We start from the raw sequence: 105,157 nt of genomic DNA on the forward strand, positions 1-105,157 counted from the left end.
ATATATATAATTTATTTTTTTTTTTGAGACAGAGTCTCACTTTGTTGCCCTAGCTGGAGTGCAATGGGGCGATCTCAGCTCACTGCAACCTCCACCTTCTGGGTTCAAGTGATTCTCCTGCCTCAACATCCCAAGTAGCTGGGATTACAGGTGCCTGCCACCACTCCTGTCTAATTTTTGTATTTTTCAGTAGAGGCAGGGTTTCACCATGTTGACCAGACTAGTCTTGAGCTCCTGACCTCAGGTGATCCGCCCACCTTGGCCTCCCAAAGTGCTGGAATTACAGGCATGAGCCACCAAGCCTAGCCTAGAAAAAAATATATATATATATATTTTTTTGAGACGCCTGCCTCGGCCTCCCAAAGTGCTGGGATTACAGGCGTGAGGCACTGCGCCCGGCCTTGAAAATATTTTTTTTAGTGAATGTTTGCATCAGTATTGAACACATACAGGCTTTTTTCCTTGTTATTCTTTTAACAATACAGTATAACAACTATTTATATAGCATTTACATTGTATTAGGTATTATAAGTAATCTAGAGATGATTTAACTGATACACATATGGAAGGATGTGTATAGGTTATATGCAAATACTACACCATTTTATATAAGGGACTTGAGCATCTGTGGATGCTGGTATTGAAGAGGAGTCCTGAACTAATCCCCTGAGGATATGCAGGAACAACTATATGTATATTGATGTAATAGATATTTATTTATTTATATCTATTATGTATAATGTATATATATACATATATATACAGTGTGTGTGTGTGTGTGTGTGATATTTCAGTTTTTTTCCCCTTAATACTCCAGCATCTGGCGTATAGTAGATATTCAGAAGATGTCAATTTTTTTCTTTTTTTTTGAGAGGGAGTCCTTGCTCCGTTGCCAGGCTGGAGTGCAGTGGTGCGATCTCGGCTCACTGCAACCTCTGCCTCCCGGGTTCAAGTGATTCTCCTGCCTCAGCCTCCCAAGTAGCTGGGACTACAGGTGCATGCCACCACACCCAGCTAATTTTTGTATTTTTAGTAGAGACGGGGTTTCACCATGTTGGCCAGGATGGTCTCGATCATTTGACCTCAGGATCTGCCCGCCTCAGCCTCCCAAAGTGCTGGGATTACAGGTGTGAGCCACCGTGCCTGGCCAGAAGATGTCAATTTTAAGACAGGAATCAATAAACACTTGGAAAATTTCCAAGTTTCAGATAGTCACTTGGCCAGTGTGATGTGAAGAAAAGAGTTTTGGAGACAGAGATGGTCTCTTATTCTGCTTCCATCACTAGCCATGTGGCCTTGGGGTCAAATAACTTCTGGATATGAAATTAAATGAAAGAATATATATGAAAATGTTTGGTACGTAGTAGGTTCTTGGTAAGTGCTAGTTTTCTCCCTAAGCATTTTAGTGACGCACTACCTCACCTTCTTTTAGGAATGAAGAACTAATCTCCCCAGCCGCTGGGCATACCAGCAGCAGGAAGCCCTGCTGTCCTTGGCTGTCATCTCCTTTGATAGTTACTTCATTGAAGGAAGCCCTTTCTCCTGAGGTCACCTCCACTCCCTTCCTCAGGGCATCCAGTAACTAATCCAGACAGTTATAAAAGGCCCAGCTGAGTGTCCCAACTCAGGACAATGCTGAAGGGCCATCCAGCCTCAGGGTTTCCTGGAGGGTCTCCCTTGAGACTGCATCGTAGCCCAGCCCCTCCCCCTGCCCAGATCAGCTTCCTTCCCATCCTTTCCATGGTGTAGACCCCAAGAGTCCTCCCCAAAAACCTCCTGCATGCTAATCTCCCTCTCAGGAGCTGCTTATCCATTTTGTTTATCCTGGAGAAGTAGACAGTTCTGCCAATTGCTCCAGCTGTCAGACTGTCTTTATTGTATGTATGGTTTTTTGTTTTGTTTTGTTTTGAGGCGGAGTCTCACTCTGTCACCAGGCTAGAGTGCAGTGGCGCGATCTCGGCTCACTGCAACCTCTGCCTCCCGGGTTCAAGCGATTCTCCTGCCTCAGCCTCCCGAGTAGCTGGGACCACAGGTGCACGCCACCATGCCCAGCTAATTTTGTAATTTTAGTAGAGATGGGGTTTCATCATGTTGGCCAGGATGGTATCTTTCACCTGACCTCGTGATCTGCCTGCCTCGTTCTCCCAAAGTGTTGGGTGTGAGCCACTGCGCCCAGCCGTATGTATGTTTTTTTGTTTTTATGTTTTTTTTTGAGACGGAGTCTCACTCTGTTGCCCAGGCTGGAGTGCAGTGGCACGATCTCGGCTCACTGCAAGCTCCGCCTCCCGGGTTCACCCCATTTTCCCACCTCAGCCTCCCTAGTAGCTGGACTACAGGCACCCGCCACCATGTCCAGCTAATTTTTTGTATTTTTTTTTTTTAGTAGAGAAGGGGTTTCACCGTATTAGCCAGGATGGTCTTTATCTCCTGACCTCGTGATCCACCCACCTCAGCCTTCCAAAGTGAGCCACCATTCCCGGCCAGCCGTGTGTATGGTTTTTAATGTGAGAACACACAAACATTCGGCCCGGTGTGGTGGCCCATGCCCGTAATCCCAGCACTTTGGGAGGCCGAGGCAGGCGGGTCATTTGAGGTCAGGAGTTCGAGACCAGCCTGGCCAACCTGGTCAAATCCCTCTACTAAAAATACAAAAATTAGCTGGGCATGGTGGCACACACCTGTAATCCTAGTTCCTTGGGAGGCTGATGCATGAGAATTGCTTGAAACTGGGAGGCAGAAGTTGCAGTGAGCTGAGATCGCGCCTCTGCACTCCAGCCTGGGTGACAGAGCAAGACTCTGTCTAAAAAAAAAAAAAAAAAAAAAACACACACACACACAAATTTAAGCTGATAAGCTTTTAGTACTTCATAGGGCCTCTCCTCTTAGGAATTAATCGAACATATTATATTTGCGAGTATAATTTTTTCCAGAAATAGAAAAATGTGTCAACTAGCAAAATTTAGCCAGGAGCTGTGGCTCACATCTGTAATTCCAGCACTTTGGGAAACCTAGGTGGGTGGATAGCTTGAGGCCTGAAGTTTGAGACCAGCCTGGGCAACATGGTGAAACCCTGTCTCTACAAAAAATTAAAAAATTAGCCAGACTTGGTGGTGTGCACCTGTAGTCCCAGCTACTCAGGAGGCTGACACAGAAGGATCACTTGAGCCCTGGAGGTCAAGACTGCAGTGAGCCATGACTGCCTCACTGATTTCTAGACAGTGTCAGAGTGAGACCCTGTCTCAAAAAAAGAAAAAGAAGCAAAGTTTTTATTTTTAGTGAAAATTTAATTTATATAAAACATGACACAGGTTTTTAAGTGAATACATATTTATCAAACATTTTCATTTCTTTTTTTCTTTTTTGAGATGGAGTCTTGCTGTCACCCAGCCTTAAGTGCAGTGGCATGATCTCAGCTCACTACAACCTCCACCTCCTGGGTTCATGCAATTCTCAGGCCTCAGCCTCCCCAGCAGCTGGGACTACAGGTGTGTGCCATCACTCCTGGCTAAATTTTTTGTATTTTTAGTAGAGACGAAGTTTCACCATGTTGGCCAGGCTGGTCTGAAACCCCTGACCTTAAGTGATCCACCCGCCTCACCCTCCTAAGGTGCTGGAAATACAGGCATGAGCCACTGTGCTGAGTCAAAACATTTTCATTTCTTATGGGCTGCTTTTTATTGATATATATCTCACATAACATAAGATTTACCCTTTAAAGTGTAGAAGTCAGTGGTTTTTAGTATATTCGCAGATATGTGCAACTATTGCCACTGATTCCAGAACATTTTATCACCCCCTAAGAGAAACCCTGTACCCATTAGCAGTGACTGCCATCCCTGGCAACCACTAATCTACTTTCGGTCACCATGGATTTGCCTATTCTGGGCGTTTAATGTAAATGGTGTCATACAATATGTGGATTTTTGTGTCTGACTTCTTTCACTTAGCATGTTTTCAAGGTTCATCCATGTTGTAGCATGTATTAGTACTATACTTCCTTTGTATGGTTGAACAATATTTCACTGTATAGACATATCATATGTTGTTTCTCAATTCATCCATTGATGAACATTTGGGTTGTTTACGTTTTGGCTATTATGAAAAATGCTACCATGAATATTCATACAGAGGTTTTTGTAAGGGCATATGTTTTCAGTTCTGTTGGGCATATATTAAGGAGCAAAATTTCTGGATCATATGATAATTATATATTTAACATTTAGAGAAACTGTCAAAATGTTTTTCAAAATGGCTCCACCATTTTACATTCCCACTAGCAATGTATGAGGGATTCACTTTCTCCACATCCTTGTCAACACTTATAATTGTCTGTCTTTTATACTTTAGCTATTCTAGTGAGTGTGAAGTGGTATCTCGCTGTGGTTTCAAGTTGCATTTCCCTAATGACTAGTGATGTTGAACATCTTCTCCTGTGCTTATTGGTCATTTGTATATCTTCTTTGAAGAAATAGCTATTTGTGCTTTTTTGCCCATTTTTTAAATGGGTTGTCTTTTTGTTGTTGAGTTTTAGGAATTCTTTTATTTATTTGTTTATTTTTTTGAGACAGAGCCTCACTCTGTCACCCAGGCTGGAGTGCAGTGGGGTGATCTCGGCTCACTGCAACCTCAAACTCCTGTGCTCAAGGGATCCTCCCGCCTCAGCCTCCCAAGTATTTAGAACTACAGGCACAGTCCACCATGCCTGGCTGATTTTTTTTTTTTTTAAGTCAGAGTCTCGCTCTGTCGCCCAGGCTGGAGTGCAGTGTCACGATCTCAAAAAAAATTTACTATTTTACAAATTTAATTAGTTTAATATTTTTATATCTATATTTCAATATAATTGGTTTCCTTTGTAATCCTACACATCTTATTTTATGCGTTAAAAACATTATTCTGAAAAAGTGTCCGTAGGCTCCACCAGGTTGATAGAGGTTAAAAAACCCTGATTGTTTTTTCTGAGACAAGGTTTTACTCTGTCTCTCAGGCTGGAAAGACCTCCTAGGCTCAAGTGATCCTCCCACCTCAGTCCCCTGAGTAGCTGTGACCACAAGGGGGCGCGACCACACTCTACAAATTTTTTAAATTTTTAGTGGAGACGGGATCTTGGTAAAGGCAGGTCTTGAACTCTTGGCCTCAAGCAATCCTCGTGCCTCAGCCTGCCAAAGTGCTGGGATTACAGGTGTGAGCCACTTCACCCAGCCAAGAACTCCTGATTTAAGGAGCAATATCTGCATGGAGAAACCAGAACAGTGTCCTATGAACAAATTCCCTCAGGGGAGATGAAAGTCAGTGGAACAGAGCAAGAGTGGAGTCTTGCTCTGTTGACAGTGGCATTATCTCGGCTCACTGCAACCTCCACCTCCCAAGTTCAAGTGATTCTCGTGCCTCAGTCTCCTGAGTAGCTGGGATTACAGGCGCCCACCACCATGCCCGGCTATTTTTTTTATTTTTAGCAGAGACAGGGTTTTACCATGTTGGCCAGGCTAGTCTCGAACTCCTGACTTCAAGTGATCCACCCGCCTTGGCCTCCCAAAGTGCTGAGATTACAGGTGTGAGCCACCATGCCTGGTCCCTTTTTTTCTTCTTCTTTTTTTTTGAGACACTGCACTCTGTCGCCAAGCCTGGAGTGCAGTGGCATGAACACAGCTCACTACAGCCTCAACTGCTCCAGCTTAGGTGACCCTTCTATCTCAGCCTCCAGAGCAGCGTCTGGGACCACAGGCGGGCACCACCATGCCCGGCTAATTTTTGTATTTTTTTTGCAGTGATGGGGTTTCATCTATTGCGTAGGCTGGTCTCAAACTCCTGGCTTCAAACAACCCGCCCACCTTTGCCTCCTAAAGTGCTGGGATTGCAGGCATGGGCTGCCCCACCTGTCAAACTTTCTGAACCTACTGTAGAAGGATATCCTCAGATTCACTCAGATCTGGATGAATTATCTTTCCTGTTTAGAGAAATCCCAAGCCTACCCTTAATTTTTTTTGAAAGGAAAGATCATTCATATGCTGAAGACAACTTCAACTTTGCTTTTATTTATTTGGACTCTTTGAATGATTTTAACATCTTTTGTTTGATTTTTTCTGTTTTTAAAAAACTTTATTGATTTTTGAGACAAGATCTTGCTCTGTCACCTAGGCTGGAGTGCAGCCATGAGATCATAGCTCACTGCAGCCTGGAGCTCCTGGGCTCAGGGATCCTCCCACCTCCTCCTCCCAAGTAGCTGGGACTATAGGCATGGGCCACCATGCCTGGCTAATTTGCATTTTTTTTTTGTAGAAACGGGGGTCTCACAGCTGGGCGCAGTGGCTCATGACTGTAATCCCAGCACTTTGGGAGGCTGAGGTGGGTGGATCGCGAGGTCAGGAGTTCAAAACCAGCCTGGCCAAGATGGTGAAACCCCGTCTCTGAGGGCAGAGGTTGCAGTGAGCTGAGATTGCACCACGCACTCCAGCCTGGACAGAGTGAAACTCCATCTCAGAAAAAAAAAAAAAAGAAAGAAAGAAATGGGGTTCTCACAATATTGCCCAGGCTGGTCTTGAACTGGGCTCAAGTGATCCTCCTACCTTAGCCTCCCAAAGGACTGGGATTATAGACATAAGCCACTGCACCTGGCCTTAAACTTATATTTTAAACTTCCAATGTGCTGATTTGGGGCTTAGCAGTCTTTTTTTTTTTTTTTTTTTGAGACGGAGTCTCACTGTGTTGCCCAGGCTGGAGTACAGTGGCACGATCTCAGCTCGCTGCAACCTCTGCCCCCCCGGTTCAAGTGATTCTCCTGCCTTAGCCTCCCGAGTACCTAGAATTACAGGTGTCAGCCACTGCACCCGGCTAATTTTTCTATTTTTAGTAGAGACAGGGTTTCGCCATCTTGGCCAGGCTAGTCTTGAACTCCTGACCTCATGATCAACTCACCTCGGCCTCCCAAAGTGTTGGGATTACAGGTGTGAGCCACTGCGCCTGGCCTCATTTTTTTTTTTGGAGAGATCTTTACTAATTGTTTTCACCAATGGTGAAAAAAGAATGGTTGCAGATTTTATTTATTTATTTACTTTAAAAATGTATTTATTTATTTATTTGAGATACAGTCTTGCTCTGTCACCCAGGCTGGAGTGCAATGGCGTGATCTTGGCTCACTGCAACCTCTGCCTCCTGGATTCAAGTGATTCTCCTGCCTCAGCCTCCCAAGTAGCTGGGATTTGGGATTACAGGCGTGTACCACCATACCTGGCTAACTTCTTTTTTTACTTTTAGTAGAGACAGGGTCTCACCATGTTGGCCAGGCTGCTCTCAAACTCCTGGCCTCAGGTGATCCACCTGCCTTGTCCTCCCAAAGTGCTAGGATGACAGGCGTGAGCCACTGAGCCTGGCCCTGGTCACAGGCTTCAAAAAAAAGGAATAACAATGTACGCCAGATGTAGTGGCTCACCTCTTTAATCCCAGCACTTTGGGAGGCTGAGGTGGGCGGATCACTTGAGGTCAGAAGTTTGAGACCAGCCTGGCCAACATGGTGAGACCTTGTCTCTACTAAAAGTATGAAAAAGGTTAGCCGGGTGTGGTGCTACACGCCTGTAATCCCAAGTACTTGGGAAGCTGAGGCAGAAGAATTACTTAAACCTGGGAGGTGGAGGTTGCAGTGAGCCAAGATCGTGCCACTGCACCCCAGCCTGGGCAATGCAGAGAGTCAAAAGAAAGAAAGAAAGAAAGAAAAAAGAAACACAGTGAAATGCCATCTCTGTTAAAAATAAACAAAATTGGCTGGGCGTGGTCATGCATGCCTGTGACCAGCTACTTGGGAGGTTGAGGTGAGAGGATGGCTTGAGCCCAGGAGGTCAAGGCTGCAGTGAGCCAAGATTGCATCACGCACTCCAGCCTGGGTGACAGAAGAAACCTTGTCTCAAAAAACAAATAAAAACCAAACCAAAATAAAACTCACAAAAAATAATGTATAGAGCTCTCTAAGACATATTGTATAAAATAACAAAAACCTATCTGCAGAATACATTCTGTACAATCCCCAATCCCATTTATGTAATAAGCAAAAACAGAGTACTGCATAGGTCTACAAATGTGTATGTGTTTACATAGAAAGAGAACTAAAACTATATCAAACTGTGTTTTTTTCTGTTTTCTTTTTTTTTTTTTTTTTTGAGATGGAGTTTCACTCTTGTCGCCCAGGCTGGAGTGCAATGGCACGATCTCGGCTTACTGCAACCTCCACCTCATGGGTTCAAGTGACTCTCCTGCCTCAGCCTCCTGAGTAGCTGGGATTACAGGTGCCTGCCACCATGCCCAGCTAATTTTTGTACTTTTAGTAGAGATGGGGTTTTATCACATTGGTCAGGCTGGTCTCAAACTCCTGACCGCAGGTGATCCACCCACCTCAGCCTCCCAAAGTGCTGGGATTACAGGCATGAGCTACTGCGCCTGGCCTATGTCTTATTGTTTTTTTTTTTCTTTCTTTTTTTTTTTATTATTATTATACTTTAAGATTTAGGGTACATGTGCACAATGTGCAGGTTAGTTACATATGTATACATGTGCCATGCTGGTGTGCTGCACCCATTAACTCGCCATTTAGCATTAGGTATATCTCCTAATGCTATCCCTCCCCCCTCCCCCCACCCCACAACAGTCCCCAGAATGTGATGTTCCCCTTCCTGTGTCCATGTATTCTCATTGTTCAATTCCCATCTGTGAGTGAGAACATGCGGTGTTTGGTTTTTTGTCCTTGCAATAGTTTACTGAGAATGATGATTTCCAGTTTCGTCCATGTCCCTACAAAGGACATGAACTCGTCATTTTTTATGGTTGCATAGTATTCCATAGTGTATATGTGCCACATTTTCTTAATCCAGTCTATCATTGTTGGACATTTGGGTTGGTTCCAAGTCTTTGCTATTGTGAATAGTGCCACAATAAATATACGCGTGCATCTGTCTTTATAGCAGCATGATTTATAGTCCTTTGGGTATATACCCAGTAATGGGATGGCTGGGTCAAATGGTATTTCTAGTTCTAGATCCCTGAGGAATCGCCACACTGACTTCCACAATGGTTGAACTAGTTTACAGTCCCACCAACAGTGTAAAAGTGTTCCTATTTCTCCACATCCTCTCCAGCACCTGTTGTTTCCTGACTTTTTAATGATTGCCATTCTAACTGGTGTGAGATGGTATCTCATTGTGGTTTTGATTTGCATTTCTCTGATGGTGAGTGATGATGAGCATTTTTTCATGTGTCTTTTGGCTGCATGTCTTCTTTTGAGAAGTGTCTGTTCATATCCTTCGCCCACTTTTTGATGGGGTTGTTTGTTTTTTTCTTGTAAATTTGTTTGAGTTCATTGTAGATTCTGGATATTAGCCCTTTGTCAGATGAGTAGGTTGCGAAAATTTTCTCCCATTTTGTAGGTTGCCTGTTCACTCTGATGGTAGTTTCTTTTGCTGTGCAGAACTCTTTAGTTTAATTAGATCCCATTTGTCAATTTTGGCTTTTGTTGCCATTGCTTTTCGTGTTTTAGACATGAAGTCCTTGCCCATGCCTATGTCCTGAATGGTAATGCCTAGGTTTTCTTCTAGGGTTTTTATGGTTTTAGGTCTAACATTCAAGTCTTTAATCCATCTTTAATTAATTTTTGTATAAGGTGTAAGGAAGGGATCCAGTTGCAGCTTTCTACATATGGCTAGCCAGTTTTCCCAGCACCATTTATTAAATAGGGAATCCTTTCCCCATTGCTTGTTTTTCTCAGGTTTGTCAAAGATCAGATAGTTGTAGATATGTGGCATTATTTCTGAGGGCTCTGTTCTGTTCCATTGATCTATATCTCTGTTTTGGTACCAGTACCATGCTGTTTTGGTTACTGTAGCCTTGTAGTATAGTTTGAAGTCAGGTAGCGTGATGCCTCCAGCTTTGTTCTTTTGGCTTAGGATTGACTTGGCGATGCGGGCTCTTTTTTGGTTCCATATGAACTTTAAAGTAGTTTTTTCCAATTCTGTGAAGAAAGTCATTGGTAGCTTGATGGGGATGGCATTGAATCTATAAATTACCTTGAGCAGTATGGCCATTTTCATGATATTGATTCTTCCTACCCATGAGCATGGAATGTTCTTCCATTTGTTTGTATCCTCTTTTATTTCATTGAGCAGTGGTTTATAGTTCTCTTTGAAGAGGTCCTTCACGTCCCTTGTAAGTTGGATTCCTAAGTATTTTATTCTCTTTGAAGCAATTGTGTGAAAAATGCTTCAATTAAAAGACACAGACTGGCAAATTGGATAAAGAGTCAAGACCCATCAGTGTGCTGTATTCAGGAAACCCATCTCACGTGCAGAGACACACATAGGCTCATCAAGGATATTGGTCTAAAATTCTCTTTTTTGGTTGTGTCTCTGCCAGGCTTTGGTATCAGGATGATGCTGGCCTCATAAAACGAGTTAGGGAGGATTCCCTCTTTTTCTATTGATTGGAATAGTTTCAGAAGGAATGGTACCAGTTCCTCCTTGTACCTCTGGTAGAATTCGGCTATGAATCCATCTGGTCCTGGACTCTTTTTGGTTGGTAAGCTATTGATTCTTGCCACAATTTCAGATCCTGTTATTGGTCTATTCAGAGATTCAACTTCTTCCTGGTTTAGTCTTGGGAGAGTGTATGTGTCGAGGAATTTATCCATTTCTTCTAGATTTTCTAGTTTATTTGCATAGAGGTGTTTGTAGTATTCTCTGATGGTAGTTTGCATTTCTGTGGGATCAGTGGTGATATCCCCTTTATCATTTTTTATTGCATCTATTTGATTCTTCTCTCTTTTTTTCTTTATTAGTCTTGCTAGCGGTCTATCAATTTGGTTGATCCTTTCAAAAAACCAGCTCCTGGATTCATTAATTTTTTGAAGGTTTTTTTGGTCTCTATTTCCTTCAGTTCTGCTCTGATTTTAGTTATTTGTTGCCTTCTGCTAGCTTTTGAATGTGTTTGCTCTTGCTTTTCTAGTTCTTTTAATTGTGATGTTAGGGTGTCAATTTTGGATCTTTCCTGCTTTCTCTTGTGGGCATTTAGTGCTATAAATTTCCCTCTACACACTGCTTTGAATGTATCACAGAGATTCTGGTACATTGTGTCTTTGTTCTCGTTGGTTTCAAAGAACATCTTTATTTCTGCCTTCATTTCGTTATGTACCCAGTAGTCATTCAGGAGCAGGTTGTTCAGTTTCCATGTAGTTGAGCGGTTTTGAGTGAGTTTCTTAATCCTGAGTTCTAGTTTGATTGCAATGTGGTCTGAGAGACAGTTTGTTATAATTTCTGTTCTTTTACATTTGCTGAGGAGAGCTTTACTTCCAACTATGTGGTCAATTTTGGAATAGATGTGGTGTGGTGCTGAAAAAAATGTATATTCCGTTGATTTGGGGTGAAGAGTTCTGTAGATGTCTATTAGGTCCGCTTGGTGCAGAGCTGAGTTCAATTCCTGGGTAGCCTTGTTAACTTTCTGTCTCGTTGATCTGTCTAATGTTGACAGTGGGGTGTTAAAGTCTCCCATTATTATTGTGTGGGAGTCTAAATCTCTTTGTAGGTCACTCAAGACTTGCGTTATGAATCTGGGTGCTCCTGTATTGGGTGCATTTATATTTAGGATAGTTAGCTCTTCTTGTTGAATTGATCCCTTTACCATTATGTAATGGCCTTCTTTGTCTCTTTTGATATTTGTTGGTTTAAAGTCTGTTTTATCAGAGTCTAGGATTGCAGCCCCTGCCTTTTTTTTTGTTTTCCATTTGCTTGGTAGATCTTCCTCCATCTGTCTCTGCATGTGAGATGGGTTTCCTGAATACAGCACACTGATGGGTCTTGACTCTTTATCCAATTTGCCAGTCTGTGTCTTTTAATTGGAGCATTTTTTTTTTTTGAGACAGGATCTCATTCTGACACCCAGGCTGGAGTGCAGTGGTGTGATCTCGGCTCACTGCAGCCTCGACTTCCTGGGCTCAAGCAATCCTCCTACCTCTGCCTCCTGAGTAGCTGGGACCACAGGCACATGCCACCATGCCTGGCTAACTTTTGTAGAGGTGGGATTTCACTATGTTCCCCAGGCTGGTCTGGAACTCCTGACCTCAAGCGATCTGTCTGCCTCGGCCTCCCAAAGTGCTAGGATTACTGGAATGAGCCACTGAGCCCAGCCATCAAACTGCTAATAGTCTTTCCAAGAGGAGAATAAGACTAGGGGAAGGGTGAAGTGGAAAGTTTCACTTTTTCTCTATATTCCTCTGTTTATTTAAGATTATACAATAAGGATGTACTTTTTTTTTTGAGACAGAGTTTCACTCTTGTTGCCCAGGCTGGAGTGCAATGGAGGGATCTTGGCTTACTGCAACCTCGGCTTCCTGTGTTCAAGCGATTCTCCTGCCTCAGCCTCCTGAGTAGCTGGGATTACAGGTGAGCACCACCATGCCCGGCTAATTTTGTATTTTTAGTAGAGACAGGGTTTCTCCATGTTGTTCAGGCTGGTCTCGAACTCCCGATCTCAGGTGATCCACCCACTTCGGCCTCCCAAAGTGCTGGGATTACAGGTGTGAGCCACCGTGCCTGGCCATTATTTTTAACACTAGGATTAACTTTAAAGACAGTAGAGTTACTGTCTTAGTCCATTTTATGCTGCTATAAGAGAATACCACAGACTGAATAATTTATAATGAACAGAAATTTATTAGGCTCATGGTTCTAGAGGCTTAGAAGTCCAAGATCCCGGAGCCATATCTGGAAAGGGCCTTCTTGCTGCATCTTAACATGGCAGAAAGCATCACACTGGGTGAGAGAGAGTGAAAGGGAAAGGCAGAGAGGAGGAAGAGAGAGAGAGAGAAAGGGAGAGAGAGAGAGAGAGAGCCACCAAAGTTATCCTTTTATTGGGAACCCACTCCTGAGATAACTAACCCATTCCTGCCATAACAGCATTAATCCATTCATGAGGGCAGAACCCTTGGGTAGTCATCACTCTTAAAGGTTCCACTTCTCCAGATTGTTGCATTGGGGATTAAGTTTCCAACACATGAGCTGTGGGAGACACATTCGAATCATAGCAGTTACCCATATAGCCATTGAGCCAAATCTTGGGACTACTAAAACTTTTTATGTTATGTTATTTTATTTTATTTTTATTTATTTATTTTTTTTGAGATGAGTCTCTCTCTGTTGCCCGGGTCGGAGTGCCACGGCGCTATCTTGGCTCACTGAACTTCTGCCTCCCAGGTTCAAGTGATTCCTCTGCCTCAGCCTCCAGAGTAGCTGGGCGTGCCACCACGCCAGACTAATTTTTTTTTTTTTTAATATTTTTAGTAGAGACGGGGTTTCACCGTATTAGCCAGGATGGTCTCCCTCTCCTGACCTCGTGATCCGCCCCCTCGGCCTCCCAAAGTGCTGGGATTACAGGCGTAAGCCTCAGCACCCGGCCCTTTTATGTATGTATGTATGTATGTATGTATGCATGTATGCATGTATGTATGTATGCATGTATGCATGTATGTATGTATGTATGTATTTTATGTATGTATGTATTTTTGAGACGGAGTCTTGCTCTGTCGCCCAGGCTGGAGTGAAAATGGCACGATCTCGGCTCACTGCAACCTCTGCCTCCCCGGTTCAAGCAATTCTCGTGCCTCAGCCTCCCGAGTAGCTGGGATTACAGGCACCCACCACCATGCCTGGCTAATTTTTTTGAATTTTTCGTAGAGACCGGGTTTCACCATGTTGGCCAGGCGGTCTTGAACTCCTGACCTCAGGTGATCCACCCACCTCGGCCTCCCAAAGGGTTGGGATTACAAAAAGTGTTAGGATTACAGGCATGAGCCACCGCTCCTGGCCAAAACTTTATATGTTATTTTCTTATTTCATCTCTCCCAGTTGATTAACTAAAAAGTGTTACTTAAGAATCTACTTTGGCTGGGCGTGGTGGCTCATGCCTATAACCCAATGCTTTAGAAGGCCAAGGCAGGAGGATGGCTTGAGGCCAGGAGTTCTAGACTAGCCGGAGCAACAAGGTAAAACCACCCCCTCATCCCCACACACTGCCCTATCTCTACAAATTCTCTTTGCAAATTGGGAAAACAGCATTTCGTAGGATTTCTGTGAGGATTAGACAGGTTAAACATGTAAAATGTGTAAGACTGCATTTTGCCTATATACATAAAAAATTGGCCAGACGCAGCGGCTCACACCTGTAATCCCATCACTTTGGGAGGCCGAGGCGGGTGGATTACCTGAGATCGGGAGTTGGAGATCAGCCTGGCCAACATAGTGAAAACCCATCTCTACTAAAAATATAATTAGCAGAGTGTGGTGGCACATGCCTGTAATCCCAGCTACTTGGGAGGCTGAGGCAGGAGAATTGTTTGAACCTGGGAGGCAGAGGTTGCAGTGAACCGAGATCATGCCTTTGCACTCCAGTTTCGGCGACAGAGTAAGACTCCGTCTCAAAAAAAAAAGAGTTAACGTATATTAATTTTGGTTTTTATATTTTAGAACGTAGGCTTTTTTTTTTTCAAGTCGCAAACATTTTCATAAGCAGTGTGCTATGGTGCTAGTGGCTAAAACATTTCTGCCTACAGGGACTGGAAGTAGGAAAACAAGGAGGCAGTGCCAGTGGCGACCAGAAATTTGCACATCAGGTACAAAGGGTATTTGTCCTTAGCTCCGGCAGACTTTCTCTCTTTTTTTCCTCTGCAACCGTGTAAGGTTCTTCTAATGCAAAAGAAAAAAAATCTATCACATCTAAGGACCTTGAAAAGTTTTGTTTCCCTTGAGGAATTTGATATGCTTTTTCCTTATCATTCAGAAACATCAGTGTATAGTCTGTTTTCCCAGTTTGCATCGCGCCCATTAAGTTTCAACCCAAAATTTCTGTTTAATTTTGGAACAATAGAAACTCCTGATCGGCACATCTAAAATTTTCTTTGATCTTGATCTTCCATACCCGTTGCTGCCTTTTATTTAATTTTACATTTCCTTTTGATTATATATCTTCCAAGCTGATTAAAATTTTCTACTAGCCAAAAGGAGTTTGAGCGAACAAAAATATTTACAGAGCCATCAGCCATCTATGAGAATACCTTTTTCTTGGCATTCCACACACTGCCAGGTGTTATTTGAAAAGTCTTTACTGATGTAATAAACCAGAAATGGTTTCTCATTGGGGTTTTATTTTGTATTTCTAAGATTACAGGTGAGAGTGAACATTTTCCCATATTTGTTAACCAGGTTTAAAACTGTTTGATTGGGACGTGGCTTATACAGGGACGAGTGCAGTTAATCCAACTGAAAGACAAATGAAACCCAGGAATATCTGGTTCTTACATTTTAGCTTTGACTCCGCCCCTGGGTCCCCTCACCTACCCCGACCCCAAGCAAGCCCTTTTTGTGTTTCAACCGTCAGGGAATGGGATCTCAGTCTGAAAAGCTGGCAGAATACCGTCTTGCCCCCAAATATGTGTATTATGCGTATATCCAGTGTCTGATTGCAATGTTTATCGGAGAGTTCCTGAATCCTAACTAAGCCTGAAGCACTGGCAGTCCCCGGGAGTCTTTCCGCAGGCGCGGCCTCTGACACTCGGCCTTCGACTGGCCCGCCTGGCCCCGCAGGAGTCGGGGTGACGCTGGCCAGCCCAGCGCGGACGATGAGAGCTAGGACTGGCTGCTTCTGCCTTTCTCTCCCCCCACTTTTTTTTTTAGCCATAGCTATGGTTACCACGTTTCTCTCCGCCTCCCGCCACCTACCAAGAAAACGACTGACCATTGGCTGCCTTTCACCAAGGCGGTAAGTCATTGGTCTCTGGTGGGGCCGGGCGCTGCCCCCTTCCCCTGTCTCCTGGGTCTCTGGAGGAGCCCAGGAAGGAGGCTCTGCTGGTGCCGCTGGGTCAGGCGCTGACGGGACCGGGCTGCGGCAGTCGTTAGCGGGTCATGTCGGCCGCCCAGGGCTGGGACAGGAACCGCCGGAGGGGAGGAGGCGCCGCCGGCGCTGGTGGCGGAGGTAGCGGGGCCGGCGGGGGCAGTGGGGGCAGCGGGGGTCGGGGGACTGGCCAGCTCAACCGCTTCGTGCAACTCTCCGGGCGGCCGCACCTGCCAGGTGAGTCGTGGGACAGGGTCCTGACCGCTTGCGGGCGCGGCGGGCGGGAAGGTGACTGCTACCTTTTCTTTTTCTCCCTGGCTTTCTTTTCCTTGGGAGGAGGAAAGGCAGGCCCCACGTATAGCAGAGGCACTGGGGATCAGAGAAAAGGGAAGGTGTCTTTGAGGTCAGGGAGGGAACGGGAGCACAAGGAAGAAAAGTATCTGTGCTCTGTTGAAAGCTCTGTGCTGAGAGTTGTGTTTTCTTTTCAAAGGAGAGGCCACTGTCTCATTGACATTTCCAAATGTTTCGGTTACTCGATTCCCAATCTCTTCCCCTTCCGCAGTTTGATCTTGTAAATGAAAGACATTGGCGCCTAGCTGTGGGAAATTATTTCAAAAAGGGTGCCAAGTTAAGGAGAGAAGAGGGAAGCGCATTCCGAGGAGTGATTTTGTAAAAACTACGCGGGGTGTGTGTGTTCTGAAACGGAAGAAAGGGGTGGGGGAGTGTTGGCTGGGGAGTGTATGGGAAAGAGAACCTAGAGGATTAGGGAAAACTAGTTGGATTATTAATATTTTGGAATGTTCAGAGACAGAAAGGATAATGGTGCCTAGGTTTTAAGGGGAGAAAGTGAAGATAAAAAATATACTTGGTGACACAATTATGCTGTGTTTACAATATAAAAACAACTGAGAATTGGAAAAATGTAACCAATACAATTATTTGACATTTTGGTCTACAGTGCCCTAGCCTTGAGTTCAGATGCTTTTGAAAACAAAATAAAATCAAGTGGATATGTATGTGTAGACAATTTTAAAGAGGTACGTTTGTAATTGAATATTCAATCTAGTAGAAGGAAGGTAGGGAATTAAATAATGCAGAGAACGTCAAATATCCCACTGGGCAAGCTTATTTTTACTATGAAAAGAACTATCAGGAATGATGTGTTAATTATTCATCGTGTTTTTTGTGAATAGTATTGATTATATTAGTGATATATTTGTTTAGCTGATGAGTTTTGAGAACATGATGAATTGGTTTTTTTGAATTGTGCTTAAGACTGTGCCTTATACTTCTAAGTAGTCAAAAATTATTATTTGATTAAATTGAAGATGACAAAGGGAATTTAGCACATTTAATGAGACAATTGCTTATGTTTGTGATGAGGTTATTGATGTGTGCTGGAAATGTACACTACCCCATTTACATGCATTAAATCGAGGCATTTGTAAGTAGTCATATAATATACCAGAAGTTGGGTTTGAGACGTTAATATCAGACTGGGCATCCTAGAATTGCTAAATATATGATCTTTAACATGAAAAAGAAAAAAGGAGCAATCTTTTTTCTTACTCCCAATTAATAATAAAAACTTAGATTTTTGTGTATTGACAGCTTAGAAGATGAATCTCTTAGCAAACACTGTCACCAGTTTGCCCTCCACTACCGCAATCTTTAGGTCTTTGATCACTGATTAATTATACCATGGGCTTCAAGTAGGCATTCCTAGGTTCCTAGAACCTGCTTGGTGCACTTCCTCACTGCAACCACGTGATGGCAGTGGAAGCCATGATTTCTGCTAAGGGGCTTCAGTGTGGAGCTATTTCTGCATTCCCTTAGCACACAAGACCAAGAACAGCCGTTTATCCAGAGGTAAAGATAAACGTGTCTGAACTGTGAAAATTTGTAAAGCGGGGTCATCAGTCTCTTTTTTCTGCTTCCCTTTTCTCTTGACTGACACTTCATTGCTCCTTTACTCATTCTCAAAGTTGGGACACATCTAATACCTCAATGTATTATGTAGTTTGAAATTCTTTCATACCAATTCTTTATTCTCCTAGGTATTGCATTTTAAGCCTCTCCTTTTTCTTGCATTTTGATAGATTTTAAAAGATTTTAGGTGATGGGGAGGAATAGGATGTCTAGGCTTGGTTGATGGGCCTTGGAGATAAAACCTTTTATTTTAAATGTATTTATTTATTTATTGAGATAGAGTCTCGCTCTGTCCTCCAGGCTGGAGTGCAGTGTTGCGATCTCCGCTCACTGCAACTCCACTTAAGCAATTCTCCTGCCTCAGCCTCCTGAGTAGCTGAAATTAAAGGTGCCCACCACCACGCCTGGCTAGTTTTTGTATTTTTAGTAGAGACAGGATTTTATCATGTTGGCCAGGCTGGTCTTGAACTCCTGATCTCAGGTGATTTGCCTGTCTCAGCTTCCCAAAGTGCTGGGATTACAGGCGTGAGCCACCTCGCCCAGCCAAATTTTTTTTTTTTTTTTTTGAGTATACTGTAGTGGCTGGTCGTGGTGGCTCACATCTGTAACCCCAGCACTTTGAAAGTCCAAGGTGGGAGGATCACTTGAGCCTAGGAGTTCAAGGCCAGCCTGGGCAACAAAGCAAGACCATATCTCAAGTTAAAAATTAAAAAAAAAACCACACACACAAAAAAACTATACTATAGCTCACTGTCTCTCTCTTTTGACCTCTAAATCCCATTTGTCTTTTTTTTTTTTTTTTTTTTTTTTTTTGAGACAGAGCCTCACTCTGTGGCCCAGGCTGGAGTGTGGTGGCATGGTCTTGGCTTACTGCAACCTTTGCCTCCTGAACTCTAGCAATTCCCCTGTCTCAGTCTGCCAAGTAGCTGGGATTAGAGGTGCGGGCCACCACGTCCGGCTAATTTTTTGTATTTTTGGTAGAAATGGGGTTTTGCCGTGTTGGCCAGGCTGGGCTCGAACTCCTGGCCTCAAGTGATCCTTCCGCCTCAGCCTCCCAAAGTACTGGGATTACAGGCGTGAGTCACAGCGCCCAGCCAGCCCCATGTTCCATTTTTCATCCTTCTCTACCAAGACTTTCAGTTACTGATACTTAGAACCTTTTCTTACTTTTTACATCTCAACCCTCCATCCAGTCGCCAATGAAACCAAACAAAACAACCTGGTCTTCCTGGAGTGTTCTCATTCTCTTTCAGTGATAGCTTCTTTATCCATCCAGTTATGCAAACTTGAAACTTGGGCATCCTCCTCAATATTTTCTTCTCCCTTGCACTTCAGGTGTAATCATTTACCAGGTCCTGTTTCTTTTACTCCTGCCATAACTCCAATCCACGGTGCCACCATCCCTCACTTAGGTCTCTTGCAGGAGCTTTTTAAGCAGTATTCCTGCTTCTACTCTTGCCCTTCAATTCATATAGCACACCAGTCTTTTTGCAAGCCCAAATACATTCTCATCCCTGCTCACAACCTTTTTATTGCTCTTAGGATAAGGCAAAAATCTTTAACATGGCCTCAAAGGCACTGTGTCCTCTGACTCCTCTCTAACTCTACAGTTAATCTTGTGTTACGTTCTCTTGGTCGTTGATCTTTTTCTGCCCCCTTGGATGTTTCATGCTTCCTCCTGCCCCAGGTCCATTGCATAAGCTTTTCCATCATCCAAGAACCTTCTTACTCCTCATTCCATTCTCTTGTTTTAACTTCTCTTCCATTAGATCTCAGTTTGATCAAAATGTTTTTTACACAGAAGCCTTCCGTGACCTTTCTGACTTGGTCTCTTCTCTCTGTAACACTCATAGCATCATGTGGCTCTCCTTGGGCATACTTTACCATTTGTGTGTGATACCTTGATATGCATGATTTGATACTCTTGAGATGTATGTGCGTATACATATACACACATATATGTATATATATGCCATATACATATACATATATTTTTAAAATTCTAAATTAACGCATTGGCATTATATATAACACGTTAGTATCTAGTGAGTTTGATTAGTGTGGTTCAGTCCTCTAGCCACATTGACTCTGGATAGATGGTTAAAATCAGGTTCTCTCTCTTTTTTTTTTTTTTTTTTTTCTGAGATGGAATCATGCTCTGTCGCCCAGGCTAGAGTGGAGTGGCGCAATGTCACTGCAACCTCTGCCTCCTGGGTTCAAGCAGTTCTCCTGCCTCAGCCTCCTGAGTAGTTGGGATTATAGGCGTGAGCCATTGTGCTACTTTTTGTATTTTTAGTAGAGACGGGGTTTCATCATGTTGGCCAGGCTGGTCTCGAACTCCTGATCTTGTGATCCACCTGCCTTGGCCTCTCAAAGTGTTGGGATTACAGGCATGAGCCACCGTGCCTGGCCAAAATCAGGTTCTTTAATGTAAAGTAGTGGATTAGAGTCTGCATCCATTGCGACAGCACAAACGATAGTTTGTGAAACCTTTTTTTAAGCACTTGCCTTTCTGCTGTTTTTTAAAGTTCACTAGTGATTATGTGTTTGCCTCATAGGCCAAGAAATTAATAGCTTTTTACTCCTGGATTTTTACTAACTCATAATTTCTATACACCCAGTAACGAACAGGGAATTATGCTTTTTGTAGAATAAGTATGCAGAGAGAGCTCAGGAGCACGGGGTTCATGGGGCAATGGAATTCAGGTAGCTGTTGTGATTTAACTGTGTGAGTTTGATTAAATACCATGATTAGCTGGGAAAACAGTTAAACATTGTTGCTAACATGGGAACTGGAAAACTGACAAAGAAAAAGAAGGAAAAATGTAACAGTTGGTAAAGCTGGGTAAAAATAATACTGTAGTCTTAACTTAAAATTTTTAAGTAAGTAATGTGTATAAAATCCAAATGGTACAAAAAAGTATATGGTAAAAGACAAGTTTTTCTTCTTCCTTTGACCCCAGCTAATTGACTGCCTTCCCTAGAAGCAACCAATGATACATTTCCTGTATATTTTTTCCAGGTGCAGGGGGGACGGGAGGGACTTTGTGGAGATGGTAGCATTCCTTTGTTTGGGTGGGTATTTAAGATGTTTACAATCTTGCTAATACAAATAGTGATACAATGAATATCCCTATACATATATAATTTTTGCACATGAGAGAGTCTCTCTTCAGGATAAATTTGTAGAAGTACAGTTTCTGGGTCAAAGGATATATGTTTACTGCTTAAACTTTGATAGATACTGTCCAATTTCAAGTTTATGTTTCCCTGTTGGTGTTTGAGTGCTGTCTTCCTTGTTCTCTTGGTAATGGAGTGGGTTATCAAACGTTAATTTAAATTGTCAGTTTAATAGGAATATTTTTCTTAAGTATCTTTTCAATAGGTAGATATAAGAGCCATTTATTTGTTTCCTTTATCTATAGACCTGTTTATATTTTTTGTTCATTTTTTGTTCATTTTTTGTTCATCCCATATGGGATGGTTCATATTGTTTATAAAGGCGGTCCCCAAGCTTTTTGGCACCAGGGACCAGTTTCGTGGAAGGCAATTTTTCCATGGACGGGGATGGCGGGGTGGAGGAGTGGGGGGAATGGTTTCGGGATGAAACTGTTCCACCTCAGGTCATCAGGCACTAGAGACTCAAAAGGAGCACACAGCCTAGATCCCTTGCATGCACAGTTCACCGTAGAGTTGGCACTCCTATGAGAATCTAATGCTTCATCTGACAGGAGGCCGAGCTCTGGCGGGAATGCTCACTCACCCACCACTCACCTCCTGCTGTGTGGCCAGGTTCCTAACAGGCCATGGACCGGTACCAGGGGTCCATGGCCTGGGGGTTGCGGACCCCTGGTTTATAGGAACTCTGTATTTTAATGAAATCGGTTCTTAGTCTTTGACATATGTTGCAGATATTTTTCCCAGTTTTTCATTTGCATTTTGACTTTGTTTATGGTCTATTTTTTCATCAGAAATTTAATGTTTTGTTGTTAAATTTATCAGTCTTTTCAGAGTCTAGGTTTTGTGTCATAAGAAAGGCCTTTCCTATTTTATTATTATTTCTAATTCAAATTAAATATTCTTGTGTTTTCTCCAGGTACTTCTGTAATTTTATTTTTAAGTTAAATGCACTTACCCACACAAAATGTAAGTTAAATAAAGTGTCGAGGTGGGCATCCAACTTTACTTTTCCTCCAGATGGCTGCCCAGTTATGGCAGTGTCCTTAATTTGTTCAGCTTTGCCCTGCTGATTGAAATGTTGTCTATAGGTGTACTTAGTTCTTACAATTTGAGGTTATTACTGGACTTTTACTCTGTTTCATTGATCAGATTACCTTTTTATACCTAATGACTCCATTCCTTGGTTATCATCTTCCCTCATTCTACTTCCCAGAGTTTTCCAGGGAAGTTTTCTTTGTTTATTTTTCTATATGACTTAGAATTAGCTAAGTCAGAAAAATTATTTGTGTGAATTGACCAAGGTATTCTTTTATGATTAAACAATTATTTCCTGGGTTTGCAACTACTCATTATCATTTCTTATTTTGTATTATGTGAGGCTTTGCCCTTTCTTGTTCATAATCGGCTCTTGGATTTTTAAAACTTAGTTCCACTATTTTCTTTTTTTATTAATTTTTTTCTTTCAGTTTTTTTTTTTTTGAGATGGAGTCTCGCTCTGTTGCCCAGGCTGGAGTGCAGTGGCGTGATCTCGGCTCACTGCAAACTCTGCCCCCTGGGTTCACGCCATTCTCCTGCCTCAGTCTCTTGAGTAGCTGGGAATATAGGCGCCCGCCACTACGCCCGGCTAATTTTTTGTATATTTAGTAGAGACGATGTTTCACTGTGTTAGCCAGGATGGTCTCGATCTCCTGACCTCGTGATCCACCCGCCTCGGCCTCCCAAAGTGCTGGGATTACAGGCGTGAGCCACTGCGCCTGGCCTCTTTTAATTTTTTTTTGTTTTTTATTTTTGAGACAGAGTCTCTGTCTTGTCACCCAGGCTGGAGTGCAGTGGCGTGATCTTGGCTCGCTGCAACCTCTGCCTCCCAGGTTCAAGCGATTCTCCTGTCTCAGCCTCCCTAGTAGCTGGGATTACAGGCGCACACTGCCACGGCTCGCTAATTTTTTGTATTTTAGTAGAGACAGGGTTTCACCGTGTTGCCCAGGCTGGTCCTGAACTCCTGAGCTCAGGCAGTCCACCTGCCTCGGCCTCCCAAAGTGCTGAGATTACATGCATGAGCCACTGCACCCGGCATTTTGATAATGTTAAATCTTCTAGGTCTGTGAACATGTTGTATTTCCATTTATTTAGATCTTGAATTTATGTCAACAATGTTTTGGGTTTTCACAGGTCATTTATGCTTTGCCTGCCTTTCTCAATTCTGTCATCTATTAATGTGCCCCTTACTATATTTTCAGTAGTCTCTGGTACTCCTTTGTGCTACTTTCAGTGAAGATTTCATTTCTGCGTTGGTTTTATTTTTCCCTTCCATTTCTTTTCTGTTCTCTGTTTATATTTCTTTCTGTTGTCTGCCTTTCTAAAGCTAGAATCTCTTTTCTTTTCTGGACTTGAGACATTAGTTTTTGTAAAACCTGTTGTCTCCCACCCCCTACCACAGCCACTATATAAAAGGAATACAAACTCATTAATTAAAATTTGGATAATGGGCTGGGTGTGGTGGCTCTCACCTATAATCCCAGCACTTTGGAAGGCCGAGGCGGGCAAATGGCTTAAGTCCAGGAGTTTGAGACCAGCATGGGTAACATAGTAAGACCTTGTCTTTACAAAAAATAAACAATATTTGCCAGCTAGTGGGCACATGCTTGTAATCCCAGCTAATCCCAGCTACTTGGGGCGCTGAGGCAGGATTGTCTGAGCCCAAAAGGTTGGGGCTGTAGTGAGCCGAGATCATGCCACTGCACTCTAGCCTGGGCAACAGAGCGAGACCCTGCCTCAAAAAACCCCCCAAAATTGGAAAATGTAGAAAAATTGAGACAAGGAGAAAATCACTTAAAGACAGCTAATCAACATTTTGATATTTTACTTTCCTTTTAGTTCTTTATCAAGTGTTTCATTTAATACTGTATAAATAGTTACTTATCACCTGTAGGAATTTGGGATTCTCTTAAAACTGTTCTATATTTAAATGTTTTACTCACAAGGCTTGCTTATGTTTTCTGTTGTTTTATTAGGTGGGATCTCTTTCTCCTCAGTTTACCATATGAATAACATTTTAGGTTTTTTCCTAGCTGGTGGCCTATTTTACTTCTCTCTGTTACAGCCAGGCTTTCAGAAAGAATAGACTCTGTTGTTTATATTTTAATTTCTTTTTTTTTCTTCTCTTCAGTCTTTTGCAGTCTCACTTCTGCCTCCATCGTTCTACTCAAGTGCTCTTACTAAGGTAATAACGTCCTAATTGCTAACTCCAGTAGATAGCTCTTAGTTTTCATCCTACCCAGCTTCTCTAGAATTTGGTTTTAACTGTCTCCTATGCTAGACCCTAGGAATACCTAATTAACTAAAGTTCCTTTTCCTAAAGAGCTCTTAGTTATTCTTTTATCTCTTGAACTTCCTATTAGTTTTCCTTTATCTGCCACTTAATATTGGTATCCAAGAGTATATCTTTGTTTTTTTCCCCTTCTTACTCTTAGTAAGATATCATTAATGTCCTGACCAAACCTATATCTATGTCTAACCCACATCTCTCTGGCCTGTTTGTCAACAGCCTCTAGATGTTTCTACCAACTGACTGATGAGTACCTCAAATACAACATTTTCAAAAGACAATTTCATCATTTTTCCTGGCAAACCTGTTACTTCACCCTGTGCTCCTTATCCTGACTAATTTAATGGCTATATTATCAATTTAGTGAGTCAAGCCAGAAATGTGGGAATCATATTAGATTCCTTCCTTTTACTCATTCCTCATAGAATTGGTCACAATTCGATAAGGAATTGTGTTGTTGATTCTTCCTCCTTACCCTCACTCTATTTGTCCCTTTCTACCTCTTTACCCTCCCCATTTATGTCTTTCATTTTATATTTCAGCTATACAGAAGTATTTTCAGTTAGTTGCCTTAAATTCTTGGAACAAGGTAGGTTGAGAGGAGAGATTTTTTAAAAACTTGGAATTTCCTGTGCTACACTGTTTCTTGATTCTGTACATACCATTTCTTCTTTCTAAAGTGCCATTCTCCTAGTCATCTTCTTAGACCCACCCATGTATACTTTAATCTACATAGCATTTTTTCCTATTCTCTCTTTTAATCCCAGCACTTTGGGAGGCTGAGGCAGGAGAATCGCTTGAACCCGGGAGGTGGAGGTTGTAGTGAGCTGAGATTGCGTCACTGCACTCCAGCCTGGGCGACAGTGAGACTCCATCTCAAAAACAAACAAACCCACAAATGACTTATGTGTGTCAAGTCAAAGGGACATTTTAAAATCTCCATCTGCCTTGATCTCCCTTCATTTTTAAACATCCTTTTCCCTTTTGGCTTCCTGGGTGTCAGGTGTCATTTTCCGTTTATGTGTCTGGCCTCATCCTTAGTCGTCTTTGTCAACTCTTTCCCTTTTACCAGGAGTTTATGTATGAGAGTTCTCAATTCTTGGTTCTGTGTCCCCACCCTTCTCTTTTCAACTTACTTGAGGTGTTCTCTTCCAAATCTGTGATTTTCAATATCTATCCATATGCCAATAAGTTACGCCACTTTGTAATTTCAGCCCAAATCTCTTTTGAGGGCAATTTCCTTGCTTTCTCCATATCTACAATTACATGCTTCATATTTCTGAAGCTCAACAAGCCTAAAACTGAATTTGTGATCTTTATTATAAAATTGAAGGGTAACTATTGGGTAATTTTAAGCACAGGAGTGATGTGATATGATTTATTATTTTCTAAAGCTCCCTCTAGCTGCTGGTTGGAGAATGGCTAATGGGATATGGTAACACGGATGCATGGAGGTCATTTCAAGACTATAGAAGTACTTTCCTAAAAAGATTGTGGTGGCTTGGACTAGGGTATGGTGGTATATCAGTGGTTGGAAGTGGTTGAATATGAAATGTATTTTGAAAGTAGCATTAATAGGATTTGCTGTGAGGTGTGAAGGAGAGAGAAGAATCAAGATGATTGCTAACAAGGTTAGATGCGGTGGTTGACGCCTGTAATCCCAGCACTTTGGGAGGCCAAGGTGGGTGGATCACTTGAGGTCAGGAGTTTGAGGCCAGCCTGGCCAACATGGCGAAAACCCGTCTCTACTAAAAATAAAAAATAAGCGGGCGTGGTGGCGTGTGCCTTTAGTCCCAGCTACTTGGGGGGCTGAGGCACAAGAATTGCTTGAACCCAGGAGGCGGAGGTTGCAGTGAGTCGTGATTGCACCACGGCACTCCAGTCTAGGTGACAGAGCGAGACTCTGAAAAAAAAAAGACTCCTAAGTTTTTGTTTTGAGCAATTGGATAGATGACAGTCTCATCAAATGTGATAGAACAGATCTGAAGCAGCAGGATTGTAGGGGGCAAATCAAGAGTGTTGTTTTGGCAGTGTTAAGCTTGAGATGCCTGTTTGACCTCCAAGTAAGGATATAGAGTAAGTAATATTTACATTAAAAAAATCGAACTCAAGGGAGATGGTGAGGCTCACAATGTTTTTTGGAATTATTAGCAAGCCATTGGACAGGATGAGTTCACCAAAGAATATTTTTAGCCAGGTGCGGTGGCTCATGCCTGTAATCCCAGCACTTTGGGAGGCCGAGACGAGGTTGGGAGTTTGAGACCAGCCTGGCCAACATGGTGAAACCCCGTCTCTACTAAAAATACAAAAATTAGCCGGATGTGGTTGTGGGTGCCTGTAATTCCAGCTACTAGGGAGGCTGAGGCAGGAGAATTGCTTGAACCCAGGAGGTGAAAGTTGCAGTGAGCCGAGATCATGCCACTGCACTCCAGCTTGGAGGACAGAGCAAGACTCCATCTCAGGAAAAAAAAAAAAAGAATATTTTTAAAAATTGGGCAGAAGACTATATAACTCTTGAAAGTGAGAAGGAAAGGAGAAGCAAGCAAAGGTCAGTGAGGTAGGAGGAAGACCAAGACTGCTTGGTTTCACAAGAGTCAAGAGAAAAACATGTTTCAAGAAGGAGGGAGAGGTTACCTTGTCAGATGTACCTGAGAGCTTGAGTAGGATAAGGTTTTAAAATGGTAGACTCAGCTGGGTGCAGTGGCTCCTGTCTGTAATCCCAGCACTTTGGGAGGCTGCGGTGGGTGGATCACCTGAGGTCAGGAGTTCGAGACCAGCCTGGTCAACATGGCAAAACCCCATCTCTACTAAAAATACAAAAAACAGCTGGGCGTGGTGGCTTGGGCCCGTAGTCCCAGCTACTTGGGAGGCTGAGACATGAGAATCGCTTGAACCCGGGAAGTGAAGGTTGCAGTGAGCCGACATTGCACCACTGCACTCCTGCCTGGATGACAGAGTGAGACTCTTTCTCAAAAAAAAAAAAAAAAAAATTAACAACAACAACAATAAAATAAAATGGGGGACTTTGTACTACCATTAGTACAGTACTATAAGTAATCTTATAGGTAGGCCTTTGTGGGCTGAGTAGGGACTGACCTATTAACTATTTATAACATTGGAAAATATATTAAGAATTTCAAATGACAAATTGACGTAATTACTTAGAATTTTGAGGTGCAGCCTAATTTTTATTAGCCTGCATATTTTTTAAGGCTTCATTTTCCCCAAATTATTTTTAAGGCCATTCCCTTACATTTTAAAGTAAGCAGTCCTTGTCTTCCTCCTACTTTATTGACCTTCTTTGCTTCTTTCCTTCCCACTTTCAAGAGTTCTATAGTCTTCTGCCCAATTTTTAAGTGGTTTTGAACACTCTGTATCATTAGACTTTTACCAGTATCAGTATTGGGCAAGCTTGTAGAACACATAAAGGTTATGCTTACTTAAAATATGTAAGTATGATTTCCTATGATTGAATGCATACAGCTTTCCTCCTAAAAGTCTTTTTCATTAATTTTTTAAATGGAAAAACATTACATAAACTTGGTAAAATCAAACAGTATGCGAGAAGAGAAAGTGTCCCTTCCACTTGAGATCCCTCGTTTATCAAGTGTCCCTTCCACTTGAGATCCCTCGTTTTGCAGTCTATCTCCCTAGCAGTATCATCTCCCTAGAGTTTCTGGTGTGTCTTTCCAGAAATAGAATTTGCATATATGTGCATATAGGTGTATGTTATCTTTATATTACAACAGAGTGCAACAACAAAGTATTCTTTCTGCATCTGTCTTTTTTTTAACTTAAAAAAGTATTTTGGGGATTGTTCTGTGTTAGCACATTTAGACTTATTTCATGCTTCTTCATGGCTGAAAGTACTGTGTTGTGTGAATGTGCTGTAATTTACCAGCCACCCAATTGATGGATATTTAGCTTGTTTCTGGTTTCTGTTATTTAAGAACATCACTGCAATGCATAGTGATAAATATTGCTAATTTGCCTTTTAATATCTGTGTTTTTAAAGTTTTCCTCAAGTTGTAGAACTTAAAAACTCACACTTATCCCCTTATTTTACTCCACTTTCCCATTCAGCTAGTCTTTTACATCCTTATGTTTTATCCCTATAATAATATTAGCCAGGGATTTATATAAACATTTACTCATAACCCAGTAAGGGAACAGATACTATTGCTGTCCCCTTTTTTATAGTTAAGGAAGCTGGGGTACCCAGGACAAAACCTTGTCCAAGGACATACAGCTAGCAAGGGACAGAGCTAGGATTTAGACCAGGCAATGTGGTTCTAAAGTCCATGCACCATGCTGCACTCCCCTCTGCTTCCTGTCCTTCCCAGTTCTTTTTGTTACTAGTACTGTAATTGAGGTCCTCACTGCTGTAAACTGGACTACACTAAAAACGTTTTTTTGCTATTCCTAGTCTTACTTTCCTAACCCATTCTCTATATTTAAACAAGATTAATCTTCCTAATGCACAGCTATGGTTGTGTTGCTTGCCAGATCAGAATCCTTCAGTAGCTTCCTGCTGCATTTAGAATCCAGCCCAATCTCATGCTCTTCCCTTTTATATTTGCTATATGTCCCTGAATTTATTCCAAGCTTTATCTAGGATGTGAGCATTAAAGCATCATAAGACATAATAAGACTAGATAGTGAAGTGAAATTAGAAGTATTATGACTCGCAAAAAAATGAGATAAGTGATCTTTGGAGTTGAATGGTGTTTTTTCTTTTGAGTTTTTTCCCTTTTTACCCATAGTAGCTCCTGCCATATGGTTACATCAACAAACTTTCAACTCAATTAATTTCAATCAGATGTGTAATTGATCAAATGCTAACCACAAATGTTTTGGTGTCACATAAAACAAATTCCTTAAAACACACACATACGCACAAACCTAAAACAGAAATATGGAATTTCTTTTTTTCTTTTTTTTTTTTTGAGATGGAGTCTCGCTCTTGTCGCCCAGGCTGGAGTGCAATGGCACAGTCTCGGCTCACTGCAACCTCCACCTCCCGGGTTCAAGCGATTCTCCTGCCTCAGCCTCCCGAGTAGCTGGGATTACAGGTGCTCGCTACCACGCCTGGCTAATTTTTGTATTTTTAGTAGTGACAGGGTATCGCCATGTTGGCCAGGCCTGGTCTCGAACTCCTGACCTCAAGTGATCCACCCGCCTCGGCCTCACAAAGTGCTGGGATTACAGGTGTGAGCCACTGCGCCTGGCCATATTATACTTTTTAAAGTAACTTTAAAAATATCAGATATTAGATATTAAAAATTTGCTAATTAGTGACTATTACTTGCTTTTTGCTGGGTTTAGTCCAATATAAGCTTTTATATCCTTCAGTCAGATCTAGGTATTTTCCTGGAAGGCATTGCATTTGCCAACAGAAAATGACCTGAGAGAAGGGAAAGTGAGTTCATAAAGAAAAGTTGTGTCTTCACTTTTTTTTTTTTTGAGACTTAGTCTGGCTCTGTCCCCAGGCTCGGGTGCAGTGGTGCAATCTTGGCTGACTGCAACCTCTGCCTCCTGGGTTCAAGCAATTCTCCTGCCTCAGCCTCCTGAGTAACTGGGATTGCAGGCGTGCACCACCACACATGGCTAATTTTTGTATTTTTAGTAGAGACGGGGGTTTTACCATGTTGGCCAGGCTGGTCTCGAACTCCTGACCTCAAATGACCCACCTTCCCCAGCTTCCCAAAGTGCTGGGATTACAGGCTTGAGCCACCAGTCCCGGCCGTGTCTTCACTTTCAAAATTGATCACTTCTCTAGTTTGGTTTTTTGTTTGTCTTTTTCTTTCTTTCTTTTTTTTTTTTTGAGACAGAGTCTCACTCTGTGACCCAAACTGGAGTGCAGTGGCACAATCTCGGCTCACTGCAACCTCTGCCTCCCAGGTTCAAGCGATTCTCCTGCCTCAGCCTCCCGAGTAGCTGGGATTACAGGGACCCGCCACCACACCCAGCTATTTTAGTAAAGACAGGATTTCACCATGTTGGCCAGGCTGGTCTTGAACTCCTGACCTCAAGTGATCCACCTTCCTCGGCCTCCCAAAATGCTGGCATTACAGGCCTGAGCCACTGCCCCTGGCCTCAATTTATTTTTCTAAGTGAAGTTTTGCTGGAGATAAAAAGGAAGGAGATGATACTCAATTAAGAAAAACAATCTCTGGCTATAGTTAGTATTTCAAGATAGGCACATTCACATCGAGACATATAAAGTACAAACGCAGGCAAGATTTTTGGTAAATCTTACAGAAAAAAACCCATGTACAGTAAAGAAATAAGAGTTTAAAATGAACTTTTATCTTTTAAATTTTTCTCCTTGTCTGTAACTTCTTAGAATCATAAAATGTTAAAATTGAAAAAGACTGCTGGGCGTGGTGGCTCATGTCTGTAATCTCAGGAGTTTGAGACTAGCTTGGGTAACATGGTGAAACCCCAGCCGCATCTCTACAAAATAAACAAAAATGAGCCAGGTGTGATGGCACATGCCTGTTGTCTCCCTATTGGGAGACAGAAGCAGGAGGATTTCTTGAGTCCAGGAGTTCAAGACGAGCTTGGGCAACATAGCTAGACCCTGTGTCTACTTCTCCCACGCCCCGCCAAAAAAAAGAGTATTTATAAGTGCTAAGCATAGAGTAGATACTCAGTATATAAAGGTGTTGGGCATAGAGTAGATAATAAATGTCGATTATCCTAAATTTAAAAGAAAGTCGTTTACTTAACAAGTAGGTCACTGTTAGCTCAAAGTATGCCATTGTGAAATTTTAAAAGGGTTCCTCTTCCAGGTAGACATAGTCCCATGGGTACATTGGAGAATAGAGTGAAGGCTAGATTTAGCCTCCCTTAGACACTTTGCCTGGAGCTCTTATGCAGTAAGCAATCTGTGCAACTGTGCAGTGATTCCAAATACAGTATTAATTTGCTTCTCTTTTGAAATTCTTTATAGATCCTGAATTGTATATAGGAGTAGGACTGTACCACATGTTGTAGCCACCTAAGTCAGAATTCTTGGATCATTTTCTCTGATTCAATAGTTCTAATTTTTTTTTTTTTTTTTGAGATGGAGTTTCGCTCTTGTTGCCCAGGCTGGAGTGCAATGGTGCGATCTTGGCTCACCGCAACCTCTGCCTCCTAGGTTCAAGCAATTCTCCTGCCTCAGCCTCCCGAGTAGCTGGGATTACAGGCATGCACCACCACTCCCGGCTAATTTTGTATTTTTTTTAGTAGAGACGGAGTTTCTCCATGTTGAGGCTGGTCTCGAACTCCTGACCTCAGGTGATCTGTCCACCTTGGCTTAATAGTTCTAATTGTTAAATATTCATAATTGTTTTAGATATATCATTTTGAATGTAAGCCATATTGGCACCATCTTTTTTTTCTTCCTTTTGGTTTTTATTTAATTTTTATGCCTTTTACTTTGAGAATTGTAGATTCATTTACAGTTTTAAGAAATAATATTGGCTGGGTGCAGTGGCTCACACCTGTGATCCCAGCACTTGGGAGACCGAGGCGGGCGAATCACTGGAGCCCAGGAGTTTGAGACCAGCCTGGGCAACATGGTGAGACCCTATCTCTACAAAAAATACAAAAATTAGCCAGTTGTGGTGGCACATACCTGTAGTCCCAGCTACTTGAGAGGCTGAGGTAGGAGGATCGCTTGAGCCCAGGAGGTGGAGGTTACACTGAGCCAAGATCATGCCACTGCACTCTAGCCTGGGTGACAGAGCAAGACTCTGTCTTAAAGAAAAAAAAAAAAGAGAAGGGAAGGAAATAATATTGAGAGATCCATATACCCTTCCCCAGGCAATTTCTTGGAATGATAACATCCTGTTACTATTGTACAATAACACAACTAGGAAATTGACATTGATACAATCCAGTGACCTTACTCAGATTTCATCGGTTTTACATGTACTTGTGTGTGTGTGTGTGTGTGTGTGTGTGTGTGTGTGTATCATATTCTGTACAATTTTATTTCATGTTAGATTCGTGTGGCCACCACAGTCAAGATACAGAACAGTTCCATCACAAGGCTCCCTGGTGGTACCCTGATACGGTCACAGCCACCTTCCCTGGCAAACCCCTAGTGACCACTAATCTGTTCTCTAAAATTTTGTCATTTCAAGAATGTTATGTGAGTAAAATCATACAGTATGTAACCTTTTGACACTATTTTTTTTTTCCTATTGGTTGCATGAATAGTTCATGGTTGTACCACAGGTTTAACCGTTCATTTCACTGAAGGATATTGGGATTGTTTCCATGTTTCGGCTATTGTGAATAAAGCTGTTAGGAACGTTTGTGTACAGGTTTTTGTGTGGACATAAGTTTTCATTTCTCTGGGGTAAATGGCCAAGAATGTAATTGTTGAGTTGTACGGTAAGCATATGTTTAGTTTTGTAGGAAACTGCCATACTGTCTCTCAGAGTATGTGTGTATCATTTTACATTCCTTCCAGCAAAGTACAACTCATCCAATTCCTCTGCATCCTTGCCACCATGATCAGTTTTGATAAAACACTTTGGCAACTACTGTTACTAGTCTCTCTCATTTTTAGAAAATTAGAACTGACTTCTTACATGTGTCTTCAGGTTCTCTAGAATGAGACCTTTGGTTACTTATATCAATTTGACTTGGCAATTGGCTCTTAAATGTTTGGAGGAATTCACCAGTGAAGCCAGCTAGTATTCTTAAATCTTTTACACAATACTTCAATTTATATTTTTTCATCAACATCTATGTTAGTCATTTTCTATATCCTTCATCTGAATAAGACAGATACTTTAATGTTCTTCTGGTTTTCCTTCTCTCAGCCTCCCTTCCTACCCTTATAAATATTCCTGTTGATAGCATCTGAGATTATAGTTTTGAATGTTAGTAATGTTTTTTTCCCCAGTCAGAGCATATTTAGACTTAAAGGTTTTACTGGTTTCTCTTCTTACTCTTTTCTTTGGCCTTGTTATTCTTGCATTAATTTTTTTAAAAAAACAATCCAGTTATATATCTTTGAGTAATTATTTCATCAAAAGTCTGAAGGAAGCAAACTTTTTGGGTCCTTGCATATAAAAAAATTTCTTTATTTCACTCTCCTTAAGCAAGAGGTGGAGTAGGTATAGAATTCTAAATGTAAAACTATATCCAAGTGTCCCAGTACAATTTGTTGAAAAGACTATTTATTCCCCACTGAATAGTCTTGTCACCCTTGTCAAAAAAATCAATTGACTATGGATGTTAGGATTTACTTTTGGACTCTCAATTTCATTCATTTAATCTGTATGTCCATCCATATACCAGTACCACAGTTTTTGAATACTGTATCTTTGCAGAAAGTTTTGAAATGAGGAAGTATGAGTCTTCTTTCACTTCTTTTTCAAGATTGTTTTGATATTCTGGGTTTCTTGCTTTTTTCCATCTGAAATATAGGATTAGCTTGTTCATTTTGGCAAAACAAACAAAAAGGTAGTTGAAATTTTAATATTGTTCGATTTTCTTTTGTGTCTTAACTTTTTAATATACTTTTCTATAATACTTCTTCATGCTTGGGCCTTAGTTTTATGCTCAATCATCTTTATCTGTGAGTCCTAGTTAGCCTTGCTGTGAGTGTTACATCTATTTATTGCAGCAGGTCTCCACAGATTGTGGATAGGGATGGAATAAGCAATGAGATGAAGTGTACTAGTTGCCAGACTCCTTCAGTGTGACTGTCCCCTCTTCTGCCTGGGTGTTAGTATCCCCACAGGGTTCTACCTTCTCTCTCTGATCCCAGTGTTCACACTCATTGTTGTAGCTGGAGAGTGACACCTTTGTTGTTTTTGCCACTGTTCCCATCTGGGAGCAAATACCTCTATTCTATAATGCTTGACTCAAAGAGGTAAATGGCTGGGAGGGGTTAACCTGCTATGTAACTTCTGTGCTACATTCCAATCACTTAGGCTGTAAATGTTTAAAATGGTTTCACTTATTCCTGCTGTCTTTTACCTTGGGGCTTAGTTGACCCTGAGAGTTGGTCCCTCCACTTGCCCTGGTCCTCTGCTCTTGGTGTGCAGGACTGTGGTGTCTTCTTTAGTCTGATTCTATCTGCTTTTCATCTTCTAGTGATTCCTCATAGTATTAGTCCACTAAGGGCATTTCTTGTTTTCTTTTAATTATGTCTTTTTTTTTTTAATGACTTTTTTTGTTATTTGGGAGATTTTAGGGGAAGGTGAGCTTGCTCACACTGTGCTCAGCCTACCATCTAAATTCAGCCAATGACTGTTATATTTATAGCGAAGTAAACATAGTAAAAAAGAGAAAAAAATTAAAAACTAGCAAAAAAAAAATTGATGAAATTATTGAAGAAATTATTATTATTATTATTTTTGTGGAGACAGAGTCTTACTCTGTCATCCAGGCTGGAGTGCAGTGGCGTGATCTTGGCTTACTGCAACCTCGGCCTCCTGGGCTCAAGCAGTTCTCCTGCCCTCAAGCAGGTCTCCTGCCTCAGCCTCCTGAGTAGCCAGGACTACAGGTGCATGACACCATGCCCAGCTAATTTTTTTGTATTTTAGTAGAGATGAGGTTTCGCCATGTTGGCCAGGCTGGTCTCGAACTCCTGGCCTCAGGTGATCTGCCGATCTCAGCCTCCCAAAGTGCTGGGAGTACAGGCGTGAGCCACCACACCCGGCCTATATTTTTGTTTTGAAGAGTCGAAGCTATCACTTAGGAAGGTTGGCACTTTGAATATATAAAAATTAAAACTTCAATGAATAAAAGTTCAGACCAGTAATATATTTATATGAAACTGGAGAGGCATACATTTATTTAAAAATTTAAGAAGTACATTTGTGTTGGTGTCACACTGTTATGTTGCTAGTTTCTCTTTTTTCTGCTGTTTGGATGAAAGAATAAAATGGGTTTTGAAGTCAGTGCCTGCCTTGATTGAATAACCTCCGCAGAGTCAACAGGAGTCTATGCATACAGACTTATGCTGGTTGCTGAGAGAGAGACATGCCAAAGATGTTTGATAGAAGCCCTGAGAAGACATAAAAAGGGTTTTTTATTACAGTTTTGGTTTGTTAATTATTTTTGTTTGTTTTTGTTTTTGAGACAGAGTCTCGCTCTGTCGCCCAGGGTGGAGTTCAGTGGCACGATCTCAGCTCACTGCAACCTCCGCCTCTTGGGTTCCAGTGATTCTCCTGTCTCAGCCTCCTGAGTAGCTGGGTTTACAGGCACCTGCCACCACGCCTGACTAATTTTTATATATTTTTAGTAGAGATGGGGTTTTGGCATGTTGGCCAGGCTGGTCTCAAACTCCTGGCCTCAAGTGATCTGCCCACCTTGGCCTCGTAAAGCGCGGGGATTACAGGCGTGAGCCACCACGCCAGGTCCGGTTTGGTAATTTTTAATGTTATTCCCTCAGTGTTACTCCAAAGTAGTTTTTTATATTTTTCCATTATAAAATCATATATCGTAGAATTTATGGATAACATAAAAGGGGTAATAACCTCAAGCCCAATCATAACCAGTATTAAGACTTTGGTATGTTTCTTTCCAGTATTTTTTTCTAATCACTTTTTAAAAAAATTAAAATAATACAGTATTGTTTTTCTTCCAGTCTAAAAGTAATGCCTACTCAGAGAGCTTGGAAAATAAGGACCATCATAAAGGGGAAAAAACAAAAATAATTCATTAGAAACATCCAAAGATAACTACAGTCAAATACATTAATTTGATGTAATCTTTCGTGTATTTTTTCTGAATATATAAAAATACTTTTTTCTTTACTAAAATGGTATCATACTTTAATACTATTTTGTACATTGTATTTTTCATTTGCAATATATTGTGAATGTTTTGTCATGTTAATAGTTTTGTATATACTCTTCAGTGGTATGTAGAATATGAGCATATTTAAGTATGTTTATTTAGCATACTTAACCATCCCCTATCATTGGACATTGAAAGTGTTTCTAATTTTTTACCATTATAAATAATACCATAGTTAATATCTTTGTCCATACATCTTTCCATGCATCTATGATTGTTTCTTTAGGAATAGATTCCTAGAAGTGGAATAGCTGGGTCAAAGGGTATGTACATTTTAATGCTTTTGATACATAAAAATGTCAAATTTTAAGCTAATCACTTGTTATATTCTGTCTTGTATTGCTAATTGTTTTGTGTGTCTGTCTTGTCTCCCTAATTAGAATGTAAACTTAAGGGCAAGGGAGGTTTCTTACATATTTAATGTATCCTTTGACAGTGTGGTTTACAGTTTTGGACTCTGGAGTCATCTCAACACATACTGTATTGATTTAAAACAATGGTTCTCTAGACTGTTGAATGTCATAAACCTGTACATTAAAAAATATATATATACTTATATTTGTCCATGTATGTATATTTATAGTAGATATGGGCTTGCAAATTTTCAGTTTTTCCACGAAAGAATATTAAAAAGAAAACCAACTACCATTTTCTTATCAGCATCATTTCATAAAGTAAAGAATATTTAACAACAAAAAGGTTCTAATCTCTGAAAAAAGAGCAGACCTTTAAATGGAACATTTTAGCTTTTTGAAAAACTTATTGCCTTGTCCATATTTTTCTCATTTTGTGTTGGACTGGTGAATCTTCACCTTAGCCTAGCAGTGGTCTGTAGACCAGCATTTGAGAATCATTGATTTAAAATGATTTAAATTGATTTAAAATGATTTAGAATATTAAAAGATAAATCATTTTGCAGAATAAGTAATTCTCCTTTTCCATGAGTCTGTATTCTCTACAAAATTAAGTGCAAATGTGCAGGTGATGCCATTTCATTATACAGAATTTGTATATCTCTATGTACAAGTTCTGTAGTAAGCAAACTAGACCCTGCTGATGGACATCTGAATATATATTTCCAGTTGCCGAAAATAAAAACTGTTCTTTTTCTAGGGAATTTAAGACAGGATAAAATATGGTGTAGTGGGAAGAGGCAAGTTTTTAGAGTCAGAAGGCCTCGCTTGAATCCTGGCTCTGGCATTAAGTCATTTAATTTAATTTTCCTTTAGCTTCCTTGCTTGAAAAATTATGATGATACTATCTTCTTCAAAGTGTTTTGGTAGCTCCTGTTACAGCAGTTCCTTCACTGTAATGTAATTATTTGTTTACACATCTGCCTTCCTCATGAGACCATGGGCTCTGAAGAGCAGGAATCATGTCCTTGTTTTGCAATCTCAGGTCCTAGCATAGGGCTCCAGGCATAGCAGATGCTTAATAAAATGATTGTTGAATCAATACAGGATTGTTGTGAGAATTATATGAGGTAATATATGTGAAAGCTCTTTGTAAACCCTCAACATTATGCAAGTGTTAATTGTTTTTATTGTCAATAAGAGCTATCTTTGGGAGCGATCAAAACTTTGGGAAAAGAGATAATTACCCCATAATAGTTCCATTAATTTAATTAGGTTTTTATTCTATTTTATAAGAAAACATATTTTAATTGGGGTTAACATGGAGGTAATTTGCTTCCTGGGAAGGCAGATGAGCCCCTTCCCTCCCTTCCCCCATGGAAGTGCCAAGATATTAAATGTTTGTTTAATTTGGTTGCTGTTTTAAAATTTAATTATAGTAGAGTCAGCTTATTTCATATTTAAAGAATGGTTCCCATTGCTTTATCTTCTTAACCATATAATTAATATAACCTTGAAGAGAACAGGAGCCTCTGTTATGTCCAATTAGTTTCAGAGCTCCATTTTGAAATTAACTGACTTAAAAATGTCATCGTTTCTAGTCTGTTCATAAAGCTCCTGGTGAATTTTTGCCACAAGATGGCATTGGTGATTATTGAGTGCACATACTATTGAACCAGAATTCCCAAAAACGGTGCACAGAATTGTATTCTTTTGGGGGTAAGAGTTGAAAACCTTCATCACTGCTTATATGTTAATTTAATTTTGACTTCCAAAACAGGGTTAAATGCTACTTTACGTCACTTTCTTTCTGTATTCAAGTATTGTTTTGTTTCCTGTTTTTCTGTCTTTATAACTACAGTAACTATGTATTATTTGCCATGTGTTGTATGTGTCTGACTTATTGCTGATAATTGTGGTAACAGGTAAGAAGAAAACACGATGGGACCCAGTTAGGAGGCGCTTCATTCAGTCCTGTCCCATCATAAGGATCCCTAACAGGTTTTTGAGAGGTGGGTGATAACTAGCAAGAGATCTGTGCTTCGTATGGGTTAAAGGGAACTTTGAATGAATTTTCTAAGCTCAAAACTCTGGTTTTTAAAAATCATCTAAACAGCTAATGAAACAGTTGGAATAAGAAAAATCTAGAACTTAATTTTAAACCTGTTTCTTGTTGGCCACTTTGGGATTGTAATTGTAAGTTTCAGGGAGTCAGAATCACTTAGTGTATTATTAGATCGTAGAGATAAATCATCTCACTGATATAAATGGTATTCTACAGTAGCCATATTAGAAAGAATTTTGAGTGAATAATCTATAAAATATGGATGTGGGAAAGATAAATATGATTCTAAGGAAGAAATAAAAGATTATGTAATGGTATAAAATAAAAAACCTCTTATGTCAAATGTCTTATATTAAAAGATAAAAAAGAGAATTATTTGTAACAAAGGGGTAATATGAATATATAAAGAGTTCTTATAAACCAATAGGTTAAAAACAAATGCCCACTAGAAAAATAGGTAAAAGGATATAGAATTATCAATTTGTTAAAAAGAAGTGCCAATAATTATGAACAAGTATTTATTTTTACTATTATTATAAACACACAACAATTAAAACAATAAGATGTTTTTACCTATTAGATGAGCAAAGACCAAAAATAAGAATACCCAATGTTGGCAAGGGTATGGGCAGATAAAGCTCATATATTGAAGGAAGTGTAAATTTTATACAGCTTTTCTGAAACCAGTTTGGTAATATGTATTAAAAACCTTAGAAATATTCATACCCTTTGACCTAGCAGTTTTTACTTTTAGAAATGTTGCATTCCTTCTACTTTTTATTTTTTCTACTAATACATACTCCATACTGAAAAAAGAAAATCTCAAAAGAGGGTTGAAAACTCTGGTTCACACTATTTTTCTAGATATAACAAATTATCACACAAGCATACTTAATGTTGTAATTTAGACTGTATTAAATTATTTACAACCCAGTGTATCTAATTTTAACTGGAGTTGTTTTTTTTTTTTTTTTTTTTTTTAACCTAGGAAAAAATCCTGCAACTGCTATAGATGTTTGTATATCTAGTTCCTAACCTATTTTTGGCACCTGAGCTCCAGAGCATGCATAAAATCAACCGTAAAATGGGTCAAGATAAGATTCTTAAGATGGTGTACTACCTTTTAGCATGAGTAAATTTTGTTAGTAAAAATTAAGGGCCAGGCTGGGTGGCTCATACCTGTAATCCCAGCTCTTTGGGAGGCCAAGGTGGGCAGATTGCGTGAGCCCAGGAGTTCAAGAGAAACCTGGACAACACAGTGAAACCCTGTCTCTGTAAAAAATACAAAAATTAGCTGGGCATTGTGGTGCACACTTATAGTCCCAGTTACGTGGGAGGCTGAGGTGGGAGGATCACTTGAGCCCAGGAGGCAGAGGTTGCAGTGAGCCATGATTGCGCCACTGCATTCCAGCCTGAGCGATAGAGTGAGACTTTTCTCAAAAAAAAAAGAAAAAAATCAGATGATTTTAGTATTATATGACAGGAAAGCCATTGTACACACATGGCCAAGCAGGCATGTCTAATTCTATAACATTTTTTCTTTTTTCTATTTATAAATTAGAATGCTAATTTACCAATTTCCAATGAGAAATCTAACTTGTGCTGAATAAAGCATAAATTAAACTTCATTTTAGTTATATTAATATAATTAATTATACATATTAAATATAAGCATAATTAAGGAATTGTTTAGGATATATAATTCAACATAATAACAATGATATAAAACATATAAACATAAAAAACAAATAGTGACATAACAGGTTGTATCTGTATGATGGGGATTTTATTTTCTTTTGTATGGTGTTTGTTTTTCAATTTTTTGATTGTGGAGAAAAAAGATTGCACAGGTAAGTTTTATACCATTGGTTATTTGTAAGCCCTCAATAGCCTCAATCAGTGGTTGAGAAAGGTGGCCCCTGGCAGTGCTGGAATTGAGGTGGGAGTTAACTCAGCATCAGCAACATCAGGATCACTAGTGGCCTTCTATTAGTTCTCACCTTCTTTAACCTCTATGTAGTGTTTGAGGCTGTTGACTACTTGCCCTTCTTAAATTTTTCTCTTTTTTTGGGTTGCTTTACTGTATAGTTCTAGATGTTTTCTTCCTACCTCTTTGATTGTTCATTCTGTTTCCTTCACTAGCTTCTTTCTTCCTGCCTCCTCAAGGTGGGTATTGTTCCAGTGTTCTGTCCTCTCCATTATCTCCTTTAGTTGTCTCATCAACTTTCACAGGCTTAAGTCTCTTCGTTTGTTCGTTCGTTCATTCTTTCGTTCTTTCAGTATTTCTTGATTGCTTCCTATGTACTGTGCTAGCCTGATGATCTAAGTAATAGAGAATCAGGTAAACAGACGATTACAGAATAATTTGAGTATAATTATTTGTGGTAAGTGTTCTGATGAGGTAGCATGCTATGGGAGCACACAGGAGAGGTATCTGACTCAACTTGGCTGAAGGAGGGTGACAGAGGAGTGGCCATGAGGATGACATCAGAAGGGATGTACTTAAAGGCTGAGTAGGTGTCAGCAAAGGAGGGTTGGATCCTCTCAAACCATGGGGATCAGGCAGCTTGAGTGAAGGCATTTAGGCAAAACAGGACATGGTGTTTTTAGAGATCTAGAGAAAGTTCAGCACAGTGGGAAAGAGGTGGACAAAACAGGCTGGAGAGGGCCCAGATCAAGTGGGCACCACCCAAGTGGAGTTTTCAGGATCAGATTTGGTTTTTTAGCTAGTGAAGAAATTTAATTAAAGGCTAATTATGAGATTATTATAGTTGTCAGTGTGCAAAATGATGGAGACTGAAATGAGGGTAGTTGTAATAGGAATGGAGAATAGGGGCCGGGCATGGTGGCCTACACCTGCAATCCTAGCAGAGTGAAACCCTGTCTGTCTACATACACACACATGCACGCATGTACAATTAGCCAGGTGTGGTGGGGGCATGCCTGTAGTCCCAGCTACTCGGGAGGCTGACGCAGGAGGATTGCTTGCAACTAAGAGTTCGAGGCTGCAGTGAGCTATAATCTTGCCACTGCATTCCAGCCTGGGTGAAAGAGCGAGGCCCTGTCTCATTAAAAAAAAAAAAAAAAAAAAGTAGGGAATCGATTTGACATATAAGGAAGTGGAAGTGAAATTAGATGTAGATTTTAGGCAAAGGATAATAAATTCAGTTTAGTCTCTCCAGAACAACCAATAATAGCATTAATAGCATATCCTTTAACACTCAGTCCAAGAGTATTTCCAGGGAAACTTCCTTGGCAGGCCTCTCCCCTCTTTGTTCTGATGGCACCCTCTGTGTACCTACCTATATCATAGCACTTATTGCACTGAATTGTAGTTGTTTACTTGTCTGTGCCTCCCATTAGACTGTAAGCTCTGTAAGGGCAGGGACAATAGGACAGTGCCTTTCATATTTTTACTCCAGTTTGTAGCATAATGCATGTAGCAGGTATATCATATGTATTTGACCTTGAATTAAAGTATTGTAAAGGCCACTGTCAGGAAATAGGATGGGACTAACATTTTATTATGTTCTCAACTTCTCTCTGGTATTGGTGACAGTGAACTAATGAATTGTTGAGAACATGAAAATGCTATTGTTGAATGCTTCAATAGGTTGTGTGGTTTTGCTTGTTTGTTTGTTTTTAACTTATCTATACTTTTGAAATAGCCACTTTCAAGCCTCATATTTTGGAATTCTTTATATCACCTCTCTTGGTTCAGATTGTAGACAGTTTCATAGGGCCCATTTTCTGTCACTAGATTCCTCTTCACTAGGTCCTACATCTTCTCTAAAACATATTTCTACCAACTAAAATTGTGGTGTAGTGAAAACAGTAATGGTGTAATGAAAACAATGGTTCTTATTATAAAATGGCAGACTTGACATACCCATTTACTTTTCCCTACTTCTCAGATGTCATTGAAAATGACAAAACAGACATAAGACAAAGAATAAATCATTGTAATAAAAAAAAAAAACAGAAAAGGGAGACTTTAAAACTAGATTACTTGTGTCTGAATCCAGGCTCTGTCATTTAGCAATTGTATGACCTTGGGCAAGTTGCTTATTCTTTTTTTGCCTCAGTTGCCTCATCTGTAAAATTAGAATGATGATAATAGTATCTACTTCCTAGAGTTACTGTGGAGATCAAGAGAGACAGTATCTACAGAGCACTTAGGAGAGTTTCTTTACGTATAGCAAATGTTGAATTAGTGTTAGCTATCATTATTGTTATTGTTATAATGCCAGAAGTTTTTAGAAAGTTTAGGGTACTAGAAAACAATTGGAATTATAATGATGGAGTAACCAGCACAGAATAAAATGCAACCCAGAATAGATGCTCCTGTTGCATGGTGGAAGTCAGAGAGTGTCTTAGTAGGGCTCTTTTCTTAAACTCTTAAGCATAGAGGCGGCAAGTATAGGAAGATGGAGCAGTTTGGGGGGAAGGTGGAATATCAGGGCAGGTAATGAAAGAATTGCCTTCAAAACAGTTACTTCCCCTACTCCTTCTCTGCCTTCATATAAAGCGCCCTAGCAATGGCATTAGTTCCAGGATAAAGCCATGAGAACATTTCAAGGAAAGTAGAAGATTTGCCTTGGGGAGGATTAGGCAGGCATTGTGAGCATGGATTAAGACTGGAAGAAGAAGGCTGGGCGCAGTGGCTCACGCCTGTAATGCCAGCACTTTGGGAGGCTGAGATGGGCCGATCACGAGGTCAGGAGATCGAGACCATCCTAGCTAACACGGTGAAACCCTGTCTCTACTAAAAATACAAAAAATTAGCCAGGCGTGGTGGCAGGTGCCTGTAGTCCCAGCTACTCGGGAGGCTGAGGCAGGAGAATGGCATGAACCCGGGAGGCAGAGCTTGCAGTGAGCCGAGATCATGCCACTGCACTCCAGTCTGGGCGACAGAGCGAGACTCCCTCTTAAAAAAAAAAAAAAAAGACTGGAGGAAGAGTGCACAAAGCAGAGCCTTAGCGAATGGACTTCTGTAGTAGATGGATGAGGAGAGTGGAATGAGGAGAACAAGAAGAGGAACTCTATCAAGGATCCATATGCATTAAAGCACAATACCGTCAAAATACAGCCTGCCAATTTGGGCAATAATAAGGTCAGACTGCTTTCTTTTTCTCCACTTGTAAAGGGAAATCTGTCTGTCAGTGTGCCACTTATCTGCAGAGACCCACACTCAGACAGACCTTCCATTTGGGTTTTGGAGGCAGATTAATACAACTTTTGAGGAAACACATATTTCTTATAATAACTAACCAATGTAGCCCTTCATTTATTAATATGAGTAGGTGATAAAGGCTCACCATACATTTGAGGGAAACTAACAAGAGACTAAAATAAACAAAACAGCTGCCTGTGGTAGAAACAGAGATAATGAACAAGTGGAGTGGAACTTAAGGAAGTTCTAATCACAGAATGTATCTTTACAGAGCCAAGAGTGAATTAGATCCATAAATTAAAAAAAAAACAGCTTCCTGGCAGGGCGTGGTGGCTCACACTTGTAATCCCAGCACTTTGGGAGGCCGAGATAGGTGGATCACTTGAGGCCAGGAGTTCAAGACCAGCCTGGCCAACCAACATGGTGAAGCCCCATCTCTACTAAAAATACTAAAGTTAGCTGGGCATGGTGGCACACGCCTGTAATCCTAGCTATTCGTGAGGCTGAGGCATGGGAATCACTTGAACCTGGGAGGCAAAGGTTGCAGTGAGATGAGATCGCGCCATTGCACTCCAGTCTGGACAACAGAGCGAGACTCTGTCTTAACAAAAACAAAACAAAACAAAACAAAAAATGCTTCCATGGATAAAAAGTAATGATTAATGAATTAGTTTTATATTGAAGAATTGATTGCTGAAATTAAAACTCAGTTGGAGGGTTAAACAATACACTTAAGACCAGTTACTCTTCATAAAAATAAAATAGAGGAAATTTGCAGACTCTAAAGAAGACCTACAGATAGAAAGTACATGAGGAAAATTATCCTTTGAGGATAGATCTGAGTGATCAACTACCCATTTCACAGGAGTTACAGAAGGAAAGATCAGACAATGGAAGGGAGAAAATTTAAAAATCTGAGTTTTGGCCAGGCACGGTAGCTGTAATCCCAGCACTTTGGGAGGCCTGTAATCCCAGCACTTTGGGAGGCCAAGGCGGGTGAACCACGAGGTCAGTTCAAAACCAGCCTGGCCAATATGGTGAAACCCTGTCTCTGCTAAAAATACAAAAAAATTAGCCAGGCGTGGTGGCAGGTGCCTGTAATCCCCGCTACTCGGGAGGCTGAGGCAGGGAATTGCTTGAACCCGGGAGGCAGAGGTTGTCGAGATCATGTCACTGCACTCCAGCCTGGGTTACAGAGCAAGACTCAAAAAAAAAAAAAAAAAAAAAAATCTGAGTTTTCACGTATAAAGGGCACGCCTTTCATGTATAAAGGACCAAACAGGAAAAAATGCAAAAACAAACCAACAAAAAGTACCTCCGTATACGTTACTAAAGTACTTACTATTTCAGAGGTAGAAAACAAGTTACATAGACTCAAAACTGAAAATCAGACTGGCATGGATTTCTCACCTGCAGCATGGTTTGCTAGAAGATAAATGCCTTCAGTGTTCTGAGGGGAAATTATTCTCAAGACAATTCAGTACCCAGCCTCACTAATGTTTAAGTGGGGAGTCAAAATAAGATTTCTGAAAGTTTGTGACATACCTCATTTTGATAAAATTACTTGAAGATATACTCTGGTTAAATGAAAAATCCAGGCCAGGAGTGGTAGCTTACACCTGTAATCCCAGCACTTTGGGAGGCTGAGGCGGGTGGATCACGAGGTCAGGAGTTTGAGACCAGTCTGGCCAACATGATGAAACCCCCCTCTCTACTAAAAATACAAAAATTAGCCGGGCATGGTGGTGGGTGTCTATAATCCCAGCTACTCAAGAGGCTGAGGCAGAAGAATCGCTTAAACCCAGGAAGCAGAGGTTGCAGTGAGCCAAGATCGTGCCACTGCACTCCAGCCTGGGCAACAGAGCAAGACTCCATCTCAAAAAAAAAATTATAAGAAAAATAAAATACACTTACCATTCATCAAGTGGAAGTGGATCATCATAAAGGTCTTCATCCTTACTGTCTTTACATTGAGAAAGCTGAGGAGGAAGAGGAAAAGGAGGACTTGGGCTTGCTGTCTCAGGAATGGCAGAGGCAGAGGAAAATCTGCATATAAATAGACTTGTGCAGTTCAAATTCATTTTGTTCAAGGGTCAACTGTATAACATTCTGTAACTAAAATTAAATTGAGAGTTATACTAAAGGTCCTAGAATTTTTTGTTTTAAAATTTACAGGTGTAATATTATCTACTTACTAAAAGAAAAATTCAAATAATACAGAAATACATAGGGGGAAAAGTCAGGATCCTTATTGCAAGCATATATCACATTTCTACAAATTCAGTTCAAAAAAGACAGTTCAGTGAGAGAATGTATGTAAGAGGCTTAAGCAGGTGTTCTTAATCTGTTCTTGCACTGGTATAAATAAATACCTGAGACTGGGTACTTTATAAAGAAGAGGTTTAATTGACTCACAGTTCTGCAGGCTGTATAGGAAGCATGGTAGCATCTGCTTCTGGAGAGGCCTCAGAAAGCTTTTACTCATGGCAAGAGGCAAAGTGGGAGCAGGTGTCTTACATGGCAGGAGCAGGACCAAGAGGAGTTGAGGGGAGGTGCTACGCACTTTTAACCAGATCGCACTTTTAACCAGATCATGTGAGAACTCACTCACTCTACAGTACCAAGGAGGTATGGTGCTAAAGCATTCACGAGAACTTCGCCCCCACGATCCAGTCACCTCCCACCATCTCCAACACTGGAGATTACAATTGAACATGAGATTTGTGTGGGGACACAGATCCAAACCATATCAGCAGGCATTTCCCAAAAGAAAAATTCAAATGGCCAATAAACATGAAAAGGCACTCACCCTCACTGCAATGAGAGAAATGAATATTAAAACCACGAGAGCTCTACAAACTCACAGGAACTGCTAAATTAAAAAGACTGACAATGGCAATACCAAATATTGGCAAGGATGTGGAACAACAGGAATTCTCACATGCTGCCCTTGGATATGTAAAGTGGTATAACCATTTTGAAAACATTTTGGCTTTGCCAAATGAAGGTGAAGATTTACATACATTAAGATTCAGAAATTCCATGTTTAGATTTGTAGCCAACAGAAATGCGAGCCCCTGTGCACTTGCAACATGTGCAAAAATGTTTGTAGCAACATTAAGAACCACAAATTTGAAACAACCCAAAATGCCTCTTCACACAACTTAGACTGGATAAATAAATTGTGATATATATTCATACAAATAAATAATATTTGGCAAGGGAAATGAACAGACCACCTCTTTTCCCCTAGAACAGGGATGAATCTCAAAAACATAATTGTGAATAAAAGAGCCCGGAGAGAAAATATACTATGTTATTCTACATATATTATTCTATTCAAATACACTTTAAAACTAGGCCAAAATAAAGAGTATTGTTTAGAGATGCATACCTAGGTATAATAAAGCTATAAAAAGACAACAGATTTTTATGATTGCCCTAAAAATCAGGAAGTAGGATACTCTAGAAGTGAAGGGAGGTTGGAGGGTGTGATCAGGATGGGCAGTCAAAGGGTTTCTGGGTGCTGGCTGTATTCTGTTTCTTGACCTGGATGATGATGATATGATCCTATTTTAATAATTTATTAAGCACTTTATGCAGTATTGTGTTTCTTGAGCTGGATGGTGGTTATGTGTTCTCTTTTTAATAATTTGTACATTTAAGGCCGGGCGCGGTGGCTCACGCCTGTAATCCCAACACTTTGGGAAGCCAAAGTGGGTGGATCACCTGAGTTCAGGAGTTTGAGACTAGCCTGACCAACATGGTGAAATCCCACCTCCCAGGAGGCAGAGGTTGCAGTGAGCCAAGATCGTGCCACTGCACTCCAGCCTGGGCAACAGAGCAAGACTCCATCTCAAAAAAAAAATTATAAGAAAAATAAAATACAAAATTAGCTGGGCGTGGTGGTGCATGCCTGTAATCCCAGCTACTCGGGAGACTGAGGCAGGAGACTCGCTTGAACCCAGGAGGCGGAGGCGGTGAGCCAAGATCATGCCATTGCACTCCAGCCTGGGCAACAAGAGCGAAACTCTGTCTCAAAATAAATAAATAAAATAAATAATAATAATAATTTGTACATTTATATTTATGTAAATTCTAATGCATGCCATATTTAACAATAAAAGGAGTTAAATTTCAAAAGCAAAGATCCTGCCTCACATCTTCACTCAACCACCATTAACAGGCGAGTCTTTCCAGATGTGGTTCTTTCTGAAGAGTGTTAAAAAATAAAAGTTTGTTTTTCAGCAAGTGTTAGGGGTAATAAGATACAGATCTTTGTAGGGGAAAAAAGAAAGCTTATTTCAATAAAATCAGAAAAGTGGGAAAATAAAGCGAGAAAGAGCAGTAAATAAAAAATACATAAGATTGCAGGGACACATCTAAATAAGAAGAAATCAAGATCAAATGGACCTTATCTGTGGAATGTATTTAGTTTACTACTTTAATTGGCTTAAAGAAAAAGTGTGACTTTGCTGTATTAAATAAAGCATTTAATAAAATTTGATATTTAATGTGTTCATTTTGTTACAATGCATCCAGTACCCTTATGACATATGTGCTTTTCTGTATGTTACATTTGAATACAAACTTTGTGTTGGGCGCACAGTGGCTCATGCCTGTAATCCCAGCACTTTGGGAGGCTGAGGTGGGAGGATCTCTTGAGCCTGAGTTGGAGACCAGCCTGGGCAACACTCTGTCTCTAAAAAAAATTTAAAAATTAGCCAGGCGTGGTGGCACACACCTGTGGTCCCAGCTACTTGGGAGGATGAGATGAGAGGATTGCTTGAACCTGGGAGGTCAAGTCTGCAGTGAGCAGTGATTACACTGCTACGTTCCAGCCTGGGCAATAGAGCAAGACCCTGTCTCAAAAATAAATAAATAAACCCCACATCCATTCCTGGTAAGGGAAAACATTCTTACGCATCCAGGGATAAAAGAAGATTTATTTTATGACAGAATACTATAAGAAACCAGTAGTAAATATCATATATGATGTATCATTTATTGATAAGAAACCAGTAGCAAACATAATACATAACGGCAAAACCTTACCAGTATCCTCATTAAAGTAAAAAAACGAGACAAAGATGTCCACTGTCATCTCCACTATTCAACCTTATTCTGGAGTTTTCAGCCAATACAGTAGAAGACCAGAAAAAAGAAAAAAGAGAAGTACACATATTGGAAAAGAAGACTTAAAGTTGGCATTAATAACAGATGATCTGATTGTCTACCTACAAAATTCAAGATAATTCGTGATAACTAATACTAGAGTTCAGAAAATTGGCTGGACAAAATTTAAACTTGCAAAAATAAACCACCTTCCTATATATTAACAGCAACCAATTACAAAATAAAAGAGGTATCTAGTTACAATTGTATGGAAATTTATAAAGTACTTAGAAATAAAGAAACAATAAAACAATGAAACTTGATGAAATACAAAACTAGCTGGGCGAACAGGTGCCATGGTTCATGCCTGTAATCCCAGCGCTTTAGGAGGCCGAGGTGGGCGGTTCACCTGGGGTCAAGAGTTCAAGACCAGCCTGGCCAACATGACGAAACCCAGTCTCTACTAAAAATACAAAAATTAGCCGGGCGTCGTGGCCCACGCCTGTAATCCCAGCTACTCGGGAGGCTGAGGCAGGAGAATTGCTCGAACCCAGGAGGCGGAGGTTGCAGTGAGCCAAGATCGCGCCACTGCACTCTAGCCTGGGCGACAGAGTGAGACTCCGTCTCAAAAAAGAAGAAAAAAAAAAAAAGCCGGACACAGTGGCCCGTACCTGTAGTCCCAGCTACTCTGGAGCCTGAGGGTGGAGAATGGCTGGAACCCGGGAGGCGGAGGTTGCAGTGAGGTGAGACCGCGCCATTGCACCCCAGCCTGGGGGACAGAGCAAGACTCCGTCTCCAAAACAAAACAAAAAAAAACCCCTCCCCGGGAAAAAAAAAAAAAAAAAAAAAAACTAGCTGATTGAGGTCGTGTGCGCCTGTAGTCCCAGCTACTCCAGACGCTGAGGTGGGAGAATCGCCTGAACCCGGAGGCGGAAGTTGCAGTGAGCCGAGATCGCGCCACTGTACACCAGCCTGGGCGACAGAGCGAGACTCGTCTCAAAAAAAAAAAAAAAAAAAAGAAACTATACTCATGGACATCAAAAAAGACAAGAATAAATGGCTAGGGATTATGTTCCTTAATGGGTTATCCCAGATAAAATCCTCAAGGGACTTTTTAAAAATTGAATTTTAATTCCCTTAGAACTTCCGGTTTAATTGCAAAAATTGCAGAAATGGTAGAAATTCTCCTGTATCCTGGCCGGGCGCGGTGGCTCACGCCTGTAATCCCAGCACTGTGGGAGGCCGAGGTGGGTGGATCGCTTAAACTCAGGAGTTAGCCACCTCAAGACCAGCCTGGGCAACGAGGCGAAACGCCGTCTCTACCAAATATACAAAAAAAAAAAAAAAAAAAAAATAGCTGGGCGTGGTGGTGCGCGCCTGTGGTCCCAGCACTTATCAGGATGCTGAGGTGGAAGGATCGCTTGAGCTCGGGAGGTGGAGGTTGCAGTGAGCCGAGATTGCGCTATTGCACTCCAGCCTGGGTGACAGAGCGAGACCCCATCTCAAAAAAAAGAAAAAGAAAAAAGGAAAAAAATTTCTACTGTATCCTTTACCCAGATTCCCCAAATGTTATTTTGTCTTTCACTTTATCCTGCTCCCTCTCCTCTCTCCCTTCCCCGCTTTATACACAATACGTACATACATATTCTTCTGTTTCAACCATTTGAAAATTGCAGACATGATGTCTTGCTCTCTCTCTTTTTTTTTTTTTGAGACAGGCTCTCACCCTGTCGCCCAGGCTGGAGTGCAACAGCGCCATCTCAGCTCACTGCAGCCTCCGCCTCCGGGGTCTAAGTGAGTCTTCCGCCTCAGCCTCCCGAGTAGCTGGGACTGCAGGTGTGCGCCACCACACCCTGTATTTTTTTTAGTAGGGTCAGGGTTTCACCATGTTGACCAGGCTGGTCTCGAACTCCTAACCTCAAGTGATCCACCCGCCTTGGCCTCCCACAGTGCTGGGATTACAGATGTGAGCCACTGAGCCCAGCAGGTCTCTTTTTTTTTTTTTAATTTTTTAAAATTTATTTTTTTTTGGAGATGAAGTTTTGTTCTATCACCCAGGCTGAAGTGCAGGGGTGCAATCATAGCTTACTGCACTCAAGTGATCCTCCAGCCTACCTCAGCCACCCATATAGCTGGGACTACAGGAATGCACCACCATGCCTGGCTAATTTTTTTTGGCGGGGTCGGTAGAGATAGGGTTTCACTATTTTGCCATATCTCTTTATGTCTATGTACCAAAGTGTTTGCTCCTGAAAAACAGACATTCTCTTCCATAACTGTAGAACCTGTATCAAAATTAGGCATCAACACTGATTATTAACCCTATAAATAATGGGTAAAATTAATACTAGTATATAAGTTAAGACCTTGTTTCAGATTTTGCCATTATTATTTTGCCACTATCCTAATAATGTTCTTTTTGTTTGTTTGTTTGTTTGTTTTGAGATGGAGTCTCACTCTGTTGCCCAGGCTGGAGTGCACTGGTGCAATCTCAGCTCATTGCAACTTCCACCTCTCAGTTTCAAGTGATTCTCATGCCTCAGCCTCCTGAGTAGCTGGGATCACAGGTGCCCACCACCACACCTGGCTAATTTTTGTATTTTTAGTAGAGATAGGATTTCACCGTGTTAGTCAGGCTGGTCTCAAACTGCTGACCTCAGGCAACCTGCCTGCCTCGGCCTCCCATAGTGCTGGGATTACAGGCATGACCCACCATGCTGGGCCAATAATGTTCTTTAATAGCAGTAGAAAATCTGAGATTATGTGTTGCATTCTGTTGTCATGTATCTTTAGCCTCCTTCAGTGTTGAACAGTTTCTCAGCATTTGTCTTTTTGACATTGATATTTTTGAACAGTTGCAGACTAGGTATATTGTAAAACGTCCCTTTGTTTGGGTTTCTCCCCATTTTCTCATAGTTACATTCAGCTTATATATTTTTGGCAGGACTACCACTGAAATAATATTGTGATCATCTCATTGCACATGATGTTGATTGATTTGCCTCATTACTGGTGATGTTAATTTTGATCACCTGGATAAGATGCTGTCTGTCCATGGGACTTTTTATAGACTTAACAAACTCATTCTAAAATTCATTGCAAAAGTAAATGCAGAAAAATAACTAGAAGTTTTTGGGAAAAAGTAATACAAAAGGGAATTTGTTCTAAATATTGAAAGATAGTTCAAAGCTATAATAATTAAAACAATGTGGTAATGAGGGCCAGGCATGGTGACTCACACCTGTAATCCCAGCACTTTGGGAGGCCCTGTGGTAGGAGATGCTTATGTAACCAACAAGTAATATTGTGGGCTGGTGTGAATGGATTGCTTTGGTCTGAGCAACTTGGGCTCTGGGAATAGTAAAAAGTTCTGCCTGCTGTTTGAGGGATATGGGAGAGCTAACTGGATCAAACTTCCTTGGCTTTCCTTGAGGCTTCTAGGTCCAACAGAAAACCTGTCTTTTGTGGTAGAGGTAATTGTGGCCTTTATATTTGGAAAGAAGTAACCAGTTAAATTGATTAATCATTTAGGCTGTTTGATATTTATAACTAATGAATACTTTTAACAATAAGTTTTTTTTTTTAAATGGCCTCCCCACCAATGTTCATTAGCACATCTGTAGGTGGCTACATCTTGTAAGTAATAGACTTACTAAGCAGTAAATGTTATGTACTACTTTATTTACAAGCTTTTGCATTTAAGCTTCTGTGATGTTCTTTTATATATTTACATATTGTTTATATATATTTACATTCATATATTCTTAAAGAGCAATAAATTTTGTGTCCAAGGGGATTAGACCTGAATATTGGGATTTTCCTAATTCGACTCTAGAACATGTCGATTTAGTATATGATAAAGGTGGCATTTCAAATAAGTATAGGAGGGGTGGCTTTCTTTAACTGGTTTGGGGACAGTAGCCTGTTGATTTTTGGGAGGAAAAATTAGAGCCCTACCTTATACAACACACAAAAATATAAATTTTGATTATTCAAATTCTGAATATAAAAAATCAAAACATGAAATTATTCAAAATAAATGAGAATATCTTAATCATTTTATAATGACGCAGAGGTGAATGAAATATAGAACAAGGGAGCTGTAAAAGACAAGATTGAGAGACTCAACACCTCTGTATGTTAATAGATGCCGTAAACAAAAGACAAGGAGCAGGCTGGAAGAAATACATATAAAATAAAGAATTTGGGGCCGGGCAAGGTGGCTTATGCCTGTAATCCCAGCACTTTGGATGGCTGGGGCAGTAGGATCATTTGAGCTTAGATTAGAAGTTCAAGACCAGCATGGGCAACATAATGATGCTTCATCTCTACAAAAAAAATAAAAGAAGTAGCTAGGTGTGGTGGCTCATGCCTATAGTCCTAACTACTTTAGATGCTGAGGTGGGAGGATCACTTGAGGAAGAGAGGTTGAAGCTGCAGTGTGCTGTGATTATGTTACCACAGGTAGGTCTCACTCAGCCTGAGCGACAGAGTAAGACCTGTCTCAAAGGAAAAAGAAAAAAAAATTACACAATGGTGAGAAGACAACCTAATAGATCTAAAAAGCAGGCAAAGGAGATGATCCGGCAGTTCCAAAAAGAAGAAATACAAATGGGCCAATAAACATGTGAACTAGTAAAATAAGGGAAATGCAGATTAACCTGACACCAGTTTGTACCCATCAGATTGGCACAAATTTGAGAAGGTTAAAGAAAGCATGAAGAAGTAGGTGCTTGCATAACATTGCTGGGAGTAGAAATTGGTCCATTCTGTCTGGAAAGCAGTATGGCCCTATAACAGTATTGTATCTATTAAAAAATTTTTGTTTTGTATTTTTTATTTTTTCTATAAAAATTTTAAATGCATATTCCTTTGACCTAGAAATTTTGCCTCCAGAAATTCTCATACATTTGCATACAAATATATGTAGAGGAAGCTTTGTTACAATATTATTTGTAATAGTGAAAACACTGGAAACAACTTAACCTTCTGTCACATTATCTCAGACAGCTAGCTTCTTTCTGCCTTTGGGCTAGAAACTAAAACCCGTTTCCCTGGTTACCGTAAGTTCCTGCTTGCTCCCTGGGTAAAGAGCAAGTCCTTGTGACATGGAAGAGAGGATGGGTCCCACATAACAGGGACATAATCCTTTAGCTTCATGTTCCCTTCTGGATATTAAGTGTTTACCTGTGAATACAGGTTCTGTTTTAATTTTTTGCTTTTACATTTTCCACTGGGAGTTCCTGAATCAGGTAAACCAATTCTATGGTAGATTTTATTAGCAGCAAGTAATTTTTAGGAAAATGGGATTTGCACATGGAGAATTTGGGGGAGAATTTATAGAGCTACTTTAGACCCTGAAACACAATTTCAGTTTTGTCAAGGTTGAGGAGCCTATGCTGTATTTCACCTAATAAAAATTAATGCTTAGTCTCCGTGGCATTAACCCAGACAGACAAATTCCCATGGTTTATCCAAAATGGAATTGCTTTTTTTAATATGTTAGTCACTCTTGGGTTATAAATATGAGAAAGAAATCTGTAGTTGCTGGCGAGAGAGAATGAGGAGTTGCCTTTTTACTCTCAGCTATGAGATTCCTTGACAGGATGTTTAATATTTATCAAATATTGATTAGATGCTCCTTACCCAAAAGTGTGATTTGCAGAGATTGTGAAATTATTAACAGAAGCCAACAGTTGGGCTGGATCAGCACTGTGTCAGAAATAGGTGAACCACAAAATTAAATTTTTCCAGTACCCACATTTAAAAAAGTAAAACAGACAGGTAACATTAATTTTAATATTTATATTTAACCCAGTATATTAAAAATATCATTTCAACATACAATCAATATGAAAACTAATAATTTCACATTCATTTTTGGGTACTAAGTTTTTGAAATCCAGTGAGTATTTTACATGTAAAGCACAGCTCAGTTTGGACCACCCACATTTCAAGTGCTCAGGAGCCATATGTTATGGCTCATGGCTACTGACTTGGGCTGTGCAGGCTGGACTGTAAGCTCCCGAGGACAGAGGTAGTCATTGCCTTATCACTGTATCCCCAGCACCTAGCACAGTACATGGTACTTAGCCCATAGCCAGCATCCAATAATAACTTTTTTTTTTGAGACGGAGTTTCGCTCTTGTCACCCAGGCTGGAGTGCAGTGGCACGATCTTGGCTCACTGCAACCTCCACCTCCCAGGTTCAAGCAATTCTTCTGCCTCAGCCTTCCGAGTAGCTGGGATTACACCTGCCCGCCACCACACCTGGCTAGTTTTCATATTGTTAGTAGAGACGGGGTTTCACCATGTTGACCAGGCTGGTCTCAAAATCCGGACCTCAGGTCATCCACCCGCCTTGGCCTCCCAAAGTACTTGGATTACAGGTGTGAGCCACAGTGCCTGGCCCAATATTTTTGACCTGAGTGAGTGAGTAGAGAAATACAAAACCGTCTTTTCACAGACCCCTGAACTGTGTAATACATGTGAATTGTATTTGTCACAGAGATAGTTGGCAATAAACTTATAACATCACCTTCCCTGCTGTACAGCCATTTAGAGAAAATGTAGAATAGACTGCATTTCTTTTCATATTTGCCCAAAAGCAGCTTTAAAAATTATCTATTGGCTTCAGGTAATACAGCAAATGACAGAGATTTTTAGAGTTCCTGTCTGCTGACCATAGCAACTCTGTTAGATTTCTTCTTTGAATTTGTCTTGCTAATTCTTAGAAAGAAGCATTTGTGTCTTGAGAAGAACATTGCATAATCCAACACCCATTCCTTAAACCATGTATCTGTTAGGCATAATAATACCAAAGTCCACTGAGAGTTAGACACTGTTTTAATCTTCCCTGTCACTGTTTACTTTGGCCTGAAGTTAAAGTCAACCAAACTTTTAGTACCTGTTTTAGGTACTAACTGTTTTAGGTGTTGTGGGTGATACAGGATAATTATTATACATGACCTTTGCCCTTGAGGAGCTTATAATCTATTTGGAAAAGAAAAACAAACTGACAAAATGTGTAGAAAAAATTAAATGCCAAATAAGTTGATTCCCCATTTATTTAGTGTTTGTTGTGTGCCCGAGGCTTGGTTATAGAAAGGTAAATACAAATGTATTCCTTTTCCCTCAAATAGCTCAAAGCCTCCTGGAAAGTTACATGTATAAGCCAATAAACATTTCAACATGACAAATCTAACAAATCTTTGAAGTGCAGTAATAATATCCCAATATGCAAATGAGGAAGCTGAGACTAAGTGAGGGTCAGTGACTTGCTCAAAGTAGCAATTAGAAAGATCCTGGATTCAAACTTAGACATTTATAGGAGCTCTTATTTTTTCTTCCACACCACACTTTCTGTTTCAAGAGTCCTAAAAAGAGAAATTGAGTTCTTCATTTAAGGTAAATCATAGCTCAGTAAATTTGCCAACTGATTATAGTTTGCCTGATATTCATGTATTTACATAGTTAAGGTGTGATCTTATTAATTGTACATGTATACGCTAATATATGAGTAGTATGGTACTGAACTGGAAGGGTTCAGTTGATGAAAAGGGTGGTGTACACTAGACTTAGGTATTTCCACAAGTAGGGATTGATGGGTAGGTAGGTAGACTAGGCCAAGGTGTAAGGGAGGAACTCTGGGCTTTCCAAGCAGAGAGAAGTGTGAGAAATTGACAGTAGGACAAGGTTAGTAGGAGAAAAGCTCTAACATGTTGGGCAGGGGACTTGGTGCTTCAGTGGTAAGGAACCATCAAAGACTTTCAAACACGACTAACAGGTTGGACATCAGTGACTCAGTGATTCATTGTTTTTTATTGCTCTCAATCTGTGCACAATTTCAGCTCTTATTTAAAAATATAACCTTAGAAAGTGGGATTTTGATTTTAAAAAGTAAATATAGAAGGCTTGTATTAGGTTGGTAATAAATGTATAACATGTTTATTAGGTGTCTAGTGTTGTCCTAAATATTAACTTTATACTAGTATCTATTACCAACATAAAAAAGTATGTTCATCTTTAGGGTCACAACTATAGTAGCTTCTTATTCCATCCAATATGTATTTAAGCATCTTTGGTTCTGAAGTTAGGCAAGGGTTTGTATAGATTGGTATAAACATTTTAAGGATAAAAGAAATTACAATAAAGTTTTTTTTTTTTTTTTAATCTAAAATAACCTTGAAGTAATTTTTAGTAAACTAGTTGAGGCCGGGCGCAGTAGCTCATGCCTGTAATCCCAGGACGTTGGGAGGCCAAGGCAGGCGGATCACCTGAGGTCAGGAGTTCAAGACCAGCCTGACCAACATGGAGAAACCCTGTCTCTACTAAAAACACAAAATTAGCCGGGCATGGTGGCGGGCACCTATAATCCCAGCTACTTGGGAGGCTGAGGCAGGACAATCGCTTGAACCTGGGAGGCAGAGTTTGCAGTGAGCTGAGATTGCGCCACTGCACTCCAGCCTGGGTGACAGAGTGAGACTTGGTCTCAAAAAAAAAAAATAGTTGATATAATTTAGACTTCAGGACACTTTCAAATTTAAATTGTAGAAATAGCTTTTCTTAGTAAAGCTCTTAATAGGACGAAAGATGCTCTCTGAGATAAATATAAGGAGATTCTTTGTTAACCACCATAATATCCGGGATGTTATTTAAAGTCAAAATTTTACTGTAACTCCTTAACAGCCAGTTTTCATTTTAAGTGTATAATTATATCTTGTGGAAAAATCATAGATTTTATGTGTGTGTATTTTTATTTATACATGACTCATTCATATTCGTGATTATATTTATTTAGTTCTCTAATATTCACAGTTTAATTTAGTTGGCCTGTGTTTTTTTCTCCTCTAAGGAAATAAGAAAACTTGTCCTGTTAGCTTTTGGATTATTAAACCTTTCCTCCTTCTTTTCTTGAAAATTTCAAGTTGTCAGCCATTTTCTTGAATTTATCATGCTTTTTACAGTTATCAAAATCTGAAGGTAGTCATAAAAAATAGAAGTAGAGACTAGCTCCTTAAAATCTTAAGTAGTGTATGTGAATAAGAAGTATTATTAAGAAGTATATACATGTTATAAATCTAAACAAATAAGAAGTATATCCATGTTATAAATCTTTCCTGATCCCCTTTTAAGGCTAAAATGGTTGTTACCTAATTTTGTTTGTGCTTTTAAACTGGTAGGACACCTGTGGATAACTGTCCTCTTCTCTCCTAGGCCACAGACCTCCACCAGCACGAAGTGGACATCGTTGCGTGGCAGATAATACCAACCTATATGTGTTTGGAGGTTATAACCCAGATTATGATGAATCGGGAGGGCCTGATAATGAAGACTATCCTCTCTTCAGGGAACTCTGGAGGTATCATTTTGCTACAGGAGTATGGCACCAGATGGGCACAGATGGCTACATGCCCCGGGAATTGGCATCTATGTCACGTGAGTGCAAGCAGTTCGTAACTCCTGACTTTATGAAATGTCTGAGAAGCCAGGCTCAATGTCCCATATTCCTCGTTAATAATTTATAACACTATAATGTGATTTCGCCCTGTGGGTGAATAGGCTTTTTACTAGGGTAATAACCTAGCATGGTGATTCCAAATTATTTGGGTCCTGAGTTTGAATTCGGCTTGTCAGGTGAGTTTTAGCTTTAATTTCCTAACTTGTAAAATGGGATTAATAGTATCTTAGAGGGTTTAATATAAAGTATCACATATATGCTAGGCAAAATGTAGTAGAAGGTCAACAAATGGGGCTTATGACGATGACAGTTAATAGCTATTGAGCAAAGTACAGGCATACCTCAGAGATGTCCTGGGTTTAGTTCCAAACCACCAAAATAAAGCGAGTCACACGACATTTTTGGTTTCCTAGTGCATATAAAGTTATGTTTACACTATGCACTAGTCTCTTTAGGTGCAATAGCATTATCTCTAAAAAAGTACATACCTTAATTAAAAATACTTTATTGCTAAAAAGTGCTAACAGCCATCTGAGCCTTCAGCGAGTTGTAATCTTTTTGCTGGTGGAGGGTTTTGTCTCGATGTTGGTGGCAGCTGACTTATCAGGGTGGTGGTTGCTGAAGGTTGGGGTGATTGTGGCAATTTCTTAAGACAACATTGAAGTTTGCTGCATCAATTGGCTCTTCCTTTCACAAAGGATTTCTCTGTAGCATTTAATGCTGTTTGATAGCATTTTACCCAGAGTAGAACTTCTTTCGAAATTGGAGTCAAATCCTCTCAAACCCTGCCACTGCTTAATCAACTAAGTTTAAGTGATATTCTAAATCCTTTCTTGTCATTTCAACAGCGTTCACAGCATCTTCACTAGGAGTAGATTCTATCTCAAGAAACCACTTTCACTGAGCACAGTGACTCATGCCTGTAATCCCAGCACTTTGGGAGGCCGAGGCAGGAGGATCACTGGAGCCCAGGAGTTGAAGACCAGCTTGGGCAACATAGTGAGACCTTTTCTCTACAAAAAATACAAAAATTAACCAGGCATGGTGTTGCACGACTGTATTCCCAGCTACTTGGGAGGCTGAGGTGGGAGAATGGCTGGAGCCCAGGAGGGTGAGGCTGCAGAAACTGTGATCATGCCACTGCATTCCAGCCTGGGTGACAGAGTAAGACCCTGTCTCAAAAAAAAAAAAGAAAAAGAGGCCGGGCATGGTGGCTTAACACCTGTAATCCCAGCACTTTGGGAGGCTGAGGCAGGCGGATCACGAGGTCAGGAGTTTGAGACCCAGCCTGACCAACATGGTGAAACCCTGCCTCTACAAAAAATAAAAATTAAAATTAAAAAAAAATTAGCTGGGCATGGTGGCAGGCACCAGTAATCCCAGCTACTCAGGAGGCTGAGGCAGGAGAATCCCTTGAATCTGGGAAGGTGGGGGTTGCAATAAGCCAAGATTGCCCCACTGCACTCCAGCCTGGACAATAAGAGTGAGACTCCATTTCAAAAAAAATAAAAATAAAAAAATTAAAAATCTGTTTAGTGTAGCCACTTAGCTAGATCTTCTGGATAACTTGCTGTAGCTTCTGTATCAGCACTTGCTGCTTCACTTTGTACTTTTATGTTATGGAGATGGCTTCTTTCCTTAAACCTCTTGAACCAACCTCTGCTAGCTTCCAACATTTCTTCTGCAGCTTCCTTACCTCTCCCCACCTTCATAGAATCGAAGAGAGTCAGGGCCTTGCTCTGAATTAGGCTTTGGCCTAAAGGGAATGTTGTAGTTGATCTTCTGTCCAGACCACTTAAACTTTCTGCGTATCAGCAATAAGGCTGTTTTGCTTCCTTATCATTCATGTGTTCACTGGAGTAGTACTTTTAATTTCCATCAAGAACTTTTCCTTTGCATTCACAATTCGGCTAACTGTTGAAAGAGGCCTAGCTTTTGCCTGCCTTTGCTTTCCACATGCCTTCCTCACTAAGCTTAGTCAATTCTAGCTTTTGATTTAAAGTTAGATACGGTAGACCTTTCCTTTCACTTCAATACTCAGAGGCCATTGTAAGGTTATTCACTGGCCTAATTTCAATCTTGTTGTGTCTTAGGGAATAGGGAGGCCTGAGGAGAGGGAAAAAGATGAGGGAATGACTGATTGGTGCAGTCAAAACTCTCACAGCATTTATTGATTAAGTTCACTGTCTTATATGGGCGTGGTTCATGGCACCTCAAAACAGTTACAATAGTAACATCAAAGATCACTGATCAGTGCTGGCGTGGTGGCTCAGGCCTGTAATCCCAGCAATTTAGGAGGCCAAGGCGGAAGGATCACTTGAGGCTAGGAGTTCAAGACCAGCCTGGGCAATGTAGCAAGACCCTGTCTCTTAAAAAAAAAATTAGCTGGGCATAGTGGCCTGTACATATAGTCCCAGCTACCTGGACATCTGAGGTGGGAGGATCACTTAAGCCCAGGAGTTCAAGGCTGCAGTGAGCCATGTTCATGCCACTGCACTCCAGCTAGGCAACACAGCAAGACTCCGACTCAAAAAAATAATAAATAAAGGCTAGGTGTGGTGCCTCACCCCTATAATCCCAGCACTTTGGGAGGCTGACATGGGTGGATTGCTTGAGCCCAGGAGTTCAAGACTAGCCTGGCCAAGTTAGCAAAACCCCGTCTCTACAAAAAAATACAAAAGTTAGCCAGGCATGGTGGCACACACCTGTAGTCCCAGCTACTTGGGAAATTGAGGCAGGAGGATCACTTGAGTCCTGGAGGTCAAGGCTGCAGTAAGCTGTGATCGTGTCACTGAACTCCAGCCTGGGTGACAGAGTGAGACCCTGCCTCTCAAACAAACAAACAAAAAAAGAGTTTAAAAAAAAAAAAAAAGCCGGCCGAGTGTGGTGGCTCACGCCTGTAATCCCAGCTACTAGGGAGGCTGAGGCAGTGAGAATCACTTGAACCCGGGAGGTGGAGGTTGCAGTGAGCTGAGATCACGCCACTACACTCCAGCCCGGGAGACAGAGCAAGACTCCGTCTTAAAAAAAAAAAAAAAAAAAAGCCACTGAAATAACATAGGAGCACTATTTTGAGAGAGAGAAAGAGCATATATGAGTGAAGAGAATACATGTGTACAGTGTGCATGTGTATGTTTGTGTGTGTGGTGGCAGGAACAAAAGAGCTACAGGAGGAAGAACACCAAAGTTACCTGCAGGATATTGGTGTGTTTTGTTTTATCTGGTAAAGGATTAAAATAACAGAAACCATAATTGTAAATTTAGAGATCATTCTCCTGGCAAAAACAGAATGTCCCTTTAATCCCTTTATTCTGAGTCCCCTTGGGTCTTTGCTAAGGCAAAGATGATGCTCCATTTTTCTCTGCTTTGCTGCATACTTGAACTGTCTTCAGCAGCAGTGGTATACTGGGTAGACTGTAGTTCATAGAACTCAATATTGTTATACACAGTATTTAGTGAATTCCATAAATATGTATTGAATACGTTATATATGCCTAGCAATGAACTATGTGATAGAGCCCATATAGTGGAATTAGATCCTTTTCTGCAGAACTTTGTAGTATAGGCTATGTATCCCTTATCTGAAATGCTTGGGACCAGAAGTGTTTCACATTTCAAAATTTTTTTTGAATATTTGCATTGTACTTAGCATACCAAATCCAAAACTTTGAAATCCAACATGTTCCCGTGAGCATTTCCTTTAAGCATCATTGTTGGTGTGCAAAAAGTTTCGGATTTTGAATTAGATTTCAGATTTTCAGATTTGGTACGCTCAGCTACTAGTTAGATGTCAGTGGTCTGAGCTATCTTATGAGATCATTAAAGCAGATATGTGTAGCTTCTCAGATATTCTGGGTTTATGTGGGAACAAATTGCAGGTAGCCATTTGTGAATGGAACTTGTGCTTCTCCTTCCTCAGTTGTGCTGCATGGAAACAACCTGTTAGTGTTTGGAGGTACGGGCATCCCATTTGGAGAGAGCAACGGCAATGACGTCCATGTGTGTAATGTGAAGTATAAGCGGTGGGCTTTGCTCAGCTGTCGGGGGAAGAAACCCAGTCGTATATATGGACAGGTACCAGTCTGTGGCCAGTCATGGTGTATTTGTTCATATTTTTCTAGTCTGGGGATGGTGTTAGAATATTTGTAATTGTTACCATTTTATTTTAATGGAGAAGAGTTCTTTGTGGTTAGTACTTGATTTTTTGGTTCTGATATGAAATTATAATTTGCAAATCTGGTTACTTGCCATGTTCTTTTCTTTTCCCTTCCTTTCTTTTCTTTTTTTTTTTTTTTCACTTTCTGTTTCTAATTCAATTTAGGTCCGGATATAGACCTGTATGGAAGTTCCTTTAAATGTTAGAACCCCACCTCCACCTCCACCCTCACCCCCTGTGAGAGATTGGGCTTCACTATGGTCTGGGTCCTGGTCATTTTTAGAGTGATTCTTGAGTAGATGAGAAAGCACTTGGTGAAGAAACTTTTACATGGATCTGAGCTAAAACATACATTATGTAGAGATTAGTTTAGGTTCCAGTGCTTCAAACCTTAGGTCTGAAAAGTTATATCCAGAAAGATAGGGAGCAACCCACCATACATCAGAGACTCTTTGAGAGTCTAAGCTTAAAACAACCAAGCGTTGACTTCTTTCTTGACTCGCTGGCATTAGTACTGATAAACAGCTTCTGAGCTTAACTTCAGAGGAGCACATACTGGATAACTTTGTTGCTTCCACAGGAGGCATTTAAATTTAAGAAGTGGCCATAACAATAGCTGAAACTTTCATTGAAAAGAGTCCAGTGGAAAACATCAGGTTCCTTGAACTGCTAACTAGGGTTTCTACGTAGCAGATTGTGGTGGCTTATTCTCATATCTGCTGCTTCTTGAGAGCATTTTTCTTCAGACTGCTTATAGAGAGAAGCAGCTTTCAACGGAAATGTTTATGCCCATGGGCTAGAAATTATTTGATCAGCCAGGACCCTTAAGAATCATCTTGGTAGGTAGGACTTGCTTTCCAGTTGAGTAAAGCTTCACCTTTCTAAAGGTGTTTTCCAGGTTCTTAAAATAATCTCTGGATTCTCTAAAATCTTTATTCTTTTAAGAGTCTGATACATTAAAAGATTAAAATACAAGAGAATTTCATAAAACCTGATTTGGAGGTATCTGGTAAGTTTACATTCTTTAATCAAGTGTTAACAAGTCGATCTTATTCACCTTTCCTTGTTATCCAGGCTATGGCCATCATCAATGGCTCCCTTTATGTCTTTGGAGGTACAACCGGCTATATTTACAGCACAGACCTGCACAAGTTAGATCTCAATACCAGAGAGTGGACACAACTGAAACCAAACAACCTATCCTGTGATCTACCAGAAGAGAGGTGAGGTTCTAGGATTCAAACATATTTATTCTTTCATGCTAACATTTGACCTCTTTCAGAGTGTTGGCAATATGAAGAAAACCCTTTGGCCCCAGTTAGAATAACTAACTGGCTGTTGGATGTTAGATCTCAGGTAAGTAGTAAAGAAAGGTCTATAGTAAAAAAAGTTCTTCTAGTGAGGAAATAATATTTCCTTCTAAACTATAGAATTTTTTTCCATGTCATTTCCTCTTATACTTTAGTCTCTCTGCATTAGGAAGATAGTAACACTTTGAAGAAGAAACCAGTGGTAGCAACTATAACCAAATTTCATATTACAGGCAAAACAGTTACTGTCCAGTTACTTTTTGATTTCCCTTTTTTTGAGAAAGGGTCTCACTCTGTCACCTAGGCTGGAGTACAGTGACATAATCATGGCTCACTGCAACCTTGAGCTCCTGGGCTCAAGGCATTCTCCCATCTCAGCCCTCTGCCCAAGTAGCTGGGAATACAGGCATGTGCCACCACGTCTGGCTAATTTTTTGTACAGATGAGGTTGTACCATGTTGCCCAGGCTACTTCTCAAACTCCTAGGCTCAAGCGATTTGCCTGCCCTTGGCTTCCCAGAGTGTTGGGATTACAGGTGTGAGCCACCATGCTGAGCCCGATTTCCCTTCTTAACTTGCATATTAGAATTCTTTGGCTCATTCTCTCACAGACATATCCTCAGTACAGGGCACAGGGCCATCCCCACAGTGATGCCCAGTGAATGTTGATTGGATAGATGGAAGGAAGCTTGCATGGATGGATGGGTGATGAATGAATGATGGATGGATGGATGGATGGATGGATGGATGGATGGAAAGGTCATTCATTTTAAGTGCTGTGTTAAACACTCAAACATCACATGGTTCCCTCTAGTTGCCTTCTAGTAGCAGATTTATATCTTTCACTTTTCTTTCCTAATAGCAGTTGCCTCTTCATAGAATTAAACTCACTGTGGCTGGGCGTGGCCTGTAATCCCAGCACTTTGGGAGGCTGAAGCGGGCGGATCACGAGGTCAGGAGTTCGAGACCAGCCTGGCCAACATGGTGAAACCCTGTCTCTACTAAAAATACAAAAAAAGTTAGCTGGGTGTGGTGGTGGGCACCTGTAATCCCAGCTACTCGGGAGGCTGAGGCAGGAGAATTGCTTGAACCCGGGAGGCAGAGGTTGCAGTGAGCTGAGATCGCGCCACTGCACTCCAGCCTGGGCGACAGAGCAAGACTCCGTCTCGAAGAAAAAAGAAAAAAGAATTAAACTCACTGAAACACTTGAAGAGATTTTTTTTCCCCTCCAGTTTGAAAGCAAAGACAGTAAACCATTTTTTATTAACTCTATTTAGATGAATCCAGTGTCTCTTTGTTGCCTCTTTAAACAAAATAGCATATAGGTGCTAAGAAAGAATATATCTTAATTGTAGACTGTTAGTGGACTGATCATTATAAAACTACCATGAGAGGACTTGGGAGTTGGCCTCTTACTGGAATGATTTTGATGTAGTTTATTTTATCAGCAATAAGGCCTTCAGGTAAAGATGGAAATAGATTAAGTTTTCAAAGCATTTTCACATGGTTGCTTTCTTTAAGTCATTTTATGGACATATCATAAATTATTTTAGCTTTTAGCTAGACTGCCTGGATGAAAGTTCTGAGGTGTTTTATGTTATATCCACAGTTTTGTGTAGCATAATTTTCTGCTAAATAAGTATCTTAATTTGCAAACTCATAGTCTTAAGTTCTCTAAATGTAGGCAGATCACTTTTTAAAACTATGTAATAATTTCCCCTTTATATAAAGTTATCACAAAAGATTATAGAAAAATCTACAAAATACAAATTAGCAAAATGAAGAAAATAAAAATCCAAGTCTAAACTCAAAGATACCAGGTTTAATGTTTTGGATTATATCCTAATAGCCATTTTCTGTACATATTTATGTATCTATAACTTTTTGATGCAATTGATTAAAAAAATAATGATACAAAAAAGTTCTCAATACATTAACCACCATCTGGTGCCTACTCTGTTACTGGTTGCATACTAATCCATTTTATGTATATTCTGTAAGTCATATAACCAATTCACTATTGTTAAACACTTAGGTTATTTCCAATAATTTATTATTATAAGTAATGATGTAATAAAAAACCTTATAGCTAAATCTTAGGTAGGTCATTTTTCACTTAATTATAAATGAATTTTATTGTAAATTTTCAGATACCGACATGAAATTGCACATGACGGGCAGAGGATTTACATCTTGGGAGGTGGTACTTCCTGGACAGCATATTCCTTAAACAAGGTATATTTTTTAAAAAAGAAAAAAAGGGAGAGGGAGAAGAATAGAAACAGGCTTGCATCAACTAAGCAAGATAATTCTGTTACTTTGGATATTTTAATTTTTGAGCACATTCCTCATTAACACCTGTTTTGTGTTGGATGCACTTTATAAGGTCGAACCCTGTGCCCCAAAATGCTTTCAGTTGACAGGTGTTATTTATCACACACTGAAAATACTTTATAAAAATTATCCCCTTATGCTGGAAAGGGAAAGTGACTAAAAGGAAGGCACAGTAGCTTGAATGGAGCAACTAATTAGAATTGGAACCAGCATTATCAGAATGTCACATCCACATCATCGTCACTGCTGTGTATCTAAAAAGAACGGGCTTGTTTAGGGTTGCACGTCACGAACTTGAGAAAGCTGAGCTCTAAAGGGCTGTTATTCATCCATCCCTGTGGCATTTCTAAAATGTCATAGTCACACATCCCAGGGGAACCTAGATTAGGCTGTAGAGCTCCTGTACTGCTTGGAACCTTAATGGTCTTTTTCAAGTTTTGTCAAAACTGAATTCCCACATTCCCTTACAAACACTTGCTTTTTTCTGTTATAAAAATGATACATGCCCCTTGTAGAAAATGTGGAAGTTGCAGAACAACATATAGAAGAAAATCAAGCATCACATGCACTGCAGCTTCTCATTCCAACCTTTTTCTTCATTTTTTCTGTGAATTTTAAAAAGTGGGCTGGGTGCGGTGGCTCATGCCTGTAATCCCAGCTCTTTGGGAGGCCGAGGCGGGCGGATCACCTGAGGTTGGGAGTTCGAGACCAGCCTGGCCAAATGGTGAAACTCCATCTCTATTAAAAACACAAAAAATTAGCTGGGCGTGTTGGCGGGCACCTGTAGTCTCAGCTACTCGGGAGGCTGAGGCAGGAGAATTGCTTGAACCTGGGAGGTAGAGGCTGCAGTGAGCCAAGATCGTGTCACTATACTCCAGCCTGGGAGACAAAGTAAGTCTCCATCTCAAAAAAAATAAAAAAAATAAAAAAAGTGAAATCATATATGTGTTTAATTTTCAACTGCCTCATTTAATGTTTTCCCTTGTATTTGGAAAGATCAGAAAAAAAGCAAAAGAAAAGAAAGACTTTTCAACTAAGAATATATGTTTACGCAGGCTGCTGCTGTTAAAAGTCCAGTTTTCTATATGGAAAATCACTGTACCTTCTGCTCAGTTTTGCTGTGAACCTAAAACTGCTTTAAAAAACAAAGTCTATTTTTTAAAAAAATCCTTTTTCAGGCAAGCTAAAATTACAATTATTTATGTATGTGTATATGTTCTTTTTTTTCTCCAAGATCCATGCATACAACCTCGAAACAAATGCCTGGGAGGAAATTGCAACAAAACCCCATGAAAAAATAGGTAAATTTAAAGTATTGATTAATTTATCTTTAACAAACATGTATTATACTTTTACTCATTTTGAAAGGAAAAAGTAATTTTACTGAGTTTTATGGCAAGTTAAATACCTGTTGGGCCGGGCACAGTGGCTCACGCCTATAATCTCAGCACTTTGGGAGGCCAAGGCTTGAGCCCAGGAGTTTGAGACCAGCCCGAGCAACATGGTGAGACCCTGTCTCTACAAAAAATACAAAAAAATTTGCTGGGCCTGGTGGTGTACACCTGTAGCCCCAGCTACTCCGGAGGCTGAGGTGGGAGAATCACCTGAGCTTGGGAAATAGAGGCTGTAGTTAGCCATGATTGAGCCACTACACTCCAGCCTGGGCATCAAAGTGAGACCCTATCTCAAAAAAAGAGAAAAATCTGTTGAACTGGTATTACAAAATACTTGTATTCCTTAGCCCAATTATAATTTTTCCTTAGGGCTGGGCGTGGTGGCTCATGCCTATAATCCCAGCACTTTGGGAGGCCGAGGTGGGTGGATCATTTGAGGTCAGGAGTTCGAGACGAGCCTGGCTTACATGGTGAAACCCCATCTCTACTAAAAATGTAAAAATTAGCTGGACCTGGTGGCATGTACCTGTCATCCCAGCTACTTGGGAGGCTGAGGCAGGAGAATTGTTTGAACCTGGGCGGCAGAGATTGCAGTGAGCCAAGATCACGCCATGGCACTCCAGCCTGGGAGGCAGAGCAAGACTCTGTCAAAAAAATAAATAAATAAATAACAAAAACAAAAACAAACAAAAAAACACAGTAATTCTCCTTAGCGATTGAGCAAAGAGACTTTTAATCCTCTTTGTTGAATTCTTTGGCAGAAGTTGGGAAATATGGGTGATATAAGAAATTGGAGCCTAAATAAAGATCTACCAGCTGGGTATGGTGGCTTATGCCTATAATCCCAGCACTTTGGGAGGCTGAGCCCAGGAGTTCAAGACCAGCCTGGGCAACATGGTGAAACCCTGTGTCCACTAAAAATACAAAAAATTAGCTGGGTGTGGTGGTATGCACCTGTAGTCCCAGTTACTGAGGAGGCTGAAGTGGGAGGATCACTTGAGCCCAGGAGGCGGAGGCTGCAGTGAGCCAAGACTGCACTGCTGCATTCCAGCCTGGGCAACAGAGTGAGACCCTGTCTCTAAATTAAATAAATAATAAAGATCTACCTATCTCCTTGTGGGTAAAAGGGCTTGGGAAAGCCACTAGCAACTCCTGTCCTTTCCCTCTTTGTTTCTGGCACCTTAGCATTGTACTGTTATGATGAGACTCCTGATGGCTTTTGAAATAAGGAGGGAGTGGAAGGACTAGTCAATGTTTGCTTAACATGTAACAAAGGAATTGTTTTGAGTTACACATAGTGTGTCTTTCACTGTGTTATATCAGTGTGGTTCCCAGTCTTTCTGTAAGTAATGGAACTTCTGTGTTTGTGTGTTTGGCAGGCTTTCCTGCAGCCCGAAGGTGTCACAGTTGTGTTCAAATAAAAAATGGTAAGGATTCTAAATAACATTTTGCTTCCATTTCTGTAATTGTATCTTCTGAAAATGTCTTATTTCCTAAGATAGCCCCCTCAAAAAAGGCTCATAACTTTGAGAAAAGTCTATTTCTTGTAAACTTAAAGGGAAATTCATAGTTATGCCTCTGTCAGCCATTTTCATAATGTAAACTAGTATGGTGTTTGGGTTCCTTCAGTTATTAGAGAACTCAAAAAATGGTGATAAATAAGCTTTTATTGTAGCACTTGATCTTTCAGCATCCCACACCTCAACAGATGTCTGTGGTTATGGTGGCTAATACTAATAATCTTGACTGTTTATACTGTAGAGACCTCAGCGAACATTGTATTAAAATTGTAATAACTCCTTCAGAGTGTTATTTCATAAAGTTGATTCTGTTCTCTCTCTGATGCCAAATGGAACTCTTCACTCATTCTTTGGCCATATTACAACAAAGGCATTGTATGGCTTCAGAAAGCAGCTGCAGCTACTTTAACTAAATGTGATAAGTGACTCCTCTCTGGATAACCTTCCTCTCTTTTAATTTACAACTTATTTCATCTTTTGATATAGCTCTTAAATTTTTTCTGGGAGGAGAGCATGTATAAATGAGTTAGATAGCCTGTATGCTTTTAGCAACTTAGTTCAGATACAACTAGGATTATTCTGCCGTCTCTGGTTCAGAGGGATTTTTTATTGTGCTCCTGCTTTCTGGATAAGATTTATAGATAATGACATTGCTCACATTTCTCTCTCTGAGACTGGAACTGTACTCTAAGTTTTCCTTGAATCCTAGCCAAAAAAGTTTCCAGTGCATTTTATAGCTTAAGTATTGGCTTAAACTTGGTCTAGACCTGAGTTAAGAAATTTATTCATTTAATTCTTTGAGGCCAAGCACCATACAAACAGAATTCAACCTTAGTTCTAGGCATTTCATTTGAAGGTTCACATAGCCTTTGTTACAAGTTGTCTAATTAGTTATAACTAACTGATTTTACCAGAAAACCCACACCTTTCATTTTGGGAAAATTATTCCTAATAACTGTACAGATCAAACAGAGCTTCAGTTTGTCCTCTTCTCACTGAAGAAAGCTTGGAAGAGCCTCTTTTGTGTTCCTAAACTGAACATTGCAGTGAACGTTCCTCCTCAGGTTAAATGTCTACATAGAAACTTTAGTCTCTATGAGCAGATAAATGTATATTCTTTCCAGGACATTATTTAAAGAAGAGTTTGCAAACTGGTGGCCTGCAAATGTGTTTTATTTGGCTCATATGTGTATTAAAATTTTTTTTGAGGCCAGGCGTGGTGGCTCATGCCTGTAATCCTAGCACTTTGGGAGGCTGAGGTGGGAGGGTCACTTGAGCCCAGGAGTTCAAGACCAGCCTGGGTAATAGAGTGAGACCTTCTCTCTTAAAAAAAAAAATAGTAGCCAAAACTTAAAAATCGAAATGTTTCATTTTTAAAAACATAACCAGATTTCCAACTTGCCTTGAAAAAAATGTACAATCTGGCAATTGCCAGCCTTAAGTCTGTTATAGTACCAAACAGCTGGGGCTGCATAGCTGTCACCTCTTTTAGAGCATGAGCATTCCTGTCTGTTTTCCTGAGACTTCTGTTTGTTTATGTTCCCTAGACCCCCTTGCTCATTCACTTTCTGTGCCTGGAATCTGTAGGTATGTGTTTGAATTTGGAAACTTTGACATGAAGTCTCCTTAGAGGCTTGCATTCTTAGTCCCAGTGAAGACCCTGACATAGTGTCTCAGTTCTGTTGAGGGACAAGACAACAGCATGAGAGGCTGCACAGCAGAAGTCGTCTGTGTCATGGGGCAATCCACTTCACTGGCCACATGTCAGCTGGCTGTGTGACCTACTCTAAAACACTCCATAGCTTTGGCTCTTTTCCTTTGTGTGATCTTGGCTTTCTCTTTTCTTCATAGATGTATTTATTTGTGGGGGCTATAACGGAGAGGTGATCCTGGGAGATATCTGGAAGTTGAATCTGCAGACTTTCCAATGGGTGAAGCTCCCAGCTACCATGCCAGAGCCAGTTTATTTTCACTGTGCAGCTGTTACACCAGTAAGTTTTTATTTTCATATCTTCCTTATGTAGTTACAGATGATAGGGAAATCTTTTAGAGATATTAGCAAGAAAAAAACCCAGATATGGGCAAACCTTAGATGATTAATAACGTATTTTTAAAACTTCCTTCCAAAGCTAGGCCCTCCTCTGAGAAAAGAGGAGAAAAATCATCACACCCAAATTTGAGAGAATAACATAAATGTAAAAGAAATGCTACCTGTGGCATTCCGGCCCTGACTGTGATGTCAAAGCTGTTTCCTGGGAGGGCGGAATAGTTTTACCCCCTTGATACCATATTATTGATACCTGCTCATTTCTTGAAGGCAAAGGCCTTTATTTTCATCTTTGTATTCCCAGTATTTGGCATCTTGGTTACTTAATATAGGTTTAGTTTAATGTTAGTTAATAGTGAAATTGTTGTTGAAGTAAAAAAAATTCATATATATAGGCCGGGCGCGGTGGCTCACGCCTGTAATCCTAGCACTTTGGGAGGCCAAGGTGGGCAGATCATGAGGTCGGGAGATCGAGACCATCCTGGCTAACACGGGTGAAACCCCATCTCTACTAAAAATACAAAAAAAAATTAGTCGGACGTGGTGGCGGGTGCCTGTATTCCCAGCTACTAGGGAGGCTGAAGCAGGAGAATGGCGTGAACTCGGGAGGCAGAGAGCTTGCAGTGAGCTGAAATTTCATCACTGTACTCCAGCCTGGGTGACAGAGCAAGACTCTGTCTCAAAAAAAAAAAAAAAAATGTGTGTATATATATATATATATATAGTTTTTCCGTTAGTAATTCATGAATTATTTAAACCCTTTTGATCTCCACATGATATTGGGATCAGTGAGGAATTCTTGTTTCATTTCATTTTGATTCCATCTACTATGCTTTTTCCCCACTGAGTCTTCAGCCTTGTGTGTTTCTCTCCCATTTGAATTTGTCCTCTTTTGACTACTCATAGGCTGGTTGCATGTACATTCATGGAGGAGTGGTGAACATCCATGAAAACAAACGAACTGGGTCATTGTTTAAGATCTGGCTGGTGGTACCTAGCCTGCTGGAACTGGCATGGGAGAAGCTGCTTGCGGCCTTCCCTAACCTTGCAAACCTCTCCCGAACACAACTTCTGCACCTTGGACTCACACAGGGACTCATCGAACGCTTGAAATGAGGATTTCTGGACTGTTCATTGATACTGGAAATGTTAATTTAAAGAGACTCCTTTATTTATGGGCAGTGTAGAACGTGCTACAAAGAGGATTGGTTACCCTGATCAAGGCCTTATTTAGAAAATACATCAGATGCCTTTCTGTAAATTGGTTTTTCAGTTTATGGACATGTCACTTTCCCATGTGCTTCCTTCTTTGCTTCTGTTCCTCCTGACCCATTACATGCACATGTACTCACATACTCCCTCTTCCTTCTTGATGGAGTTAAGGGAAAGCCTGAAAGTACCTTAATAATGTTATTAATCAAGACAGATTCCTTTTTAAAGGAATTCTGAACAGTTCCATGTCATACAATGTTCTAGAAATTAAAACATCATCAACATAAAGAAAAATGAAATTAAAAAATTTTTACGTCTAGCAACAGCAACAACCACAAGTTTAGGGGAAGCTGAGAAGGCTAACCTTGGGAATCTTGCAGGTTATACTTAAACCTAGATGTTTAACTTAGTGTTTTCAAGATGTGTCTAATTGAGTAGTAGCTGGGTCTGATGGCAGCAGTGGTTGCTATCTTGTTGCACAGATAACTCAGACCTAGCCTTTGGCTTTGAAGGAAGGTTAAGCAGCCCAGCAACTCTTGGTTAGTGATTTCTTTCTCATCCTCATGGTGCCAGCAGTGGTTAGAGTTGGCTTGTCAAAAGACTTACATGTGTGTCGTGGTCGTGCTCTTTGTAGTTGCTCTTAGAAATTATGGCACCAAGAATGTTTCAAACGGAAAAACTTGTGGTGGCCAAAGTTCTTCATTCTGGCAGTTTTGAAACTCTCTTATGCTTATTAATGGTTTTAAATATCTCTTTGACTTCTTCATGGGGAATTGTAGACCCTAAATATGTGGTGTAAATGCCATGTAACATGAACACAAGCTCCTGAGGGAGGCCAGAGAAGAGCCAGGCAGAGAAAACCTGCATCCTCTGGGCTTGTTAACTTGGCTTCTGTTTGGGCTGTGGTCTTTGGCTATCATCTTGGCCATTTCCTTTGGAGAACTTGTTTCTTTCCTAATCTCTGGGCCAGGTACCTGCCATTTTCTCAGGCAGTTGGTCCTTGATTTTTCCCTTAGCTTGTTGCCTTCTTTTCTGTCTGCTTTAATGTGCATGGTGCTGTGAATAATTGTCTAGTAATTGGATACAAGGTCTTGGGGGTAAAGCCACAGGTCATCCTTCCTGAAGAACCGAGTATCATTTAAAAACTAGCATGAGGAAGGAATGAAACTGAGTAGCATTCATTTTTTATGTGTGAAATTTTAGTTCTGGTTTGTTTGATTTGTTTTTTTTTAATTCTAAAAAGAATGACATAAATTTTCACTCGCTTTGCCATCTGGCTGCTAGGGGAGCTCAGCAAGAGGCTCACCATGCGCATGTGTAAGCCGCAGGTGTACTCAAGGTGCTGAAGGCGTGCAAGGGGCAGCGCTGGTCCTCCCGGGGCCACCTCACAGCAGGAGACTCGCATGGGAGAGTTGGAACACATCTTTCCTTTAAGTGCCTCTTTTTTCACCTAGCTTTTAAAGTTATTCTTTTTCCTTCATCTCAGAAGGGATCTCTTTAGCTTATGTGTGGATTTAAAATGACCTTTGAGCTACGGTTAAAAAGCTACCATCTGGTGTTCAGTTCTGGGAAAGAGAAAACCGCAGCCTCCAGACATGCTCCTGATCTCTAGGCCTTATCATACCATCCCCTCTGTGATGGGTTGAGTTCATGGAGCCTGTATTCTGGGAAGTCTTATAATAACCACGCACCTGTGAACTTGGGTCCTTTCTGGGGAGTGAGGAATGTGGGAGAGAGGCAGGAAAAGGAGCAGCTCCTCTAGGGGCCCATCCTCCCACGTCTTGCCATTACCAGTCTGTGTAGCACTTAACCTCCTGCCACAACTGCCAGGCTTGCTCCTTCGTGCTCTCCCAGAGCAAGTCAGTCTGAGCAGCTCCATTAGTCCAAAACAGAGCTTTGCTGCATGACTCCAGCCTGGCCTCTGGATATTTGGTGGAAATATATTCCAAATTGAACAAGCCAGGCTGTCTAGGGTGGCAAGAGGATTTTTGGCCTGGATTTATACAGGGACCAAAGACTGAATGCTCAGCCTCTGTGCTTAGACTTTCATGGTCCTTAGGATAGAAGTGAGTCTCTAGCTCTGCTACACCGGAGAGCTGAAGAGAGATGTGGTCTGGTTCCATCCACACTTGCTGGCATCCTTTGTTAAGCCTTCTGAGGGCAGTCTTCTTTGAGGTAGACCTTGGAGGCCTGACATTGAAGACCTGTGTGTTTTATTTTCATAAAAGTATATATCCTTGGTCTAAAGTGTCTTCTTTTAATATAACACTAGTAAAATGACGTGGTATGACCAGCACTGAGTGCTATAGAACCACACATGTGCCACATGTTCTGGATGCCAAGTGAGACTGTGTGTGAATGACTAAGTGTAGATAACTAGAAATTAGATAGGGGTCATCAGGCATTTCCGTATACCTATAACCAGCACTTGGAATTCCTGACACTGTTTACTTGATTTAGGAAAGTTTATGCCTGCTGCTTCTCTGCCTCTTTGAGGTACTCCCAGCCGTCTTACTACAGTCCTGTAAATTTAAGTGCAATATATAGAAACATATGGATATATACAGATTATATATAGGGTGTAACTATAAAGCAGGTAGACTACTTTTTTGCATCTTGGGGAAGCGAGCTCATTACTTTAGGGTCAAATTATGCCAAGAATTTTAGATGTGATCAGCTGGCTTAAGCCAACTCATGGTAAAGCTGGATTTTCAAGTCCATGTTTTCTTACTCCAACTCTTAGAGACTCATTGTTCCTTAGGTTTGTTAAGAGTTGAGATTTTTTTTCTCCCTGTCATCTTTGTACTCTCTCATGTTTGCATGTCTTACATTTTGTTGCCCGAGAACAAGGAAGTCCATCTGTAAGGAGTTTCCTAAACGGAGAGTTAAAACCTAGTATTTAACACTATCCATTCTCCTATGTATATACTAATTTATCTGGGAATGTAATACTTTATTAAATGAAGAAAATGATGCTTTCTTCATTTAATATTTTCCACATCCTGGAAAAACTATAAACTGACACAGAATAGATTGAAATCTTAACTATCCTTCAGGGGCTAAACAAAACCCTTTCCATTGGCAGAATCTCCTTTTTCAGGGCCATAATGACATGATGTAAAAATTTGCTTTAAACCGTTCACGCCCTTAAATAGCTAGATTTTAAAGCATAATAAGCATATTAACATTTTTAAGCAAAAGATATGTTAACAGTGACCTTTGGTTATCCACAGTAGCAAGAGTAAAGCACAGATCATTGAACTCCATAGATAATCAGTGAATCAACTTTTCTACGAAACAATAGATTCATTTACATTTCTTTTTCCTCCCTATCCTTTCCTGTAAGCACCTGTTTTTCCATGGAATGGGGCTAATGAGTAGGTAGAAAAGGAAAAGGAACAATCAGTAGGAGCTGACAACCAGTGACCATATAAGCAGCTGATTGCCTGTAATTAGTCAGTCTGAACAATTAGAGTTGAATGCTGAAATTAGGAACCACAGGTGGTAATCCTGAGTAGATGTAACTCTTCAGCGTCATCTCCTGCCCTGAGCTCCAGGCCATCTCTCCTCTAACCACCAAAGAACTCTTAGTACCTACGGGAAGGAAAAGCTGTGTGCGACACAGATGAAACTCCATTATTTGAACACATTTCTTTGGCTCTTGACAAATACTTGCTTTTCCTCTAATCTAACAAGAGCTATGGCTCTTCTATTTTCCAGTCACACAGCTTGGCATGTAGGAAAGGTTGAATGATCCTCTAAGACTGTGTTGGTCTTCATATTCTGTAAAACCTATTTTTTTTTTTTTTTTTGTGGTCTTACAGATGTTTAGAAAGTGGCACAGGTTACTGAACTGTCTACCTGCCAGCATTCTGATGTAGCACAAAAAGCTATTTTCCTTTATTTTTTGTATTATTTTTTATTTTTCTGGCATTGAGCTCTAGGGTGGATGAGGGTTTATGGTCCTCTGATCATAAGCTCCATTCTAAAAACTAGTCACTGTTAGCTGAAATTGCTTTGGTTCTCCAAATGCCTTGGAACTCCAGACGCACCCGCAGGGCCTGAGGTAGGCTTCATAGAGTTCTAGGACCTCCGTGTGCGTTGCCACCAGATCCTGCCCAGCAATGGCCTTTCCCTTCTAAGGTCATTAGATTCAGCCAAAAGCGACCTCTTCCCTAGTCTGGTGTTACGAACAGAAGTTCTGAGTTGTGCTACAAAAGTAGTTCCATCTTTTTGGTGTAATTTTCATGTTTTTAATCTGAAAAAAAAAAAAAAAAAAAAACAACTCAACTTTTTATAAGTTTTTTAAGGGCCCTGCTTAGTCAGTGTACAGGGTGGAGTCAGAGGCAGTTTTCAGAAAAAAAAAACAAACAAAAAAAAACAATTTCACCAAGCGGTAGTAATTGTTGTTTTACTAGTTATACATTTAGAATATAAAGGAGGCATCAGAAAACACACTCTCTAAAGTCACTTCCTTGTGCACAGAGTCTGCACAGGGAGAGCACAGGCATCTCCCTGGAAAAGCACCTCCCAATGACGAATTTCCTGGAAGAACCTAGGCAAGAAAGGAAGCCTCTTTCTGAGATGCAGTCTCTGAGAGGTGAGCCTAGCTTTGCTCTTCCTACAGGGTATGCTTGGGCCATACACAATGCTCGCCTTACTTTAAAGCTATTTTGCCACAGTCCTGTTAAATAGTGTGGACGTCCTTTTGCAGTCTGGTGTGCATGCCATATGATCAGGACAGCTTTTCCACTTTACTCGGTTTCCTACAAGCAAGTAGGAAATATAGTGAATTTACCCTAAAATGTCCAATCTGTATTTATGTACCTTGTCAGTGTTTTGCTGTTGGTTTTCTAAAACAATCTGATCAATAAATCTTATCCAAATCAGTTTGGTTCAAGGCCACCTTGATTGTCTGATGGTAATTTGTGTTTACGTGAGCGCACCTAGGTGACAGAAGCGTCAGTCCTGCCCACCTCCACCACCCCCACCAGGCTCAGCTTTTCTCTGTAACATCTGTGAGTCATCTGCCTTCCACCCCCACTCCGCTGTGGGTTCTTTATCTGCTCACTATCTGGAGCTCCTGAACACACAAGAGTTCCCTCACCAGCACACTGCTCCCTCCACAAAGACATCAGCAAGGGAGCAACTGTCGGGCAGCCCACACTCCCTCTCACCGCCCCACCCCATGTTCCCCAAACCACTGCTAGACAAGTTTGTATAGGTATATCAAGACTTTTCTGAAGGGTTGGAAGAGCTACAGAGAGTTCAAAGGGAAAATGTGAACCTGTATATATAGTCATATGACTGTCTTCATGATCTGAAGGAAGAGTCCCAGGAGCTGCTGAGCCCTGTGCAGGGGTCCTCTGGGGGTGAAACTACACTTCCTAGCTCTGCCCTTGGTCTTCCAGATGCTTCCCTCACCAAAACAAACCTCTGTTTTGTGATGCTGCGATCTCTAATCCTCTAATCCTTCTCCATGCAGTACTTTTCTCCATGTCTGTTTAGTCCAGAGTAGGTAGGGAAGGATACTCCCAAGTCTGGTCACTTTTAAGGTCTCCCTTCTAGAATTGCACAGATGCCTCTTATTTTTCAGTGTTTCTGTTGGTTAACTATTGGATTGAACACACCTTCCATGGACAAATAATCTTAGATATTATAATATACATCTACAAGGAAGAAGAGAAACAATTTCTACCCATTCATCCACCTTACAGTTAATGCTTTATTATGCAGAGCAGTCTTCTTTCCTTGGGTTTATTTCTCCTAACTATACTCCTCTCCAACCTACCAGATATAAGAAATGCACGCTATACCTTTCAGTCTTCAGACCAGCCAGAGCTTTGAAAGGGACTCTTATGTGCATCTGATTTGGTTCTTAGATAAGGCATCTAAGACCCATCTTGGCCTAGTGGGAGGAGTTTCAGTGGCCTAGTTGGTTTGCATGGTTTTGTTCTTCCAGTTTATGTGTATGTAATTCTAGTTTGTTAAAATGATGTTGTTAAGCTACTTTAACAACAACCACATTCTCTTGTAGTTAATCTTCTGCAGTAATTGCTTGAGGGAAGAAAACATTGGTAAAACCATCCAGTTTCCCTACTGCCTTCAAATGAAAGGCCAGGTTCTAGCCCAGTGCTAGAGCAATAGAGCTTTCTGCAATGGTGGAAATGTTCTGTATCTGCACCATCCAATATGGTGGTAGCCATAAGCCACATGGGGCTTTTGAATACTTCAAATGTGGCTAGTATGGCTGAGGAACTGAATTTTTAATTTGATTTAATTTTCATGTATTTATAGGGAAATAACCACACATGGCTAGTGGCTACCTCTTAGTGCAATTCTGGAAAGAGATGACCTGGGGGTTAGGCGACGAGGGCTCTGCTCTTGGCTCAGTCCATAGTAGCCCTGTTCTGTATGCAACTTGCTTTTCTTTGGGTCTTGGTTTACTTATCTGTCAAATGTGAGGAGGTTGGCTAGATAATCCCCAAGATCTAACGTTCTTTATTTAGGATGTTTGGCCAAAAGCCTGCAGCATAATGGTGAGTACCATAGGTGTGCAGTGCTAGGACTAGAGTTACCTCTTAAACTTGATCCTCATCTTAAGATCACTGATCCCACCATGGTGGGAGGTCTGCTGCCCGCTCCAGGTGGTTCCTTAGTGAGTGGCACTGTCAGGATTTCCACTTGCATAGTGCAGGCTCCAGGAAAAAGTATTGAAAATGGAATAGGGACTAGAACACGGCCACTGCCAAGCCACCTGTAACCCACTGGTTTCAAAACCGTGATCCATACTTGTTAACAATACAGATTCCTGGGCCCAAACCCCAAGGATTAGATTTTAATAGGTGTGTAATTTTAATAAACTCTTTCGTTGATTCCAATTCAGCTGGTTTAAGACATTTGGGAACCCCTGTCCCACAGCTGAGCTAACTGGCCAGTGCCGTCCAAGATGAGAGATTTTGTTACCTTACTTTTTATTGTTATATTTCATTGTCCAGCAGAGGACATCACTGCAAAGGCCAGAATTAACGTTTCCCAATCCTTGCCCATTAGAACTCAGTGGCAGACTGAGTACACACGTATTCTCCGCTCCTTCTTGGAGAACCACTAAAATAATAACAAAATGCGGCTAGTTTCCTTTTCTCTGAAATGGGGCTAATAATACTAACCTCTCTCCATACTACTGTGTGGCTGAAATAAGTAGATATGGGTAGAGTGCTTCAAATGACGCCTGGCATATAGTAAGCATTATGGAGATATTGACTGTGATTGCTCTCTAGTTGATGGAATAAATAAAAGTGAAGGCTGGGCATGGTGGCTCACACCTGTAATCCCAGCACTTTGGGAGGCCGAGGTAGGCCGACCACCTGAGGTCAGGAGTTCGAGACCAGCCTGATCAACATGGAGAAATCCCGTCTCTACTAAAAATACAAAATTAGCTGGGCATGGTGGCGCACGCCTGTAATCCCAGCTACTCGGGAGGCTGAGGCAGAAGAATAGTTTGAACCCAGGAGGCGGAGGTTGCAGTGAGTCAAGATCACACCATTGCACTCCAGCCTGGGCAACAAGAGCGAAACTCCAACTCAAAAAAAAAAAAAAATTTACTAAAAATTACAAAGTTAACCAATAAAGAAGAAACTAAATGTAGGACAAGGGAGGGAGGGTGGTGATGCAAGTGAGCTGAGTCCTGCTCTCCATAGCAGGAAGGGGATAAACAGAATGTCTCAGATTGAAGCAACAGCCAGGTACACGTGTAAATTAGAGAGTAATGGTGGGTATCAGGCCAGGCATGGTGGCTCACACCTGTGATCCCAGCACTTTGAGAGGCTGAGATGGGCAGATCACCTGAGGTCAGGAGTTTGAGACCAGCTTGGCCAACATGGCGAAACCCCGTCTCTACTAAAAATACAAAAATTAGCCGGGCATGGTGGTGGGTGCCTGTAATCCCAGCCACCCGGGAGGTTGAGGCAGGAGAATTGCTTGAACCTGGGAGGCGAAGGTTGCAGTGAGCTGAGATAGTGCCATTGCACTCCAGCCTGGGTGACAGAGCAAGACTCCATCTCAAAAAAAAAAAAAAAAAAAGGTGAGTATCCAAAAAAAAACAGCTGCAAGAGCTCATGGTAGTAAGACAGGTGACGACACAGAGGGGCTGTGGCAGTGACTGCTGGTTTTTGAGTGTGATCCTGATTTTTTGTTTTTTTACTTTTTCCACCTTCCTAAAGCAGAACCTTCTGTAGCTCTTTCAGTCTAGCTCTTCTTCAGAATATGGCGAGTCTGAGTCTCTTCTGACCACATAAGACGGGGCGATTCAAAGCGTGCAGCTAGAGTATTTGTATTTTCAAGTTCTTCCCTGATTCAGCTGTAGCCTCACGGGTACTTGGGAATCTTTGGTTTAAAAGCCAATCCTAGAGGCTAGTGGAAGGAAAAAATGGAAGAGAGGGAGGAGGTTTTTAAAAAATACACACTCTGTCAGTTTTAGGTGTGGGGTTTTTGTTTGTTTTTGTTTTGTTTTATTTGAGACAGGGTCTCGCTGTGCTGCCCAGGCTGAAGTGCAGTGGCTCGATCACAGTTCCCGGGCTCAAGTGATCCTCTTACCTCAGCCTCTCAAGTAGCTTGGACCACAGGCATGTACCACCACACCTGGCTTAGCTGTGATTTATCCTGTTGCCCAAAGCCTATTCCTTACCATCCTGTCCATTCATAAAATCAAGCAAGAACATTATTGTAGAGCAGGGGTTTTTTCTTTCATCCACAGCCAGGTGAGAGGAGGTAGTTTTGAGTGACATACAAAGCCAACCCAGCCAATCTGCTCACCCTGCACTGGCCTTGCAGCCTCAAATGCAAAAGCAAGAGGCTTCTCAGATTCTCCAGCAGACAGCTCAGCAGGGGAGCTCAGCTGCCCATGCAGGAAGGTAGGTGCCACACACCACTCAGGGAGGTCAGGAGCCACCACAGCCCAGCTCCAGGACTTGGGAAGAGAGGGCAGAGACAGCCGGGAGCTCTGGCCACTTACTATTTGGGGGCCCCACAGCAGGCCAGGAGCTTTGGAGTATTGCAAATGACATCCATGAAAAGAGAAAGCAGCTGCCATGCAGCCTGTGTCACCTTAGAGGGGTCAGACTGGTCAGTTTATCCTCCTTGAACCTGCCACCTAGAACCTCGAGGCTCTGGGAGTGGAGGAGGCTCTCACCATGACTGCTAAGTATGTGTTCAAAATCCCCACCCCACTGTCAGGGAGCAAACTTTGTTACTCTCCCAGCCCCAGAAAAATACATCCAGGCCATCCAGGCATCTCCTGCACCTGGGTTATTTACTACCCAAACCTCACCTTGAAACAGCTAAGATCAGGTTATAGTTTGGGATGTCGGCCTCTGCCTGGGCTCACCCTGCACTGCACAGGCTTGCTGCCCACAAAGACGCGGTTTATAAGAACAATAGGCACGGGGGTGTCTCAGAGCTACTTGCATACTAGGACATCCAGGATGAGAACTCAGCTTTACACCGGATCTAACCCCGGACCCCAAACACACATACTACCCCAGAGCCCAGCCTCTGCAGCCCCTGCCATGTCAGCCAAGCATTTTCAGTTCATTTTCTCCTCGGCAAGCCTGTATTGAATCGCAGGGCTAGAAGTTGTATCCCCGTTTCACAGATTGGCAGGCCAAGACAAGACAAATTCAGTAGTTTGCCAAGGGCCAGAGAAGGGAGTCCAAGTCTGCAAGCTTGCAAGGTCGCGTTCATGAGAACTTTCATCGTCCTGGGACCCGGCGGCAGGCACATGGGCCTGGGTAGTTACTGAGAAAATTCTTTCAGAAGGGCTTTCGGGGACGTGAAGTCACCCCTGGCTTCCCGGGGATTCGGGGTGGGGAGCAGCCGCGCAGAGGCGGTGAAGCCAGGGGCCAGGGCGGTCCGTGCTGCGGGTGGCTCCCCAAGGCCCGGTGCGCTGGGCTACCCGCCCGCTGGCCATGGACTTGCCGCCTGCAGCGCACATGGCTGGGGAGGAAGAGCGGTGGATTTCAGTCTGTACACCCAGACGACTAAGAAGCTGCCGCCCGCTAGCGGGGAGGGGACTCGGCCAGGAGGTGGCCCCCGCAGCCCGGCGCCGCCGCGCGTCCCATCCTCGAGGCCACCGTCGCTCACCGAACATCTGGCACGTGCCGTTGGTGCTGGGGTGCTGCGTGAGCGGGCCCTGCCTTCGGGAAGCTTCCATAGGGGAGGAGGCGATCAATCAGACCACAGCAAACGAGCAAGATGACCACAGTGGCCCATGGAGGGGGAATAGGAACTGTGTGGCGTAGAAACAAGGAAAGCCTCCCGCCCGGTGTGCACGGGGAGCTAGAAAGTGTGACCAGACTGTTCGGGGCAGGGACAAAACCCAGCTTCTGGTGTCTTCTGCAAGGGGAAGAAGCCTTGTGGTGGGAGCCAGGGGAATCCCCGCGAAGAGGCGGCCCCGCACCTATCCCGGGGCTGGGACCGAAGGGTTTGGTTTCTCTAAACGCAGCGGGAAGCTTTAAGCCAGAGCCACACAGACCATCCCTGTAGCTGCCGCAGGAGAGTGCCCGGGGGTCCCAGCAGGGCGAAAGCACCTTTGGGGCCAGGACACTTCTGCTCCTATCACCCCCGCCCCAGCAGGGCGCCCCTGTGCGGGGAACAGCCAGCAATCAGGGAGAGCGCCCCAGGCCCCGCTAGCGCCAGCACTGGCAGGAGGGACGCATGGAGGCCGGACGGAACTGGGGAGGGGGCGCTGGCCAGGGTGGTCTCAGGCCCTCCCCACTAAAGCCAGCTCGGCCCAGGGCCTCCCTGCGCAGCCTAGCGCGCCTTGCCAGAGAGGCTCCTAGGAGCGGAGGGGAAGCCACTCTGAACCGGCATGATCTGGTTTGGAGCGGGTTGGCAACCTCCCTGCTCCCCCGCCCACCTGCTCTCCCTCTCCTTCAGCGACGGGCTGGTTTTTGCCGCAGTCCCTGACCAAGGTAAACACGAGGGAAGAGGAAAGAAGGTTCTGTTTCCATGGCAACCCAAAGGCTAGGAGCTGTGGCTCTCCGGGATATGCGGGGGTGACTTCGGGGAGAAGAAAAGGCTCCCCGGAAAAGCCACAGGGAGGAAGGACCCTCCCATGCACACGGTGGAGTGCGTTCAGAAGTGGGGGATGGAGGGAAAAGGAGAGGGGTCAGGCACCCTCGGTGAAGTGGAGAATTGAGCAGGGGCCTGGGGACACAGAGACACATAAGGGCCAGGGGTCATACCGAAAATGCAAGCACACACGCTCTTCTGGCCACTCAACCCAGGGAGGAGAAAACAGAGGTGCCAGAGCGCTCAGAGCTTCCGAAATCCACACCTCCCCGGTCCTTTCCAGAAAACCCTTCCAGGGGGCAGTTCAGCCTGGGGACAACCACAGAAGTGGGACTTGGGCCCAAAGACAGGTGTCACCTGAAACAGGCCACTGTTGTCCGGCCGCAGTATGCTGGGAGGACCAGCTCCCCCTCCACCCTGCTCCCCCTGGGAGGAAGGCTGACCCCTGCGTGGGAGCGTGACTGCTGGAAAGGCATCCTTGCTGCAGCTGTGAGTGTGATGGGACAGCAGAGTCACTCCTGCATGGGATTCTAGGGCTGGGGGTCCCAGAGGGGTGGCCTCCGCCCCTCCTGGGGTCCAAGGACTGTCACCATGTCACTACGGCACTCTCCAGCTGCTGACCAAAGCCCTTGCTGACCACAGCCCTGCCATACTCCGGGTCTTTCCTCTGGAGCAAGGTGAAGAGACTGCAGCGAGGCGTGGAATCGGAAGCTCTTCTGGTTTCATTAAAAACTCGTTCCACCACAGGAGTCAGCCTGGCCACTCAGGTGTGGGGCAGGTCTCTCCTCATTTAGCTTTCCTCTGTGTGCCCAGGGATAGGAGAAAAACGGCACAGAGGGAGGTTGTAGGGAGTAATCATCCTGCCCTGGCAAAGCTGAGTGAACGTGGGTAGCTTCAGCCCAGTGAAGCAGTGGCAGGGACGCCTGTGGGAACCTGTGTGGAGGTGCCCTCTGACCTTGGTTTCTCTGGGCCAGGGGGGCGAATGCTTCTGGCAGTGGAGCTTCCAGGCCCAGAAAACCCAGGCCTCTTCTCCTCACGTGGGCCCTCAGGTGCTTGTGGACTGCCTGGAGACAGAAAAGAACTGAGGGTGGGAGGGCCTGTTTTCGCCTGCAGAACACCCTGAAATGTCCCATTTACCCAGCTCTCTCCGGGGCCCGCACAGTCCGAACTTCTCTGGCCTCAACTCCTACTATTGTGCCTTTGCTCACTCTCGACCAGCCACGGTGGCTTCCGTGCTGCTCCTTGAGCGGTCAGGTGTGCTCCCTCTTTCTGGAGGTCTCCTCCTCCAGTATCCACACGGCTCTATGCCTGGCCTCCTTCAGTTTTTTAATGTGGTCTTCTCAATGAGGCAGAGCCAGGGCTAGGGTGAGGTGAGTGAGGCAGCAAGGGCTTTCCTGCCCTCTCTGGTTAAAACTGTATACTCTCCCCTCTGCTCAGGACTCTCCACTCCCTGGTCCTCTTCCCAAAGAATGGAGCACCATCTTGTTTAGTACACACCTTGTTTATTGCCGGACTTTCTCCATTAGAATGGAAGTGCCATGAGGAATGGAATCATCTCTGCCTTGCTCTTGTTCTGTCTGTATTCTTCAGAGCCTAGCACATAGTAGGTGCTCAGGGTACACTGTCAGATGGAGGGGTGGATGGAGGGATAAATGGGGCCATGGGGTCAGTAGGCTGTGTCCTTCCCCAGTTCCACTTCCAACAAGTGGGAAGTGTGCTGCAGCCTTAGAAGAGGCTGGCAGAGTGGCGTAACACACTGCTGGTGAAGCATGCAATGTGAGGCACAGAGGTTACAACTAGAAAGAAAGACAGACTGGCCTTAAAAAAATAACGAGGGTGGATGCTGTTACTTCCGCCAGGCGCAGTAGCCCCAGCCAGGCTTTAAGAGTCCTTCTACGTCGACCAGGTGAGGTGGCTCAGGCCTGTAATCCCAGCACTTTGGGAGGCCGAGGTGGGCGGATCACTTGAGGTCAGGAGTTCAAGACCAGCCTGGCCAACATGACAAAACCCTATCTCTACCAAAACTACAAAAAAAAAAAAACTAGCCAGGTGTGGTGGCACGTGCCTGTAATTCCAGCTACTTGGGAGGCTGAGGCAGGAGAATCGCTTGAACCCGGGAGGTGGAGGTTGCAGTGAGCCGAGATCGGGCCACTGCACTTCAGACTGGGTGACAGAGCGAGACTCTGTCTCAAATAGAAAAAAAAAAAAAAGAGTCTTCTTCTACATGCCAACCGCTAGCACAATTGTAGAAATTAAATTCATCCTGAGGCCAAGACTCTGCCCGCTGGGAAAAGCAATAGCCCAGGTGTGCTCCCTGCCCCTACCCCACACCAAGGACTTCTGGGGATTGTGCAGGGGCAGTGGCAATGAGGCAGTTCTTTGTGGGTTCAGCCCAAGTGGGATGTGCTGGAGGCCTCCACCACTACGGATGGGCTCAGCCTGGCAGCGCACTGGGAGGGGTTGGGGGAGAGGAAAGAGGAGAGAAGACCCTCTTAGAACCGCACTAGCCCTTCTCTCAGACAGGCAGCCCTGACACCTGCACCAGGGGCCCCGTGCGCCTTTCTGCTTGCTGTTCCTCGCTGTGTGTAACCAGCAACAACAGGTTTCACAGTCCATCCGTCGAAACCCCCACTTGCAGAGAGAGTCACCTTCAATTTCCTGCCCGTCTGCCTCTTTCCTGATTGACCTGATAAATTCAGGACAGCTTTTATTGCTTTTGGCGAAAAACTGCCATTAAAATTTACAGAGCCGAAAGCTGGTACAATGTAATCTTCAGAGTAATTTACACAGTGAGTTTCAAAAGATGAAAAGTTAGCATTTCAGAGGTAATTTCATAAAAAGGATTATCAGATTAATCACTATGTCAATTTAATAGCGGTGTCTCAAATAATTAATTTGCTTTCTTGAAGTCAGCAATGCAAGAAAGGACTCTAAAAGGAATACAAATGGCTGTGTCAGACAGTAAGTATGTTTTGGGCAATTGATCTTGAGAGAATTCTTCCTGGAATTGCACCGGTGGAATGTCAGGCGTGGGCTCATTGGCACAGAGACAAAACCAGAAAGTGAAAAGCTCTTGGTACGCCCAGGTCTCCCGGAGAGCCTTGGGACGTGACTGCTGCGGGCTTGTCTGTACCCACAGAGTGAAAGCTGACCTGCCACGTGTTGAATTGTCCTGTGTCACCTGGAAAATGTGTCTAACCGAGCAAGCCACTGACAGGTTGCTCTAATGGGAGATCCAGGTGTGAATTGCAGCCTGCTTGTGAAATTACCCATGGGTGCTCCGAGGTGGAATATAATCAATGCCTGGGCTGGTTATAAACACAGCCCTCCCTGTTTCATAGCAACACCACTCCAATCAGCTGCCACATGGCAGGGCAGGGCTGTGTCCTTAGTGGATGCTATGGATTGAATTGTGTCCCCCCAATCCCCCCAAAAAATATATATGTTGGAATCCTAGCCTACAGAACCTCAGAATGTAACCTTATTTGGAAATAGGGTCTCTACAGAGGTAAATTAAAATGAGGTTCACGCCTATAATCCCCGCACTTTGGGAGGCCAAGGCGGGTGGATCACCTGAGGTCAGGAGTTCGAGACCAAACTGGCCAACATGGCGAAAACCTGTTTCTACTGAAAATACAAAAATTAGCTGGGCATGGTCGTGCGTGCCTGTAATCCCTGCCACTTGGGAGGCTGAGGCAGGAGAATCACTTGAACCCGGGAGGCATAGGTTGCAGTGAGCTGAGATTGTGCCACTGCACTCCAGCCTGGGCAACAGAGCAAGACTCTGTCTCAAAAAAACAAAAACAAAATGAGGTTATTAGATTGGGCCTTAATCTAATACGACTGGTATCCCTATGAGAAGGGGAAATTTGAACCAAGACACACACACAGAATACCATGTGAAGATGAAGGCAGAGATCTGGCTGACAGGTCTGTCTATAAGCCGAGAAATAGCAAGGCTTGCCACTAGACCACCAGAGCCCGGAGAGAAGCGTGGCAGATTCTCCCTCACAGCCCTCAGAGGAAGCTGACTCTGCTGGCACCTTTACCTCAACGGCCAGGCCCCAGAACTGTGAAATAATACATCTCTCTTGGTTGAGCCACTCAGTGTGCGATACTTTGTTTTTGTAGCCCTAGGGAACTCACACAGTGGGGCCTCGTGGAAAGAGTCGACTTGAGTGTCTTTGTTCTTAATGTTCCTATGTTTCTTTAAACTTGTTTTATACACAGGCTCGGGGCAGAATGTGAAGATATGACACATCTCAGTAGGTATAAGCGTATTCTCTATGTTAATCACTATTTCTTTTTCTTTGTTTTCTTTTTTCTTTTTCTTTCTTTCTTTTTTTTTTTTTTTAATTGAAACAGAGTCTTGCTGTGTCACCCAGGATGGAGTGCAGTGGTGCGATCTCGGCTCACTGCAACCTCCCCCTCCTGGGTTCAAGCGATTCTCCTGCCTCAGCCTCCCGAGTAGCTGGGATTACAGGTGCCTGTCACCATGCCTGGCTAATTTTTTTTTTTTTTTTTTTTTTGTATTTTTAGTAGAGACAGGGTTTCACCATGTTGGCCAAGCTGATCTTGAACTCCTGATCTCTGGTAATCTGCCCAAATCAGCCTCCCAAAGTGCAGAGATTACAGACATGAGCCACTGCACCCTGCCCACTATACTTTTTCCTAAAGAACTGAAAGGGCGTGGTGGCTCACACTCAGCACCTAGGGAGACATGCTGGCGGATCACTTGAGCCCAGGAGTTCGAAGCCAGCCTGGGTAACATGGCGATACCCCATCTCTATAAAAAAAATACAAAAGAGTTTGCTGGGCCTGGTGGTGCACTCCTGTAGTCCCAGCTACTTGGGAGGCTGAGGTGAGTGAATCACTTGAGCCTGAGAGGTCAAGGCTGCAGTGAGCCAAGATCACTCCACTGCACTCCAGCCTGGGTGACATGAGCAAGACCTAAAGAAAAAAGACTCGGATTCTTTCTCCTGGGGTTGCTGACCTAAAGCTCTGAGCCTGGAGCTGACAGGAGCCCTGTGACCTCTGCCTGGGGACAGCCTGCCCTAAAGAGAACAAGCCAGCAAGGCAGAGTGGACTCTGGCGACACATGCATACCTGGATCCACACACTTGGCCAGGTGTTTTAGCTGCACAAGCTCTGCAGAAAAGCCCCCTTGGCTTTAAACAATACATGGTTTTGGGTCTCAGCAATTCTGCTTAGAAATGTAATATTCTGGCCTGGCGCAGTGACTCACTCCTGTAATCCCAACACTTTGGGAGACTGAGGCAGGTGGATCACTTGAGCCCAGGAGTTCAGGAGCAGCCTGGGCAACATGGCAAAAACCCATCTCTACAAAAAAAATATAAAAATTAGCTGGGTGCAGTGGTATGCTCCTGTACTCCCAGCTGCTAGGGGGCTGAGGCGGGAGGATTGCTTCAGCCTGGGAGGCAGAGGCTGCGGTGAGCCGAGATGGTGCCACTGCACTTCAGCGTGGGCAGCAGAGTGAAACCCTGTCTCAAAAAAAAAAGAAATATTTTGGTCCTTGCCTTCCTCCTCGCCAAAGAGAAAATCCACACTCAAAAGGTTGTGCTAATCAAGCACAAGGATAAAGTCAGGGTGACCAGGAGGAGAGTGCCAGAGCAATGGCAGGTGTTTGATTAGATACCCCAGGGGCCACTGATGCTACATTTAACAGCCTGAAAGGAGCCGTGGTGCCAGCCTCCTGAGCGGCACCACCCACCCGGGTGCCTCCAGCCCTCGCTGCCGTTACAGGGGGCTTTTCCCAGGGTGCTCTTCTCACCCTTCAGGGAGCAGGCTGTCTCCTCAACACCACCTCTTCCCACCAGTTTGGCTTCCGCCGTCTTTGTAGTCTGGAGTGCTCCCTGGGAGGATGACGGTTAGTCCCTTCAGGAAGGGCATCGGTGCCCAAGAGGCTGATGACCCCTGGGGTGTGCGTGTGACACCCAACCGGTACCCAGGGTGAAGCTTCCGCGGCTAAGGAGCTTCCATAGGAGTCTGAGGCGGGCAGCGGGGTGTAAGGGGAGCCAGCCTAGTTGGCTCAAGGCTGCTAGCAAGCCCTGCAGTGGGGAGATCTACCTCCAACAGCTTCCTCCTCAACAGCCCTCTCGGGGAAGAAGAGCCCAGCTGCTCCCTCACTGCACTTCCAAGAGCGGAGCGCAAGCCCCAGCTGTGGTTTCCACTCTGCCACCCCGTCCAGTCTTCCCGCCTGCCTTGGCCTCTTTTTCACAGGGCCACACCAAATGGGGCAGGGGCCACTCCACCATTGCCAGAGGAGAACGTATGGGAACCTTCCACGGAGGCACTGCCCTCCCGGCTCCAGAAGCCTAGGCTCCCTTGCAGTGGCTCCTTGAAAAAGGGACAGCCAGCACGAGCCCCCGAAGCTCTCTCCTCTGCTTGAATGTCACCGTGGGCAGTGTGCCTCTTCCCCGCCTTTCCACCATAGACTAAGGTTCAGGCTCTCCCTGGTGAGAGCAAGGTGGCTCCAGGAAGAAGAAGTGTAAATTGTAGACTTGGGCTTGTAGGAAGAATTAGACCTTTTTTTTTTTTTTTGTCTTCCACCAGCGTAATTTATTTCCTGCTCCCAGACTTCTGCACATTTCTGCAATGGGGGCCTCTTGTGGTACCTTGACCTGCCAGCCCTTCCTGAAGATGCTGCGTCATAACGTTTGGCCTGGAATAGGGGACAGAGGGCTGGCTTGGGGCGGCGGCAGTGGGATGCAGGAAGCAAAAGGTATTTTAAACCTAAGCTGCTTAGGGGCATAACTCTTCCTCATTTGGAAAGTCTGTTTTTTGTTTTTGTTTTTGTTTTTTTTTTAAACTTGGGTCCTCGAATGGTGGAATTGCTCACTCTTCCCTGGGAGGAAAGTCAGGCCCAGATGGTGTCATCCATTTCCCATCCAGTCTGGCAAGATCACAGAAGGGCCAGCTGGTGGCTTCCTTGTTATTGTAAAGGTTATTTAAATTTTTTTTTGAGAAGGAATCTCGCTCTGTCGCCAGGCTGCAGTGCAGGGGCACGATCTTAGCTCATTGCAACCTCTGTCTCCTGGGTTTAAGCAATTCTGCTTCAGCCTCCTGAGTAGCTGAAGTTACAGGCACGCACCAGTGTGCCTGGCTAATTTTTGTATTTTTAGTAGAGAAGGGATTTCACCATGTTGGCCAGGCTGGTCTTGAACTCCTGACCTCAGGTGATCCACCCGCCTCGGCCTCCCAAAGTGTTGGGGTTACAGGCGTGAGCCACTGAGCCCGACCTAACTTTTTTTAACATTCTACTGATTAAAGTTTTGAAATTTCGAGAGGCCAGATGGGAACCAAATAATATGGCCCTTTTGGTTTTCATTTAATGAGAGCAGGTTTGGGAGAGACCTTGGAGACACCTGAGATGGTGAAGCTGTCTGCTGGGTACCCTGGGACCTATTGCCCAGAGGGCTTGGCAAGCCGTGAGTGCTTTCATCCTCCTTCCTACAGGGAGTATTGCCTCTGTTTTTCCAGAAGATTCTTGTAATGGTTTCTGTAGGACCGTGCACTTCATAGGCTTCAGTTAAAATTGGACTCAGCTTGTGGGTGGAGAGACTAAAGCCTTGTGAAGACGTTTGATCCTGCAAGTCCTCAAAGCTCCTGCTCCCCCAGGGGCGGCTGGGCACATGAATATGTAGAGCGGCATTGAAGATGTGCTGTCCGCTTCCCAGATCCTGCTGCCTGGGGACCAGCAGTGAGGCCCTCTTCCTGCAGAAGGGCACTCTCAGTCTTGCTGGGCTAGAGGAGGAAGCCGCGGGGGTGGTGGCTGCAAAGGGCTGGGCACAGAGAGAGACCTGGCGAGGTGACTGGGGGAGGTGACTGGGCTCAGGCTGGCACCTGTCCCACCTCACTGTCAGCCAAGCACATGGAGAGGTGGGTGCTCTGCCCGCTGTAGCCACCTGCCCCGCGGCCTCGGCTGTGCCCGTTTCTGCTCTGGGTCTGCCAGCAGGAGCTCAGCTCTCATCCTCATGTTCATCTAGTGAGGCGGGGGTAGGCGGTCACCCCAGGCAGGTGTGGGTGCAGAAGAGGCAGCCGCAGGTGTGGGGCCATTGCAGCGAGGGGCCCTGCCCTGACTCCAGGAACTCCCACAGGCTCTTAGAGTCTCTCCAGGTTGTCGCCATTTCATTTCCGCCTGCAGTTGGGCATGGGCTGTGTACGGAACACACATTAGACTCTGGAGAGCAAAAAGGAAACAAAAACAGGAAATGTGTCTGCTCGCAAGGATATTACTAAAATGGTGAGAGGCCTGGCGTGGTGGCTCACAGCTGTAATCCCAGCACTTTGGGAGGCCGAGGCAGGTGGATCACAAGGTCAGTAGATCGAGACCATCCTGGCTAACACGGTGAAACCCCGTCTCTACTAAAAATATTTTTTAAAAAATTAGCTGGGCGTGGTGGCGGGCGCCTGTAGTCCCAGCTACTTGGGAGGTTGAGGCAGGGGAATGGCGTGAACCCGGGAGGTGGAGCTTGCTGTGAGCCAAGATCGTGCCACTGCACTCCAGCCTGGGAGACAGAGCGAGACTCCGTCTCAAAAAATAAATAAATAAAAATAAATAAATAATTAAATAAATAAATAAAATAAAATAAAATGGTGAGAAAACACAAATCTACCCATGAAATGGCCTGAGAACAAAACGCACCCAGTGGCCGTGATATTCATGCTACTTAAACCAGAAGGCTTCGAATGGGCACAGTGCAGTGGGGCTGAGGGGGCTAATCAGAGGAGACATTAAATGTTCAAGAACACTAGCATGCAAGAACAACTGTGACCCAGGGAGACGTTTGCTACTAAGTATACTGCGGGGCCCCACCACCCCGGAAAGGCGCATCAGCAGGTACTAAGGAAGACCGGGCCATGGCTCCCCGAGGTTACGCTGTGTGAACTCACTGGCTGCAGTTACCGGGAAAGCTTGTTAAAAAGGGCAGGTTAGGAGGCCCCAGGCCTACAGGTTCTGATTCAGTAAATCAGCGTGGGCCCAGACCTGCATTTTAAGGAAGGGCCAAGGTGGCTGTGCTGTAAGAGGGGCTGAAACCACACTTTTTTTTTTTTTTGAGTCTCGCTCTGTTGCCCAGGCTGGAGTGCAGTGGCGTGATCTCGGCTCACTGCAGCCTCTGCTTCCCGGGTTCAAGTGATTCTCCTGCCTCAGTCTCCCAAGTAGCTGGGATAAGAGGTGCCCACCACCATGCCCAGCTAATTTTGTATTTTTAGTAGAGATGAGGTTTCACCATGTTTGCCAGGCTGGTCTCGAACTCCTGGCCTCAAGTGATCTACCTGCCTCGGCCTCCCGCGGGGCTGGGATTACAGGCATGAGCCACCGTGCTCAGCCGAAACCATACTTCTTCTTCTTCTTTTCTTTTTTTTTTTTTGTTGAGACAGTTTCACTCTTGTCACCCAGGCTGGAGTGCAATGGCATGATCTTGGCTCACTGCAACCTCTGGGTTGAAGTGATTCTCCTCTCTCAGCCTCCCTACTAGCTGGGATTATAGGCGCATGCCACCACACTGGGCTAATTTTTGTATTTTTTTTTTTTAAGACAGAGTCTCGCTCTGTCGCCCAGGCTGGAGTGTAGTGGTGTGATCTCAGCTCACTGCAAGCTCCCCCTCCTGGGTTCAGCCATTCTCCTGCCTCGGCTTCTCCGAGTAGCTGGGACTACAGGCTAATTTTTAAAAATATTTTTAGTAGAGACGGGGTTTCACCGTGGTCTCGATCTCCTGACCTTGTGATCCGCCCGCCTCGGCCTCCCAAAGTGCTGGGATTACAAGCGTGAGCCACCGCGCCCAGCCTAATTTTTGTATTTTTAGTAGAGACAGGGTTTCACCATGTTGGCCAGGCTGGTCTCGAACTCCTGACCTCAGGTGATCTGCCCACCTCGGCATCCCAAAGTAGTGGGATTACAGGCGAGAGCCACCGCGTCGGGCCTGGAAACCACACTTCTAAGAAAATTGCTTTTAGTTGTTCTTAAGAAGGCACCAAGGCCCTTCCCTGCAGCAGCCCTAGGAAGTACTGTACATCAGGTTTCCCTTAGGGAACGCCACTCCAGGGCAGTGGAGGCACAAGCCGCATTGCATCATATCACACAAACCGCAGGACACACAAACCACATCACACACGCCACAGGCCACACACACCACATCACACACACACACGCCACAGGCCACACCACATCACACCACAAACCACACACAGCACATCACACACACCACATCACACACATTACACACACCACAAGCCACACACATCACACACACAACACCACAAACCACACACACCACAGGCCACACACACATCACACATACCACAAGCCACACACACCACATCACACACACCCCACAGGCCACACACACCACCTCACACAAACATGCCACATCACACACACCATACAAACACTACAAACCACACACCACATCACACACACAAGCCACACACACCACAAACCCCACACACACAAGCCACACACACATCACACACCACATCACACACACACCAGAAGCCACACACACCTCACACACACCACAGACCGCAAACCACACACAAGCCACACACACATCACACACACCACAAGCCACACACACATACCACATCACACACACACCACAAGCCACACACACATCACACACACACACCATAAGCCACATACACCACATCACACAAACACACACACCACAGGCCACACACACCACAAATAAAAAACCACACACTACAAGCCACACATACCACAAGCCACACACACATCACACACCACAAGCCACCCACATCACAGAAACACACAACACAAACAACATACCACATCACACACACACCACAAGCCGCACACACCACATCACACACACACACCACAAACCACACAAACATACCACAAAACAAACACACGCCACACAAATACACATCACACACCACAAGCCACACACACTGCAGACCACACACATACACCACAAGCCACAGATACCACAAACCACACACACCACACATCACACGAACACCACCCAACACTCACCCATACACCCTGCTAACCCCCACACACCATATACCACGCATACACATTAGAGCTACACATACCATATACACCACAAACCAGAAACACACACACACCATATACACAGCCCCATACATGTATTGCACACACCATATGCACCACACAAATACACCCTCACACCCCTCCACACACCCCACACCTACACAAACCGATACACCCCACACAAACGTAACATGCACCACACACCACACCCACACACTGCACCCACATTCCCCAGATGCACCAGAGGCCCATGGCCCCCTGCCCTGGGTGGGAGTCTGTGACAGGGACTTAGGAACTGTGACTCCAGGCAGGGCACATTTGCCACGCACGCAGGCAGGCAGCACGGGCAGGAGCAGACAGTGGCTCACTCGGCCCGTTTCCGCCATTGGAGACAAACTGCGTCCCTGCCTCCTGCGGGCCGTGCTGTGCGGAGGAGCAGAGGCCCCTGGTTACGGCCCCCTGACTCAGAGCCGGGGACTATTGATCTCGTTTTGCAGACGGAGAACATGGATGCAGGGAAGAAAAGAGTTCAGCCAGGGGTGGCAGCCACTGGGCCCCGAGCAGACTCTGCCTGCGGTCCCCACTGGGAGTGGCTCCGGCGGGGAAGGGGGCTGGCGCGCTGGCAGCCAGGGTCTTCCTGGGGGGCACTCGGACAGAGGCCGGAGCCGGGCCAGACCACACCGACCCTTCCCTCCCCACCCCAGCCAGGGCAGAGAAGCCGCTGGCAGGAGAACCGCAAACCTAAGTGACCACCACAGGGGTGTGAGCCTCCCCGGCCTCTGGGGCCATAGGCACAGCCGCGGAGAGGCTGGGCCTGGTGCTGGTACCCGGGAACCGCCTGGCTCCAAAGAGCAGCTCAGAAAAGTCAGTGGAGCCAGTACCTGAACAGCCACGGGGACCGGGAGGAGGAAGGAGAGGCCGTTTTTGACCTTTCTCCCTCTCCCTTCCCGGTCCAGGCGCACAACGGCAGCGGCCCGTGTGGAGGGCAGGGTTTAGGCACAGGGCCCCTTACAGGCCTGCGGGTCTCCCTCAGCTCCAGGCAGGCGCTGGCCTCGGCCTGCCATCTTCTCGCGGGTCCCAGGCCCTCTCTCTGCCCATGGCCACCCTGCCTCCCTCCACCTGAGCCCTGTCAGGCCCTCTCTCCAGAGCTCAGGGAGATGCCGTGGGGGAGGAAGGAGAGTGGCAATCAATTCTGCAAAGCATCTTCTAGAAAGGGGCCACAGAGTCCGCCGATCAAGGGCTGTGGGCACCCAGGCACCGTGGGCTGAGGGTCCCTGGCCGCTTGGCAAACACCTCACAGCTCTCGAGCCCACGGGAGCAGGTGAGAAACAGTTGCGTTTCTTTTGCCCACAACTCCGCATGTTACAGGAAACTAGTGATCATCGGCCTCCATGTCCCCAGTGAGGCAGGGACAGCTGTGTTGGTGTGGCCCTGGAGCCTTTGGGACGACCCTAGCAGGGCCACAGTGCTTCAAGGTGAGACAGAAAAAGGTGCCTTCTCACGCCTGGCTTCCAGGTTCTAATGCATACACATTAGAGCTACACATACCACATACACCACAAATCCAGGGTGTGGGTTTGGCCTGGGCTGTGTGCTCCACCTGGGGGCTGTCCCAGGCCGAGGCAGTGCTGCCACGGTATGAAGGGGACACGGGGCCCGACTGCTTCTGCTTTGCTCACAGCTCTCAGCACCTCAGGAGCCAGAACCCCTCAGTGTGTGGTGGGGACAGGGGGGTGGCGGGGAGGGCCAGGCCTGGTCAGAAGCCAGGAGGCGAGCCAGGCCCAAGGCTGACACCAGCTGGCTCTGGGCTCCAGCCAGGAGCAGGTGGTCATGAGGAGCCAGGCTCCCTGCCCCTTCTCGGGAGGCCCCGCAGGAGCCCTGGCACCTTTCCCAGTGCCAGCTGCGCAGCCTGGCCCGGAGTCCGGGCCGAGGAGGGCCCGCAGCGCCTGCAGCTGCCTGGGGACCACATGCGTGACTGGCTGGCTGCGTGCTCATCCCGCCTCTCTCCTCCGCCTGGCTTCGTGCCGCCTGCGTGCCCTCGGGGACAAGCATGCCCATCTGACACCTCAGCGCCTGCCCATTCCCCGGGACCAGGCCATCTGGCCTCGCTGCTGCCTCTGCTCCGTGCAACCCCCATGCCCCAGCCCGTCGCCTCCTGCTCCAGCCTCCGCCAGGACTGTCCTGTGCGCCCATCAGGGTGTCCTTGGTACCTGGCTGGCAGGCTGTGCCTAGCCAGGAAGTCCTCCTGTAAGCTCTCCACGCATCTCAGTGCCAAGGGGCACAGCCCTCAGCATGGAGGTGGCCGTGGAGGGGATTATCAGAGCGCAGGGGCCCAGCTTTCCCTTGTCAGGCCACCATCAGGCCTTCCTGTTACCCTCCCAATGGCGGGACCTCTTGTCTCCGCTTTGACCAGAGGCTGGAAGAAGAGTCTGACCCAAGCAGGCAACAGGAGGTGCAGGGAGGGTTAGAGGAGCCAGCCTGGGAGGGAAAGCCAGGAGGAAACAAGCCCTCTAGCAGCGCCGCCCACCGCTCCTGTTACAGCAGTGTCCTGAGGCCACGCTTCTAGAAAGGCCTCGGACCCCAGCACCAGCAGGGCCCGAGCACTCACAGGCCCACTCTGGGCTTCCGGGCCATCTGTAAAACAAGACAGTTCAACTGTTTGATCTCCAAGGCCCCTTCTAAGATTTTCTGAGCTGTGACAAGGACAAAATCTCACCGAAAACCTGAAGCAGCTGGAAAAATCAACGCTACTGGCATGGGGTGCTTCATGTTATAAACCACACCTATGTGTGTGATGTGGGGCGGGCCGCAGGGCTGGATTCACAGGCCTGCAGCCTGCACTCTCATGGGCCCTTAGGAGGGCTCTGTGCTGGGTGTAATGCCCTGCTGTGGCTGTCTTGAAATTCTTGAACAGAGGGCCCCACATTTTCATTTTGCTCTGGTTCTCTTGCAAATTATGTAGTTGGTGCTGGCTAAAAATACTTGGAATGTTGCTCCAGAAGCACTGTGGACATGTCTACATTGTTTTTGCTCTGCAGGATTTATTGAACATTTCATTTCCAGTGCCTGGGGAAGGGACAAGATGAATCAATTGGCTGGGCGCGGCGGCTCACGCCTGTAGTCCCAGCACTTTGGGAGGTCAAGGTGGGCGGATCATGAGGTCAGAAGTTTGAGACCAGCTTGACCAACATAGTGAAACCTCGTCTCTACTAAAAATACAAAAATTAGCCGGGCATGGTGGTGTGCGCCTGTAGTCCCAGCTACTCGGGAGGCTGAGGCAGGAGAATTGCTTGAACCCAGGAGGCAGAGGTTGTAGTGAGCCAAGACTGCTCCACTGCACTCCAGCCTGGGAAACAGAGCGAGACTCCGTCTCAGCAACAGCAACAACAACAACAACAACAACAAAGATGAACCACTTAAGGAAGCGCTTGGTGAGAGTAAGAGGTTTCAAGGGAACTGATGAGTCTTCCATCCGCAGCAGTGACTATCCCCAGAGTCAGGTGTAGCCAAGGCTCTGTGGACTTATTTAAACATCTCCTGCAGGGTTGGACTGCTGCTTTTGATTCATAGCCATCCTCTTCTTCCTTTGTGTTAGATTCTTAGCTGGACACGGCCACAGAGAACCAAAATTACTTTGCCCAGGTTCCCTTGCAGCTAGAAGTGTTCATGTGATCAAGTGCTGGCCACACGGGATGTATGTGGAAGCATCTGCCACCACTCAGGAACCTTCCTTCAGAAAGAGCTGGTGTGGGCCTGGCACGGTGGCTCACACCCGTAGTCCCAACATTTTGAGAGGCTGAGGCAGGAGGATTATTTGAGCCTGGGAGTTCAAGATCAGCCTGGGCAGTAAAGTGAGAACCCCATCTTTACAAAAAATACAAAAATTAGCTGGACATGGTGGCATATGCCTGTGGTCCCATCTACTCCAGAGGCTGAGGCAGGAGTATCACCTGAGCTCAGGAGGTTGAGGTTTGCAGTGAGCCGTGATTGTGCCACAGCACTCCAGCCTGGGTGACAGAATGAGACCTCGTCTCAAAAAACAAAACAAAATAAATAAAATTTAAATTTAATTAATTTTTTTTTGAGATGGAATTTCGCTCTTGTTGCCCAGGAGGAGTACAATGGCATGATCTCGGCTCACTGCAACCTCCACCTCTGGGGTTCAAGCGATTCTCATGCCTCAGCCTCCCAAGTAGCTGGGATTACAGGCGCCTGCCACCACGCCCGGCTAATTTTTGTATTTTTAGTAGAGACGGGGTTTTACCATGTTGGCCAGGCTGGTCTTGAACTCCTGACTTCGGGCGATCCGCCTGCATCGGCCTCCCAAAGTATTGGGATTACAGGTGTGAGCCACTGCGCCAGGCCAAATTTTTTTTTTTTTTAAACAAAGAGCTGGTTTGTATCCTTCCTTCTGAGTTGTATTTTAAACCCTTAAGACTAAAGGAGTCAGAAAAACATGTTATTTGTTGTATCAATTCACAGTAGAAATTTTTGTTAAGAGTGAATTGGTTGCTTTTTACTTTTTTGTTTTTTAATCCTGAATATTCTTTTCTTTTCTTTTTCTTTTTGGGACAGAGTCTTGCTCTGTCACCCAGGCTGGAGTGCAGTGGCACCATCACAGCTCACTGCAGCCTTGACCTCCCAGGCTCAAGCGATCCTCCCACCTCAGCCTCCCTGGTAGCTGGGACTATAGGCACGCACCTTCCCAGCGGCGTCTTCTTGCCATGTTGCCCAGGCTGGTTTCGAATTCCTGGGTGCAAGTGATCCGCCTGCCTCCACCTCCCAAAGTGTTGGGATTACAGGCCTGGGCCACCGTGCCCGGCCTTCATTCTGAATATTCTTGACATGGTTGCCTTTTAATGTTCAGTTTTTCAAACAGGAAGTTGAGACTGGTGTCCCAACTCTAAAGGTGATGCTCGAGGAGGGGAGCAGGTAATAAGCAAAATCTCAGGTAGGTGCAGAGAGGAAGAACTGAGCAGAGCAAGGGCGGTGGTGTGTGTGTGACGGGGCACCATTGTAGGGTGGCAGGAAAGGGCATGAAAGGGTACTTGAGCAGAGACCTTACTGAGGACCGGAAAGGAGACAGCTGAGGGAAAGGCACTCCAGGAAGAGGGGATACATTCCAGTTCTTTTGCCAAAAGTAGAGCTTTCCTCCTTAAGGTTTAGACTCGCATTTCCAACTCTCTGTTGTTATCTCCATGTGGATGTTCCAAAGCCGCTCAAATGCAACCAGTTTAAAATTTCTCTTCTGCTGCAAACCGGTTCCTTTTCCTCATTGCTCTATTGCTGATATTTGTGCCACCCTCTTCCCAGTCACCTAGATACACGTGCACTGAGCTCCCAAGCTGTGACCATTTGTCTTCCACAAATGCTCTCCAGTATTTTTTTTTTTTTTTTTTTTTGCCACCTCTGCAGTCCAGGCCCTGGATGACTGCTGGGACCTCCTCATGGGTCTCCCCAACTGCTCCAGCTCTGCCTCCAACTCCCCAGCTGCTCCACCTCTGCCTTTCTTCAGGACTGCGGTCGGTCATCTCCCTTCAGCACTCTTTCAGTTAATGCTGTGCTCAAAAAGCTCCAGAGTCTCTCAGAGTAAAGTCAGAAATCCTGAATCCAGCACCTGAGGCCCCCTCTTCCTTCCAGTGCTATCTGCCCATGTTCCTCTAACTCATCTCAGTTTGGATTCTTTGCAGTTTTCTAAAGACATCTCTTCCTTTCCTGTCTTGAGCCTGCTTCTTCCTCCTACTGAAATCCAAATATCACCTTTTTATTTTTATTTTTGAGATGGAGTCTCACTCTGTCTCCCAGGCTGGAGTGCAGTGGCGTGATCTCAGCTCACTGCAGCCTCCACCTCCTGAGTTCAAGCGATTCTCCTGCCTCAGCCTCCTGAGTAGTTGTGACTACAGGCGTGAGCCGCTATGCCCAGCTAATTTTTTTGTCTTTTTAGTAGAGACGGGGTTTCACCATGTTGGCTGGCCAGGCTGGTCTCAAACTCCTAACTTCAGGCCTCCCACAGTGCTGGGATTACAGCTGTTTGCCACCAGTGCACCTGGCCCAACTGTCACCTTTTTAATGAAGTCTCTCCTGTCAGCTTCCCACCCAGCAGCACTTTCTCTCCCTTTGACCTATACAATTTAATTTGCACCACAGTATTTTTTCTGGAACTTTTCAATTATAAAAGCAATATAACATTGAAAAGTACTTCAAAAAAAAAAAAAGAAAGAAAAGAAAACGTAAGCACATTCATGCATATTCCCACTTCAACAAGTGAGCTCACATTTGGATATTCTCTTCTAGTCCTTGGTGATATGCATGCATATTTTTACCTAATTGTAATCACAGTAGACATACAACTTTGATTTGTTTTCACTTCTATCCAACGTTTCCCCATCTTTCCACGTAGTCTTTTCAAAGCTGCAGAGAGTTTTAAAAGAGGTCAAAATAAAAATCCTTAAGTGATGATAACATCTCAAGATCGTATCTCCTAGAGTTTACATATAATTTATTATTATTTTTTTGAGATGGAGTTTCACTCTTGTTGTCTAGGCTGGAGTGTAATGGCGCGATATTGGCTCACTGCAACCTTTGCCTCCTGGGTTCAAGCGATTCTCCTGCCTCAGCTTCCCGAGTAGCTGGGATTACAGGCGTGCACCACCACACCCGGCTAATTTTTGTATTTTTAGTAGAGATGGGGTTTCACCATATTAGCCAGGCTGGTCTCGAACTCCTGACCTCAGGTGATCCATCCGCCTCGGCCTCCCAAAGTGCTGGGATTACAGGTGTGAGCCACCCTGCCTGGCCTACATAGAATTTATTAAACCATCTTATTACTGGACATTTGGATGGGTTTTATTTTTAGCTATCATAGACTGGAAGCTATTTGAAAGAAAGAAGGATAGATCTTACGTTTTCTTTGTATTCCTAGCATCTGGCAAAATACTTCAATCAGTATTTATTGGATTGACTGGGCGTGGTGGCGGGCACCTGTAATCTCAGCTATTCGGGAGGCTGAGACACGAGAATCGCTTGAACCGAGGAGGAATCGCTTGAACCGAGGAGGCGGAGGTTGCAGTGAGCAGAGATTGTGCCACTGCACTCCAGTCTGGGCAACAGAGCGAGACTCTTGTCTCAAAAAAAAAAATTATTGGATGTATGGGTAAATAATGAATAAGCACTCACGACAGACACCTTTAGGTATAACTATTTTTTTTCTGTTGAATATTTTCCTAAGGTAAATTTTCCTGAGATCAATGAGACAAAGAGCATTAATTTTTTTTTTGGCACTGTACGTTATGGCAGATTGTATTTTCCAAAAATGGTCACACCAATAAATGTTCCATCTGACATGCTGTGATGTCGCACATTCCTCCATTGAGTGGTAGGGGTCTATGTTCCTTCCCCTTGACATTGAGCAGTTCTTTGTAGCTGCCTTGACCAACAGAATGCAGTGAAGAAACATGGTACTTCCAAAGCTAAGTTATGAATACAAGGCAATATGCTTCTGCCTCTCTTTCTCTCACTTTCTCAGGACATTGGCCCTGGGAACTCAGCCACCATGTTATGAGGGAGCCCAGGCCCTGTGTGGAGGCCAAGTGTGGGTGTCCCACCAATATCTCCAGTTAGGCGCCTAGTCAGTAGCCAGCATCAACTGCCAGACACGTGAACCTGCAGACGTTGTGGAGCAGACAGGAGCTGTCCCCACTGTGTCCTGTCTGAATTTCTGGCCCATGGAGAGAGGTACTAAATGGTTATTATGGTTTTGGGGTGCTTTGTTTAAAGAATTCATGTAGACCATTCAACTGGAAGCAGAGTGTCATACTGAATTTAATTTTGAGATGGAAGCCACGTAACACCTTCTCTAACTGCCAGGTTTGCGGCCTGGCAGCTTAGGTTCAGATTTCCATCTGCCAAGTCTGTCCCGAGTCAGGGGACTCCTCAGGCTGTACTGTGGATGACACTCCTCCCCACTAGGAACACAAGGGGCCTTTCTTTGGAGGTGGAGCTCATTAAGCTGGTGCCTGTATTCTGGGCCAAAACTATCACAGAGCTGCCTGATTCCAGTCTCCACACCATGTGTTTGAGAAAGAATCATGCCTGGCTGCTGCTCCTGAGAAAACAAGTTTTGCCCCCAGTGGAGCTGATCACCACCTTCTAACTTTCCTCCTATGGGATGCAGTGCATGAAAGCAGAGTCTTATTCGGGATTGTTATTTTTTCCTTCAAGATTAGAAATGGGAAAGGAAGGAGACTGTGTTTTCTTGGTATACCAGAAAGCCCAGCCTTCAGGCTACAGGGGTGCTACTATCTATGACTGGGGAATGAATGGCCAGGTCTCGGGAAGGGAAGGACAGAGGGAGCAGGAGGCAGACAAAGCTGGACTAGCACAGTTGGGGTGGGTGAGTGTCAAGGCCGTGAAGATCTGTAGCTCAGTGTGATCCAAGGACGAGACAGTTGCTTTACAGTGCCAAAGGGGCCACTTCCTACTTTTATACTAATTTGCTCTTTTTTCCTTCACCTAAAAGCAGTCCATTCATTATTTTCACTTTGAGCTTCTCAATTACCTCTAGGTATGAAGAGTACCTTATCACTTATTTATTTTTTTTTTTTTTAAGAGACAGGGTCTCACTATGTTGCCCAGGCTGGTCTCCAACACCTGAGCTTAAGTGATCCTCCTGCCTCAGCCTCCCAAAGTGCTGGGATTATAGGCGTGAACCACCGCATCCAGCCCATCTTATCAGAAATCAGTGTAGGGCTGGGTGTGGTGGCCCATGCTTATAATCCCAGCACGTGGATCGCTTGAGGTTAGGAGTTCGAGACCAGCCTGGCCAACATGGTGAAACCCCGTCTCTATTAAAAAATACAAAATTAGCTGGGTGTGGTGGCAGGCATCTGTAATCCCAGCTACTTGGGAGGCCGAGGCATGAGAATTGCTTGAACCTGGGAGGCAGAGGTTGCAGTGAGACAAGATCACACCACTGCACTCCAGCCTGGGTGACAGAGCGAGACTCCATCTCAAAAAAAAAAAAAAAAAAATCAGTGTGAGAGACTAGTTGTCCCGCCCCAATTAATGACAGAGCTTAGTCCTCCCACTGAATGCTCAGTGCATTGAGGCCAGCCGCTCTTCTAGCCAGATTGATTTTGAAATATTCATTTTGGTTTGGGGCAGAAAAGGATTTACATACAAATCTCATCCACAGTAGTGCCTGGGACTGTCTGCATGCAAATTTGCTAAGAAATATCCTCAGGGTCGCTGCTGTCCCCTGCGGGGCGGCAGGGCTGTGGTGCTGTTCTCCACACCCATCCTGCTGTTAGACTCTCCAACTCCCACTGAGGTGCTGCCTCTGTAGAATCCATAACCTGTCCCATCCCAGGTCAATGCAGTTCAGTGTGAAAACGTTATTATTGATGAACATCCAGGGATCAAATTGTAATGTGGCTCAGAGCTAACACCTAACAATCCTGCACACCCAGCAGAAAGCTACTGGCATACCCAGTGAGATATGGCAGTGTCACTGGGGTCCAAGAGGCATAGGTACTGATTGTACAAAGCCCTCTCATTCTAACTGGGCAGACAAAGCCTCACATGGGTCCTTCCCTGAAGCCTTCCTGCCAGAGAGCCCAGCCGTGTGCTGCTTATCCTTGAAGACTTTTGACCTCATCCATGGTCCAGGGACAGCTGTGACTAAAGCCACACAGGACAGGTAGGCCAGCCAGCCCCTCCTGGCCCCCGCCCCTGGTCCCCGCAGCATTTGGGACAAAGTTGTGCTGTTGCACGAAAGTGCAGTGCCCTCACCCCCAGGTTACTAAGGAAGACCCCCAGAAGCACTGGAATGAGTTTCATCATTTTCTTAACACCTTTACTTTTCAAGCAGTCCCCCTGCTGCAGCTGTCCAGGCCCAGGAGTGCTTCCTCCTTCTTAGGTCTAGCCACAAAAGGAAAGCCAGTGTGCTTGGAGGGATCAAAAGGTGTCCTTTGGAGAACATGAGGCTTTCCCAAAAGGTAGTTTCAGCCATTGACAAGTATACTTGAACAGCAGCACAGCTCAGACTAGTAAGAAACTCAGTTCTTGTGCAAGGATAAGACAAGAGGACCTACTGTTTGACTAAAAGTCACTTCTGAATCCATTCATGTAGCTGTTGAGTGCCAAAGGTGGGGCACAGATCTAATCACTCAAAGGGAGAAATGACTGCCATCTGGAGTGGTCAGGAGTAGCTCCAAATAGCAGGTTTAATTAGAGTGAAGTCTCAATGCAGGGGAAGACAGTAGATTGGGAGGCGGCATCCCCAGAGAGTGATCAGGATGAGCAGGAGGTAGCATAGAGAGAACCCAGCAAGCAGTGAGCAGCCTGAACTGGCTGGAGCCAAGGCTTTAGGTGCATGAGGCCAGGTTGGGGCCAGATTGTGTGGAGCTTTAAATGTCAGGCTAAGGAATTTATCAGGGGGATGAAATGATCAAACAGGTGTTCTAGGAAGATGAATTTGAAGAGAATGTGCAGGATGAATTGGAAAATCTGGAAGCATGGCAATAATTCGAAGGCTGTGAGATTAATTAGGCTGTTGCAGTAGTCCTGTGTGGGTTGATAAGGGTGTAAATGAGCATAGTGGTGGCAGAAATGGAAGAAGTGCAGCTGCAAGAGACATTGTTAAGAAAGAATGGATGAGGCTTGCTGCCTGATTGGATTGGGGACCCAGGGAGCTCCAGGAATCAAAAGACGACACCAGAATTTTGAGCATGGGTAACTGGTAGTACAATGAACAGAAAAAGGGATGTAAGTAGAGGAAGCTGATTTGAGCAGATGTGAACTCAGTTCCA

General features: G+C 43.5%; 1 protein-coding gene across 2 annotated transcripts; it reads left to right on the top strand.

Moving 5' to 3' along the window:
- Window positions 1-15,812: 15,812 nt before the first annotated feature.
- Window positions 15,813-77,127, top strand: KLHDC10 (kelch domain containing 10). 2 transcript variants are annotated; one of them, XM_054497263.2, is made up of 10 exons: window positions 15,813-16,089; window positions 38,379-38,465; window positions 58,023-58,244; window positions 62,186-62,340; window positions 63,497-63,645; window positions 65,882-65,966; window positions 67,300-67,366; window positions 68,839-68,886; window positions 70,831-70,970; window positions 71,933-77,127. In XM_054497263.2, exons 1-10 carry the CDS (start codon window positions 15,924-15,926, stop codon window positions 72,140-72,142), a joined length of 1,329 nt encoding a protein of 442 aa, XP_054353238.1. In that variant the 5' UTR covers window positions 15,813-15,923; the 3' UTR covers window positions 72,143-77,127. The 2 variants fall into 2 exon arrangements, with proteins under 2 accessions (XP_054353238.1, XP_054353239.1); XM_054497264.2 differs by lacking the exon at window positions 38,379-38,465.
- Window positions 77,128-105,157: the final 28,030 nt, after the last annotated feature.

Source organism: Pongo pygmaeus, chromosome 6 (genome assembly GCF_028885625.2).
Source record: "Pongo pygmaeus isolate AG05252 chromosome 6, NHGRI_mPonPyg2-v2.0_pri, whole genome shotgun sequence".
Classification (NCBI taxonomy): Eukaryota; Metazoa; Chordata; class Mammalia; order Primates; family Hominidae; genus Pongo; species Pongo pygmaeus.

Coding starts and splice junctions, on each gene's coding strand:
- KLHDC10 (XM_054497263.2), top strand. CDS start 15,924: ATGTCGGCCGCCCAGGGCTGGGACAGGAACCGCCGGAGGGGAGGAGGC. Junction 16,090..38,378: donor CGGGCGGCCGCACCTGCCAG/GTGAGTCGTGGG, acceptor TTGTGGTAACAG/GTAAGAAGAAAACACGATGG. Junction 67,367..68,838: donor AAAACCCCATGAAAAAATAG/GTAAATTTAAAG, acceptor TGTGTTTGGCAG/GCTTTCCTGCAGCCCGAAGG.